Consider the following 144,179-nt stretch of genomic DNA (forward strand, 5'->3'; position numbering starts at 1 on the left):
CCAATATATTGATCTTTGAATCAGAACAGCTGATCTATCAAATTTTAACACCGTTTTACATTTCAAGCTCTGCATCAACGACAATCATCAATAAACTGTTGCATCCATTCATCCTGTGACAGCAATCCTTTTGTGCAGTGCTAAATCAAAGCAATAGATACATAATGCAGATGCAATGATGAGTTTTCAACAAAAATAATCATTTCCACAAATTCCTTCAACAGCATACACTGCTACAGAACCTCTGAAACAATCTCCAATCAACCAATTGATAGCTGGACAACAAGTTTAAATCCACTCCAGCTCAGAACGGTATACAACAGTGCTCCAAAGAACTCCACAGAGGCAAACCGAACGCTGGTAGTCACCTCAAAACAATGCGACACATGCGGTCCCCTCACACGAGGGATTGCAGATCTTTAAACGATTGCTGGTCGACTCCCGATGACGATCCAATCACATCACCCCTTCAGTCACCTAGCTCTCCACACCCAAACCAACTCAAACAACCCTCCAAACTCTGGTAGACCCAGGACCTACATCCCCAGAGTCTGGCAGATTGTGATGACATGCATGCGATGGGGTCCGATGGCATCATGACCAGACTTTTCCAAATGTATTTTTCTGTTTATGACTCTGGCTCCTCCCATGAATGTTGAGTCTTTGGCGGACTCAGGACATGATCTATGGGTATGTAAGCTGAGAAATGTGGAGCTATGTATCTCACATCGACTAGTCTTGCATAGATACTGGGGTGTTCTAGGTTTACATGTGAATATACATGTAGGCCTAATACAAGTTTGTCACATATATATGTTTTCTTTGATTCTTTCATTCATCATACAGTAATACCGGTATTAAAAGTGTACCACTTTAGAAACTGTATTAAATGTGCATTTGCAAAGTGATAACGCCATAAAACAGTAAGAAATGCATAGGCCTATTATTATGTGAAAAATCATTATATGAGAAATCATAATATGTACATGTAGATCTGGACTGTCACCATTCATTATTTATCATGCAGCGTCAAACTGGGATAGGGGCTCTACATGTACAAGATGTTAAACAAGATAAAGACAGATATTAATTCCTTTTCATGGATTCTAAAGTACATGTATAATTATGGGTTGGCCTAAACGGGTGACGGGCCACGGGTAGAAAAGAGAAACATTAAAAGAAATGACAGGCCTGACAAATAAATTAGCAAATTTTTTTAACATGGGAAAAAAGACCAGAATAACCCTACTTGTTGCCATGGTAAAAGGGGGCTAGAGGTCGCCCTTGTGATCTTCCGACCTAATAGCTTGATAGCATAGACTACTAGCAACCAGACAGAAAAATGGAATAGACGATGATCATTGCAGGGAGATTACGAGGAGCATTTGGCCGATGATGAACTTACAAGGCCCGCTGCTCAAGAAGAGATGGGAATACCAGGAGTTGGAGTATCATAGTATCCAATGTCAAAAGAATTACCCTCCAATATATCTATGCCAACACAGGTTCATGCTGCACTCGTATGTACAAGTAACCACACTTGATGGTTGCATCCACATTTAAATTTTGATATTATAAATTCGGCCTTTACTAATCATCATAACTACGAATCGATATTGATGATGATCATAACCAAATACTCTAACAATGTGTGATACTCTAATAAAAGTCACAAAAGAGACCACTTTGACAACAAGAAAAGTATTAAACAGCAATGATAAGTATACCTGTCCTAGAATATATTTTTGAAGGCCAACATTGAACATGTCTAGGTCTATTCGGGGGATGCTGAAAGTGACAATTGGTAGGCCCTACATGTAGGCCTTCTACAACAAGTATATAATTTTCAAGTAGGTCCTACAGTATGTATGTTTTTCGGGTCAAAGACCAACAGGTCAGACCTGCCAACCTCTGGGAATGAAATATTGTATTCTGTGATTAAAAAAGTGTATTTTTCCCCAAAAGAGTGTATTTCATAATAAAATGCATGGCGCACTCGCTAATCGCTGCGCTCAAGCTATTGTACATGCAAGCTAAAATGCGCACTGCTCTTGCAGATGAAAAAAAACACATTTAAACATGTGTATATCTCACCCTGGTTTTAATAAAAAAAATAAAAAAACAAGTTACCTGAAATTACATTGACATTTTTTACAAAAACGTAATTTTTAAAGAAAAAACGTACTGGCGTATTTTGGTTGCAAAAACGTACTATATACGCCCAATACGTACTGGTTGGCAGGTCTGACAGGTGCTTATTGTGACTTTCATTAGATTACCATGCACCCATGAACGGTTTATTTCAAAATCATCTATTTATGCCAATTCGTCCAATTGTCAACTTGTCTACTATCATTTGGTCTACCATCAGTTTGTCCACTCACCAAATGGTCTACTTTCATTTAGTCTGCCAATCCGTCTAATAACCAGTTGGTCCAATAGCCATTTAGTCCATATACCATTTGGTCTAATTGGACCGAGTGTTAAATTGTGCAAAATGAATGAAAATGAAATGGATATTAGACCAACTGGTTATGAGACAAAATGGTGATTAGACGAAATGATGATTGAACCAAAGGGTTAATGGACCAAATGGTTGTTAGACGAAATGTTGACGGACGGAATGGCATTAGACTATAAAATGAAAGTAGACCATGTGGTGAGTAGACGAGTTGGCAGTAGACAAATTGGCAATTTACCCCCCTGAACTACTCCTGGGTAAAAAGTGGCAAATTCAATGTACAATTATTGCCTTTTCAAATCCTCAATCTGGGAACAGTAATTTTCCGCTCAATAAAAAAACGTTTAATCCATTTGGAATAAACATAATTTCCCTATCAAAGGATGCACAAGGACTACACGTATTCCATTTAAAAATCAGTGCACATGTACCATTACCAGATCCATTTGCATCGTTCACAAAACAGTATCATAGTATCTGTTTTATATGGGGATTTCAGAATTGTCACATGACTTGCTTGTATCAATTTCGATAGCTTTCTCTTCTGAATGAAATTATTGACATTTCCAGTTTCTTGTACTGTTATCTTTTTAGTTTAAAACTTTATGGTTTCCATCCAATTATAACTGACAGTAGAAAACCATCATCCCTATTCCAAGCTCTCGGAGCTGGCAGTGAATACTTTAATCTCCCTTCATGTCATTATATGGTTCTATGACATTTGATCCGGCGAAAATTGCTCCGATGGAAAATCTGCAGTTTAATAAGCCAAACATGAAACCTAACCTCCAAAACTAAATAAACCCTAATTATTCTGAACAAATAAGGGAATAATTTTGCTTTTAACAAATTTGAATCTAGCATTTTTGGTCATAAGAGAAATGCTCTCAATGTACTACAGTCCTATGTAAAAAATATGCTATACAAAAGACTTTATGCATAGCAGTCTTTCAAAAATGTGGATCAAATTGCGAAGCGATACCAGGAAAATTATTCCCTGAATCCTAACTCTAACCCTATGCTCTCTGACTCTGAGATCTACATTATCAAGACCTGAGCAAATGTAGCAGGAGCAAAATGTTATGTCACCCATTTAATAGTTCGCAGGCCTACATTGTAAAGTACACACAGTATTGCAATAGCATAATGGAAAATACTATTCTGAAACACCCATTAATGTAATGTAGGCCTTCATTATGGCCAAGAATGTAGGCCTGTGTGTTACATAAGTACTGCAGTACAATGTAATGGATATCAGATGAAAAGTGAAAGTTGTCATAATGATCCAGCACTGTTCTGGCCTACATGATAGATGCTCAGATCTATTAAAGGGATGGTCCATGATAGATGCTCAGATCTATTAAAGGGATGGTCCAGGCTGGATATATTTATATCTCAATAAATAGAGTAGAATTCACAAAGCAAAATGCTGAAAATTTGATCAAAATCGAATAACAAATAACAAAGTTATTGAATTCTAAAGATTTGCTTTATTCCGGTCAAACAGTTCTAAGGGCCTTTATGAACATTCATTAGATGGGCTGATGATGTAATATCCCCACTTTTTCTTTTGTATTTTATTATATGAAATTAGATTTATTCAAAAATTTTCTACCAAGAACTATTAAAACAACTGGATTTTAGTTATTTGCTGACGCTACTTAAATGTATTTCATCATATTAATAGAGACACATCATTTTACACATACATGTATGAAAAATATGGTTTCATGTAATAACATAAGAAAAAGGGAAGTGGGGATGTGACATCATCAGCCCACCTAATGAATATTCATGACGATGTGCATATAACTGTTTTCACAAAATATTGATAAACTTTTAAATTCAATATGTTATCCGATTTTGATGAAATTTTCAGCATTTTTCTCTGTGAATTTTACTCTATTTATTTAGATATATTTTCAGCCCAGACCATCCCTTTAAAACAGCTAATTGGAAACTCTCTACAATTACCAACAACAAAACCAATTAGACCTACATGTTCGTGTACTCAAAACATGCAATTTAACCATGCATGTTCCCATAATTCAGCTGATGTTGTGTACTACAGAACACTAATTATTTCCTTGCTAAAGGATTCCATAATGGCTATTCAAGGCACTTTGTGGGAGTTGGGGTCAGGATACGGTGACATTTGAGGTTGAGGAATATATGTAAAGCTCTATTCCACTCCCGGACTCACTCTATGATAAATTTTAACCATTGAAGAAAACAAGACTTACATGTACATATACTTTGTGCTACAGCACAGGGGCTATTTTTCTATCACTCCTTAATGTACAATGTAGCCTATACATGTATGTACGTCGTGTATCAGATACAAGCGGTAATGAATAATCTTGCAAAAAACTATTCTTCAAGCAATACATTTAATACTGGGTAAGCAATACAGTGATAAAAAACTTTTCCTTTCACATACAATGATTGCGGTTGGGGGGAGAGGCCGGGCATTCAACATTGTTTTATGATGTTTTCAAACACCGACTTTAATCAAATGGGGGGGGGGGGGGCTTGACCTTTTTAAGGGGGGTGAATTGTGTGTGGTCTCTCATTGACTGTGTGTATAAATACATAGTCTTAATATACATGTATACGTTTTCAGATATCTTCAGAGAATAAATTGACCAATAATTGTATTTGTATAGAGAAACAACTAAAATGTTTTGAGAGGAAAAGTAATTGTTTTGCTACTTGTTATTATTGCGGTACAATTGTAATGAGTAGTTAATTAGCATGTTATCATTCAAGTGGGTCTATATTACTAGACTACACTAGCCTTATGGGTCAGGAAACTGGCCAGGTATGAGTAGTTGAGGACTCAAGATGGCGCTATTGGTTCGTATCTGCTTTAAATGTGCAGGAATATTGTCAAGACTAAAATGCTGAAAGCACACAAAATATGCAGATGCTGTTTCGCTTGAATTTAAAAAAAATAACTGACTTCGGAAGTAACCAAAGAGTATAGCCTCCATTTGCAGCTACTAATACAGTGTACACTGTAAACATGTAGGTCAAATAGCGTTTGGCACGTCTATCAGCAACAGCTCATAGCTGGATGGTCCTCATGTTCGATAGATCCATTGAGATGATATCATGAACAGTGCTTAGCTATATCAGGTTACTTCAATTAGCACTCTTAATTACCAGGCACACCGTCATCAATCATACAGATCTATCCACACAAGCAGTTCAACTAATTACCACTCAAAAACACTTTTGAGAAATCAACCCTCATTTAACTGGAGGCTGGTCAACACCATCTCAACCTACATTTACAAGCATAATGAATTTCATAAATATATAATAACAATTGCTTGCACAGGAAACTTTAAAGGCCTATGGTTTTCTAGTACATGTACACACTGAAAAAAGCTGCTTTATCAATTTAAACACAATATGATGCAGTTTACTATTTATCAGGAATCAGAAAAAATATCAGCCAAAGATACAGGATTTACAAGGATGGGGTGTGGCCACTTTTGAAGTTAAAGGAACCTTTTTGTCACCAAATATTTTGACAAGCAAAAAAGGCGAGAAGTTATCACCACGAATGTAGTCCATTCACTTTTTCAGTTTCCTTCTTTTTGATAATTAAAAAAAACAAAAATAAAATTGTCAAGGGTCACCCCCCCCCCCTTATCTGCACGGACTGCACCTAAGATCCAGGTAAAAAAAAATCAATTTGAGGGGCTGCTTTTCACAACTACATGTAAATGCCAAAATCTGCATTAATGGGTACGTTTTGAATGAAGATTTTCCAGGGCTCTTTTGAACACTTCGGGGGCAAATCGCCGAGCCCCGATTGAATTTTTTCTACCTTGCTAGGATCGCAATTGTCACAAAAGAAAGTAGACATAAATGTCACATCACAAACTAGTATTACTTCTCAATTTAAAACATATAATGGGAAGTTGGGTACCTGTATTTGGCAGTGCTCAAAATGAGGAAGACCCTTTGAAAAATTATGATTGCAATTATTGATCAAATAGTACTATCCACTTCCCATCAGAGCCCAATAACATGTCATAACGTTGCTCTAGAGTAAATAGAAAAATGAGCTCAACACAAGCCAAGAAAGCACTTGAGTGACTACGCTCGAATCAAAATTGTCAATTGAGGTGTGTAATATACACTAATGAGCATTTTAAGTATGAACATACATGTAGTTTCATGTGGTAGGTGCTACTATTATGGGTGATTTTTTTGGTGGGAGGTGCACAAAAAACCTTTTAACAAAAGTGGCACAATTTTGAAATAAAACAAGTAGGCTTACTTCGGGGGAGCGTTTCACGAAAGGACTTGTCTGACTTTTTATCTGACAAGTCCCATTTTATCCGACAGTTGCCATAGGAACTGTGCTTCTCAGCCAATCAAAATCAAGGAAAGATGTCAGATCTGACAACTTGTTGGATGGAAATGTTGATGAAACGCTCCCCAGGATATATATTTTCACAACTTCAATCAGTGTGACTTAAAATATTAATGTAAACACATAATTTTCTAAAATTGATTGTGCAATAATTACAAACCAAAAATAATCCAATACATCTAAGTTTTAAAAAATGGCAAGATAGTTTTACATGAATATGTCACTGTAAACACAAAACAAGAAACCGACTATGAACCGATCGTTGGTAGAATGTCATTCAAAATAATGTAACCGCTTTGATCAGTACATATGGTATTGGTTGATATGTTGTTACTGCTACAGTGAAGTTCATGGCCTTCATACAATGCATTAAATGTCCATTACAAGCACAACCTTTAAATGGACGAATACTTTTTTTCTTTGGATGATTTTTTTTTTTGGGGGGGGGGGGTCAAAGTCCAAATTCAATGATAACAAATGCATGGACGGCAAAAACAAGTGAAAATACTATGCATTTTACGTACTACATTAGGTACAACAAGAGCACACACAGTCCTGAATTCATGAATGTAAATATAATCAAGACACAAAATACTACTTTGCAGCAAGTCTACAGGCATCTGTAGGAATTATGATCCAGACTTTTCTTTTGTGGGAAGGAATCTTGTTGACATTTGATAGTTTCTCGGTATCATCAATGCCTATTGATCTACGGTATTATACAATTGAGAGTATCCACATGCCAATATAATGTGCATGTTAAAATCAAAGTACATGTACAGTGTATGCAAAACTACCCATTGTGAAAATCCCATTGTTATACTTTTTTAGTTTAGAGTAGACTGTCCACTCATGCATCCATCCAACTATACATTTTTGTGTTTCATGGGATAGTCCTACATATGTAGCTTGAAGGCCTACTACAGTGTACAAACATTATAATACATTGTAGAATTGAGTGAAAAATCCACATTTGTACACTATTAAATACTTTCTGCTCTGAGTAAATGTCACATACTGTACATATACACAGAGAGTGAAGGATCTATCAAAAGAGGCTTCCTTGAATGTACCAATGAGCAGGGAAGAAAATCAATTATATTGATCTAATTACAGTACCCATATTGTCAGGTTTAATAAGGTATTACTTAGGAAACAGTAGACCAAACTGTCTGGTCTCCGGATAGTTCGAAATATTGTATTTCAGATGAAGTTGAATAGAAAATACAAAACTACATGTAGGCCTATTTTAAATTCATGCTATTTTAGTGAATTACCGGTACATTATCAATGAATCTAAAAGAAGTAGTAGAAGTAGTAGTAGTATTAGTAGTAGTAGTAGTAGTAGTAGTAGTAGAAGTAGTATTGGTAATGTTACTGTAGTAGTAGTAGTAGTAGTAGTAGTAGTAGTAGTAGTAGTAGTAGTAGTAGTAGTAGTAGTAGTAGTAGTAATAGCAGTAGTAGTAGTAGTAGTAGTAGTAGTAGTAGTAGTAGTAGTAGTAGTAGTAGTAGTAGTAGTAGTAGCAGTAGCAGTAGCAGTAGCAGTAGCAGTAGCAGTAGCAGTAGCAGTAGCAGTAGCAGTAGCAGTAGCAGTAGCAGTAGCAGTAGCAGTAGCAGTAGCAGTAGCAGTAGCAGTAGTAGCAGCAGCAGTCAGCAACAGCAGCAGCTTGAATAATAGCCACAATACAGTTATGAAACTGTACTCACACCAATATTCACTAAATACAAGAAACCCTACAGTGAGTGATAGAGGGATTGTGGACGTCCAAATTCAAGGGCCTAATAATCCCATTAACATATAGCAATACACAAATTTCTCTGTAGATCAATAATTCACAGAGTTTGTTTATAGTGAAGAATCACTGACAGTGACAAGATATGAGGCTATAATTTCTTTCTCATATCAATAACAGTCCTATTCTTCACACAGGCTGACCACTTTTCTTCTAGCATGACCTGCATAGCCTATTCTTCAACAAATTTACAACACATACTGTACATATCTTTGGGACAATGAATTATTTGAACTTTGAACCTTTTTACATCAGTTTTTATTCTTAAAATTGACAAAAGACAATTTTCTTTGTACCAATCTGGTTTTATTTTGTAAAGTCACAGCAATTTTGTAAGAAACTTTTTTCATTGCATTTGAATTTTTCTATTTTAATCAGACATTTATAATTTAGACTCGTAAGAAACTTATCAATTCCTGTTAAAAAAAACTACTAAGTGTCTACATGTATCTGAGCACTGATATTTTAGAGTGATTATCTCCCTTTACATATCGTACTGAAAATAGATGGATACTATGTCCCAAAAGGCCTGATTGGATATTCTTTGCTTTTTATAAATATCATCTGAAATTGCACCAGCTCAAAAATGTAAAAATAAGATTGACCAATTAATCATAATTCTTTGCAATAAGGAAGATGATAATAAGCACGAAAGTATACAATGTAGATGGGGCCCAATATAATTTCTGGGCACAAAAAAAAAGAAATTCAGATTCTATAGATGAATTCCATTTAAATTCCACAAAACTTTCTTTAAAGTAGTATTGTTTATGTTCTTAAGAGTTTCATAGAGTGCCGAAAATCTTATCTTAAATTTGCAAGATATTACTGGTTATCCCATGTATGTGCACCCATTCATTCTACAAACAATTCAGGGGCCGATTGCACGAAAGAGTCTTGCAAGGACTGTCTTTCGTGTATAAATTATCTGCAAACATATTTTATTCGTCCATTACAGTAAACAAAATGTTTATTTATAAAATGACGTGATACAGCATGAAATTGTATAAAAATTGATTTAAAAGCTAGCTAAAAATTTGTATTTATTTATCATGAATTTCAGAAATATCCAGCATGTAGCGTATCATAAAAGATGGGCAACACCACTCATTCAATGAACAAGGTTATATAGTACCAGTCACAATTCTTTGACTCACTGTTACCTGTTTCGGCCAGAGAACAATAGAATCAGTGGACCAAATCTATTGTTCTCTGGTTGAAACAGGGAATAGTGATTCAAAGAATGGTGACTGGTACTGTACCTTGTTCTCTGTTAGTATTCCATGTGGTGAAATAATGTTGGCAATGTTTGGCTTATTTTCTCTTGTTTTGGGGGGTCAAATGCTTGATTTTTTTACACTGTCAGTTTCCATTACAACTATTCATCATGTAACTTGGTTCTTATTCTAAATTTAAGTCTTTTAATTATTTTTTCTAAATTCAAAATAGAGATTGAAAACTGACAATTTTCTTGAACTTTTATTTTTCACCAATAGAGGGAGTGCACAAAAATATGCCAAAAATTGACATTTTTTAGCGCTCAGGTGAACACAAAATTTATCCCCACCTTACTAGATTGCAACTGTATTAAAATTAGTATTTTGGATACAAAAGTGGCATTTTAATGAATTTTTAAAATGTGTCTTGCATGTTGTACACTGCATGTAGATTCCCCACAGGCAGGGTGGTAGCACTAGCACTTTTAGCAGTGAACAAGAAAGACGGTCCAGGGGTTTCGATATTCTGAAAAACGATCACACTGTCACTGACAATGTTACCAGTACAACTAGTATTTGTCTAAAAAAGTTACTCTTTGAATAGGAAAATTAGGGAAATTATGCTCTTTCATAACAATAACATATTCAAAACACAACAATGTACAAAACAATTCACTGAAATAATGCAAAAGTTTTTAAGAAGTTATAATAAAAAAAACTTTTTGACTTGTCTTTGAGTTTGACTCTGTTCGAGTTTGACTTGTCTTTTTTATTTATTTTAATGTCCACAATTAGATCTACAGAGCTGTTGTCTATAACTTAAGAAAGAAATTAACCGGGAATCTGATCTTTCATTTTTTTTTTAACAAACAAAAATGGTCATGCACTCATGCTGATAGACAGATCTTACATTGATTGATCACAACTTTTGAGGTGTTATTCAAGTCAAAGCATTAGCTCATCGATAAGCATACGGTAATTTGAACATGTGGGACTGATTCGGATCAGCAGCAGCGCAAAAAAAAAGTGGATGGACTTACCGTTCTCAAAAACTAAATGGAATCGTGAAAGCCAGATAAATGTTCATTCACATAATCTCTGTCAATCCATGCATGATAATATGAAGAAAGTCGAAGAAAGGGATTTCACAATCCAAATTTAGAAGTTCCGTCTCCTAGTTTGACCCTGGAGAAGTCGAAGTTACTTCAACTTTCAAGCAGATATGATAGATCAGCCACAGCATGCAGCACAGAGCGGAGACGGCTGAATTGGGGGGGGTCTCGAGCGCAGCACAAATATCAAGAAACTACTACTATTTCTAGCCTCTGATGATAGCTAGCGACCAATAAGGTGACTGTATACTATGTGACAGAACAGCAGAATTTTCGGGGGGAAAACTCACTTCAGTAAAATAAAATCTATTCAGTAAAATAAAACAAATAATGTACATATCAGCATTCTGAACATGTAGTCAGTTACTGACTACTGGGATTCGCAATTGTTGGTCTATAATACTTCACGGTGATTCTGTTGCGTGTTTTAGCTCCATTGTCAATTCGTAGAGCACCTCAACTTCTTCTTTTGTTGCTATACTATTTGCAACCAATTACAGGTTAATTAAAGCAAAGTAATTTATACTTGTTGATGTAAGAAGCCTTTGTAGTAGGTCCATGAAGAAACACACCAAAAATCAATTGCAAATTTGCAATAAAATGCATGACTTTCAATGTACTTTGGGACCTAAAATTGACTTGCGATCAATCGCAAGTTTCTTGCAACACCTATAGCCCCTCAACTTCTTATTATAAGAAGCTTTGAGGGGCTCGATGAATTGGTACAATTTGTTCTACTAAAGTCCTTCCAGAAACTCTTTATGGTTCAACCAGGTAATATACAATCTCAAATCAACATCTTAAGAGTCAATTAAAACATCACTTTGATTTGAACAAATAGGTATTTGAGGGGTTTCAGCCGACGCCCCCCCCCCACACACACACACCAGCACCATCCGCATATATTGCCCACAATAAAGGGGAGAAAATAGAAAGTTCAAGTCCAGGGATGCTGATCCTTGGCTCAGGGGGGCACAGTGCCCCTTTTTCTCAAGAAAAAAAAATTCCCTCCCCCACCTTGGCGAATCCAGGGAGGTACAGCCGACCCGTGCCCCCCCCCCCCCCCCTTTGAGAGGCACCACAATTAAAATTTGTAATGTAAAAATGCAGTTAAAACAAAAGTGTGCCCCCCCCCCCCCTCTTTCGAAAGTGAAGATCTTTTTTTTTTCCTGGTTTTTTTTTTTGGTTGAAACCCTTTTTTTTTTTGCTTGTCAAATTTCTGTTCGGTAAAATGTGCCCCCCCCCCCCTTTCGAAAAATCCTGGATCCGCCCCCTGCCCTCCCCATTCCAAACGTGTTCAGTGCCCATTTTATCTTAGAAGCAGTGGCGTAACAGGCGGGGGGCAGGGGGGGCAAGTTGCCCCCCCCCCCCCTCCCCTGGCAGATTTCACCGGGAAAATAAAAGAAAAACGGGGGGGGGGAAAAGGAGGGAGAAAGAAAGGGAAAGGCGAAGGAAAGGGAAAAGGAAAGGAGGAAAGGGAAAGGGAAAGAAAAAAGTGAAAAGAAAACGAAGAAAAAACTTTTTTTTAATGGAAAAGGAAGGAAAGCGGGAAAATGTACGAAAGAAAATTTGAGAAAGGACAAATCATTGAGAAATAGGCCTATGAAATGCGATAGCACGGTGGGAAAGAAATTAAAAGATGACAAAAGGGCAAACAATAGCGGGAAACGAAGGTAGAATGTAATTAGTCAAAAGCTAAATTGGAAAACAAAGAAAAGGGACAAGAAAAATATAATAATAACACGACCGGGCTGCCGATGATTGAAATTAAAGAGCGGGAAGAATGGACTGCATGCAACATTGTGCTATAAGCTTGCTAAATTTTATGCAAATAAGCTACCGCGGGGCTTTGCCCCAGACCCCACGCAGTAGGGGCTCTTCATTTATAACCTTCAAATGGCTGTATAACGCCCCCCCCCCCCCGTTCAGTCACGTTCAATCACTGGCATACAGGCGCGGGGAAGGGGGGTCGTGGTTCCACACCCAAGAGGAAATAAAAGAAATTTTATAGGAGACAACGTATAATGAAATGAATGGAAACAATGAAATGCGTTATTTGCTGAATATAATGGAAAAATCTATCACATAATTAGAATTTAATTTTAACAGGCATTTTTTTTCCAGCTCGCTTTGCACGCTGGCGATTTTTTACACAATTTTCCCACATTGCTATATTTTGCCCCGTCAAAATATTTGGTTCATTACGCAACTGGGTTGAATAAATGTGTTGTGTAGAAGCTGTATTCTGTATATGACCGCGATTTGATTAAAATTGCGGAAATCTGCGAGGTTTAAATGGCTTTGATATAAAGAAGTTCCGGCCATGGCCCCAAAAAGTTCTACAGACAAGAACAACAAAAAAGAAAGAAAGAAAAGCAAAGGAAAATTGTAGGATATGATTTTAATTACTGAATATAATGTCAAAAATAGCTCAAAGTTAGATTCTCATGAAAATTTGATTTTTTTCTTGCTCGCTTCGCTCGCTCGTGACTTATATATAAAGCAGCTTTTTAGCACATGTGCTATACTGCGCCCCTCGTTGTTTTTTATTTTATTTTATTTTTTTTTTTTTACTATTCACGCTACTGCTGCAAAGAATCCTGTTCACAGTGGCGTACAAGACCACCATGACAAAAAAGGAGTCTAAAGAGAGAAGAGTGAAATATATTATTCTCTGGATATTATGTCAAAATATATCACAAAATTGGATTTTTGTATTAAAAAGGTCAAAAATTTTGCTCGCTCGCTTCGCTCGCTCGCAACTTTTTTAAAGATAAATTCTGGTCTTCTCAAAATAGTCGCCTCTTTACACCATTACGCCTGTTCATACCATGATATGACCGGGAAATTTTTGGCTCTTGCCCCCCCTGGCCACCGACCCCTGTTACGCCGCTGCTTAGAAGAACCAGTTTTCTCTGTAAACGATTGCCCTTTCGCCTTCTTATAATTGTCTATTGTCGTATCAGATAAGTTACCTTTTAAACGCTCTTTTCATGCCTTATCAGCTCCCTTTTTCCTTATATTGAGTATTTCTGTTCTCTTCTGCAAGGCTTGCATTTTTTTAAATTGGACAATCCCTTTCAAAATGTATTAATTGCCTCATTTAGCTCCTTTTCCCACACTAAATTCCTCTTCTGTAATGTGCCACTTTTCAACTCTGATCAAGTGCCCGGTGCCCAATTTGAATATACCCTTCATCGGCTGATAAATGCCTCTTTTCTTCTGTAGTTTGTTTAATTGTTTGACAGTAATGAGTGTCGTTTCCTTTCGGCAGGGGCAACGGAACAGAGAGGGGCAGGGGCATTTGCCCCCTCCCCCTCAAGAAAAATTCCATAGGAAAAAAGTGTTCTTTGTTTCAAAATGAAAATGAATGTGCACTTTGTGAGGCACTTTTTTGATATGTCGATTTTCGTTTCTGAAGTTGATTTTCTGTTGTTTGTAATAGGTGTTTCATAATAATTCCTCCTTTTTATTTACTTTCCTTTTTAGCCCCTATACAGCATTTTGTGATTTCTACTCAACAAACATGACTGTAGTTATATGCCTAAGGTGGGCACTTGGTTTCTCACCTTATATATACTGTACACTCAGAGAAGCAAAAAAAAATGGCCCCTCAACATACTTTCCCATGTCGATGTGGCCCTATTTTTTCTTCGAGCGATAAAAAGGGTTCTTTCGGGAGGAAATTTTCTGCCGATAATTTTCTTTTCAACAAACAAAATCATTTCGAGGGGAAGAATTTCCTTTACCTTTTTGACAAGCGCCCAAATAGATCATGAAGTAAGTTCAATTTTCCTACAAAATATACAAGATGTTGGTCTCTAGTTTTGATGTCTGCATGTTGGCTAGTTTTGTATATGGGCCCTATGGGCAATGAAATTCACCATGAGGTTAACTATAATGAAGTTGAAATTCCTTGTTTGCTAACAACGCTAAACGCCATTTACTTTTATCATGATTATTGTCTTGATATCCTAATCTATTAAAAAAATCGGTTTGCATATTTTGCAATCGACTTCGAGATTACCAAAGACGTTAAGATTCATTGAAATTCGGGAGGGGTGCGGATCCAGTCGGATTATAGACACACTACCATTTTAGGGGGCCATACACAGGGGGGGGGGCTGACCATGATGCAAAAAGTCACAATCATAATTATGGTCATTTTTACGTTTTTTGTACACGGTTTTGGAAAAAAGTGGGGGGCTGGGGGGCTTCAGCCTGCCCCCCCCCCCGCTTCCGCGGCCCCTGAATTACAAACTGCAATTAGCAAAAAAACCAAGTAAAAATAAATATTTAAAAAAATCCACACGTGAGCCATGTTGTGCCCAATCATTTTTTTTTTGGGGGGGGGGGGGACTTCTGCCTTATTTAGTCGGTCCTTTTATTTTTTGTTTCAAATTTGGCCCGATGACCTGTAAACTGGCTGAACAAGTATAATGAATTATTTTGCCTTGTACCTTTTTATAGGTATACTGCGTTAGTTTTGAATCTTTCTCATTCTTCGCTCACCCCCCCCCTCTCTCTCTCTTTCATTATTTGTCTACTTTCCCTCTCATTCTTTACCTTGCGATTTCTCTATACACGCTTATCTTTGGCTAATTGGCTTTTCCTTTGGAGTCTAAATTTTTTGTAAGTGTCCGATCTCCTTGATTGCTAAACCTGCAGACATTACAAGCTCAGCTGTTTTATGCAGGTTCTTTTATATTTCACTTTCATTTATTGCCATTATAACCTTCTGTATTCTGTATATAATCAAATGTATTTCTTGTATTATGTTATTATATCTTGTGATATATTTTGTGAAGTATGAAAATATATTCAATTTAATTCAAATAACAGGGGCCATGGAACGGTTTCGAAAGTGGAGGGGGGGCTGACCATGCAAAGAAACCATAATCAGATGGTCATTATTACGTTTTTGTACAATAATTTGGAGAAAAAATTGGGGGCTGAAGCTGAAGCTGAAGCCCCCAAGCCCCCCCCCCCCTCCCCGGTTCCGCGGCCCCTGAATAATGTAGGCTAACGAAAGCGATCCATTATTATTTTGGTGTATGCCAGTTAGTCAGGAGACTAAAATTGATTTTAGTATTAAAAAAACAATTTTTGGCTCGCTCGCTTTACTCGCTTTAATTTTAAAATTAGTTTTGCCCATTTTAGACCCATTATGCCACTGACCTCCGCCCAAACTAAAAAAAAAAAAAATCCCTCACAAGAGAACAAAATAGCTCCCCAACCATGAATACCGATCGACCCCTGTGCCCCCTATCGCTTGCCATTATACTAGTACAAGTATGCTTATGTTGATGTAGATGGCGCTCTATTATTTTGATCAAAGTTCACCTAAAGTCCTATTGGTCGCTATCGGGTACGCTACATCTCGAGGAAACGACTGAAAACAATTACTCGATCATATCATTTTGCTAATCTAATATTTAATATATCAAGGGAGATGGAAGGGTAAACCACCAACTCCTGATGAGATAAGTGAAACGTTACTTATTAGCACAGGAGAAGAAAAGAAAATTGCGTCAGAGCAAATACGTTAACGCGACTCTATAAATATGGAAATAGTTAAAGGTTTTTAACATTAACCAAAATAAAAAGGATGAGGAAGGAAGGAGGGGGGTGGTCCCTCGTCTGGCAGCGCATGGAGTCGATCAACTGCCCTCTGTCCTGTCTGTTTATTGGTTCGTTGTTGTCGTTTCTGTCTTTAGTTTGTCTTTTTTTCTTTCTCTCGCTCTTGCTCTCCCTCTCTTTCCTTTATGTGCATGCTATTTTTCCCTATCTATTTCTCCTGTTGTTGTTGTTGTTGGTGTGTTAGTTTGTTCAGCATCGGTGTCTTGATTATGCAGGGGGGGTGGGGCTCATGGGGCGGGAGAATGCATTCATTCATTCCTTCCTTCCTTCCTCCCTCCCTCCATCCATTCATTCATTCATTCATTCAGTTTGCGTAGCTCTTACGTTATGTCATATCTGCATCCAGTTGTGATTTTGGATTATGTCTCTGTCCATGTCATTTGATTTGTGCATTCACAGCCAGCTGCAATTAATTTGTTATATCATTTTGTATGAAATTTTTCTATATTATGTATGCATGAATTTCATTTGAAGTGAATGAGTAACACAGATTACTTCAAAACAAAACATCTATCTGGCCGAGGAGCGAGGTCTCTGTTAACTTGGGGGTGGCCAGGGAAAGGGGTGGTGTCACAGTATGGGGCATCGCAGAATACCACAAATTTACCATACTCTTTATGAAAAGGCTCAGTTATAGACTGGTTTAGTGATTGAAAAAAAAAATGCCCTGCATGTCGCGTCGGCTATCCCCGGATGGCTTGAAAAGCAATTTATATTCATTTTATAATCATATTCTCTTTTGATTAGAGCCCCTTCTTTGATTTAAGGGGAGGGGGATCCTTTTTTCTGAATGTCAAAATGTCACATTCACATTACAATATCAAATAATACCGATAGGTTAGTACTATCTAGCTTGAAACGATGATCCGGGATAGACTATAGAAGCCTTAGTAGGGGACCAACGAGCAGGGTCGTCCCGCCTCTCTTTAACTTCAAAAACTTCATGGCAAGCAAAAAAGTATGAAAAAGAAACGAAAAATAAAATGGCAAAAACGCGAAAATGTCTATATTTTCTAAAAGGTACCATGAATAACCTAGCAATAACCGAGGGGGTCACGTTCCCTCCCTCGAGTTAGGTTCCTCTGTAGTGACCCCCCCCCCGAAAAAACAACCCAAAACGGGTTATAAGGGTTTTTTAACGGAAAAATGTCAAAGAGAGTTATGGAAACCTATATTTGTAAAAGTGCCCCCTCGGCCAATCCCTGATTTACCACCGTAAAAAAGTTTACAGATATAAAATCCTGACATTGAAGGATCATCATCAAAAACAAAGAAACATAAGAAAAAAATAATATAACATAAGCAAAACATAGAAACAACATAGAGCTCCATGGTAACAACGAGGGATTAAAAAAAAACACCCGTATGCATGGATGTTGATCCCGGGGGCGAAATTATTTTTCCCACCGAGTTCTGGACCAACATATGAATATTCATGACTTGCGTCTTCGGATTGAGAGTACGCATGCGCGTGGACTCGGCCTCGACCAGTGCCGATCGTAAGCATTCACGTTGCTCAGAATGAATTTAGCATCGTCAAATTACCGGTACCCTTACATAGTTACATAGGCCTTATAGGCTTAGATCTATATATATATATATACATCCAATTCTTAAACACTTATCAAACTTGCTGCCATTAATGGCAAGACATGTGCTAGGGTAGGGCTAGCTAAGGCTAGCGCATTAACTTTACCTCAAATCTGGACCTGTCTAATGCCTAATACTATTAGGAATAGCCGACTAATGCCATGGTCAACTTCGAACTTGTTAATTCCGAACTTTACGTTTGATTAGGTTTGGACCAATATTAGCTTATTTACCATGGTTTAATATGTCTAGTCCGTATACAGAACCAGTCCTAGATCTAAAACAAATATCTTAGTTCTAGTCTAGTCTCTGGATCTAGACTCTGATCTACGCGCTATCAGCATGGAACCACTAATGTACCAAAGGGGGGGGGGGGGCAGACTGCCCCCCTGACGATCGGTCACAACTGATCCAGGGGACGTGCCCCCCCCCCTTGAGAAGCCAAATTAATAATTTGTAATGTCAAAATGCAACGAAAAAAGACGTATGTCCCCTCTTTTGAACGTGAAGATCTTTTTTTTTTCTTGTCAAATTTTTTTCAGCTACGAAATCCTTAATTTTGGGTGAAGACGGGGATCAAGATCACTGACGTTAATTTGTGCCTGACGTTAGAATACGTTCCATGCACGCACTGGTGTACCTAGGATTTTCCAAAAGGGGGGCAAATTTTTTAGAGGATATTTCGTCCGCGAAAAAATGTGGCAAGCCCCTCCCCCCCCCCCAAAAAAAGGGTCTTTTTTTTAGATCTAGGACTGGTTTTGTATACGGACTAGACATATTAAACCATGGCAAATAAGCTAATATTTGTCTAAACCTAATTAAACGTGAAGTTCGGAATTAACCAGTTCGAAGTTTACCATGGCATTAGTCGGCTATTAAGTGTTGTAGTCAAGGCTCAAACCTCCAAGGCCAAGGCTTTAATACCCAAGGCCAAGGCTTCAATACCAAAGGCCAAGGCCAAGGCATGGAAACCCAAGGCCAAGGCCTGAAAATCTCAAGGCCAAGGCATTTCAAACTTACGATATACAGAACAATGAACTAACAATACTTAGGCGGCAGACATCACACATGGTAAAATGTATGTGAGCGAGGTGACGGAGCGAGATAAAAAATTTACCTTTGTACATTTAAAACAAAAATAATTTCATGATAGAGACATATTAAAATAATGATATAGTTACCTGTGTACACATAATCCATAATTTTTCTATAAGCGATTTACATTGCAATAATTATTATTACCACGGTCATCTGATCCTGGCATTCTCAACGTATGTTTTTCTCCACTCCCTGGGACAGGGGCAGCAGAAAATTATTATGGGGGGGGGGGGGGTCAACGCCAAAAAGGCACCCATTTATCAAAATGAGTTTTTTTGTGCAAACAGATACATGTATTTTCAAAATGAGATTATGAATATTAATACACATGATTATTAATACTTATTGATAATATTAATAATTATTGATTACTAAATTATTTTTTGTTAATTATTATTTCTTGAAACCATATTGACACAAAAACAAATACGTTGTTTATTTCCTTGAAACTGTAGAGAAATGAGATTCAATGTTGAACGATATATGATTAAAAAGAAGTAAACATTTTTTCCCCTTTGTTTTGTCAATCTGACCCAAAACAAATATAAAATTTAGAAGAGAGATAGAGAGAAGAAGAAGTCCCACCACCAAGAATAAACTTAGACAAGGGGGGAAAGGAAAAGGAAAAGATGGAGTAAATGTGATATTATTTTTTAAACAATCTATTGCAAAATTAGCTTTTCTTATAGAAAGAGGGGGACAAATTTTGTTCACTCGCTCGCTTCAATCGCTTTCTTCTTTTTTTTGACAGAAATTTTGCTCTATATATGCCATGCTTGGCCCCTCAAAGTTTCTGGCTCATCATGCCATTGACATAACCCATTTGGATATGACAAAATTGGAGACTGTGTTCAAGTTTACCAAATCTTTTCAGAATATCATTAAGACTTAAAACATTCTTGTTGGCCAAAGAAAATAATACAAGGAAAATCCTAATGGAATAGAAATCAACCTTGTTATCGTTCTTTAGAGTTAGCTATGTTTAAAGTATGAAAATTGTTGTCAAAATTGCAGTCAGATGTAAAAATTATTCTTGTCATCAAAGCACTATTATCTTGATCATGACCATTATTATTTACTGTCATTATCATCATATGATAACAACACATTACCAATACATAATGCTATTTTTCACAACTGATGTATTCTTTGTTTGAATTTCATGATAATGGTGACAATTACAATTGATGACACTGCTAGTACACTTACTACTGCTGCTGCTACTGTTACTGGTGATTGGTATATAGTATTGACCATTAGTGTTATTAAATATATATTAAAAAAAAAACAATTGAAACATAATTACTTATTTAAAACAAATGAAAGTACAAAATACAAAATGCCTTGAAAATGCCTTAAAATTTCAAGGCTCAAAATCCTCAAGGCCAAGGCCCTCTCAAGGCCAAGGCTTTGAAAAAGTAGCTAGGCATTAAGGCACCTTAAGGCCAAGGCCGAGCATCAAGGCACCATACAACACTGATTAGTACTAGGCATTAATTAGACAGGTCCAGATTTGAGGTAAAGTTAATGCGCTAGCCTAAGCTAGCCCTACCCTAGCACATGTCTTGCCATTAATGGCAGCTAGTTTATTAAGTGTTTAAGAATTGGATATATATATATATAGATCTAAGCCTATAAGACCTATGTAACTATGTAAGGGTACCGGTAATTTGACGATGCTCATTCATTCTGAGCAACGTGAATGCTTACGATCTGGCACTGGTCGAGGCCAAGTCCACGCGCATGCGTACTCTCAATCCGAAGACGCAAGTCATGAATATTCATATGTTGGTCCAGAACTCGGTGGGAAAAATAATTTCGCATCCCGCGGGGGGGGGGGGGGGGTGGGGGGATATATTCCCCCAATGTTTCAGGTAGGGAATTGCGCCGCGTGTGTTATCATTCCCCAAGGCTCTATAGGGCCTCGTCATCATATTATTTTATAGTGAATCAAATGACAAGTATGATCATCAGGGGCGGATCTAGGATTTTCCAAAAGGGGGGGGGGGGGCACATTTACCCGAGGAAAAAATTGACAAGCAAAAACATAAAATAAAATAAAGTAAGGTCTTCACTTTCAAAAGGGGAGGGGGGTATTAAATACACTTCTGTTTTAACGGCATTTTTACATTAAAAATTTTAATTGTGCCTCTCAAGGGGGGGGGGCACGGGCCGGCTTTGCCCCCCCCCCTGGATCGGCCAGCGCAATGATCATGATAAGGAGTACAAGATGATCAAGATCATGAAGATGGTTATGATAGTTTAGGGCTATTTACTGTCCCATATGCATCATGATGATCATCACCCCCCTGAATTTTCTTATCTATATCGTTATTGAATGAAGAAAAAAAATCCTTTCAGATTTTTGTTTTAGAAACAGATGGCAGGAGAAAAATAATCCAGGATGAAATAGAATAAATTGTCCATGTTCACGTTTTCATGCATATCATTAGAAAAAAAGATAGAAAAAAGAATTACAGATTCTCCGTAACCAAGCGCACGGAATACACCCGTTTGTTTTACCAATCTTTTGAATGTCACTTCAATTTTGTTAAAGTATTCTCGATCCAGGTTTATGTTGTAAAATAGAGAAAATAAAAAGAAAATAGGCCTAAATGCAGTATGAAAACCGACAAGAGTCATCAAAATGGTTTATTTTCAGGTTATTTTTTCCCAAAAATTTCAGCTAGCGCTTTTTGCTCTCTACTGCTTGCATGTACGTAGTCCTCATCTAGTTTTAGAAATAAAGCTACAATATACTTCTGTTATTAGGATTACCCTCCTCCTGGCCCCGCGGGCGTACATATGTGGGGCATGGCCTGGGGGCCAATGACCCCCTCCCCCCACAACCAAGAAGGAGAAAAGATAGAAAAGGAAAAGAAAGAAGATAGAATACGTTATATATCTTTAGATATCATGTAAAAAGCGGTTTACGTTTTTGCTCGCTCCCTTTGTTCACGAGCAGCTTTTTATAAAATTTGCTGTTCACACAATTGCACCTTGCATTTTTTAAAGACCAATTTTAGTGCAAAAGAGTGCAAATCGAGTCTGTATTTAGACCATATTATAAGGTCTTTGATTTAGACTACGTCTGAGAAAAAAAAAACATGATTGCACGCACGCGCATGCGTAGTTTCCTTAACAACAGACTTTGGCTTCCGTGGTCACTGTGAGTCGATGCGACAACTATTTTTTTCTTGAATATTATGCAATAATTAACCATTTACTTGAGGAGGAATGCCAGTGAAGTCGACCAAAACGAAAGGGGTAATATATTCTTTGTATTTTTTCTTATTATTTAATAAATATAACTTAAGAATTTTAAGGGTTTAGCGGCCTTCCTTTGCCCCGGCTGACACAGTCACTGAGTCGGTAACAAGTGTTGCAGCTGTAGACCAAAAGCTTCGGTCTCTAGTGTTATGTTGGTTGTTCAGCTGAACTCTGTTGGCTTCACTCACCAAATACAGAGACCGAAGTTCTAGCGCGATCTGTACAGGGGACTCAATGGCCATATGTTTATGTACTTAAGATCGGATAAAACGGGGAAGTGAATTTGCGCGACAGCCGAGGTAAGTCACTGTTTTTGTTCCTTTTAACTTGATTTTTCTCCGTTTTGGGGCAATTAATGCCAAGAGGGAATATTAATTTGCATTTTGGTCGCGTTAATTTTCAAATTTTTTATTCATTAAAGACAAAAATTGAAGAGCCCCGACGGGGGGATTTCGCATTGCAAGTCCCCTAATGGTGGCTGCACGCTAGCGAGCCGTCTGTGTACGAGGAGAATTTAAAAAAAAAAATGTTAAAAAACTCCTCGAAACAGACGGCTGCCAGCTGTCTATTGCAGCTGCAGAGATCCAGACAGAGACAGTGTCAGTGCAGAAGCGGAGCGGCAACAAACGGCAGCCCGATCGGGAGCCGGTAAAATCAGCCTCGTTCGGGCCTAGGCCAAGGCTAGCGCGAGGGAGCCGCTGCGTAGCACCACGCCTCAAAATATATGTAAAAATTGTGTTCTTTTGTTCCTTTTGAAATAACCCAGAGAGCTCCCGTCCGCGCAGCGGGCGGGAGCCCAGAAGCTCACAGTGTATTCTACCATTGCCACCGGACAAGGGTGATTTATGGTCTAAATATTTCTCCAAATGAATTGTGAAAACAAAAAGTGTACAATTACCACGATTATATGGATGAAGGTCTAGCGAGTGGCAGATTCCTGACATCTGAGCACAGTCTGGAACCTCAAAAAAACGAAAAGTTCTCTGCTTCTACCCCGTCTCGATCGGCCATTTTTGTTAAAAATCGTAACAAAACGGCCGATCGAGACTGGGTAGAAGGAAAGAACTTTTGTTTTTTTTGAGGTTCCAGACTGTGCTCAGATGTCAGGAATCTGCCACTCGCTAGACCTTCATCCATATAATCGTGGTAATTGTACACTTTTTGTTTTCACAATTCATTTGGAGAAATATTTAGACCATAAATCACCCTTGTCCGGTGGCAATGGTAGAATACACTGTGAGCTTCTGGGCTCCCGCCCGCTGCGCGGGCGGGAGCTCTCTGGGTTACTTTTGAAAATAGATTGGAAGATAATAGCATTGAGATAGTGCCTAGTGGTTTTGTTTATTTTTTAATGCAACTTGTCCGTGCCAGTGCGAGTGGTGAGTGGTGAACTTGAGAAGTTGAGGCTTGAAGTTGAAAAGTTGAAGTTGAAGTTGAAGTTGAAGTTGAGCCTTGCTTGACCAATTCATAATCTGTTAATCATAATCATGCAGTCTTGTCTTGAGAGTTGAGTCTGAGTGAGCGAGAGTGATTAGTGGACTTTACAATCTTAAAATAGACCTGAGGCTGACGTGAGACTCGAGTCCTATTCAAAATTTAGACTTACGTTTGACTTCAGTCATTGACATCATTAAATTATGTTGAATTTGAATTGATTCATGATTGTTTTATAACAAACAATTTCAACATTGAATTTGAATTGAGCTGGCTTTAGTAGACTTAATTCATGCTTGAAATTTAATCTTTAGAAAAATTTTGGTGTGCAGACGTAATTTTACAATTAAGCCAGGGCCCAGGGCTAGTTTAAGGACGTTCCACAGTTAAAGTGAAATCCATGTCATTTTCACCAAACTTTGCACATAGATACTTTAGAACCTTAATATTCGAAATATGCAAAAATTAACATGGGTACATGTGCTTGATTTTTTGCTATAGAGCTTCAAAGTTCACCCAAATTGATGTTCTTAAGAATTGCGCATTCAAAAGAATTTGGCATTTTTAGACCTCCCAAGATTACTACAATGAGTTTAAACCTCTATTACTCAGTCAAAATACATGAAAAAGTCATCAGATTTCGCAAGAGAGTTGGTAATTATATCGTTAGAATGGAGAATGTATTTATAGTGCTATTTGTTTGCAATTTTAAGTTTAACAGTACTGTCAGGTCTTTAAAAAGGCGTAAACGATAACAAAATCCCAATCTAAAAAATGTAAAATTTCAGTAACAAACTACAAACGTACAATAAATGCTGCACTTTATTCAAAATCCATGTCATTTTCACCAAAATTTGCAGAGTTGTAGAGGAAGGTATACCTAAGAGGTACAAACATTAAAAAATAGGGGTTCATGTGCTTGTTTTTAAACTATCAGCATTTTTATTAGAGCAAATGTGCTTTTTAAAACACCAAAAATGTGCCGAATGCTTTGTATCTATGTGAAGAAAAAATCAAAACCACTCTACCATGTATTCAAACTTGGGGTAATATTCGTGATTCTTGGCAGCAATGCAGAGTAAAGTATTTTGACATTGTAGAATTTTTTTTTTTGAATGGTCCATGGAATAATTCAATTTTTTAGCTTCATGAAATGACGCATCGGATCTGCAGTTAAAGTGCAGAAGATGAGAAAAATCAGCTCATACCCGCAGCTAATTAATCTCCTGTTCATCCATTGTGACGTTAGCGCGCAGAGTGTAAATTATGCGCAGATCATAATGCGCACAAACATAACTGTGGAACGTCCTTAAGGGCTACTAAATTTTTTGTTATAAAAAATATAAATGAAAAAAAAATGCTGCTGTAAACTTTTTCTTTTTATGCCATTTAATAGGTCTAGGTCAGATGAAAGTTGGTCATTGGTTTTTGTGTGCAACTTTGTACAAAATATTTTGTCCTACTTTTTAAATTAAAATATATTATCTTCCCTTTTTTTCATGTAGGGTTCCACCCAAGGTGGAAGCCAAGCAGGTGGAGCCAGTACCCTAAAGGTTAATAAAGCCAGAGCACCAGCGAAGGGCAAAAAGGTGAGTAATAAAAAATAGCTTGAAATAGGTTAGAGAGGAAAAGAGAGAGACAGAGAGAAAGAAAGGAGAGGAGAGGAGAGAGGAAAGGAAAGAAGAGAGGAAAGGAAGGAAAGAAAGAGAGAGAGAAGAGGGAGGAAAAGGGGGAGGGAGGGGAGAAAAATGAGGGTGGAGGTTGATGGATGTAATTGATTCTGGAATGGTGTTAAGCAAGAACTTCCTTGTTTGGTATGCTGTACATGGAGATGTTATCCTGCTTTCCTCATTAACCATGGCTAGTAATTTAGATTAAAAAAAAAATCTCTTTATCTTATCTTCCTCGAAGATTTTGAAGGGGTACTGAGTCATAAGTAAACAGATTTAAGCCAATATCATTTCTGATCACCAGGGTAATTAAAATATAATTTTCAGAAAAGTGGCACAGGATATCTAAAGTTTTATTGTATTGTTTTTAAAATTTGGAATATATGCATACAGAATTGCTTTTATCTCTTATTAACAGACAAGTTGATTCTTACAGTGTACATGTACTTCATGTACTGTAAATGTGTAATGTGGAATCATGTAGCTACTTGACATTTCTAAAGGGAAAATTGATATGATAAGGGTTAAACTTGTAACATCTTGGATGATGGAACAATCTTATTGAATTGTTCAGAAAATAATGGATGTTAATGTTATAAAAGCGTTCATAATCTTTTGGAACCTGTTACACTTGTGTGTGTGTAAGGTAAGTTAATATTAATGATAAATTATTTGTTTTATTATTTGTTTAAAGGATGATGACGACGCCACAGAGGCGGGAGAACATGGCGGTGAGGAGTGGATGCAGGTAAACTTGATTTCTTTATACTTGTTGCAGTAATGGTGAAATACAGTGTTTGGAAACTCAGTATATAGCTTTGGTCACTTTTAAATGCTCTGCATCTTTATTCACTTTAAAGGATATTTGTTGTTCCCTGTTAAATGTATTTTAAATTTCTTTCAATTTAAATGATATGCTCTTTTGACTACTTTAAAATGTAATGCAGTTTATCCACTGCTATGTATTTGTATTCACTTTTTTGAAATACGTACTTTATTTTTGTTGGAGTTTCAGCTTTGCTTTCTTTAATACTTGAATGTTTTCTTTTTAATCTCGATGAATTAAGAGTGAACAATTATCGCTTCCCCTATTTAAGGTACATGTAATGTGTATCTACGTTTTGAATGATGTATGATTATTTATTACTATTTGTCTTTCTGCAGACAAAGTCTTTGATAAAGCCCGATGATCAGCTGGAGTTGAATGAACTGGTAAGACCAAGATGGATTTATCTATAAATCCTAACCTGTCTGAAGCATGTTTTTGTATAACATGTGGTCACATGTCCTTGTTTTTGTTTCATCTGAATTAATCAGACTTTTGGTCAAGTTTATTTTATGTCACATCTATTCAATGAGAAATATATGAAAATTATTATTTATTTGATTTAAAGTATGCGGATGCTTGCAAGTAAGCAAATTGAGACAAAATTCCCTAGTCCTATACAAGAGACCGGGGCCCCCTTAACACTAAGGTAAGTGATTAATTGCTATATTTAAAGAACGATTCTGATTGGTTCCCTGTCAGTCTACTGAGCAAAATGTGCATACAAGATTGATCTTGATAGGCCGATTCATTTAGCGATTAATCACTAGCCTTTGTCTTATGGGGCCCTGGAGGCCGTAACACAGAGTTTAGCAATCATCGTAGAAGAACATTGTTGTGATTGATTGCATTGACCTGACTGCAATCAATGTACAATCAATAATGGACATTAAGTGTGTGTTTAATCACTAACCTTTGTGTTAGCACACCTTACAACCGTTCGCGATCCGATTTGGAACAAATTGTATTTTGCTCATTTTCTGAAAATGTGAATGGAACATATAATTTTATTTGAGGTTAAAATTAGTTGAAAGAATACTAATATAACCATTTTGAAAGGTTGCAAGCCTTTATTTTGGAGTAAAGGCCAAATTAGTGTCAAATCTTAGCTAATCGTACAACTGCTATGACGTCATTACAAGTAGATATTAAATTCACTTTTATTCTAAGAAGGATGATAGCATATTCACAGATTTGAACATAGGTATTCGTTTGATGATTGAGAACATTACACAGTAAGATATTCCAAGTCTCAATGTTAAGCATCAAATTCTACTACGTTTTATTCCAAAACTGGGTCACAGACCAATCGTAAGGTGTGCGGTCGCCTTTACTGGACGGTCTGGACCCTGGCCTGGCAATGAGGATTAATGTTCTACCTACTAGCACTCTTGCATCAATTTAGTGTTTATATCAGGATAGCTCTCATGTGAACCATTCTGGCAGTAATTTTTCATAGACAGTTCAATTCAATTCAATTTATTTATTTCCATATTCAAATTCAAATTGTACAATATAAAAACATGATAAAAATACAAACAAGAATTAATTAAAAAATTACAAAATACAAAAAATGCCAGTACCAAAAGCTACAAAAAATACAAAAAACAACCAAAGAAGCAGAACATAATATGTAATCTGAATACGGAGGAATTGCCAAAAAGCCAAAGACGCTTATCGAGGGCAATCCCAGAATAAGACTAAAAAGATACATTTATATCATGCGATACAGGGAGTGCGAGACAGACAGGCAGAAATTTGAGAGAGGGGGATGGGAAAGAAAAGGGAGAGAGATAGGAAAAAGATGAGAATAGAGAATTGATATGAAAAAAGAAGATTACGAAGAAAAAATAGACATGCTTAGTATATTAAAAATCTACACGCAGTATATAAGCCTTGTATTTACGTTTAAATGTTAACAAAGTCGGACATAATTTAAGTTCATCTGGAATATTATTCCAGCATTTAGAACCAATGAAAGCAATGGTAGTTTTTGAGAAATTAAGTTTTAAGAAAGGTAAACATAAATCCCCTTGTGCCCTAGTACTATATGAATGTATTGCACTATTCTTAGTAAAAGATCATTAAAACTCATAGGCAGTATACCTTTGAAATAAGAATACATAAATATGGCAACTTGTTGGTGATTAATTTGAAAAACATTTAAAACATTCATTTTCTTAAAAAGAGGAGAGCTGTGACTTAAAGGTGGAGCATTGCACATAACCCTAATTGCACGCTTTTGTAGTATGTATAATCGGTTTAAAATAGTAATTCCACAGTTTCCCCAGACAATATTACAGTAAGACATTTGGGGTAAAATCATTGAATTGTATAGCATCATTAGTACTTTAAAAGGCACGACAAGTTAATCTGCTCTTAGCCAATCAGATCACATCAATTCTGCAGATTGTAACCGTTTTCAGCGATGAGTACTCACAAGTGCTTTGTGAAACGTTCACATACATGTAGACCTTGCTTTCCTGAGGGCTCTGCACATCACTGCATGCATTGCAAAACAGTTAAAAAACGCACATTCTCATGTTTTTGCTTTTAAGGAATGCTTCACTCAAGTACATAAATGGCCAAATACATGTACATACGATTAAGCCTTGCTCACAATAATGACTGAAAGTATTGGGCTTCTTGTCTTAATCTGGGGTAGCACACAAATTTTGATTCCTGTTACAACGGGATGTATAGATTTTAATTACATTTTTGAGGAAATACATTGAAATATTGGAAATTGGGTGTGAAATAAAATACAACAGTCAGCGTGCTTCATATTTATAGCATTCAATATTTCATTAATTATCAATAGTTTTATGCCAATGGAGCATGATATTAAAAGTTGATGTTTAAGCTTTTTAGATGGTATTCAGAGCTGATCGTGACACATCATTTTCTCATTTTCTATTTTTACCCAACAGGAGCTGAAGGAAGAATTCACCAGGATCCTAACTGCCAACAATCCTCATGCTCCACAGAATATCGTCAGATACAGCTTCAAGGTAAGTCAATTAGCCACTGCCATTACTGGCGTGTGCAAGTTCTTATGCAGGCAAGTGAATAGGGGATATCACATGCTCTTGATATGCCTACATTCTTTCTATTTTGGTAAATTCACATTACGGTAACTGCCATTGAGGTGTTGATGCTGTTGAGCCCAGGGTTGGTCCCAGCCAGATTAGACACAATGCAATTTCAGGGGCCATATTTTTTTTGCACTATAATAGTCGGCCTCCCAAACTTTTGTGTCTAATCCGGCTGGATCTGCGCCTGGTTCATTGAAGTTACTTTGATTTTGCAGCAATGGGCCCCGCAGCTGGTCATGTGGTCAAGTCTTATCCATACAGTGCTTTCATACCAAATGAAAATTGTCACAATTTTTTTTTCATTTGTGTAGAAGTTGAGTATTATGGTCAAGTTGATAGGTCTCCGGACTATGAGCCACAAAGCCCGGGGGTTCAAATCCCACCGTAGCACTCGCATCCTTTGGCAAGGCATTTATCAACATTTGCCACTCTCCACCCAGGTCATTACGTCAAACCCCCGTTTGAGAACGTACCGCAGTTCAGATTGCAAACTGCGGTATTTCACCCCATTTTGCATTTGAAAATCTAAAACATCATTTCCAAGCCCAGGGGGCCGTTTCATAAAGCTGTTCGTAAGTTAAGAGCGACTTAAAGAGCGACTGGTGATTATCGCCAATGGTGTGTACCATTTACCGCAAGACAGGATCACCAGTCGCTCTTAACTTACGAACAGCTTTATGAAACACCCGCCTGATCAACCCCGCTTGGCCAGGTAATCCCCGCTGTCTCAATTTCACCTCCACAGGCCAGATTATGAGCGTTGAGCCAAGGACGAAATGATAAACAACAGCTGTGCTATTACGTAAGACTTCTCTGCCTGTAGTAGGACCTTTTGAATGAAATTATTGTATTCGATATTTAATCACGTTTTCAAAGGCATATTGTATTCAGAAATTCAATGTTAGTTCATTTTTAATTTCGAACGAAGAAAATCGACCTCGAAATAAGGAAAGTAAGCGAATAGAAATGACGTCATGCTTACCGGGTCCGCACTCAGCGCTGCGCATGCATCCCATCGTGTTTGGCCCCCTGCTGTGACTGTATATGCCGGGCTGTTGTGTTATCTTCGAACCGAGGTAAAAAAACAGGTGTTTTTTATACTTACATTGCATGCTTGGAGCAGTAGGGTTTGTCGTACTTGGAGAAAAGAATTTATTGCAAGGGAAACTGGGGTATAGTGTTCTCAAATGGAGGTTTTTCGTCATGTGAAATAAATGGGTATTCGGAAGGAATTCCTTTACTGCCTGAGCGCCGATCAAGGTAGCTATGATAAAGCCAGTGTAATGATAATGTTATATTAAGCAGGGGTTGGTGGAAGAACAGTTTTCAGAACCAAAGTGGCTACCCTGGGTGGAGTCTGACATCATCATCAATATCATCATCATCATTATGTACTATTATTATTCATGTATCTTTTTCATATTGTAGGATTGTTCCTTTAAGCAAACATCCCACGTTGACCAACTGGCCATCCATTTCTCGCTTGATGGTAACATGATCCACAAGGATTCCGATGAAGCCAGGAGACAACAGCAAAGACATAATGCTTCTGAAGGTAAAACATGGGGCTTCTGAAGGCTTGAATCAAAGATGTTGTATCCAAACTAGGTCCTCTGGTCTGGATTACAGAGCCTTAGCTGTGGGAAAGTTGTTCAAACCTCTCCCGCCGCATTTTCTGATTTGTTTCTGACTGTTTCAGGACTAGATCTGAGAATGTGGTTGGCTAAATTTGTCTTTGAATTCATCTCTTTTACTAACATAACATTAGTGCAGGTAGATGGAACTTTGTATCTATAGGGAAAACATGGGTGATGAATGTACATTAGAGTCTGTATATGCTTCATGGTAATTGCAGGTTTAGTAGGACATCAAAACAGTTTGCTGTAGTTTCTTGCATTTTAGCAAGACATTGGTGAAGGAGATTTTTTTTCTTCATTTATTGAATAAAAAAAACTAACAAATACTGTATATAGTTTTGGCTATAGGAATAAATCCCTTACTACATTCCACACATTAACAAATATGAAACCTATGCAAATTACAAGATTTCAGCGGCCACGCTTATGCTATTGGTGACGCAAGGAACTGATAGTATAGGTCATATATCACACATCTCTTAAATGTGACCACCCAGTTCAAAACTCGTAATAAGGGGCTTAACAAATTTTTCTGAAAATAGTTATGTTCCAAAATCAGATTTATAAAATTGTATTTATTAGAAAAATCAACTTCTCTACCAAGTGTGAAGTCTGACCAAAGAAGAGACTCCAAACAGGAGACACAAAAGTTTCCTTTTATCCATTTTTTTTCTAATGATTTTTTTATAATAAAGTTCCAACAGATCTTGCATATCCCCTGCTTGAGTGAGTGTATTCAGCTCCTGAAATTCTTCTGCATTCAATCAAGTTGCTACATGTGGGTTCAGTTAATCAATTAAAAAACACCAACATATAATTTTGAAGCTTAGTATTTGCATCTTCAGACCTGAAATCATTTTGGCCAAATTTTTATGGGTTTTAAGATAGGAAGTTGTACACTGATAGGAATGGAATAGCAGATTACTTCATATTTCCTTACATGCATATATGGCCTTTTGTTTCAAAACTGGATATGATCTTTGTGAGTTTCCATTTCTTGACTTTTCACCACCCTGAAATAGGTGCAATCATGACACTAACTCTCTCTCTACTAAGTTACATGTACATACACTCAACCCTGTAAAATTTTGGTAAAAGTTAGGTTTGGGGTCTACGATTGATGTTTAGTATGGTAAAATTAGGAAAATAGACTCCAAGGGGCCGTTTCATAAAGCTGTTCATAAGTTAAGAGCGACTTTAAGAACGACTGGTGAACCTTACGTGCCAAACCATCGCCAATGAATATACCATATACCACAAGAGAGGATCACCAGTCGTTCTTAAAGTCACTCTTAACTTACGAACTGCTTTATGAAACACCCACCAGATTAAATGTTGCAGTATATTATATACATGTATGTTGCAGAACTTTCAAAATGTTCACAAAGTTATATTAGAATTATTTCTTTTTACACTAGAGTTATAATCCATATTATGCCCATACTTATACTCAATGTTGATGCACTGTTAGTCTACATTTACCAAATATGTGTGCACATAGGTATATTTGGCACTTTGAGTAATATTTTTTCTTGTCAGAAGTTTAGAAAATCAAAATCTTGTTTATAAACAGTTATCCAGAGAATTGCTGAACATGCATGTTTGATAGTGTATTCTTTCATAAGACTCCGATTCTAGAACTTTAGTAAAATGTGTAAATTTTCCTGTATACACTAAAGGGATAACCTAGTAAACTTTCCCAAATCTCACAATTACTAACTCTTAGTAGGCCTATTAAATGTAATCAGATAAAAGTAGATGTGAAAGACTACATGTATGTGTATCCCCACTTCAGTTTTAATCTCAAATGTTTCAAGATTAGAATGCTCTTGTAGACGATTGTGGAGTGGATGTATGAATAAACTTTTGAATGTTAACGGGTGTGTTTCTAACTCTCTCGCTCTTCCATTTATCCTCTTCTAACACAAAGTTGGTCTTTTCTTCAAACATTGGAGTGGCGGTAGGTCTCATTTCTATTAACAATCAATCACCTATCTTATGCGCTACATGTACTATCCATTGCTGCTTATACTGTACATGTGTTCAGTCTGTTATGTGTACTCTGTCTGTTGTCTGTTGCCTTTTTAACAAAAGTATTCCTGTTGGGTATCGCGTTGGTCTTGCAAAAACTGTAAGTTTCAAACAACTTCATGTACAATTGCTGACCTATCATTTTCAACAACAACCATCTTTTTTTTTCTCATCAGGTGAAGTGAAGTCCCAGTCTTGGGTATTAAAATTCTTGGGGAGTATTTCATAAAGATTTTTGTTGTCAGATCTGACAAATTGACTTGATTTCGTTTGGCTGAGAAGCACTGTTACTATGGAAACTGTCGGATAAAACAGGACTTGGTCAGATAAAATGCCCGACAAGTCCTTTAATGAAATGCTCCCCTGAATGCAGAGTTTATGATTTGGGTTTTAGTACTCGCACTAGATCTCATTTACCACTCAAATGGGTCACCAAGTCATATTAAAGGTTGTTTGCAACATACCAAGGATGTAATCTAGGCTGGTACTTCCCGGGGTCACGAGGCCACAAGAGAAAACCACCTCCTGAGAATCTGTACATGTCACTTGGCCAGATGCTAAGGCCAGCAAAATGTGGCCTTGTCAACATCCCTGCAACTTACATGTACAAACTGCTTTATAACACACCACCCCTGTCTGTAATTTTCCCATTTTTGGTATATTTACGAAAATTATCTTAAAGTTAATGAAAATTACAATTTTTTTTCTAAAACGTTATAATACACATACCTATTGGAGAATGTTGAATAAAGAAAATACTCTTTAGTCATCCCAGATAATTTTCCCCATCCATAAAAATTTGCCATTTTTAATACAGGGTTGGCACTCCTAATACTAATTGAGACAAGAGTGTATGGTATCCTCTTGCATGTTTTTTTTTTCAATGGCCGCATTTTGTCAATTCTTGTATATATTCTCATATTTATGAAGACAAAATATCTACACTTTACTGTAAAGTGTTGCTTATACAGTATCCGCAAAGTGATAGTGACAAAGTATTCATGTGTATACGTAAGGCTTTATTAGCCTAAATACCACCTAAGTTTTCAAATATATATTGTACTCAACTATTAAATTCACATCCAAATATCACTCTGTTTTATGTCCCAACATTGTTCGTACCACTCCACTTCAAAGCATATATATTAATTATACCCACATAGACATAAAAGTGAGTTTGTACGTACTGTATCCGGCTAGGATTATTATAATCATTATTATTGCATTCACACAGGAGGTGAAAATTTGCAAAAGTATTTGTATGTATTCTGAGATTATGAAAATCCTATAAGATGTCATGATGGATCCCGCCCCCATGCTTTCGGTATAAGACATAAGTGCACCTTATTAAAACAACAATGGACCCTCAGTTAGAAAATAGCAGGGTAGCTTCAGAAACACTCATATTTCATATCAACATTTTATTATCTTAAACATGAATTTTGTGAACTTCTTGATGGACATCTTGATAAACTTTTTGTCTCATGTTTAGCTCAATTTTCATTGAGCTGGAAATATCCGTTGAATAAAAAATCTGGTTATATATTTGTAAAGTAATGGTAAAATATAAATGCATGGAAAATGCTTTCTCATATGAATGCACCATGAATAATCTATTTTGAACCAAAAATCCAGAGATTTAAGCAAAAAAGGTATGATAAAGGCAGAAAAAAGAGTCAGACCTTTGCTATTACATGTAAGTATATTTTTCCTTCCATTGCAAAGAGAGAAAAAGTATCTTTATTGCTTCATAACCATACATTTTTATTGAAAAAGTACCATAAATTTTTGCCATGTAGGGAATGTAAATGAAGCAATTGCTTGCAGCATTGCCTCAATGGCATTTTGCTGAAATGAATTTGCATGAGAATTGATCATTTGCACGTTGCATGAATATTACAAATGTGCTTTGGCTATGTACATTAATGTAGGCTGTATATAAATATATATATATAAGTGAGAAGTGATGCAAGAAGTCTTTGATTTATAATTTATCACTAGTTTTATTTGTCCTTATTGCATCAAATCACAAGTGCTACAGTGGTTTCTGATTTTGCATTGTGCAAAAGTTGCCTGAATTTCACTGTCAAAGACAATTGGCTGTGAATCTGTATATGTGTACAATAAAAAAGCTTTTGGGAATAACTTTAATTAATGACCTGTAATGTAATATCTTTAATAATTTATTCAATTTCAAACAATCTCTATTTGCCTTTGCAGCTATCAGTGAACAGGCGATTAGCGAAGCTGGAGAGGAGAAGAAGGAGGAGGATGGTGATCAGAAGACAGAAGAGGTAAATATCACTTTCCCCTTCCCCTTCACAATATCCGCCCCTTAGCCCATGTCATATGCTCCATGTATGCATGGTTACTTTTTACCGGTACTTAATGTTAGGAAGTTTACCATTCATTCCTGGTTTATTTGCAGAAGTATTTTCACTCAAATCTCAGAAAATTATCATCATTTGGTATTTATTTAAAACTGTACATGTACTAAAAAATTCATTGAAATACAGTGCTTATTATCTTTTCCTTTTATTGCAAAATTCATTTTTAAAATACTTTTTACTGTAACATTGAAATGATTGCTGCCTTCTTGGTAATAATATAGGTCAAGATCATATGCCAGTTCATAAATCAATATATTTATTCAGGAAATGTTGCTGCTCCAGACAACCAGTTAAAGTGCACAGGAAATTTGGTATAATATACCCCACTGCACAAGCTTGTCTAAGTACCATTAACAACAGCAGCAACAAAAACAACAGCAACATCAGCAACAGCAACAACAGAATACTCTGGATAGAATGATATCATAATGTATACTTATTATAAATGTAATAATGCTGCGATCTTAAACTAAAAGTGAATCTTTTATCCTTACCGAAGGGTGATAAACAAGAGGAAGGTTCGGAGGTATGTTGATTTACATGAAATGTTAGAGATTTTTTTCAAATCTTCTTAATTCTTTTTATTTTCTGGTATTGTTCCTTGGTGTATTTCTGGACTGGTTTTGATGTCCTCCTCTTTTGTAGTGCTGCATGCCTAATAAATGCATGAATAGGACAGTTAATAATATTCCAAGTGGGTGTTTCTTAAGCTGTTTGTAAGTTATGAATAATTATGCACGTTTGGTGACCCTTTATTGGGCTATATGATATCCCTACATAACTGACTTTAGCACCTAAGAACATGTTCCAGTCCTGTATCCAGTCATGCATCCACCCATGAGGAAAGTTGTGCATGAAGTCATGCATAACTTTACCCACAGTGTTTATGAAACGCCCACCAGTGTTTATTTTCTCTCTGGTATGTGGCCAATTCTGTTACTTTACGTCATACATGTACATGTAGATAACGAGTCGGGGTTTCTTGTTGTCGTCTTTACGATTCTGAAAACACCTTTTCACGGGATATTCATCTGGTTCTTCGTACACGTTTACAAGTCTGAGGGATAATATTTCTTTTGTGAATAGTAATCTGTCTGTGAGCTTTTATTCTGTTTATGCTTTTTCTTTGGGTTTCTTGAAAGTGTTGGAAGTTTTGTGTTAACAGAGGATGAATTTTATTCCACTTGATTAACATTCAAATTGCAGGAACAGTGCCGGAAATCCAATCACTTACACCCTGTAATATTTAATGTAGCAAGGTACATGTAATGTTTGATTGATATTTGAACAGTATGGTAATAAGTATTGTTTGTATGATATTTCACCAGTTTTTGGACGACTATTCTATTTCTCTCGGTCTTTCTTTGTTTTGCATGGTTTTGTGTTATATTTTGTCACCTTAATTTTGTTATAAATTCTTGGATTTTACTTAATTCTATTCAGTTTTTTTCTTTACTTTTAATCTTGATAAAATTGACATTTTTTCTTGATCATGAAAGCTTTAATAATGCAAGCTATATTTTTTTATCTTGAGTCCTCTCTTCCATCCTAAGAAATAGAAGTAGTTTGATTAAAATTTTTATATTCATTGGGGTAATTATACAATCATGGCTTGTAATTGGGTTGCTATATAGTTTGGTATTTTATAGTAAAGCTTTATCTATATGTATTCACTTTGGTCTTTTTCAAACCAAGAAGTTTAGCAGCGCTTCTGTACGTTTCCCTAGATCATTGAAGCAGTGAGTAAGTCCTATTTGACAGAGAGACTTCAAGGTTGATTCAAATTCCTAGAGTGGTTATTCACTATTTTATGTTTAATAATGATTTTAAAAAGCTGAAGATCTTGCAATGACATCTCATGAAATGAATTTGATATCTATCACAAGTAATTTTAACTCTAATAGTGAATTACTCACAGAGTCACTATTAATTCAAGATTATTGAAGCTACATGTACAGGTAACTGTTCTGTCTGTTGCATTTTATATTCTGTTTCCATCTCTCTCTTTAACCATCTTTCTCACTTATTGCCCCTCTTTTTTGCCTGTATGTTGCTTTGTCTCCCTGTCTTTGTATCTTTCTCTCTCACTTTCTCTGCATTTCCTCTTTTCTTTCTCTCTCCTTTTTCTTCCCTCTCTCTTTCTCTTCCCTCCTCCCCCTCTCCATACCCTCTTTATCTTTCACCCTTTTGCTCCTTCTCTCAAACTCTTTCTTCTTCTCATCTTTTACAATTCCCCTCTCTCTACCTTCCCCCTATTCTTCTCTTCTCTCTTCCCTCCTCTTTCTCCCTCATGTTCCCCTCTCCTTTTATTTGTCTCTCTCTTCCTTCCACCCCTTGGGAACCCCCTCTCCCATCTCTCTCCATCTTCTACAGCCCAAGGAAGGTGAGAAGAGGGACGAGGAGGCCACACCTGCTCCCGGCGAGGCCAAGTCAGATCAGAAACTGACCAATCAGTTTAACTTCAGTGAGAGGGCCTCACAAACATACAACAACCCATACAGGGTAAGTTAAAGCATTTCTGATCAAGTTTAAAATGATATATAGAGTAAGAAAGGAGAGTAGATAAATTTAATAGTTCTAAATTGAAAAGTTACATATAATTCATGATCTCCAAAACAGTCTCCATATTTTGTTCGAATTTGTTTTCCCCATATTTTGTTTGAAATAGAAAATAGAAATCCTCTGAAAATCAATTTTGCCCCATAGATCATGGGCCGGCAGCCACAGAGCAGTGCCAGATCTATGTTGCTCTATTCCTTAAATCGTTGAACGCCAAAAAGGGTAACAGCAAATCTCCATCTTTTAACATCTTTTAGACCTCCCATTTGTGTGGCAGAGGCTCTAACAACTGAGCCAGCACACCGATATTGGCTCATGGATTAATATCTTTCTTAAATGTACAACAATATGAAGAGTTAACATTGGGCCCTCACTTGCGTTTTCATGTATGAATTTTATGTCGCATCGTTCATTTCTGGATAGACATGATAAAACAACTTACATTCAGATTTTTGATTTTTTGTACATTTGTTACTTCCAGTTTTGTGATAAAGATGCTTCGTAGTTCAGACTAGATGTGGGGTATAGTGAAAAAAAAATTATTTTAAGTCAATTCTAGAAAAAAATTGTCTGATTGATTCTGAATGTTTATCCAAATAAAGTTTAATCATAGCTTTGTGAAGTGCATTGGAATATTCATGTTGTAAAGAAAAGTTTTTATTACTATCAGCTTAAACTTCTGAAATTTTCCATCAGGAATTGCTGAGCGAATCGGTGATTGCCCCCCCCCCCCCTGGAGCCCATATTCTGGACTGCCTTAAAATTATGGGAAGCCAAACATGTCAATAACGTGTTCACTTGGTATATGTTTCTTATGTTTACTTTGCTCTTTCCTAATTCTTTAATGTGCAGACAATTATCTTTAATATTCATCCTTCCCAGACAGTTAAATAACGATTTGAGAGTCAAATGAGCTGAACATTGAACCTCTATGGTTAGAGATTTATGTCACAATTGGCTATCCATAGGTAAACCATAATTTTAGACCAGAGATTTAATTAACCCTGACTTCAGAATACAAGCTGTTGTCAGGTTGTCCTCCCATTTTGACTTAATTGCCCGTATTCTGAAGTCGGGTTTAACTTAAACTCAGGTTTAAAGTTGTGGTTTAAGTATGGATAGCCAATTGTTACATAAATCACTAACAGTAGAGATATCATATTTCAGCTCATTTGGCTCTCAAACCATTCATAATATCTAAGAAGTGTAAATGGATGATTGTCTTCACCATCAATGAATCAGGAACGAGCACAATAAACATAAGAAACATCTTGATAAAAATTTTGATACTTTTGGCTTCCCATACTTAAACCACAACTTTAAACCTGAGTTTAAGTTAAACCTGACTTCAGAATACGGGCCAATGTATCTTTTCTTATTTATTGTTTGTAGGAAAGAGGAACACAGACTGAGCCGCCACCCCGGGCTAACTTCTCATCCACCGCTAACCAATGGGAGATATATGATGCATATATGGATGATCTTGAGAAGCAGGTGAGATCATAATGTAGTGGTATCTGCCAAAATATGTAGTTATTTCACGATTTGGTAGGAATATATATATAATAGTTATACACGATTTGTTAGGAACTACATATTGGCTGAGCTGATAAAACCTTGTATCTTAAAATTCAGATATTTTAATGACAGCTCAGAATAAGCTAGATTTTAGAGTTATAATAATATAATTACATGGGTAGCAACCTTCTTTTGCCTCGAAAGAGTTCTTCACAGGTGTCAGGAGACTGTTTTCAGAAATATGAGACTGCCACCATTGCTATATTTTAAAAATAATCCTTTTCTAAGCTGCCCTATTTTTTTTTTTTTTTTTTGAGGTACAAGGTTTCATCAGCCCAGCCACGAATATATGCTTCAATGGCAAATCAAAAGTATTTTGATGAAAGTTAAATCAAAGAATTTGATGATATTTGCAATGTGTGCTAAGGAATTATAATGATTTAGAATGGGTCTTGGTCGAGGCTTGTGAAAACTAGAAGCTTCTGTAGAATTTGTTTTAATGTATTGTCTGAGACTGAGGATTGCGCAAGAAGATGATCGAGGGATGACCTACAGGTCAAACCAGAAATAAAACATTGGTGTAAATAAGTGATCAATACTCTGTTCAAAGCACATAGTCTTTACAATCCTTGTAATTCATACTTTCATGTTTTGCCATAGACTTATGATAGATTTCATTCGTAAGATTGGTCATATCTTGAACACCAGAGAGCATTGATCTGGGTAGCTTTTTATGATGAGTATAGTCTGTGATTTCCTTTGCTTTTAGCCAATCAGATGCAAGAATTTCTAATAGATAATAGCAAAAGTCAGTAAAAAATCACTGACATTTTGTTCCATGATACTCTCCCATAGCATACACAGGCAGTTGTCAGCCAGAAAGAGAGAGAGAAATTTGGAAGATTCCAAGCCAAACCTAGAAAATAAACATTTTGAATTAATATTTCATTCAAAACACTATTCATAATATGTTGGTGCTTATTTTGTAAAGCTACATGTATGAGCAGTTTGGTCTTTGCTAGCACACCTGGGACCTGTTGCAGAAAGATTTCAAGTAAAAATATCAAGCGCAAGTACCGAATACGGGTGCTTCATTGAATGAAAATCAAGTTACGCAAGATTTTTGAGTTGCGTTTGATCGCAACTCTTTCTGCAACAGGCGCCTGTTCATTCAGAATTCCTTTAAAGTAACTTTTGTATAAACTGAGAACTGCTGATAGTTGTCTACTTCTGATCAGTAAATGTGCAATGTGCATGTATAAATTGAAGGAAAGACTAAGAGTGCAATATTAAACTTCTTGATTGGATCAAATGTCGGCATGATACCATTTATAAAATCATTATCATAATCGATTTCATATATTTAATATATGCATGTAGGCACTATGCTGATGATGTCATTACTCTTGCATATATCCATAAATACTATATATTCCATCATCTATCTATTCTGTCATTGCTGCCGATTAAACCCTGCTACTGCCGATGTTTTGGTGATATGACTACCTCACTATTGCTCCTATTACTCTAGGCTGAGGTTTGTAATATGTTTGCAGTTAGTTTAATCAAGTTGCGTTAGCATTAACTCAACTAACATCATAACCAGTGAAAGTTGGTTTCCGACATCCTGCATGGACTCCTTGACGTAATGCCTGCTCTACCAGACCCATTTGTGACATTCAATTCAATTCAATTCAATTCAATTCATTTATTTTCTCTTTCAATCTTTTTAAATTATTTGAAGCCTAATTGGATCACTTTGCAACATTGTTGATCCATAGAGAATATTTGTTCGATATATCCAGTGGCCCGTTTCATAAAACTTGTTACAATAACAAATTTGCAATTACAGTTAAAAGCTATTGAAATCTTTCAATTTGATTGGCTGATTTTAAACTTGTCATAGAAATTGTGCATTTGTCACTATAAACAAGTCTTTATGAAACAGAACCTTGATTTTTCATAGGAAATCTCATTAGGGGATTTCATTGCCAGTTTGATGATTGTAGGGATTATTATCTTTATAAATATTTTTAATTGCACTGATGCAATACAGTACATGTATCAGTAAGCATACACATGTAGAATGTTTTATTCTTTGTGTATATGTAGTATTATTTTTAAGGCTGAGCATAAAAAGTTATTGGAGAAAATCATAAAATATCACTTTGTCACGAATGGGTCACTTTTAAAAATGATTAATGTTGTGTGTTTTGCCTTTTAGGTTCAATGGTCCTGAATGTTATTACATTTCAAAGTTTTCTGTTGACAAACTTTGCAGCCTTTTTGTGTCATCTTCAATTGTCTGGCTTCAATGAAAATCAACTTGATAGGATAAAGGCCTATTTTATGAATTAATGATTGTGTTTAAAAGAAAGTAGAAATTATTTGTAATTTTATTTAGTTGGTTGTGCAATAATCTGTGTTCTTTTCTATTTGATGTTAACACATTGAGCAGAATTCAAAGACGTTTTGAATCCCATCAAATTCCTTGTTATTTCAACGTCATTTTGAATATATGTGATCTGAAGATGTGATTGGGGTTTTTGTTGTATACTTGTCCATCAGAGTGGGTCGAACTTGACTTTTTATTGATGTTTACTGGGAAGAAAGTCAGTTTGTTATAGTGACATATAGTACATATATCTACCGTAATAATAATAATAAACACAGCATTTATTATACGCCATCTATCTAGTAAACTATTCTGAGGCGCAGAGGGATGGGGGGGGGGGGGTATAACAGAAAGGAAAAGAAAACATGTCTTTAAAGCGGAGCACACACTATGGGATCTATTGCACTATGAATTTTTATTAAGTCGCATTTTGCATTAATCATGGAAGTTTATTTAAAGTTCTGCATAATATTAAGAATAATAGAATCATATTTTTGCTTTGCGGCAAGCCCTGTGGTCGCAGTAAAGTAAAACTTGACTTCAATTCGCAGCCAATTGCGATTTGGAATTGAATTTGCTTCAATTTATTCCTACAGGGAGACTCGAACTAGACTGAATTTCAATTTCAGTAGTTCTGAACTCTAATTGCTAAGATTTATTGGTTGGGATATTCATATAACATATTACATTTTTTTTAAAGATTTGGATCCCAACGGATCACATAGTGTGAGCTGTGATCTGTATGCTAACCTGAGAAGACAATCTTTTCATCACAATTCAAGGAAATTTACCCTTAGTGACAAGGGGATGTGTGTTATGTCAATGCACTAAAGCAGATGAAACTCTTCAATGATGCATGCTAAACTGTACTTTTAACGAATAATAACTAACAATCTAATTTGCCTGCCTGTTTGCAAACTAACAATGATTTTCAATAACCTTTTATATTTGAAACATCAATGTTAAGAAGTTTCATCGCAGGTTTGGTCTGAAAAATAAGTCAGAAAAAACAAAACAAATGATGAATTAGAAACTAAAACCTTGTCTCCTAATTTTCATTATGACTTGTGAATATCCATATTAAAAGTCAACGGTGGGCATTAGCACTAAATGTTTTGGTACCCATGGCTAGTTGAATAACAATGATAATAGTATTCCATTCTTGTATAGAAAGTCATGTATATTATGTTCTTATTTAACATCTTCGTGTGTTTTATTTTAAAGGATGTGAAGGAAAAGGGCATGAAGCATGCAATTTTTAGATAGAATTATGAAAAATACAAACGGATGTTTATAAATTGCTTGAGTGTTAGCATTATCTTCCACTTGCTTCTTCCATGTCTTCTTTGGCCGTCCCCTCATCCTATCTCCTAAAATCTTAAACAGCAAAGAAACCTATGTCACATAATTCAAAGCAACCCATTTCAAAATGTGAAATAAGTTTATGAGTTCACAAGACCCATGTCATTATTTGCCACCTTGAAAATTTGACAAGCAAATAACATGGTTTTCATGTCCCAAGTTTTGCTATTCATTTATCATGGGTGGAGGGGGTTTGCACAGTACCATTTGTTTCTTAGCAATAGAAGATAAGAATAATGACTCGGGAGATTTACTGGTTATTCCACCCTCTTCTTTGGTCGATAGGAGAAGGCCAAGGAGAAGAAGGCCGCACCAACCAAGAAAGATGAGGATAAGAATAAGAAGAAGCTGACAGCACTTGAGACCCAATCAGACGATATGAGTCGCATTGCTGGGGCTTGTAAGATCATTGAGAGGATGGTGAATCAGAACACTTTTGATGATGTTTCACAAGGTATGATAGTCCCAATTTCCAGGCCCATTTTCTGTCTTTTTCCTATTTTGAAGGTTAATTTATAAAAAATGGCAATACCCTACAATACTCAGAGCTTCTATATGATAGTGACTGAAAATGTAATCATTTTGGTATAAAGATGATATTTGATATCTTCCAGCTTTTTTACTTTAGCCATCTGAGGGCGTTATTCATGCTTCCTATTTTAGATCAAATTCAGGCTTTGATCGCAAACTTAAATGAAGGTGTTTTTGACAATTGACATTCCAGAAAGGCATAAACAACTTATCAATTCTACACGCATTTTGGGTATGATCAAGACCGTAACATAAAATCACAATTCGCTTTTTATAACAGTGCACCCCCAACTAGACCTCTCCTCCAGGGCAAACATACATATACTGTTCGCTAGAAAAAAAAAAAATAGTATAAAAAGTTCTTTGTGGGAGAGTGTTTACTCTTAGCATTTATTATTATTATGATGAGTGTTTTGAACACTCATTCTACCCTTGCAAATGAATCATAAATACACCCTTACAGACTTTCAAGTGTCATCATTCATGGAGAGTGTGACAATATAGGGTGTCTATTGGTGCAGAAAAGCTCTATTATGAAGACGGTGCTCGAAAAGGGCCATGTGACTCCTCTAATTATTACATTATTAAACACTGATGAGAGAGTATTTGCAAACTCAAAGATTTGGCAGCAATAATGAAGTGATAGAGCCAGTTTTTCTTCTTACCCCAATTCAAAACAGAACAACTTAAAGGCTTTTTAACATTAACTAGTTTTTTTTATAATGGTAATGCTCCTTGGGTCATCTGTTTGTCATTGATATTTCTAATACTGTTTCTCCTGATCTTTTCTATTTCTAAAGATTTCAAGTACTATGAGGACCTTTCCGATGAGTTCCGAGACCAAGAAGGAACTCTTTTGCCCCTCTGGAAGTTCTCCTATGACAAGTCCAAGCGCTTGGCCGTCACTTCAGTATGCTGGAATCCTAAGTATAAGGATATGTTTGTCGTAGCCCATGGATCATGTAAGTGTTTATTTATCTCTACATTAAGTTTTTGAGAAAGTAATGTGAATAGAGAAATAAGTTTGTATTTCCGAACTTTATGGTATTGAACGGTTGCTTCTAAAGAGTAAAATGCATGCTTCATTTTTTTGTCCTCTTCAGGTGGCTTATATTCATATTTGCTTTTAATTCATCAATGAAACCTTATACTATTGTTTTGGAATGGCTTGATAGTGAATACCTTGTTTGTAACAAGGAATCTGTTTTCATTTAGATGATGCTTTTGGTAATCCTTCAATAATCGTATCCCATGTATACACAAAAAAAAATGTGTTATACAAAAATTTATTGCAGGTGACTATTTTGCCATTATTTTAATTATTTCTTTTAAGAGGAATTGATCCCTAACCTGTTGGCAAAGTGAGGTCCTTTGCAAGCATCAGAACAGCTCAAATGCTTCTTAAGATGATAGATATACATCATCTTCAACTGCAGGAGTTGATGATCATACCTACATGTATATATTGAGCTGTTTGATGGATACACCAGGGGGGTGTTTCACAAAGATTGTAGGAATGACTTAAATCGCACTTAAATGCCGACGCATATCTGAAATACAACGCGCAATCTAATTGATCAATACGCAGTAGTGCGGTTCCTCTTTGCATGATCTGACCAATGCGGTTATGCCTTTTATAACACATGCATAATAAATAATAATTAAAGATTTGTATAGCGCACATATCTGTCGATGACACCCAAGGCGCACAATTAACTACTTATATAAAACAGAAATAAAGTTAATAAATACACAAAAAGTGAACAAACTGACAAGAAAAAAATACACAATCCGTTAAAGTTGGTAGTCAAAAAAACAAGTAGGCCTTATCACACAACAGTTAAGGAAATGCTTCCCTCATGAGGTAAGTCTTCAATTTGATGTGGAATAGCTCTCTTGACTGGCACGACTTAATGTCCGATGGGAGTGAATTCCACAAACGGGGACCAGCAACGGAAAAAGATCTGTCACCCAAAGACCTTTTCACTCTAACTTGTTGGAACTGGTGAACATTCCCTGAATGAAGACCAGGTCTACATGATCTCTTCACCTCCAGAAGATCTGATAGGTACACTGGTGTCTGGTTGATTTTAAGTTTAAAGACCAAGGAAAGAACTTTATATGTAAGTCTTTGCCTAACAGGCAGCCAGTGTAATTCCTTGAGAACTGGAGTGATATGATCTGACAAGTTTGAACGCTTTACAAGTCGTGCGGCAGAATTCTGGACCTTCAACTAGGCATTTAAGTGCAACTCTAAGTCATACTTAAATCTTTGTGAAACACCCCTGAGATAATTTTGGTTGAAATCCTTTCAAAAGTTACTCTTCATGATTTGTTCTCTTTTCTATGGCTGAAATAGACGACTACATGAAGCAGTCTCGTGGCATGATCCTATGCTACACCCTCAAGAATCAGTCATTCCCTTGATATAAGTTTCTTCTCATGACTTAATCTGTCTTCTTTTGCTAAAATAGACGACTTCATGAAGCATTCTCGTTGCATATCCTATGCTACTCCCTCAAGAACCAGTCATTCCCTGAATATAAGTTTCCTCTCATGATCTAACCTTAATAATTGCTCAAATAGACTTCATGAAACAGTCTCGTTGCATGATCCTATGCTACACCCTCAAGAACCCATCGTTCCCTGAGTATAAGTTTCTTCTCATGACTTTAATCTCTCTTCTTTTGCTCAAATAGACGACTTCATGAAGCAGTCTCGTGGCATGATCCTATGCTACACCCTCAAGAACCCGTCATTCCCCGAGTACATCTACCCTGCTGATAGTGGCATCATGTGTCTGGATATCCATCCTGAACACCCGTACCTGATCTGCGTTGGCTACTACGATGGTTCGGTTGGAGTCTACAATGTGACAACTACAGATGCCAACCCTGTCTTTCAAAGCACAGCCAAGACTGGAAAGCACACGGATCCAGTTTGGCAGGTGAGAAAGAATTTCCTTGTCAGTTTTATCAGTGAATGATACAAATACTGATGATCATGATAATGGTGATGACGATGATGTGGCGAGGGCGATGATGATAATGACACAATGGTGATGATGGTGATATGATTGTAAAGATGATGATGGTAATAATGATAATTGCAACTATGATAATGATGTTGACGATGATAGTATTGGACGTTATACATGTATAGCATACATATCCAACAAACATGGTGATCAAGGCATTCTAAAATTACTCCAGCTTTAATAGCATGCAGCCTGTTTCTCTTGCAGCATTTAAGGAATTCTTTCCATCCCTTACCCTGATTTTGAAGCCCCCTCCCCCCACCCATCACTGCCTCCTGCCAAATAAGTTTTTCTTCACTTCTATCACCTGTACAAACTAAAAGGAAGTAGAAAGCTCTGATAAGATTTTAGCAAAGTGATTAAGGCTGTACTTAAACCTTTCAAAAATTACAGCAAAGACTGCACCCATGTTCTTCCAAACCGCTCTCAAGTTCCTTGAAATTACATCACCAGGATCCTACATGTACTTGTCTTTGTCTCAAATCAGTTTTATTGGGTTTAGAAAAATTCACTATGAAAAGAAATTGTTATTATTGTTAGTGTTTTAGAGTAACGTCAAACAATAAAAGCTATTGGCTAAAACAATAAGAGCTTGGCTAAATTTGGGAGGGATTACGTGGGTTTTGTCCAAAGTGAGAAAGAATAATTAAATGTAGGGATAAGTTCACAATTCACAGCGTATCTTTTGTATATTTCCTTGGTTTTATGTATATTTCTCCTTCCCAATAAAAACTTCAGGTGGCCTGGCAGAAGGACGATTTGGACAACAATCTCAACTTCTTCTCTGTATCATCTGATGGTCGAGTGGTCGCTTGGACATTAGTCAAGGTGAAGCAAATAGACAAAAAAAAAACATAAAGGAGAGGATAGGTGCAATACAAGAAAGGATTAAAAGAAGAGAAGTGGATTAGGGGAGGAGAAATGATAATAAACAGAAATATGAATTAAAGAGGAGAAAGAAGAAATAAATAAAAAAACCAAACAAACAAAAATACTGCACAGAAAATTAACCATACTGTGAATTAGGGTATATATTTTCGTGTTTTTCTAACAATAGAGGGGTTTGTAATAAGTTCAGTCTGTTCTACTTTTTCCAGGTAATAATATGATAATGATGTCTATTCTTATGATGCAGTACTGTGCTTTAATTACAATGTATCATTTAGTACATGTACGTTTATCAACTGACTATCCCAGTTCTTAAACCTGCCCCTTTCATTATTGAGGCATAGTCTCATATGAATAAACACTAACATATTTGTGATGCGAGCCATTCAAGTACAGAGTCCAATTCATTCAAGTGCATTTCTTGATATATGACTCTAATGGGGGCGTTGCAAGAAACTTGCGGTCAATTGCAAGTCTATTTTCGGTCCCAAATTAATCATATCTCTTGTAATTAATTTTAAATTTGTGATTGATTGCTGAACTACTTCTTGCAACAAGGAGTGTAATCTGATTTGCTACAGATAAAATTGATCCATTGATTGTAAAATTCCAACAGAAAATTTGCAATTGATTGCATATATTTTCTTGCAACACCCCCTAAGTTTGCTTTATCATTTGTTTTGATTTAGAATGAATTGACGTACACTGACGTGATTCAGCTACAGCTTGATGCCGCTCCTCAAGATGGACCTGAAGGCACACAGCTTACACCTCTTGGTAAGGATTGCCATCGATAAATGTGATCTTCTGCAATCATTATTTTCTTTTCTAGCTAAATTCTTAAAGGTGGTAATCACATGGATGTTGAAATATGCTGAAAAAAAAGTATGTCCTTAATGATGAAGATTAGTTCTGGGGCCCGTTACACAAAGCATACCAATCATCATAGAACATTTTGTTTACGATTGATTGCATTGACAACGAGGTATAATTAATCGTAAAAATCAAGCGTATCAACCTTTGTGTTACAGGATCCTGGTTGTGAATTTGAATAGCGGAGTATATCTCTCAAATAAATTGTGAAAGGATGTTTTTTTATATTTCTATTTTCCTTGTCGATATTTGCATATATATTTAATCAGTATCTGGGGTCTGTTTCATAAACAGTTACAACTATGGCAACTTTGCAATTATGCCAACTGTACAGAGATTCTTCTGATTGGTAGAACTCCAAGGAAACAAATTTTCATCTTTTCACAATCAAGTTGGTGTTTACCTTGTGAGCTTTCGCCTGCTCGCTTCTGCAGGCTTCTTCAGACTAGCGCTGACTCGCTGTAGATTGGGTAGTATCGGCAGCGCAGCAGTTCGAAAGAATAGGAATGTGGGTGGGATTTTGATTATGGCAACTACCATATAGCAAGGGGGCTCAGCAGCCTAATCACTAACAAGGTACCAAGGTAGTTACAGTTGTGGCAAAGTTGCGGTAGTTGTAATTCCTTATGAAATGGGGCCCCAACTCAGCATACTTTTTGCTGTCATAACCGGACTTAAGCTTTGAATTCCTTTTCTTCATCCATGATCCAGGTTGTGGTACATGCTTTGACTTCCACAAGCAGACGGACTACTTATTCCTCGTGGGCACGGAGGAAGGCAAAATCCACAAGTGCTCGAAGGCCTATTCCAGTCAATTCCTGGACACCTTCGAGGCCCACCACATGGCCGTCTACAAGGTGATGTGGAATCCCTTCCATCCCAAGATCTTCATCTCCTGCAGTGCCGACTGGAGCGTCAAGATCTGGGACCACACTTACAGGTTGGTTGCAGTTCCCAAGTCTTGTAATTTTGGGGCTGTTTCGTAAACTTGTTTTTGTCTCGTCTGCATAGCAGACCGAGACTATAGGCGCCGCTTTACCGACGGCGACGGCGGTGGCGGCGGCGTCAACATCAAATCTTAACCTAAGGTTAAGTTTTTGAAATGACATCATAACTTAGAAAGTATATGGACCTAGTTCATGAAACTTGGACAGTATTACTGAACATCCTGCCTGAGTTTCAGGTCACATGACCAAGGTCAAAGGTCATTTAGGGTCAATGAACTTAGACCATGTTGGGAGAATTATTTTCAACATCTTAACCAAAAGTTAAGTTTTTGAAATGACATCATAACTTAGAAAGTATATGGATCTAGTTCATGAAACTTGGGCATAAGGTTAATTAAGTATTTGTGAATATCCTGCTTGAGTTTCAGGTCACATGACCAAGGTCAAAGGTCATTTAGGGTCAATGAACTTTGGTCAAGTTGGGGGTATTTGTTGAATTACTATCATAACTTTAAAAATGTATGGATCTAGTTCATGAAACTTGGACATAAGAGTAATCAAGTATCACTAAACATCCTGTACGAGTTTCAGGTCACATGACCATGGTCAATGGTCATTTAAGGTCAATGAACTTTGGCCGTGTTGGGGGTATTTGATAAATTACCATCCTAACTCTGAAAGTTTATGGATCTAGTTCATAAAACTTGGACATAAGAGTAATCAAGTATCACTAAACATCCTGTACGAGTTTCAGGTCACATGACCATGGTCAAAGGTCATTTAAGGTCAATGAACTTAGACCATGTTGGGAGAATTATTTTCAACATCTTAACCAAAAGTTAAGTTTTTGAAATGACATCATAACTTAGAAAGTATATGGATCTAGTTCATGAAACTTGGGCATAAGGTTAATTAAGTATTTGTGAATATCCTGCTTGAGTTTCAGGTCACATGACCAAGGTCAAAGGTCATTTAGGGTCAATGAACTTAGACCATGTTGGGAGAATTATTTTCAACATCTTAACCAAAAGTTAAGTTTTTGAAATGACATCATAACTTAGAAAGTATATGGATCTAGTTCATGAAACTTGGGCATAAGGTTAATTAAGTATTTGTGAATATCCTGCTTGAGTTTCAGGTCACATGACCAAGGTCAAAGGTCATTTAGGGTCAATGAACTTTGGCCAAGTTGGGGGTATTTGTTGAATTACCTTTATAACTTTGAATATTTATGGATCTAGTTCATGAAACTTAGACATTAGGTTAATCAAGTACCTCTGAATATTCTGTGCGAGTTTCAGGTCACATGACCATGGTCAATGGTCATTTAAGGTCAATGAACTTTGGCCGTGTTGGGGGTATTTGATAAATTACCATCCTAACTCTGAAAGTTTATGGATCTAGTTCATAAAACTTGGACATAAGAGTAATCAAGTATCACTAAACATCCTGTACGAGTTTCAGGTCACATGACCATGGTCAAAGGTCATTTAAGGTCAATGAACTTAGACCATGTTGGGAGAATTATTTTCAACATCTTAACCAAAAGTTAAGTTTTTGAAATGACATCATAACTTAGAAAGTATATGGATCTAGTTCATGAAACTTGGGCATAAGGTTAATTAAGTATTTGTGAATATCCTGCTTGAGTTTCAGGTCACATGACCAAGGTCAAAGGTCATTTAGGGTCAATGAACTTTGGTCAAGTTGGGGGTATTTGTTGAATTACTATCATAACTTTAAAAATGTATGGATCTAGTTCATGAAACTTGGACATAAGGTTAATCAAGTATTAGAGAACATCCTGCCTGAGTTTCAGGTCACATGACCAAGGTCAAAGGTCATTTAGGGTCAATGAACTTTGGCCAAGTTGGGGGTATTTGTTGAATTACCTTTATAACTTTGAATATTTATGGATCTAGTTCATGAAACTTAGACATTAGGTTAATCAAGTACCTCTAAATATCCTGTGCGAGTTTCAGGTCACATGACCATGGTCAATGGTCATTTAAGGTCAATGAACTTTGGCCGTGTTGGGGGTATTTGATAAATTACCATCCTAACTCTGAAAGTTTATGGATCTAGTTCATAAAACTTGGACATAAGAGTAATCAAGTATCACTAAACATCCTGTACGAGTTTCAGGTCACATGACCATGGTCAAAGGTCATTTAAGGTCAATGAACTTAGGCCATGTTGGGGTAATTGTTGAATTGCCATCATAACTTTGAAAGTTTATGGATAGAGTGAATGAAATGGGGGCATGGGTGTAGTTGACAAGTCTTAAGTCACCGTTCAAATGTCATCTATGGTCAATGAACGTGGTATTATGTCATTATATGAATGGTGCTTTTGTGAATGATTATTTTATAGTAGTTTTCAAAGTTAGCACTGCTGCTATATTAAATAGCGTAATGCAGGCGAGACTGCCAGAGGCGTTCCACTTGTTTAAAATTATGCATGACTTTACGAACGACTGTAATTTGGCAAGCCAGTTTGGTCTCTCTGACTGGTTGTCAGATTTTTCTTTGATTTTGATTGTCTGAGGAGCACTGTTACTATGGTGACTGTCGGATAAACAGTCTTTGTCGTATAAGATGTCCGACAAGCTTGATATCAGAAAAAAGCCTCTCATGAAACATGAAACACTCCCGTAATCAGGGGAGCATTTCAACAACACTTTCATTCGACACGTCAGATATGACAGAATTTCCTTGAATTCGATTAGCTGAGAAGCACTGTTACTATGGTAACTGTCGCATAAAATAGGACTTGTCGGATAAAACGTCCGACAAGTCCTTTCATGGAACACTCCCCTGACCACATTAGTCAAAGTTGAAATACACTGACATAATCTACTTTTAACAAACATTGTTAGTGCAAGGAATATGAATAATTTAGAAAAGATTACGAGAAAAACTGTCATATCGGTTAAAATTTGAGAAAAATATATTTGCCCATATTGCCAGTTCATAATGGGTTTTATGAACTGCTCCCAGTATTGGTATTTCATGTGTATTTTGTTCAAAAAATTGAACAGTAACAAGTGAAAAATAGTCGTTTCAAATGTGCTATTGTTTGCCAAACTTTTTTGTGAGTTCTGATATCCAAGAAATTTCTTCTGTAGGTTGAATATTACAGTTGGCAGCGATAGATTACATCACAAAGTTATTGTTATAACATTGCTTGATAGCCAATCAAAACAAAAATGGTAATGGCAGATACAATTGATGGAAAATTCCCCCCCCCCCAAAAAAAAAATACAGTCATTGGTGAGTTTGGAACGTCTTAAAACATCAGGTAAGGGGAAGGAAAGATATTTAGATATCTTTAAAGACATTTGATAACTGCTAAGACCGAGTTAAAGTTTGACTTATCTTTTGGTATGTTTATCCATTGGATGGGAATAGAATTGTATTTAACCCCCTCCCCCGACATTTTCTTTCAATACAGAAACGGCCCGATGTTCACCTTTGACCTTGGAAGTGCAGTGGGTGACGTCGCCTGGGCGCCATATTCCTCCACAGTCTTTGCAGCAGTTACGGCAGATGGCAAGGTAAGTGAAAGAATTATAACGCTGTTTCGCTGATGGAGATAGAGAACCTAGAGTCTCAAAAATAAAATATATGATCGCTATCGAAACCTGCCCATGTGGCAGTAGTAGTAAAAAAACATTCTTTAATTCTGTCAGGAAGAAGATAATTATTGTTGTACAATGGGTTTAGATGTCTGAATACCGACTTATGAAATTTAATACTTGTAAAATAGAGTCAGAGCACCATTTGACCAGAGACCTTGATGATTATACATCTTTCATGGGCGTAAAAATGGATGGTTACCTGGGAGTGATTATATGACACCTAGATCGATCCTTGTCATTTGATTGGTTGTTTAATATCGATCATTCAGCCCATTCTACAATGACGTCATCAACCGTGCAATTTTGGATCCATACAATTTTGTCCATTGCATGCACGCACCGAGACTGCAGGCACCTCAAGTAAAACCACTCGTGTTTGCAGCGTGCATGTTGTATGTACGCAATAATCAAAGACCGAGCTCGCACTGCATGAGCATATTTTGCATTGAAAATCATAAATTTCATATGAAAAAGAATCTATTTTTAGGTGTCATATAAACCATATAATGAATGTTCTTTTCATTCGTGCAATGGACAGAATACTTCATTCCGTGAAAGATGACATAATGATCCATTCAACTCTGCTATGCCTGGTTGAATGGATCATTTCATCTTTCAGGTCATGAAGTATTCTGTCCATTGAACTCATAAACATTCATTATTTGTATAATATATATATGAAGGAGACTTAATGTGATGTCTTGGCTCCATCGTTGAGGGCCAGCGGCCACCATGAACAACTTCTGCAGTGAGAAACTCTGACCAATCCTAAATGATTTACTAGTCAGTCAAGATATGTGTCTGAGTTATTCAGATGCTATATGACAATTTTACATTACGTTTCATAATCAAGATTCAATGTAAATATTGTGTGTGTGAACAGGTGGTATTTGTCTTTTTCATTTGTAGGTCCATGTCTTTGACCTCAATCTCAATAAATACGAGCCGATCTGCGAGCAGGCGGTGGTCCAGAAGAAGAAGACCAAGCTGACTCACATCACCTTCAACCCCAACTTCCCCATCGTGCTGGTGGGCGACGACCGGGGCTACGTCTCCAGTCTCAAGCTCTCGCCCAACCTCAGGAAGGTTCCCAAGGACAAGAAAGGTGCCGTCCTCAACCACGGCCCCGAGGCCGAGATCGCCAAGATGGACAAGCTTCTGGCTCTGGTCCGAGAGCCACCCAAGGATAACAAAAGCTAAGAGGACACCTCGAGCAATTTAATGACTGGGTACAATAAAACGGGGCACTTGTCTGGCCAAACCTTACTTTAAATTATAGATTACATCACAAATTTATCCTTTCACAGTTTATTATTGATAGGTAGATTTGAGACAGTTTGAGGAATATACATGAATAATTCAATGTTATCGACATAGTTAATGTTCTCCATATATTTAGATTTTGTAACACTGGAAAATGTTTCATGAAGCAATTTGTCAGAAATTTTCTGTCATCTGTTATAAGTTACTGAGATCCTAGCTTTTGATTGGCTATTAAAGAGCAAATTGGGACAGTAGATATCACTGACAAGCTGCTTCATGGAAAGCTTCCCAGTGTCACCATTGGGACACAATAGCAGACTTCTGTCTGGTTTTATTAGATCCATCCAAAGGGGATTGAAACTGGAGCTTGTTAGTAAACACCTTGGCCCATCTTCTCTGAAGTCAAGTTTAACTTAGACCATGGTCTAATTCTGTGCTAAAGTTATGGAAAGCCAAAAATGTCAAAATTTTACTTAACATTGTATGTTTTTTTAATGTTTACTGTGCTCTTCATTAATTCGTGAATGGTGAAGAAAACTATCTTATTTATCCTTCTGAAACAGTTTAGAATGATTTGAGAGAAAAATAAGCTGATTCTGTACATTGAAATTCTACTGTAAGAGATTAATGGCTATCCATAGTTAAACCACAACTTAAACCAGAGTTTGAATTAAACCCAACTTCAGAATCCTGGCCCATTAGTACAAGTTTGGTTATTTCCCATGTTGCAATCTGAAGCCTATTCTATGTCTTTGGCTCTTTTATGAGAAACACTATGAAATCACCACTCAATGTGATTGTCAGTGAGAGAATGGATTAAAATACTAACATGTCACAATTTATTTGACAAAACATTTCTTCTACTCCACCATTATCTTGAAATTCATGATCTTACAATACTTTGATTCAATTTTTACCAAAATTATAATTTTTTTTAGTGAAAAGAATTTACGATGCCTCTGTTTTTCAACTTCCATCTTTTTTTTTCTAATTTCTATACAAAGGAAACATGCGGCCTTTCTCAGTCTTTCACTTTGACTGAAAATTTGTTGTACATATGTATATTTCTAAAGTGTGTATGAATATGAAGGAAAAGGTTACATTGTTCACTTTTTACTCATTACATTTTATTTATTCATTTTTTTTTTCAAAACTACTGAAGATGTGCACATTTCCCATGTTTGTAATTCTTTATTTTTCTTAGACAAATTAGAAACAACTACCGGTGATTTCTTTTTTTCATTCTCACATGCAGAATAATTATCTGTGGTTAAACACATAACATTTTTGGCATGAATGTATTTATTTTCATCAAAGTCTATTGAAACACACCATTGATAAAGATATTTATATTCGTAATTCATATTTAGCCTTACTATTCCTTACAGTCTGATATATTTCTTCAAGATCCTGTAATAAAACATTTATTTGAGAATGCATTATTGTACTCAAAATTGTATTCATGATACTAATTTTATGTCATATTGAATTTGAAAATAAATGCTGACAAAATATGAAATACCATCTTTGTATTTTTTCTTTCTTTTAATGAACTTTATGAAGCCATCATAATCATCATATTGCCTGCTTTCTTGGTTTTGAGGGATAATTATTCTGGTGATGTACATGTAATTCAAAATTTCATTGTGAACTAATAAATAATTTACCGGTATGCTTCAATCTTTCGACGTTTTGGCATTTATAAGGAGAAGGAGCCAAAAACAAAGAAAATGAGTGATAGAGAGAAAGAGATATGACATACCACTCCCCCTGATGCGATTTGCAGGGTGCTATGTGAAATATGCTGGTAAAGGCATAATAATTCCAGTTTGTAGAAAATTGCTATTATAAAAAAACTTTCATATGTGCTAATCTTGGTAATAATCCTTTTGATATTCAGCTTCTTGGATTACTGAAATCGTCGCATGGCTGGCAAAGGGCGTTAGCTTGATTTTCTACCGAAAAATTGTTTTTTTTTTTGGTTTTTAGTGCTGTATGACAGAGTTTTGATAGCTCTTTCATTTGGTACAACTGTAATTGCCTACAATGACGTACTAATGACGTAATCACGCGTTGTGAAAGGGTGTTTTCCAGGGCTTGCGTGCGTTAACGCCCTTCTGCGAGCCCTCGACGAAATGCTATATTCTGAGAGTAAGAGTGGAATTGAGCGATTTCAGTCCCCCACCCTCTCCCCCAACTACCTAGAGCTTTCTGTTCAAAATTTTTATTGGGTTTCAAACCATTTCAGTGTTAATTTCCATCTCATCATACACATTCAAAGACATTACAAAAGATTTCAAACGTTTTAGCTAATGACCACCCCCACCCTCCCACACACACACCCTCACACACTGAATAAACAAGCAATGCATAATGCAGTTGTGAATATAACAAAGTTAACTGGAAATCAGTGGGGAGGTTTTCATCAACACTTTGTCCGACAAGTTGAGGAATTTGACAGCTTTCCTTCATTTTGATTGGCTGAGAAGCACTGTTACTATGGTAACTTGGATGAAACGTCCGGCGCAAGTCCTTTCATGAGAAACTCCCCTGAAGGATACTTGAAGGGCTAACTGTATGTAAGTGAAGACTTGTTAAATCTTTCATGGGGGTGTTCATTAAGCTGTACGTAAGGGTTCGTAAGTTAAGAGCGACTTTAAGAACGACTGGTGATCCTTTCTTATGCGCTAAATAATCACCAATGAACATTTTGGTGTATACCATTTACCACAAGAAAGGATCAGCAGTCGTTCTTAAAATTGCTCTTACAGTAAAACCCCCGTCACACTAGAGGCGGAATGAAAATTCTTGGTACATTCCTGGATATTCGAAGCGCATTCTAAAAATTCTGACTGCATTCTGAGTGCATTCCAAACATTCGGGTCCATTCTTGTGACCGGCCCGAATGTTTTGCTCATGCATGTTCAAAACTTTCGAAGTGCATTCGAAGTGGAGAAATATCGAACGACATTCGAAGTGCATTCTGACTGCATTCTAAATATTCTTGCTGCATTCTAACAGCATTCTTAATATCCTTCATGTGTTCCGACTGTATTCGAGCTGCATTCGACAGTCAATACACCCGGAATGTGCAAGAATCATTCGAGGCGGGATCAAAGGACGTTCTAAGTATTCGAACGACATTTTTGCAAAAGTAGTGAAAATTTCAAATTCCTCCCGAATGTGGCACGAATTTTGAAAGTTCTTCATTCCGGCTGGTTCTGCTCGATTCCTGCTGATTCCGAATAAGTGTGACGGGGGTATAACTTACGAACAGCTTTAGGATCATGGCCGAAAAAAGACCCCACTCCTCGGTCACCAGACCAGCGGTGTAAGGCAAACCGATTACACAGATATACATTAGTAAACCGTAATCCTCAATTTATAAATCGTTGAAGTGCGATATCCATTGAGTCCTTTTTTCTGAGCCTACGGCAAACAAAAGACGGTAAACCTTTTCTTTATCCTTTACTTTATCTTGCTCCCTTCATCAATTGTTTTCTCAGTCTATCCAGTATTGAGCTTTTTTCTGAACTCCTCATCAAAGTCTTTAATAATCATCTCTTGATGCTTCTGAAATGTTTCATTCTGAGCCACAGTGAAGATATTTTTCCATCCACCGACAGTACCTGGATGAAACATAACCATGAACAGGTCATTATATTATGACTCTGACTCTAAGTGATCATAAGCATGGGTTGCTATGTATACCTGTATACATTTCTTTCTTCATTCGACTTTCTCCCTCTGTTTTCACATGTTTTTTTTTTTCTGCGACCCCCCAAAAAAAAAAATCGGGGGGGGGGGGGGGGGGGGAGGTCATTTGATCTCTTACTTCCACCTTCCCAGTTGCGTCGTTTGATACACAGTTGCATGGCCCCTAAATTCCAAAGAAAACACCTAAAATGCTTTTTTGTGTTTGGTTCGATTTGTTTTATGGAGGATCAAGTGATGCAAAAGAAGTAAGGATGATAACAAAATATTTCATTTTCATACTTCGCCCAGTTAGCCTACATGGTTGAATGGGTCAATCATTAGGTTGAACAAAATAGGGACGAGCACACTCCCTTGGGGAAGACCCGTTTCAATTTCCATACCTTGGTAAAGTAGTGGTAGTATACCAGCAGCATGGGTGAGTAGCTTTCCTTTGTCGCCTAGCTCGTCTTCAAGTCTGGCGTAGATGGCTTTCATTTCCTTGAGCGAGGAAAGTCGAGTGACTTCAGTAATCGCTGAAGAGAGTGATCCACCCTGTGAAAGACATTGATCATATATAATCTTTCTAATACATAAGAACGCTGAAGAACATATTTGTACTTTTTTGCATACCGTTGAAATGCTTGTAGAAGTATTCTTTCTGAAGTCGCCTGATTAGTCATGTATATTCTTCTGAGAATATAGTGTCACCATTTAATCATGTCATATTTTTGTAAATCTATAACTTTTTTATTATATAATACATCCGAGGTTATTGACCTACATGTTTCATCTGCTTGTATTTTTCTCACTTTATATATTTGTACGTTACTCTGATATTTCTATGCCTATTTGTTGTATATTTATGTTGACTTTTTATGTTATATTTGATTTCCTAATTGTTCTTTTTATTTTGCTGTGTATGCTTTGAATGTTGATTGAAATGTGAATGTGTACATGCAAATACAACTGTATGGATATTCTCCAATATATTTTTCCTTTCAATGAAGTAAATGATGAAGAGTTTAAATGTATGTTTTCTGAAGTGCAATATGATACCGTTGATAATGATAATTTTGATATGTTCTCGACATATATTGATTCTGATGAAAGTGGAATACTTGATGATATTGATCCAGATAATAATTTTTTTACATTTGATAAACCTGTTAAGTACTGGCTCCCTATTGATTTCAATGATAATTCAGATTTTACCACTGATGACAAACATAACTTTAGTATTCTCCATTTTAATTCCAGAAGTCTTAATAAAAATTATTTCGCTATTGATCAATTTCTTAATCAAATTAAGTTAAAATTTTCTATATATGGTTTTAGTGAAACCTGGATTAATGAAAATACCCCGTTATTATTTAATAGAGATAATTATACTTCTTATCATAATGACAGACAAGGTAGGAAAGGTGGGGGTGTTGCACTTTTGGTTAATAATTCATTTTAAGTTAAAGTAAGGGAGGATATATCTTTACCAGAAACCATTTGTGAATCTCTTTTTATTGAAATTATTTCGGATAGTTCAAAAAATATTATTGTTGGCATTATATATAGAAACCCTAATAAACCCATTCTTGAATTTAATGAAAATTTCAATAGTTGTCTTGGAACAATATCCACAGAAAATAAATCTATTTTTTAATGGGTGATTATAATGTAGATCTTCTTAAATATAATACTTGTCAACACATTAATGATTTTGTAAACATTATGTATAATAATTATCTTCGTCCGTTAATTGACAAACCAACAAGAATTTGTAAACGGTCTGTAACATTGATTGATAATATATTCACAAACGTAGTCGACAAAGATATTCATTCTGGTGTTTCTATAGTGGAATAACTGATCATTTACCCATTTTCCAAATAACCAACCTTTCTATTAAATTATACAAAGAACCAACGTCTTTATTTTATGTAAAACTTACAGATCCATCAAGTTTAAGTTCATTTAAGAAAGATTTAGCTACTTTAGAATGGAACGAAGTATTCTCAGCATGTGATGTAGATAATGCATATAACTCCTTTATAAATTTATTTAAAACTACGTATAAACAGAATTTTGCTCCCCGTAAAATAAAAAGAATACCCCACGAAAACCTTGGGTTACCCCTTCACTTCTAAAATGTATAAATAAAAGGCATAGATTATATAAGATATTTTGCAAAAAAAGAAATAATATCAGTGAATATAAATATAAACATTATAGAAATAAATTGAACTCCATTTTACAGTCTGCAAGGAAAACCTATTTTAGTGATTTATTACAAAAGAATAGAAACAAGATGTCTAAAACCTGGGAAGTTATTAATAACCTATTAGGGAAGAAAAGAAAATGTCAATATCCTAGTTATTTTTTTAAAGAAGAAAGAAAGTTAACAGATCCTCAATCGATAGTAAATGAATTTAATTTATATTTTTCTAGCATTGCTGTCAAACTTAAATCTCAACATATTAAAAACCCTAAGTGCCATTTTAGTTCCTTTCTAAAAGTCCCTTGCAATAATTCCATATTTTTTCACCCAACCAATGAATCAGAGGTTTAAAATTTAGTTAAATGTATAAATTCTTCCAAAAGCTAAGATTTCGAAGGATTTACGCAATATACTATTAAACATGTTATCCATTTTATTGTTAAACCCATTGTACATATTTGTAATCTGTCCTTTTTATCTGGTAAGGTTCCTATGAACTTCAAAGTAGGAAAAATTATACCCATATTTAAGAAAGGGGATCCCCATATATTTTCTAACTATCGCCCTATAACTTTGCTCCCTTGTTTTTCTGAGATATTAGAAAAATTGATTTACAATAGGGTTTTTAATCATATAAATAAATATAATCTCCTTGATGACTCTCAGTACGGTTTTAGAAAACAATCCTCCTGTGCTCATGCTTTAATTGACCTTCATGATTACACCCAAAATAAATTAACAAACAAAGTTCATACATTAGGCTTATTTCTTGATCTATCTAAAGCGTTTGATGTCATCAACCATGGTATTCTCCTCTGTAAATTACAGTTTTTTGGTATACGTGGTGTAGCCTTACAGTGGTTTAAGAATTATTTGAGTAATCGTTTCCATTTCACATGTTATAATGATTTTGTTTCCGATAGAAAGAGTGTAGAGTCCCACAGGGCTCTATACTGGGTCCTCTCCTTTTCTTGATCTATATAAATGATCTGAGCTCTTCTTCATCCTTTTTTCGTTTTATACTGTTTGCCGACGATACCAACTTAATTGCATGTCATAAAGATTTCAATAGATTAATATTACAGGTAAATAGAGAATTAGAAAATGTTATACAATGGTTTTATGCTAATGAATTAATCATAAACAATGACAAAACATGTGTTTTATATTTTAATAGAAAATCCTACCCATATAATTGTAATAATATTAGAATACTTATAAACCATGTTAATTTGAATGTGTGCACTTCAGTTAAATTTTTAGGAATAATTCTTGATGATACTCTATCTTTCCAGGACCATCGTCAATATTTTGCAAACAAAATTTCTAAAAACATTGGTATCCTCCGTAAATTACGTATATCCCTTCCTCAAAATGTATTATTTATGTTGTATAACTGTTTAATTTTACCATACTTATATTATTGTACCATTACCTGGCCAGCAGTGGCTACTAAATTAGAATCTTTATACAAACTGCAAAAGAAAGCTCTGAGAATATGTACAAATTCTCATTTTCAAGCTCACTCTTGTCCTTTATTTTTTAGGTTACAAACACTTACGATTTATGATATATATACATTCCAAATTGCCATAATGATGTTTAATGTTAATAATAGTATTGCACCTAAAATAATTTGTCAAATGTTTACTCTTAATAAATCTATCCATTCCCATAATACCCGCTCATGTATAAAATACCATTACCCAAAGATTTCGTCTCAGTCCTTACTCAACTCTTTTAGACACAACGGTCCCCGTATTTGGAACAATTTACCTAATAATTTTATGTCATGCACTACATTGTCATCTTTTAAGGTCTTATTGAAGAGACAGCTCGTCTTTTCCTATTCCTTGTAACTCTATTTTAAGTACCTATGTATCATGCGTGTCATGGTGTGTATGTGTTTGTATTATATCGTAACATGTGTTTCTTTTCCCTGTTTTGGGGGACTATGACTCACAAGTTATTTTAAACTTTCATATTAGTCTCCAATTTCATTCATTAGATTAAATCTCGATTGTTGCATGTTACTTTGTATATATTTTATGATTTCATGATTGAAATAAAATTGAAATTGAAATTGAATTGAAATTGAGTAAGTTGTTCAGCTGAGAGATCATAACCAATGTGTGCGGCTACTTTAGCTGCGTTCCCGGCTGGGTCCTACGGGAGCCAACCATCGAACAGTCTGTTATTTTGTTCATTTTTTTTGTTATAATGGCTCCTTTTCATACAAAAAGGGAATTTCTCAAAACTTGTATTTATCATATCAAATTCAATTCAATTAAAAAATGGTTTATTAAAATATGCCTCGCAGCCAAAGGCTGAATAAAAATCATGTGTACAATTCACATTAACAAAATGATACTTTAAGTACAAACATTGAATCATATAAATGGAATATAATTACTTCTTATATCATACAAGAAAATGCGATAAAATATCAACAAAAACAATTGCAATGCATTGCTCTACACCGATTTTATGTTTGTTTATATTCCATATTTAGAGGGGATGGGTTGGTGACTAGTGGAATCTCCACAAAAGGGGTACTATTTGATTAATGATATTTCATTTATCAACACCAAATTTGCACTGTATTTCCCTACACGTTGCTATATAGGTTGCACCCACTATATTCTTTCAAAATACACGCGCCTCTGTTTATTCTGAGGGTGAAAATAAATACATACCAAGAACATCACTGAATAGATATTAGATAACACATTCCGATTTGTGGTGACTCAGAATCTTGCACTGTCATTCTCTATAAGGTTATTCAAAACTTCAGTCCATATATTTTTGAGGAGTGAGTTCCGCCCCTGAACGTGTATGTCCGTCACCATTATTATGGACATTAGTACGCAATAGTAATGGTAATCATTACCATTTCTATTTTGAAGGGGGAGTGAACTGTGTGTGGTCTCTAATTGACTGTGTGTTATAAATACATAGTTTTAAAAATATTCGTTTTCAGATATCTACTAATAATACTGAGAATGAACCGACCTATAAATTGTATTTGTATAGAGAAACTAAAATGTTTTTAGAGGAAAAGTAATTGATTTGTTACTTGGTAACTTAATTATTGCGGTATAAACGTAGTTAATTAGCATGTTGTCATTCAAGTGGGTCTAAATTACAAGACCACGCTAGTATTGTGGGTCTGGAAACTGGCCAGGTATGAGTAGTTGAGGACTCAAGATGGCGCTATTGGTTCGTATCTGCTTTAAATATTGATTTGAAAAGACTGCCATAGTCGTCTTGAGATCTTTGATTTGTATTTTTTTTAATTCTAACGGCAGTTGCTCACAATTTTTGTTTAGTATTCCTCCCCCTCCCATATATCTTGGAACAATGAAAATTCTGATTGAGAATGAAAAATAAACGTAAAAGGGTCTATAGGCCTACCTTTTTCATGTCCGCAAAATCAACGTAGAGAAAGTTGTCATCATTGCGATGTTTCCAAAAGCCATACTGGTGATCCCATATCGAGCCATAATTGACTGTGATGTATTAAAAAAAAGTTTTCTTTAAATCACGGGACCATTTTGGAATAACATGTACAATTATGTTATAGTGTATAGATGTAAAGCAGTTTTTTAACTGAACCGAATTACCTTCCACTGTTTTTTTTAATATTGATTATGTTAAATATTATGTTAAATATAGGTTGGTAAAGTTGCACCCCCCAAAAAAAAGTGGGGTCAGATATAATGTATAAGGGATGAAATTTCTTTTTAAAAAAATGCGATCGAGCAAAGTGAGGAAGCAAATATTTGGAACTCTTTGATCATAAAATCTATAGATTTTTACATATTCAGAAAAATATAATATTCTACTCTTGTCCCTTTCCTTTTTTCTCCTATTATTTTTCTTGGCCATGAAATTTTATCAGGCAAGCCCCCACCTATATATAAGCCGGTCGTGTTGAGGCTCAAATCAATTATTAATTGAAATACCTCCGAAGGTTTTAAGATCGCAAAGTGCAGACTGTAAAACATTATACGTACTCTCATCTGAGATGAAAAAGTCGAAGGCCTCATTCCATTCTAACGGATGGATATCAGACTTGAAGATGTTATAGTTTGACACTAGACAGTCTTTTGGGTTGCGGGCTAGATATACAATTTGTGAGATTGATAGAATGAGATGGAGAAAGAGAGAAAGGATGGAGAAAGAGGGGAGGGGTCGATACAGAGAGGGAGAGGGGGGGGGGGTTAGAAAGAGGAACAAAGAGAAAAGAGGGGAGAGAGATATCATTTGTCATTCGATCTATACAGTGCGTCCCACAAAAATGAGATAGATTTTAACAATTAATTTGATAGTCGTAGCAAGAGTGGAATCTCATCTCTCATTTGACACCAACAGCTTAGCAAGTCGTCCACGCATGGCAGATTACAAACAATAAATATTGAGGCATACCAGAAACGATTTGCGCAGAAAACTTACGTGTGAATCTGATTCCACTCTCATTTCAGGGATCATAGAGAAGCTTAAAGAATACAAAAGAAATGCTAAATAAAATGCAAATCGTCGTATCACGAACCAATCTTGTCCAATTTTTCTGCGCAACCTGGTTTTGAAATTAAAATTTCAAACTCGTCTTGCTCATTAATAATGCGTGAAGTGTTTGTCTCATATCATAATTAGGTATCAACATAAATAAGAATAACTGAATAATATGATTATGTAAATGAAATATAATTCATTTGCCTTCGAAGTAAAAAGACATGGTAATCCCGGTTTCCTTATTTTTTCTTGGACGCACTGTATAGTGTCGCGCTTAATCGAATTAATTGTATTATTAGTTAAATATCGATTTCCCCCCAGAAAGAAAGAAAGCCCAAACAAACAATCATAAATACAAACAAACAAACAAAAAGCTAACGTGGTAAATTTCATTTGACCACACTGATGTCTTCCGTCCTGATTACAAAAGACAATAATAAATAATGTCTCCAATATTACAGACATCTCGAAAACGTCTCCTTAACTAATTTATTCAGTAGTTACTGATCGAATATACTTCTTATTATTTTCTTCTTCTTCTTCTTCTTCACCTTCTCCTCCTCCTTCTTCTTCTTCTTCTTCTTCCTCTTCTTCTTCATCTTCATCTTCTTCTTCCTCTTCCTCCTCTTCTTCTTCTTCGTCTCATCATTAGTATTATCATCATTAGTAATTCATGTCACCTGACTTTTATAACTTAAACATTTTTTAGGGGGAGGGGTCGTACCTTTGGTTTCTTCTCCCATATTTGTTTTGGTAAGAACTTAATCGGTAGATGCGTCTTGTACAACCGTGGGGAAGGCATTGTAGCGACGTGTTCATATGATTTGCCTACACCTCGAATCCAAGCAGGATTCTCTAGCAATTGGGATGATTGTTCGAAGCGGTCTTGGCTTGAGAAAGGGATGCCTGAATTACGAACAAGCAACATTATTTCCGTCATCCAGTGTGTGCCTTAATAGTATTAGAAAGCGAGAAAATTGTCAAACTGTTCCTTTAAATACAAACAGAAAGCTCAAGCTATATGAAACGGCCATGGCTTGAAATTTGGCAACATGGCCGTACGCAGAAATTTTGTCGGGGGAGGGGGCACTTAAAAATATTCGAAGAAACTCGAAAGCGAGGGAACAAAACGACCGAGCTCGTCATGGGGGCGCTTTTGCATATTCTCATGTGCAACTGAACATTTTCGGTGAATTTTGTGAAAAAAAAAAATAAAATGTAAGTTTTTAACATTTCTGCGGAGGCGAGATGGGGCAGTACCCCCGGGCCCCCCACTGCGTACGGCCACGATTGGACACCCAAATTTTGGCAAGCGTTAATATCTTCGCTATCCGTATCTAACGGTGAAAATAAAAGATGAAGGAAAATGCTGTAAAAGGAGAACGAAACCCTTGGAACAAATTTGCTCGCATGTGCGCGGACAGAAAAGAATAAGGTCAGTGAAATTCGATAACAAACTATTGGTCAAACAATGAGAAAATTATGAGCATTTTAATGTAGAGATCACTGTATGGTATGGACATCCTCCCATTGGCAATGGGACATCCAAATATCAGGCGCTTTTTTATAAGATGACATGTTATAAAGGTTTCACAAACATCTCATGAACAAATACATTATATTGTAATTTAAATGACAAAAAAAATTATGTTTTGAAGTATATTGTCAATGTCCAAGGGGGGGGGTGTTATCTCTGTGACATCATAAATATTTAGTCGTATTGCAAATGAGAGGATCTTCATGAGCATCGTAATTAGCAAAATTAACAAAACAATAAAGAATCATATTATTTTTCATTGAACTAAAGAAAAGAGAGATTAGTTCTCTAAGTACATTCTTTTTAAATTCAGATTCTATCATTCTAACGTAATATTCGCGTTCTAAATTGCTTATTTTTTAAAGAGAAATTTATCTTGTAAATTGAGTGATAGATAATTACCGGATTTCGGGTAGGTCGTCAGAATGACGTCATCTTCTCGAACTTCCATGTTCCGAATGCCTGGCATGTCATCCGGTGTCACGAAAGAGGCCATGAATCCCTGATATGGGCAACAATGCTCTGTGGAACGCTATTCACTTCAGGATCAGCCATCTCTTCCTTGTGTCTGTCCTGGCTGTGAACAGCTAGATCGGTTTCTGTTCCGATATGTTGTAAAAAGACAGATTGAATTAAGAAAAATAATGAGGAATATTTTAATTCCTATTACATTTGATAATTTCTGTAAACTACCCAATAATAACTTGCGTGAATAAATTTTATTTTTCTGGTGCAATTTTCGGTGCTAGAACTTTAGATTGGGTATATCCCCGCTTGTAAAGGTAAATTTCCCATTCGTCCACTGCCAACTCGTCCACTCACCACATGGTATACCTTCATTTAGTCTAATGCCATTCCGTCCATCAACATTTCGTCTAACAGCCATTTGGTCCAATAACCATTTGGTCCAATCATCACTTCGTCTAATCACCATTTCGTCTATTACCATTTTGTCTAACAACCAGTTGGTCTAATACCAATTTTCTTTTCATTCATTTTGCACAATTATCACTTTAGCTTAATAAGACCAAAATATGGACTAAATGGCTATTGGATCAACTGGTTATTAGACGGAATGGCATTATACTGAATTAAAGTAGACCATGTGGTGAGTAGACAAATTTACATTATACGAATTAGAAATAAACTCTTGTAAAGCCCTCTTTGAGAATACCGAATAATGCAGTCATCATTGGTAAAAAAATATGGTTACCAAGGAAAACTGGCATGCCCGTTGCCACCTATCGTCATATGTTTCTAGGGCGGAGCCAGAATATTTTTACAGGGGATGGGGGATGAAAATCCAAATGTGACGTCCTTTTTTCTCACTCGAATACTATAGTAGAAGGGGTATTATAAAGTTCCATGACTGAGACATCTCTTTATTATTTGTAGAGGTGCTGTGGCTCAGTGGAAAAGTCTCCGGACTTTGAACCACAAGGTCCGGTGTTCAAATCCCATCGAAGCACTCGCGTCCTTTGGCAAGGCGTTTATCTACATTTGCCACTCTCCACCCAGGTGTAGTAAATGGGTACCCGGTAGGAAGGAATTCCTTGAATGCTCGAGCGCCTGATCAAGGTAGCCGTGCTAAAGCCGGGGTGATACTAGTAGTATGCAGCGCTTAGAAACATTTGTATTAAGCGCGCGCTACATAAATGTTGCATATTATTATTATTATTATTATACCCTTCTTTCTAGCACCCTTCCCATTTCTTCCTATATTTTTCGTTCCTTTGCCCCCTAGCTGTTTTCCATTTTACTGAAAAATCATGAGGGCGACTGCTCCTGACCCCCCCCCCCTGTAGCGCCGCCCTGCATCAGGATACATACCCTCCATACCACCAACCCGCCCTTCTCCACCCTCTGGTATTTTACTCACAGCTTATAGTCTTCAGTCTTCGCCTCGATAGATGCCCTCGATCTTTGCACAATCCACCGATGATTGTAGGACTACAGCCCTTTCATGATATGAAAATGCTCCACACTATCAATTTCAAGTAGTTGCATGCGACAAGAGAGGTTATAGTTCAGACAGAAAATTCAATTCTGAATGACACAAACATGCAACAACAACACCACCATTTAACGTGCACTATATTATAGTCCCTCTGGAAATAGTATTAAAACGGATAGAGTGAAGTTTTTCGATTTGCATTTATATGATTAAAATCGAATGAACGAACAGAATGCTAGAAGAACAAAACAATATTGGAACCGAATTGCAACTGTCCCGGTCATTTTCGGTTCTATTTGTTCACTCATGAGTATTCACCCTGATGATGTGCATTGTCTACAGGCGCAGACCCTGATTGAGACTGATCAAAAAGTGGGTCTCCACGCATAGACTAGCACATTAGGGTCTTCAGTACACAATGCGTTATAGGCTGCACATTCAGCCCCTTAACTCGAATGAAGGGTTTGCACACTGAGTGGATGTCGGAAAGCACCAGTTTTCAATGGTATTTTCCCATAACTAAACATCATTCAGTCCTAAATAATATTATACATGTATATATAAGCATTGGGCTAAACCCTGACTCAAATTCGTATACACAAGCAGCGTTCTTCCAGTGATTATCCAGCAAACCGTAGCATAGAGAAAACATTATTAACATGGATAAATATTAAGAATGGAAAATAATTGTACTTGGTCTTTGAATAATTGTTTGCAATTCATTATTATTTTTTGTAACCGTGCTTCTCAGTTGGTTAACATGTCCAAAGTACAGCAATGTGCATAATATTGTCTCTAGATAACTTCCTGTGATAGTGAGTCTGTCACATTTTGTTAATTTCCTCTTGGTTAACAGTAAAAAGGGGTTATTTTGACGACTGGGAAGACTGGGGGGGGGGGGGGGGGCGCTGATTCAATCTCCCTTATGTTTTCGGCCGTCAACGGAACGATCACGACGTAAATATGCACGCGAATTACCCATGGTATGATTTACAAAATTGTTAGATAAAATTCTTCAAAGAATTTCATTTCTAATTAATTTTTTTCAATTAATGCGTAAAATTAAAAAAAATGCTCATATTAACTAAATAAGGCTCCCCGTCTGCTAGTTTTGTTAATTCACAGACCCGCTTAAACAATCAATACAATTGTTTCTTCTATATTTTTACAATTTCTTTTGTATATAGTCTCTGTTATTCGACTATTTTTCTCGATGGAAATTTACCATAAACGAGATGGATTGGTTGAGTTTAATCAATAAAGGTAGAAATTCATGACTAAAAACACAATTTGGATTGGATTTGTACACGAATTTACGAAATCAATCAATTAATAAATAAATGAATAAATAAATCAACCAACCAATCAATCAATCAATCAATCAATCAATCTCTTACCCACTCCCCTTCCATGTGACACCTTCCTTGCGTGCAAACAAGTACATTTTTACTCTTTTAGACATACATATAGGCCTATTAATTGTCGATTAATGTAAAACAAAAATCAGATAAATACATATCAGAAATCGTGTAGTGCAGTTACAGGGCAGTTCCACAGGGTAGCCGCCAGGCGCGCCGGAACACTTTCAGTTTTATGGGGGCAAAATCCCGAAGGGGCACAATATTTTTGACAGCGTGAGATACCGAAGCGATCGAGTGGGAGAGGGTGTGGGACCCCCCACGGTAAGGACTTTGGGTAAAAATGGAGTATAAATGTTGCGTTTCTAAGAGCATTCAAAAACAAATGTCTTGAGAATTAAACATAGAATTCACTACGAAAGACTATACTCATAATTGTGGTGTCCCTCAAGGCTCCATCTTAGGCCCACTATTATTTTTAATATATGTAAATGACATTATTAATACATCATCCATTTTATCTTTTGTATTATTCGCTGACGACACAAATATTTTTTTTTCTCATAAAAATCTCACTTCCTTATACAATATTTTAAATCATGAAATAAATAAAGTATCACAGTGGTTCAAAGCTAACAAATTATCTCTGAACACACAAAAAACTCATTACATATATTTTCAACATCATTCTCATAATTCTAACACTCAAATTCACTTACAGATTGACGGCAAGTCATTAGAACGTAAAACGCACTCTAGATTTTTAGGGGTTATCATAAATGAAGCTTTATCTTGGAATGAGCATCTGCACCATATTACAATGTGTATTTCAAGAAGCATTGGAATTATTTCTAAGTTAAAATTTATCTTGCCTCTTAAAACTTTATTCCTATTGTATAATTCCTTAGTACTCCCGTACATAACCTATTGTAACGTTGTTTGGGCTAATTGTGGCTATACAAAGCTGACTTCTATTTTTAGATTACAAAAGAGAATTATTCGCATTTGTACAGGATCGCATTACCTGGCTCACACTGACCCTTTATTTTTCAAACAGAAAACACTGAAAGTTGCCGACTTGTACACTCTTCAAGTAGCTATCATTATGTTTAAGTATATCAATAATCTACTCCCATCGTCTTTTGATGACATGTTTAAGTTCAATAGTTTTGTCCATACCTACCCAACTCGTACATCTGGAAACTTTCATCTCACAAACCCCAGACTGTTAATTACCTCTAAATCAATTTGACATCATGGTCCAGACATTTGGAATAATCTTGCAGACAATATTAAATCTTGTTCTACTTTATACTCATAAAATCAACTCTTAAAAAAAATATAATTCAATCTTATTCATCCGACACTTCAAATTGATTCTCATTAACAACCAAAAACTATAAATTAAAAATAATAATAACAATAATTATACTGCTATTTACAGCACCCGCACCTGCACCTGCATCGCACCCACTTGTTCAGCAATTACCGATCTTAGTCACGAACCCTTTTTATGAGGCCGCCATCAACTACAAGCTTAACCGCTCACGATGGCGGTCTCCTGCGTTCATTTGTTTATGCTGCTTTTTATTATCATCCTAATGTGAAGTATATGCCCAAATCATTTTTTTCTATTTATGTAATGTGAAGTATATACCCAAACCATTTTTTTTCTAATTGTTATGTTTATGTTGTAAACATTATGGATTGTTTTATATATTGCAAACAATATAAATAATTTTTGATAATGTATTGTGAACGCAGAAATAAAATAAAACAAACAAAAACAAATAATTTATGAGAAACTATGAAATCTACGCGCAAAACGATCGCTTCGAAATGTGGTTTTCATGTCTGATCAATCATGATCAGGGTCGTAGTTCCAGCAAATGACGAGCCTGGCAAACGAAATTGTTTCAAACCAATGTAATATAGGCCTTTTAAAACGGACTTTAAGATGACAAACATGACCGTACGCAGCTGGGGGCAGCCGGTCGAGAGGGCAAAAATTTCACAAAATTCACAAAAAGTGTGCACGAAATCCTTCAATTTTATTCTAGAAAATGCAAAAGCTCCCCCATCACAAACCCCCTCGCTCTTAAGTTTCTTCGAAAATCTAGGTCTTGCAGCCCCACCCACCCCGGATTTTTTTTTATTTTTGCATACGTCGATGAATAACAAAAGCTGGGATGAACCAGAGAACATAGCTGCCTCTCGAACTGATTAGTAACTGGTAATGGGAAGGAGTGCTATATCATATGAGCTGAAATAGTATCAGACAAAACGCCTGTCAATCATGCTAATGAAAAGGAATCGAGGAAAATACGGGGCTATGAAAATATCTTTATAGTAGAGCAGTACTGTAACGCTTATTTTTCTTTTATATTCTCTATTTACATTTGTATTCATATCTCGGATAATATGAGTCGGATCAAGTAGAAACTTTCACAGATGATTTTATTTTTCATGCATAAACATTATCTCTAAGTTGCTTTCGAGTGGGATTCACCATTTTCACAAATTATAAATTATAATCCTCTACACATAATTATTATGTGTGTAATTTTTTGATAACATGTCTATATTGAGTTGAAATGACCTTGGTATTTTCTTTAGGGCACTGACTTGTTATCATTGTATTAACTCAATTTATATTTAGTTAAAAATGAAATAATTAAAATAAGTTAGTGATATCTGGTCCGGTCTGAGCGTTTCTGGGCGACCGCGCGTTTGTTAGCCGACACAGCCAACATGCATTGGTGAACCACTTTCAATTTGCCATTCGGTTTTAGTCTGAAATGTATTCATTAAAAGGTTAAACGTTATCACATTGTAATAAGATGGAAAAGGGGCTTATCAAAGGTATGTTTCGCAGAGGGACATGTTCGTCAAAAGACTCGAGGCTCACTATGATATGTAATTGCCCCGTTAGGAGCGAAATTCTTTCATTTTTGACAATGGAAATGACAATTTTTAGGCAGAAAAGTGCCTTTAACGTTTACTTTTTCTCCTTAAATAATGTATCATTTTTCTACTTTTAGGGGGGCACATTGGGGAGGGGGGGGGGGGTGGGCAATATCTCTTTTGCCCCCCCAAATTTTTATTTGGGGGGGGGGGTGCAAGTGCCCCCCTGCCCCCCCCGCTTCCGGCGCCCTTGATAGCCGCCCCTGTGGTTTCTAGGGCATGAAACAGGGGGAAAATAGAAAAGGAAAAAAAAAGGATGGTAAGGGGGGGGGGGAAGAAAGAAGAGTATAACAAAGAGAGATATAGGTCGTGACCTTTATATTAGCTAAGGGAATTTTAGCGATCGCTTTTTCCATACCCTGTCAAGTTTCTGAAACATGTGATAGTTGATGTATAGTTTTTCTTATTTAATTTTGAAAATTAAAAAATTAAGAGAATAATTCACGAAGAAAAAGAACAGCTAGAAGCATGCATGGTTGATAAACTTCTCGAAATTCTAATCGTTTTAATTCAAAAGACTCGTCTTTTAATGAGCTATTTTACGGCAATAAATTCGAAATCCATTTCTTTAGCTCGGTTCCTCTTGAACACTTTCCTTTTAGGATTAGAGGCAGCATTTCATGAAACAAATTGCCAGTGACTTTCACTGACTATTGTCATAAGCTACTGAAATCGTAGCATCTGATTGGCTCAGTAAAACAAAAATATTCGGTGAAAATAGCTGACAATATTTTTCATGACACACTCCCCGATATGTAACAACTGGCGTATAGATGGGGGAGGGGGCTGTGGGGCCATGTATCCCGACACAATAACGACCACGAAAAAAGAGGGAGAAAAGGAATAGAAAATGGTGAAATATGATATAATTTCCTTTACATTTTGTCAAATATTTATTACAAAATTATATCTTCTTTTAAAAGGATCAAATTTTTTTTAAATAAAAAAATGTTACCATACGCCCTTGCACCCCCTCAAAATTCTTAACTCATTACGCTACTGCAATAAACATTAGATACACATAAGAACCCATACACAATGTTGTGATAAAAAAGAGGAGAATACACTGCAAAAATACCGGTGTTTATTCAACACCAGTTCGGTATATATATAGAAAAACACCACAGAGGTGTTGTAACAGCACCACTTCGGCTTTAAGGCTAACACCAGATAGGCATTTAAGCAACACAAATCAATGTTAAACCAACATCGGTTTGATTCTTAACTGGTGTTGTTCAATACTTTCCTGGTGTTTACCAATATAGATACCGGACTGGTGTTCAATCAACACTGGACGTGCTTTTGCAGTGTAATATGAAGAAAGGGGAAGAACGGATAATGACACTCGGTGTTTGAAACTAAGTTACATGTTTAGATTATGTAAGAATATCAAAGAAAGAAAAAACAAATAAAGATAAACCCTTTACATTTATTCCATTATTCCATTTATTCTCACTAAGCATTTTAAATATCTTCTATGAATTTATCTTTCTTAAAGAACAATAGAATTTCATTCAATTAACTTCCACACGCAAAAATAAGATTCAATGGAGAACATATTTGTTGCATATTGTTCAAAAATTCGATTTATAAGTTCATGATACACAAAGACGTACACATGTATGTTCCTTATGCTTATATAAAATTAAGCATCACTATATAATTTAATACAACATAAATAAACTGAACAAAATGAAGGTATCAAGATCCACTGACCAATCAAGAGGGGGGGGGGGGGGTGCCCCATTGACCCCTTAACACAAAGCGTAGCAATCATCATAGAAACATTTTTATTAAGATTGATTACAATGACTGATGTACAATTCATCGTGAAAATCAAGCATACGATTAATCGCTAACCATTGTGTTACGGAAACCTGGATGATATACGATTATGATTTTTCTTTAAAAAAACAATAGCGGATGTGGAATGGATTTTAGCCGAAATAGATACATGTATGTGAACACCGTGTAGAAATTAGTCTGACCACTTGCATGGCTTGGGGGGGGGGGGGGGGTAGGTAATTAGAGTGGTGACTTTTTTTTCTTCAGGAAAGTCGAAAATGTGATGACCTATTTATTTTGTTTGCTTGAAAACCTTTGAAGAAAAGGTGTGATAATTTTGCGCCCCTTTACTGGTACATCCTGGGTTCGGCGGGGAAAGGATCCTGCAGAAAATACAAACAGTTTAGCAGGGCCCTGGGAACGGGGGTGCTGATGTAAATTTGAAAAGGGTTTCACTACAAAACGAAGGTCATTTTGGTCCAGAGAAATTTGACAAGCAAAAAAAAAAAGAAAGAAAAAAGGTTCCACTACAAAAAATATATATGTCATTTGGTTACATTTTTCAATTTTCCACACCTACCATAATTCCAGGGGGTGCTGCCTATTAAAAATAATACATCCAGCATCCCCCAGGGAAATTCTTGGGGGTGCTGAACCCCCGCTTCCCTTGGGCCATGTAGCTTAGTGAGGATAGACCAATTTTGAAATAGAAATGAATGTCATTGTACGCCTAATAACTTATGATAAAAAAATGTATTTCAAAATCTGTGAAAATATAAAATAGAGGCCTACCATCCCGCTGATACGTTGTATTGCATTTTAAAATAAATGCTTACATAAGTTAAAATACATTATTCACCTTATTCTATTTTTCTTATTATGGTAAACCATCATATTGCTTCCTAAAATAACATAAATTCAATATTTCTGCCTAATTTTCCTCCTTTTATTTCTAAAATATATCCGAACCTAGCTGTGCAAATTAGATACGACAGATTGTATAATATTCAAGGGAGCATTCAAAGACTAACAGCTCCAAACTCAATTGTCAAATTATGTTAAAGATTTGTTTCCTTAAATGGGACAGAAAATTAATACAGATAAAGTATCCTCCAACAATCATCAAAGCATTACACTTTTATCAATTTTGCTCATTCTGTAGACTAACCTTTCCCAATATATATGAAAGTATTATGAAGGTTCTTGATCATGACTGTGAATCCCATGACCTTCCCTTCTCCCTATTCCAGATTCAGAGGTTGAACTTTTTCTTGAACTCCTCATCAAAGTCTTTTATCTTCATCTCTTGATGTTTCTGAAATGTTTCATTCTGAGCCACAGTGAATATGTTTTTCCATCCACCGACAGTACCTGGATGAAAGAAGAGAATGGGTCATTATGGCTCAGATATTTGTGAGGTAAATTCGAAGATTGATTATGGATTGCGAGCCTATGCATTTGTAAGATTTGAATATCAATACAAAAGAATAAAAAGCCCTACGAGATCATTTACGGGATCATTATATTTCGCGTACTTATATGTATCTAAAAAAAATCCCTGATGGGCTAGTTTTGCCAATTGTTTCTGAAGCTGTTGAACGAAGTAATCATATTAACGTATATCATGTTCAACTTGTATGTCCTTTGACCTTGTAATCTCAAATATATATACTCATTACTAGGTTGAACAAAAGAGGGAAGAGCACACGCCCTTGGGGAAGACCAATCTTCTTGTCCTCCATCGGCATCATGTGCATATGTCTTTTCAAGACCTACGGTCTTTCAGAATGTTTCAAATAAACAGTCTGATCTATATTTGGGAAGTAAATCTTATCTGTTCGACGAGTTTGTTTCTATTTCATCTTTCGTACCTTTGTGAAGAAATGGTAATATACCAGCTGCATGGGTGAGGAACTTTCCTTTGGGGCCCAGCTCCTCTTCAATTCTGGCGTAGGTGGATTTCATTTCTTTGATCGATGAAAGTCGAGTGACTTCAGCAAGTTGTTCAGCTGAGAGGTCATAGCCAAGGTGTGCGGCTACTTTAGCTACGTTCCCGGCTGGATCCTGCGGCAGTTAAAAAGTGAACATGGTCATAAACCACCTACCCCACCTCCGCATTTATTGAAGGGACGGGCATGTATACACAACAAGAAAAGTAAGTCCCCCCTAAATCAAATTGCTGTAACTTTTGAACGGAATTATTTTGAGATATGATATTTCGTAGGTGGTTTTCTACACTCATTAAGCAACTCCTGGGGAAAATGAGATTAATCGGTTGAGTCATGCATGAGTAATTAAAGATTGAATTAGAAATGACAATTTTTGAAAGTCACAAGAGTCGTTTTTCAGATTGTGCAAATACAAAGTTGGGCAAAAGTTGTTTTTAAGGTAAATTTTATGGTATTATGCTGTTTTACTATCCATCATTTAGCCACTCCACACACAGTTTTGATATCGTATGTTCACGGTTGAGTGAGCACAAGGTATTGCAGGGGCCGCGGTTCGGGGGGGGGGGGGGGCTTCAGCCCCCCACTTTTTTCCAAAAGCATGTACAAAAAATGACCATACGATTGTGATTTTTTGCATGGTCAGCCCCCCCACTTTTGGCTCAGTCCCCCCCCCACTTTGAAAACCGTTCCGCGGCCCCTGTATTGTGACGTATCATAATAGGTGTTTATGGTAGTATCCTCTACAACTTGTTAAATCATGTTAAAATTGGAAAATGTTGGTGGCTCCCCCGATTATAGACCCTCCCCCATTTTTAAAATTCTGGATCCATCACTGATTTGTCCATGAATTAAAGTGATCATGATAAATTGTTAGGAAAAGAATACATTTATGCAGTATAAAGAGTATTCATTCCTAAGTTTTCGAATGTGCCCGCTCAACGATAAAAATATTTAAAGTTCGGAAAGTGTGTAGTGATATAAATGATGGATGATAAAAACATCAGCAATTAAAGTCACATTTGAAACCGAATTTGCTCCCAATATTCACGTTATTACCCTTTAAAATGAGTCTGTGACATTGAAAATACAAATTTTTTCCACTTTCATGCGTGCTCACTCATCCATAAATAAACAAATCGATTCCATTTTTGCACAGAATTCTGCCCATAGGTTGATAAACATTACTGCCAAATGGCATTGCTAAAGACAGCCTTGAAAATAAGTTCCACCATATTGAATAAGGGGTTAGTTATTCTTAAACATATGCACCCATAATGTACACAAGTCTATCAGAGAGGAAGTCAAAATTTTAACAAATATGAAATGAGTGTTTTTTTCATGGACGGTTTTTGTTACTTCTACCAACAGTTATTTCATGAAACTTCGCACATTTCTTCAGAGTAACACTATCCAAAAGGCGCGCACACCAAAATAACAATTCGATACGGCACAGAGTGGGGCCAAGGCCTTGAACTTTCGTCTCATTTGCATAATTTTTTAATATTGTGTGCTCACTGATGCATTAAACATCGGGATTTTCATAAAAATCAAATCAGGAGGTTTGTGACAGATAGCCATAGTTACAAATTGCATTTTTTCCAATAAGGGGGACTTCTTTTTTTGTTGTGTATATTTTGCTTTTCAAGAAATATAGTATTTGAAAATCCTTATTATAATTTTCAACGCCAATACGTTTGGAATGGATTTCTATACAAGTAAATATTTGGCTGATCGGATCTCATTTTATTCTATCATCGCCTGCACCTATGTTTATTCTGAGAATAAGAAGCAATATACCTGACAAATTCATCACAAAATAAATATTGATTTAGTGCTTGCTCCACTGCAGATCAGATTGAGATATATACTGTTGTATGAATTTTTGTCAGTTCCGAATTCGTTGCACACCAGAGCTTGCATGGGAAAAGACTGTTTGGAATATTCTTCCTCTGATCTTTAATTTTAAGAATTCATATGGCAGTTGCTCCACGGAGGCTTTTATTACCAAAGTTTTTAGTTTCATTTAAGTGATATTTTGTTGAATTGTAAAGTTTGAAGATAATAATTCAAAAATGTTATGAATATACCTTTTTCATATCCTCAAAATCAACGTATAGGAAGTTGTCATCATTGCGATGTTTCCAAAAGCCATACTGATGATCAAATACCGAGCCGTATCCCACTGCATAGTAGAAAGAACTGTAATCATTATCTTTGTTAAAACCCCCTCCAATGAAGTACATAATATACGCCGAGATATGCAGTGTATATATATATTATTTATTTTAAGTTTTATTTAACCAAGGTGCCTCATCAGTTATATAAACTGCTGTCCTTGAGGGCCGCGAGATTAAAAAATCAATATGTACAATATTTACAAAGAATCAAAATGGCATATAGAGGTATTACAGTATTACTAAACCAGATTAGTATAATAAATATTAAAATCAAGGAGATAAAATAACAAAACCTAATTAAAAGAAAAGGTTATTGTAAAGTTAAGACAAAAGAAAAGAGTTAAGGCAATTGGAAACCGCTAAAAAGATTTACCAGGAAAAGGAAGGATGACTGGTAACAGATTATTGTTCAATTGGTTAAAAAATAATGTAAGTAGATGTTGAGTAATGGGTAATGTGTAATAAGAAGAATTTTGAGCAATGTTGCCAAATTAGAATATAAATCAACTACTCAATGTCGCATCTTTTGCATTGCAAGGGCAAGGCTATTTTTTTTTTTTTTTCAATCTTTAAATAAGGGACGTTGTCAGCGTTGAACTTTCCTAAGATCATTCCACTCCTTGGTCCCGATGTATTGAAAAGTCCTCTTGCCACAATTAATTGTGCAGAGCAGCGGACATTAATCTAGTCCTTATTTTGTAATTAGGTTTAATGAATCGTTGGAGTAATACATTTAACACATTTAAATAATTCACACATTCGGTGAAAATGAGAGAGAAAAAAAGAGATCTTTCCATTTTAGAACAGAAAATAAATCATATGTGATTTCGTGGATGGGCCCCTAACATCATCCTTTCCATTCTGTTGTGCAATTTAGTAACTCTATCAAGGGAGACCGAGAGAACAATTAGACCAGACTACGTCAATTATCAAATTGGGGCATGATAGTAGTTTAGAAATGTCATTCGGGATGTAAGGCTTAGCAGATCGACGTAGAAACCTAAATTTTCTTCAAATCTTTTGGGGAATGCGATCTATGTGCTTTTCGTATGACAAAATTTCATCGAGTATGACACCTAGAAACTTAAAATCGGATACTCGGATTTAGTTCATATGGTGATAAAGCATTTGCTAATTTTGTGCCTAAATTATGGAATAAACTGTCTGTAACACTAAGATCTGCTGACAAGTTTAAAACTTTTAAATCTCTGCTTAAAACACATTTATTTGCTCATTGAATTATTTTCTCCTTATATGATCTTTTTGGTGTAACTATTGGTTTAAATATTTATGTTTAGTTCTCTCGTAAGTTAGTTTTTGTTAGGGTTTAGCTTAGGCCTGGTGTTTTTAGAGCCCTTGTGAGTTATGAACCTGCCGGGTTTCCTTCTGTGCAAGTTCCTTAAACTGCGGGTGAATAGGGCATAAAGATCAGGCACCAGTCCCCGTAGATTTTTTTTTAAAGTGCTGTTTGATGTAATTTCCATTATTAGTATTATTAGTTATTCATTGTAAATCGCTTTGATCATATTTTTGGTAAAGCGCTAGATAAGTACCTGTTATGTATGTATGTATACTATATCAATTTCCTTCTTACCAATATAAATGTTGACATTTTTGAAATTATGGAGCCGCTGTTTGGAACCAAATTTTAAGTACTTTGTTTTACTAGTATTTAGTGTGATGAGTTATTAACCAATTACATACATCTTCTAATCCAACTTTCATATTAATTTGATTCCAGTTCATTAGGTGACCTGGCTTTAACAAGTAAAACTGCTTCATCTGCGTACATGTTGATTTTACATTTGATACCTGATAATGATTTAGGGAGAGTATTTATGTACATAATAAACAACAATGGCCTTAAAATTTAGCCTTATGGGACACCATATTGAATAGCTCTCATATCAAATAGTTTATAATCCACTTTAACCTTTTGCTTCATAATAGTGAGATATGATTTAAACCACTCACATTCAGCATTTCTCACGCCCGCATTATTCAAAATATCTAATAAAATCCCATGATCTACAGTGTCGAACGCTTTCTTTACAGAGATTTGAACCCGTTAAAGAGGAACAAGGTTTGTATGAGAAAGGTTGGAAAATATTGAATTTCAGTAATCTAGAAGACATGAAAGAAATGCATGAGTTAGTTTGGCAGTTGTTGGTCTGTCAAGTAATTTCCTATTCTTTCCAATTTTGAAAATACCATATGACCCAGATCTGCAAATTTGCTTGATATGATCTTGAAGTGTAAGATTGTTATCAATCGGTACACGTCTAGGTCACGTACACACTCACTACCCTTCAGTGAAACATTATAAGTAGATAAGTCAGGGAATGGAGTAGTGTTTCCGAATTTTGAAGATATGCGTATCATCTCAGATTTCCGTTCATCAAGGCAGAGTCTGTTATAGTGAGACCAAACCTTAATGTCCTCAATGCAGCTATGGAGTTTTTGGGCTGCTACAGCCTTCGCATTTGGATTAAGTGTAACATAAATTTGTGTGTCGTCAGCGTACATTACATGCTGAACACATTGGTGAGATTCTATGAGTCTGGAAAGTGGACTGGTATGAAGAAGAAAAAGGAGTGGGCCGACTAAGGGACCCTGTGGAACCCCGCAAATTGGAGGGAAGCGTATCATTAATGATTACTTGATGCAACCGTCCATGAAGATATGAGCAGATCTATTCCAGGACAGTTAAAGTGATGGAAATTTCGTTCTCAAGGCGATTAAGTAGCCGATTGTGGTCAATAGCGTCAAAAGCGGATGTGCAGTCGAGAAGGACCTATGCTACTTCGTCGCCCTTGTCCACAGTCGGCAGAAAAAAATCGTTGAGAAGTTTACCCAACGCAGTGTTTGTCGAGTGATGGTTCTTACAAGAAGACTGAGGTAGAGGAAACATGCCGAATCCCTCCGGATGAACTCTGAGCTGTGACGATACCATTCTCTCCAAGACCTTATCCAAGAAAGGAAGGTTTGCGATGGCACGTTAGTTATTTAGTGAATTTGGGTCGAGTGTAGGCTTCTTAAGGAAAGGAAGGAGTAGAGATGACTTGAATGGTTCGGGGAAGAGACCGGAGGACAAAGAAACATTGAACAGCTTAGTAATGAGAGGCAGGATATCGTGAAGAGTGCAAAAACCATGTTGGGACTGGGTCTTGTTTGCAGTAGTGGTGTGATGAGTTTCCCAACTTCCAGGTCAGAAACAGGACGAAATTTTGAAAATTTGCACTGAGGTGGAGTTGATGCTGGTGATGAAGATGAGTCAAGGAAGGCAGATACAACATTGGATATTTTCTTGACAAAGAACTTAGCAAACCTTTTGGCAAGTTCACAGTCAGGAAGAATCGACGAGTGATGCGGTGAGGAGAGTGACTTCACAAGACCGAAGAGCGTCTTGGTATCGGCATCGGCGATAAGATTCTTATGGTTTGGTCGACTTAGCCTTGAAGATACATACATAGTAGGATTCACACTCGATACGATGATGTTCCTTGTCTGCAGAAAGTCCCGACTTCATCATACGAGTTGCGACCTCAGGTCTATCCTAAGAAGACCAGCTATAATCAGTTTACTCGTCCAATCGTGCGTACGCAATTGGTAAAACTTGCAAATAAATATAAATACTGATAAAATCTTGCTTTTGATTATAATTATTTTTTTAAATAACTTTTCTGATTTACCTTGCCAAGACTGCTATACTATGCCTTATTAGCATAATCAGCATGCAATTTTCAGGCAAGCATTAGCTTTTTTGACAATAATCTCAAACCTTGCAAGCTTTGCGTGTGACTTACGGGTAACTATCTTTAGATGCGTAAATTATCGTCCTGTTGAAAAGCTTCAAAACTTACCCTCATCTGAGATGAAGAAGTTGAAGGCCTCATTCCAGGATAACGGCTGTGGGTCGGACTTGAAGAAATTATAAAATGAAACTAGACAGTCTCTTGCGTTGCGGGCTACATACACAATCTGTGAGATTGGAAAAAGGAGATGAAGAGGGGGGAGAACGAACGAGGAAGGCAGGCAAAAGAAAGGGAGAGAGAAAGAGGGAGAAGGAGGTAGGAGAATTTTATGTAATTTCTTACATCCCTTCATTCTATGAATATATGTGAACATTTTATATGCTAAGGAGTTGCAACGTTTCAATATTGTCTGTAATTTCTGTAACACTTATAAAAATGTAATGCTTTTTCTTGTTATACTCCTTCTCTTGTAATAATCATAACATCCTTTGACCTTTATGATGCATCATACCATGCAGGAATGAAATGAAATTAAGTAAAATGAATAAATAAATGAAATAAATTAATTAATAAAAAATGATGATGATGACAACAATAATAATGATAAAAATAATGATGATAACAATAATAATGATAATAATAATGATAGCAATAATAATAATGATAATAATAATAATGATAACAATAATAATAATGATAATAATGACAATAACAATAGGCATTTACAGTGCGCCATTTATCTAGAAATTATCTATTTCGAGGCGCGTTGCCATTATCATTATTACTACCCCTGCTTTAGCTCGAGCTGCCTTCTAGTTATTTGTATTCTTTGTTCGCGTACCTTTGGTTTCTTCTCCCATATCTGTTTTGGTACGAACTGAATAGGCAGATGTGTGATGTACATCCTCGGAGAATACATTTCAGCGACAACCTCGTATGATTTGCACTGATTAGGCCAAGCTGGAATCTCGAGTAAATGAGCTGATTGTTCGGAGCGTTCATGGCTTGAAACTTGGACACCCAAACTTTTGACAAGGGTCAATATCTCCAACATCCAGTGTGTACCTAACAAGAACAAAAAGATAAAATATATAACAATTTCTTAATGAAAATGACTTAAAAATAAATCATTACTCCCATTCATCGTACAACGGCCATCTTTAAGGTTTAAATGTTTGTTAAGGTTTGTTAGCCAGTGATCATGGACATTTCAACAGGATAAAAAAAAATGTATTTCAATTTCTGCATCATCTTTCTATTAATTATATTTTAACTGAAAGATTACTAGGCTAGTTTATGATTCACCGGATCACAAATTAAATATGTTTGCTATAGTGTTCAACGATAAATTGATGCAAATGATCGATGAGAGCAGCTCGCAAATGATTTCACAAAAATGAAATTTTCTATAAATCATCAATTTTATCTGTCAATGGAATAGTCAAGCTTTACATTGAATTCCACGTCTTTGATTAGACAAAGTAAATGTCATTGGATTTTTCCTTATGGTCGTATGCAGCGGGGGCAGATGTGAGTTGCCCCAATAATTTTTTTTTTACTGAAAATTTTCACAGAATTAACCAAAAGTATGCATTAAATCCTCCAATTTAAGCTCCCCAGTGACAAGCTTGGTCGCTTCGTTCCCTCGCTTTTGATTTTTTCTCCAAAAAATAATAACGCGTCCTGCACCCCCCGCCATGGGCGAAAATTCCAGGGGGTCCCCCTACCCAAAATAGTAGGGGGGCACAATATAAAATGTCCCCCTACTATTTTTTGGTTTTTTATGATGGAAAGAAATACATCATTCAAAATCGAAATAAAACATGTATTTTGGACGAGATGACCTTATTTTTTGCTTGTCAAATTTCCCAGCCCCTGGTACCCCCCTCCTTTGGGGAGAGATTTCCGCCCTTGCCCCCCCCCCCCCGCAAAAAAATTATGTGTACGGCCATGAGCCAAGATGCAAATCCAATTGCAATCGTTTTTCAGGCCTTTTAAGATTTTAACGTTAGCCTATGTCCTCGTTCTCATTTACTTACATTTAAAGATTAGAAATTTATCTTGCATATTGAATGATAGATATTACCGCATTTTGGGTAGGTAGTCAAGATGACGTCATCTTCTCGAACTTCCATGTTCCGAATGCCTGCGATATCATCTGCCGTCATATAGGGTGCTAGGTGAATTCCCTCGTATGGGTAGGTATTCCTGATGTGGGCAGCCATACTCCGAGGAACGTTACTCATTTCAGGGTTCGCCATCTTGTCTACTCTCTAAATGCAAAAGAGCAAAGTCCCTTAGCACACTCCTCTCAGAGTGAGATGATTAACCAGTCCTGATGGAATGAGATTTCAATCTTTCAAGAGTGACTTTTTAGTTTAGGAGTGAAAATGTAAAAAGTCAAGATACACACTTTCACTCTCAAATAGGTAAAACAATTCACTCTTGAAAGATTGAAATCTCATTCCATGAGGACTGGTATCTTATCTCAAACCGAGAGGAGTGAGATCAGGGACCAGATTAACCCTTTTGCAATAGAGTAACTATCTTTCTTGGGAATACGATCTAGAAAAGTGGTCAGTTTGGTTTAATTCTGTGCCGATGTAGCGGCAGATTTGGTCCTCCGGCGGATACCGTATCCACCGGCAGATATCGTTCACACTTGGAACCATATCTGTCGGGTTTACGCCGCGGTTTGATGTTTGCAGATTTGGTTCCTCGTCGGAATTGGTTCAGATTGACTACGTATATTCATTATGACGTCACCCTCGGCAGGCTCTGGCAATATCGGGAGGGGGAGCATAGGGGGTGGGGGCAGCGAGTTCGCACGTATATACGTCACGTACCACGTGACGTATATACGTACGGTATTATTATTTTATTTTTTTTAAACAAGTTCTCACACCAAGTTACCAATAATGCATATAGCATTTCCATTTATTTGAAAGCAGGATAAAAGAGCATTTGCTCACGGGCATAGGTGCCGCGGCCGGGGATCGAATCCCGGACTTTCTATGTATAGCTAGGCGCCTTAGATCACTCGGCCACGGCACCTCCACGTGCATGAACGATAGCAAGAACGATATATGCCAAAGAGAAATTGCGGGAGAAATTTGTATTGAATCAGCCGGAGTTGAAACACGATCCGCCGGCGAATTGTGTGCCTAGTACCGTATCTGCCAGTCACCGGATTCGCCGCTACACCGGCAGGTTGTAACACGTACAAGACAATATTTAACATTTATTTCAGTCAATAGAAATAAAATATATACCTTATGCTTCCTTTATATAATAGGCCTAAATGCAGATATTTTCTACTCGTAGGCAAACATAGCTCTTCGTCATGATGTTTTGTTAATGTTTGATATTTATCCGCCATTTCCCCTGTTCTGTGAGGGCAGAATATTTATTTTTCGAAATGGAAATGAAAAAAGGAAAACATTGATAGAGTGCACTAGTGTAACGAACGCCAAAATAAACATTTGATGAATCGTATATAATTATATACTGTCATGTTGGTAGGGATTTGATTTAAATTCATGTCTATGAAGAAATAGATAAAATAGAAAAAAAAAGCATAATAAGGTATAGGGCAAGACTTACTTTGCAAATGATATATGGTTATGAGAAAAAAGCTACAATGACCTAACGAAAAAAATATAATTTTTGGATAGGCCTAATTTTAGTAGGGGACAGTAGCGCATTTTCGCAATCAATATATACGCAGACGCTTTCAACAACGCGCCAATTCTGAAAATGCAAGTCAAATCACAGTGGACAGCTAAGAGGCTTTTGTCGAAAGTTGAAGGACCGGGACAGCAGCAGATCGTTCGAAGATTCGGACCAGCCGAAAAATCGCAAATATGCCGTTCTCCAGAGTCCAGGACAAAACTGCTGATTTGATTAACCGATTTTCGACAAAGTATTTTTTGTCATTGGAGGGCTTTTTACAAAAGATTCTCTGCGTTGAAGAAAGCGTCTACGTATTCCCCATCCCCTCTCCAAGTTCACCTCAATAAGAAGTTGATTCGAATAAAAAGAGGAAAATCTATCAAGCATAACACTGAAAATTTGATCAAAATCGGAGGTAAAATAAGAAAGTTATGGCATTTTTAAATTTCGCTTAATTTCACAAAACAGTTACATGTACAGTATATAAGCACAGACTGGTCGGTATGCAAATGAGGGGAGTGATGACGTCACTCACTATTTCTTTTGTATTTTATCAAATGAAATATGGAATATTCTAATTTTTCCTCATTCTCATGTGAAACAACGTTTTCTTGCTCCCTGAACTGGTGGAAATACAATTGTTTTATCATTTTATGGTTCAGTCAAGTTTGCCCTTATGGTCAATTCTGTAAAAAATGAAATATTGTATAATTCAAACAATAAAAAACAAAAGAAATAATGAGTGAGTTACACCATCGACTCTCTCATATTGCATACCACTGAGTTGTGCATGTAACTGTTTTATGAAAAATAAGCGAAAATTTAAAATGTCATAACTTTCTTATTTTACATCCGGTTTTGATGAAAATTTCAGCGTTATGCTTGTTTGATTTTTCTGGGGTGGACCTGACCCAAAGACCTTATAATATATTACTAGACCGAAAGCTGCGTGCGCGTTCAGCACAAAACAAATGAGATTAGGCTCCGCCTACCGCGATCATTTGAAGACAAAAATAAGCCCTCATTGACATTCATGAGCATGAAGATATTCATAATCCGGCCTTTTCATTGGCTAAGAGCGTCATTAATACGCGATTACCCCGATTCTTTGTCATCGATACTAGTGGTATCGTGTTGCAGAATTAATTATTCATTTGACCTCATTACGTCATCTAATTTATTCATTCTGAAACTTTTCTTTCCACACACGAAATGGACCTACGAACACTCCGGTGAGTACGTATAAATTGATATAACCACATGAATTCAGTGGACTATTTACACATTTCACACTGTATTTTGTGATCTTAGGTTATTTCTTTAACAAATTAGAGAGTTTGCTATCATTCTTCTGTTAAAGGAAAGCAGAATTTGGTCTTTGAAATTGAAGTTAGATTGTCATCGTCGCCCAGTGCAGCCTGTATGTTGTGTGCAGTGTTGTGGTTATGCCGTTATGCCGCTGTGTTAACCACATGTATTTTGTACGGGCTCCTAGCCGGCTGGGAATCGAGAGATAATCGGGCTGGTTTGGTTCACCTCCAACAAGGACCAACCCACGGTTGATTAAAACAAGAAGAATGAGGCTTCTTTTTGTACACTGTAACGTTAGATCTAGAGGGAGATCTGCATCTATCTTCAGTAGATCGAGACTCAGTCAGGAATAAACTGTGATTGTGAAGCGGAGTGTGGATGAAGATACGCCTGTCATTATGTCAAGCCTCAGTCCTCACTTTGTTTCTGATATCAAATTTATTTTGCATAACTTCAGGCTTCTGCATTTAGCCCCCCCCCCATTTTAACTCTTATTGTTATTTATAAATATATTTAGACTCGGTCTTAGAAATAACATGCTGCTCTGCATGTTTGTCTTATTATCAATAGATCTAGGACCTAGATCTTCTTAATCCTAAGCCCTAACTTTTTTTACTTAGGCCCTACTTTCTTTATAGTCTAGCGGTAGAGTCTAGGCCCTACTTAGATCTAGGCTACTTTTTTACTTTTATTTATTCATCGATGCTATCAAGAGCTAGGCCTACCTAATTCAAATCTAGTCTAACTTATACTTTCCCAACCCTCTACACTTACCCCCAGGGCTTATAGGTCTGTAATGTAGGCCTAGATCTAGGTCTGGGCCTTGCCCCGGGAACCTCGACACGACGTCTTTAGACAGTGTTCGGGCTGCCGCAGTAAGGTCTGGGCCTAAACGACTCCATTTAAGTTTAACTTACATGTACGAGTATGACTGTCAGTGGACCAAGGACTAGATCTAGATCTACTCTCGGTCAATAATGGCAATGAAGTCTTAGCCAGGAATAAAAGTCAGAGTCAGACATCAAACATTTCTAAACCGATATAGGGTCTAGATCTCTGTTTAGAACCGAAGCTTTACTTTCTAGGTCTAGATAGATCGAGAGTCCATCGTTAGTCTAGATCTAGACCTAATTTACGATACATGAATGCTGTCGCACAGCACTGAGTCTCGTTGGAGTAGATCTATACTTTCTTACAAATAGATCTAGACCTAGTGCATGAGATTATGAAATTATGTTAAAATCAAATGAAATAAGATTCGGAAATAAAAAGATCCAGATTTTTTTTTTTTTTTTTTTTTTTGGGGGGGGGGCAGACATGTGAAAAAATTTAGAGAAACCTAAAATTCAGAAAGCGAGGGCCAGAAGCGACCAATATTACCCAGGGCCGTTTTGTGCATTTTCTAAAGTAAAATTGAAGGATTTCATGCAATTCTCTTTTTGATGAAGGTTTTCACATTCCAGCTCTTACCCAAACCCCTCCCCCTATACATACGGCCATGACTCAAAAGATCACTTATTATTGTTCTCTCTTTTCTTTCACATACAGGTTGAGTTTGAAGAACAAGAAAAACAGTAGAGGTCTACCTATATGGTTCAAGATGATGATCATAAGTGCATGCATCATTTTGCAGATTCTCATCCAGGTATAAAACATAAACTAACCCATACAAAATTACAGATACATTACATGCATTGAATGTTAACCATGTTTACATTAAATAAAAATAATCCGAGCCACAAAGAGGTAGGATCTGTAATGAATGTACACTTCTTAAATATGCAGGCTCTCGAGTCTAAAATAGAACCAATGCCAAAAGTTATGTACCTTGGGCAAATTTATAAAATAAGGTCATGTCCTTGATCTACTAGTAATAAAATTGCCTTTTTATTTCCTATTTGTTTATAAACAAAGCAATATTTATTTTTCATATTTTACAAAATTCATTTTATTCATTCTTTAGTGTGATATTCATATTTCATATTTGTAGATTTACGATTTTTTTTAAAATCTTGTTATTTTACATTTTGTCCAATAGGATGATGCAGTTTTGCAATTTCCATGGAGGTGATTGATGATGATAAATAATTGGTGAAGTAGGCCTAATAGAACAGCGACTAGACCACAAAGAAAAAAAATACAACCTACAGCAGTTATATGAGTGAGTTAATTAGTGAATATTTTTAATAATGGAGGTTGTTCACATTTTTTTAGCATAAAATAGACCTGCCTTTGAAAAACCCATTTCAATTTTGTTTTTAGATTATAGTTAGTGTCGTTTTTAATCACAGATCAAAACATTCTGTGCAACAAAACATCAACTTTAATTCTGACTATTTATATAATTTACTTATGTTGATTCATATATTCATATTTACGAGAAATCTCTGACATTTTTTCATAGAGTACATGTAGTTATAATGGAGAGTGGTATGTAAACTGCATAGAACAGGTTTAAGTGATATGCTTTATAGAAGTACAAGTTTATAATTAGTAGAAGTAAGATTTCCTGTTATGTGTTGAAGAAACATATTTATGTATAGTCTCACTTTTCTTAAAACATTTATGTTTTATAAATCACGACAATTTTAATTCAAATTCATTGATTTTCATTCTCTTTTTTTTTTCAATCTGCAGGACTGGTGTAACAGATGTTTTCATTCAAGAAATCCAACAATTCAACATTGAAGAGTCTGACTTAGGAACCACTTGATGAAGATGGAAAAGGATTTTTTTTTCCAAGTCCAATTAAAAAAAAAAAAAAATTAGTATCACAACCCCAAATTCATGACGTATGAAATTTCTTGTTGATTTTCATTAAAACTGGTTGCAAAAGGAGAAGCTATAAACATACAAATAGGAGCGGCGGAGTGAAGTTGAAAGTGGGGGGGGGGGGGCATAGGGAAAATGCTGTATTACGTGGAATTTTTAAGAAGTTGCGAGCGAGCAAAATTTTGACATTTTTCAAAAGAAAATCTAAAATATTCAGAATGATATCTTTCACCCTTTTCTTTCCTTTTCTCTCTTTTTTTTTTTTTGGGGGGGGGGGGCAAGAGTCCTTCAAGCCCCCCCCCCCATCTGTACGAAACTGCTTATATACCCCCACTCATGAATTATTAAACTTAATGCACAAAGAATTTCCTTCATAAGTATATTATCGAAATGAGAATATTGTTTTGTTGTTTCAAAGGGCAATCGTCATGGTGACCATAAAACGGGTCCTTCTCAGGTGAAAGGGGCACAGAACAAGTTCTTTAGGAGCACTTTTCTTGGGTAAAAGGGGGCAGTGATTCGAGAAAGGGCACTTACAAGAAGGCCAGGGGCGCTCTTTAACACCTGAAAGGGCCCTCAGATGAAAGGGCACAGAACATGTTCCGGGGGGGGGGCATTTTTGGGTAGAAAAATTGCATACAAGGAAGAGCACTTGGTAACACCCAAAACAGGTTTTCGTCAGGTGAAAGGGAAACAGTACACGTTCGTGAGGGGGCATTTTTCTTGCATAAAAAGGCACTTTTTAGTGCTTCAAGAAGTAGGGGAACTGTGCCCCCCCCCTCCCCAGGATCGCTGCCCCAGCATACAAAAAAAAATATTTTGGTTCAAAATATTAACATACGCTTAAGAAAAAGGTCAAGCTTGATCCTCTGATAATGTGATATTTTTTTATGGCTAATTAATAAAATTCACCACTAACCAGAAAAAAGACAGAAAAATGTCTTTCATTTGTGTTCATATAGTATTTGTACAGAGCTAAAATGAAATGGATTTGGAATTGGCAAAATTCAAAATGAGATGAAGATCGAGAGAGGGAAAGAGTGATGAGAAGTGGGTTGAAAAGAGATGAGAAAGAAATGGATGGGCACATATGAAGAGATAATGTAGAGGGGGTGGTAAGAGAGCTAGAATGTGGGAAGTAGGAACAAAAGGGGTGGAAGAGAAATAAGACGAGATTTATGGAAACCAACAGATAACAAGTGGGAAAAGAAGCAGGAAATATATGAAGAGTTAAGTTGCAAAAGGGGTTAGGGCCACTTTGGACCATTCCGAGAAAAACCATGTTTTTATTCTCACTTATTGCAATATTCTTATGAGAAACTTAATTGTCATGATGTACTACTTTATCATGTGAACATAAAATTGGGTATAAAAGAAATCTACCTGTCTTCAATTATTTTCTATATACATTAAAACAAATATAATTGTGTACCTAACCCCTTTTGCAAGTAAATTGAAGTGAATCCAATCTCTTTTGATTAAAAAAGTGTTTTTTTTTTACCACTTCCATTCACGTTTTCATTTGAATTTAGAGACAGAAAACAATAAAATATATGAAAAATGGACCTAACCCATTTGGACAAATGAGTTCTTCAGAAGAGTTTAGTTGCAAAAGGGGTTAGGTCCACTCCAAGAAAATAATTTTTATTTTATTCTCCCACTATGGCATATTGCAATATTCTTATGCGAAACTGAATTTTCATGATACCCTTCCATGAGAACATAAAATTGGGTATAAAAGATATCTACTTGTCTTCATATTTTTTAAGATATTATTTTCCAAAAAAAGTCTGTGTGGTCCTAACCCCTTTTGCAATTAAACTGAAATGGACCTAACCCCTTTTGAAAAAAAGGTGATTTTTCTTTGCCATATTAGTTCACTTTTTAATAGGAATTTCAACTTTTCTATGGTATCATCTTATATAGCTACTAAAAATCTATACATTAAGGGGGTGTTGCAAGAAAATATTTGCAATCAATCGCAAATATTCAGTTGCAATTCTACAATTGATTGATCACTTTCAACTATGAAAAGTCTATAGCAAATCAAATTACACTCCTTGTTTCATGGAGCAGATTAGCAATCAATCGCAAATTTGCAATTAATTGCATGGCATATGCTTGATCTCGGTAACGAAAATAGACTTGCAATTGATCGCAAGTTTCTTGCAACGCCCCATAAGACATAAAAATCAAGTTTGATGAAAAATGGACCTAACCCCTTTTGAAAATGAGCTCTACATAATTATGTAAGAGAAAGGCGGCACAAAATAATTTTGAGTGGGAAAATGATTAAATGGAAAAAAAAAACAGAATAAGAAATGCTGGAGAATAAAGGGGACAGGAAACGTATTAAACATGATAAATTGGGGCCCGTTTCATCATGAGTTACAAGTATGGTAACTACGATTTAGGGATGGCAAAAGCACTAGAGACCTCTCTACCTTATCACGACTTGATCTACTCTTTTCATCTTCCCTTTTGGAATTAGCAAAGGCCTATAAGACGCAATACAAACAATGCTTTGTTTTGAAGTGATATCGCTTGTGATATCGATACTTTATAGAGCGCAACGTATCGTCTCAGATTTGCGCTTGCTTGATTCGCTGAATCCTTCGCGTCACGAGCGCGTAACAAAATGAATACATTAATGAATTTGCCAAGTTGACCTTTGTCATTGCGCTGATGTGCGTATCGTCTAATACACGTACACAACCACAGTTGACGAGGGAGCATCGTACGAAATTAATATTAATGAGGGCTTATTTTAGCTTCTAATGGATTAAACAAAATGGCGGTAGCTTCGGGGGCTTGACCTGACCTTTACAATACGCTAATACTTTTTTGATAGGCCAACGCATGTACACTGATCACGCGCTCCTTGGTTAATAACCACCCTCCACCAGCCAGCCCTCGTAGCCCCCACCAACCCGTAATTGGTTACAGTATTTTACTCACAGTTCTTCAGCCTCTTTCTCGTAAGATATTGTCAATCTACAGTCTACAGGGGCACTGATAGAATGGACGATCTACAAATCTGGCGAATTACAAACAGATCTACTTGGTTCTTGAAATAAATGTTTGCCACGAACTTTACTTCGATCTACAAGTGCTTTTCATGTCCAAAGTACGATAGTGTGCAAATAAATTATTTAATGTTTGGATAACAATTACCAGTAGCAGTGAGACTGAATGGCCTATTATTTCGTCTTTTTGTTGTTTTTTACATAGGAGAGCAAAACCATGACCTGCTTCTGGGCCCAGTCTTACAAAGAGTTACGATTGATTCGATCAGTCACAACTATAGACGACAGGAACATCAACATCTGTTATGCATGTTTGTTTAAAGTATTTTCTAACTATGATGTATATTCATGCATTTATTGTTTATTGAAAATTCACTGTGCTTCTCTTTGTTTACAAAGTACATTGTGCAAATCTCCTAAAGAAAAAATTATGACACTGATGGATTTCCATAGAGTTACGATTGATTGGATAAATCGTAACTCTTTGTAAGACGGGGCCCTGGTCTGTTATGCTGTATACCTCATTCTGATATCCGCCCTATTCATTTCTCCCTCTTTTATCAGTTCTGACATAATTATATACATCGCATGTAAGGTGTGAAAGCACCCACTTATTTATTTGTACACATTCGAGGGGGATCCACACTTTACAAGCATTGATTTTAGTGCACCCCTCATTTCAAATTCCGTATTTAATACATGTATTGCATTTGTTTAAAATGTCAATCTATTAATTTGTATCTGATTTATATTATTTTGTATTTCTTTAGGATATAAAAAAATAAAGAATTGAATGAATTGAATCGATTCATGATGTAATCATTTTTAAAAAATCTAGTCAGCATCTATCTATTTCAAATTAAAATAATAACCCAAATCCACGCTATCCATCCAAACAGTACCAGAGTATTTTGACGGGGGTGGCTAAGGGCCTTTTCACACGTGAATCTTGAATCATCATTGTAACTCGAAAACTGTGATTTGAATTCGAATTCCCGAGCGAAGGTGGTATGTGTCCTTGGTGACATGTCGATCAAAGCACTGCATATACAAACCACGATGGGTGCATGACAATTGTACTATCTACGGAAGTGCTTAAAAGGTAACGTAAGCTCCGCCCCCCAAAAATATGTTTTGGAGGTCAAGCTTTTTACACGTAAAATTCGTACCGTAATTTGAGTGAAACTTAAAGGACAAGTCCACACCAACAAAAAGTTGATTTGAAACAAAGGAGAGAAATCCAACAAGCAAAACACTGAAAATTTCATCAAAATCGGATGTAAAATAAGAAAGTTATGACATTTTAAAGTTTCGCTTAATTTCACAAAACAGTTATATGCACATCCTGGTCGGTGTGCAAATTGGCAGACTGATGACGTCACCCGCTCACTATTTCTTTTGTATTTTATTATATGAAATATGAAATATTCTAATTTTCTCCTCCTTGTCAAGTGAAACAAAGTTTTATTTCTCCCTGAACATTTGCAATTATCATTATTTTAACAGTTTATGGTTAAGTTAAGTTGGTCCTCATCGTCAAATCTGTAAAAATTGAAATATTGTATTATTCAAACAATAAAAAACAAAAGAAATAGTGAGTGATGGACATCATTGACTCTCTCATTTGTATATCGCTGAGTTGCGCATTGAACTGTTTTCTGAAAAATAAGCGAATCTTTAAAATGTCATAACTTTCTTATTTTACATCCGATTTCAATGAAATTTGCAGCGTTATGTTTGTTTGATTTTTCTCTATCGATTCAAATCAACAATTTTCTGTGTTCTATGCACCAGCTCTCGCTTTTAAATATTTTTTCTCTTTTTCTATCATATTCCTTACTTTGCTTCTTCTTGAATTCCATTTTTATCACTTGAATAAGCAAAGGGGCAGTTGCCTCTTGCACTCTCTGTTTTTTTCCCAAAAAATATTTGTCAAGTTATATGAATAATTTCCGATACTAGTATATCTCACATTTGAAAGAATTAAATGCATGTATGACAGGAAATCACTTCTATTGCAAATTCAAAAAGGGATAAAGATCAAATAATGATTCAAACGTTCTCACATGCTCCTCGTTGCTTCCATTGATCCACAGTACTTACTCTTTGTAAGACGGGGCCCTGGTCTGTTATGCTGTATACCTCATTCTGATATCCGCCCTATTCATTTCTCCCTCTTTTATCAGTTCTGACATAATTATATACATCGCATGTAAGGTGTGAAAGCACCCACTTATTTATTTGTACACATTCGAGGGGGATCCACACTTTACAAGCATTGATTTTAGTGCACCCCTCATTTCAAATTCCGTATTTAATACATGTATTGCATTTGTTTAAAATGTCAATCTATTAATTTGTATCTGATTTATATTATTTTGTATTTCTTTAGGATATAAAAAAATAAAGAATTGAATGAATTGAATCGATTCATGATGTAATCATTTTTAAAAAATCTAGTCAGCATCTATCTATTTCAAATTAAAATAATAACCCAAATCCACGCTATCCATCCAAACAGTACCAGAGTATTTTGACGGGGGTGGCTAAGGGCCTTTTCACACGTGAATCTTGAATCATCATTGTAACTCGAAAACTGTGATTTGAATTCGAATTCCCGAGCGAAGGTGGTATGTGTCCTTGGTGACATGTCGATCAAAGCACTGCATATACAAACCACGATGGGTGCATGACAATTGTACTATCTACGGAAGTGCTTAAAAGGTAACGTAAGCTCCGCCCCCCAAAAATATGTTTTGGAGGTCAAGCTTTTTACACGTAAAATTCGTACCGTAATTTGAGTGAAACTTAAAGGACAAGTCCACACCAACAAAAAGTTGATTTGAAACAAAGGAGAGAAATCCAACAAGCAAAACACTGAAAATTTCATCAAAATCGGATGTAAAATAAGAAAGTTATGACATTTTAAAGTTTCGCTTAATTTCACAAAACAGTTATATGCACATCCTGGTCGGTGTGCAAATTGGCAGACTGATGACGTCACCCGCTCACTATTTCTTTTGTATTTTATTATATGAAATATGAAATATTCTAATTTTCTCCTCCTTGTCAAGTGAAACAAAGTTTTATTTCTCCCTGAACATTTGCAATTATCATTATTTTAACAGTTTATGGTTAAGTTAAGTTGGTCCTCATCGTCAAATCTGTAAAAATTGAAATATTGTATTATTCAAACAATAAAAAACAAAAGAAATAGTGAGTGATGGACATCATTGACTCTCTCATTTGTATATCGCTGAGTTGCGCATTGAACTGTTTTCTGAAAAATAAGCGAATCTTTAAAATGTCATAACTTTCTTATTTTACATCCGATTTCAATGAAATTTGCAGCGTTATGTTTGTTTGATTTTTCTCTATCGATTCAAATCAACAATTTTCTGTGTTCTATGCACCAGCTCTCGCTTTTAAATATTTTTTCTCTTTTTCTATCATATTCCTTACTTTGCTTCTTCTTGAATTCCATTTTTATCACTTGAATAAGCAAAGGGGCAGTTGCCTCTTGCACTCTCTGTTTTTTTCCCAAAAAATATTTGTCAAGTTATATGAATAATTTCCGATACTAGTATATCTCACATTTGAAAGAATTAAATGCATGTATGACAGGAAATCACTTCTATTGCAAATTCAAAAAGGGATAAAGATCAAATAATGATTCAAACGTTCTCACATGCTCCTCGTTGCTTCCATTGATCCACAGTACTTGGGGCTTATTTAGTAAGCCTTGAATACCCTTCTGGTAAAGGAAGGTTTCCGCTGAAAGCGTGGCCCACGGCAAAATGCCGGGAAAACATTGATATGTATAACATTGTTCTGTATGTTTGTTTATGTTTTTGAATAATATTCATAAAGGAAATTACCTGAAATGTCATGAAAAAAAATAATAAAATCTGATTTTTTTAAATATAATTTATAATTATTTTATAATATTTTTTATGATATTTTTTAGATACGAAATCACAGGAAATATCCTAAAATTATGTTTTTAAACATAACTCTATGAATACCTTTGTTGATCTAATGCATTTCATTTTAAAATGATTCCTTTATTCAACCAAACAATTCCAGAACACATCACATGAAACAATAGTTCACCCCAAATTGATGCAAAAATAAACTCTTTGAACGAAATCTTGAACTCAAGCTCTCTTAAATATAACCAACATCATTTACCAGGGTAAAATAAATGCAATTTTATAGAATGAAATTCTTTTATTATCAATTTCAATTTTGCGTAAAAAAATCAAAAATAATGAATTATTGCTTACATTCTAAAAAAAAAATCTAAGAGCAGGAAAACTACTGGTGTAGCAATAAATGTGCACATTTTTTAAATTAATCTTAATAGGATCAAGCACAAAAATATGGGCAGTTGAACATTTAGGCCCACCCGACATTCCTGCCTAAATTGTCCATTCTAATGCTTGGGTCACACCCAGACAGGTTCGTATTTGAGAAAAGTACATAGGCTTGCAAATTCCATAAATGCCGAATTAAGAAATGTTTTAACATAATCTGAGGGCACTGCAATCCAAATATGCTGCTTACCAACCTTGAATTTGATGTTAAAATCCTCAAATGTGGAAAAGACAAAATGTCCGCTAATTTACACCCCTTTTTGCACTAGTTGGACCCCCAAAACTTGCCACAAAAGTTTTGTCATTTGTATTTTGTACTATTTGACCTCAGGAATAACGTACTAAGAATCTACGAGAACCCGCATCCGGCGAAAGTGATTTAGCACCCCTGAATTACATTAAAACAATTGAAAAATCAGCATTAACATTAGCAATATGTTTGATGATTTGTAAAAAAAATTGTTAATTTTATTTTGATTGTAATCCTTTGTTTGGATTTGAAATCAATAAAGATAAACTTAATTTTTTTTTCTGGTTACACTTTCGTAATTCCGAAGGTTCTTAATTCCGAAGGTTCGTAATTCCGAAACACGTAAATTGCCTATACCTCGATGTTCGTTATTCCGAAAAAGAAAAAGGTTCGTTAATCCGAAAAGTGAAATAATCCGTGGCGAAGTCGAAAATACCGGAAGGGCAAGCGTGGTGGAGGGGGGGGGGGGGGGTAAAAACGCCGTTTCATTTTCAAATGTTATTAGGATGGGAAGGCAGAGGCGCAGCCGAACGTATTTTCCTTTTTTTTTTGGGGGGGGGGCAAAGCCAAAAAGGGGCACTTATATGTCAAAATGGGCCTTTTGGTGATATGTTCACCATAAGATTATCATCTGTGTGATGTCTTTGTGTGTTTTGTAGTAATTAAGTTGAGCAAAGCCTTTCGAAGTGATTTATGATTTGTATTTATTTAGGCTTTTTCCGCGGTTTGGAAAAAAATCAAATCTGAAGTCATAAAACTCACTTTTTGGTCATTTATGGGGCTAAATATGCCATACCGTTAAAAGGGAATCCCACCTGATATGTTGCGAGCGCTAATCGCAAGCTCAAACTTTTGGACATTTCAATAAGAAATGAAAATTAAACATTCCGAGCAGTTCTTGTTATCATAAAAAAGATGTTTATATAACCAAAGAATTAACGCGAGCATGAAGTGCGAGCTGAAAATTAATGATATTCCAACTAGAAAACTGGGCATTCTAAGCATTTTTATGACCAGAAAAAGGATAAGTTCCTTACTACAAAATAATTGAGGCGAGTGCGAAGCACGAGCAAATTTTTTTTTGTCTAACCTGAAATGTATTATGTCGTACTTCAAAAATAGTATTTAATTTCGAAAAATTGCACATTTCATTTTAAAAGAGGCATTTTCTTTTTTTGAAAAATGGGCATTATTACCTAGGGGATTTTTTTATAATTATAACCAGCAAAAGGTGTTACAAAATCCACTTTTCTTTAGGTTACATGTGACCAACACACAGTCCCCAATATTCTTAATCCATTCGCTCGATCAGGCAGCAATCGCTCAGAGAAATCAAAATTAAGATGTTTGATCCAAGCGCCAATTCTTGATGCAATGCACGCTTTGACCACAACATCCACTTGTATCACCCTCCGTTGAAACTATTACTGCATAATATCCTGTTAGTTTTTAATTACAACACCGTTTTTTGTTACAAAAATGAATTAATTTCATTTTCGGAAAAAACGAGCCTTATTTCATTTTCGGACTAACGAACCATCGGATTACCGAACCTTATTTCCTTTTCGGACTAACGAACCTTCGGATGAATGAACCTTATTTCGTTTTCGGACTAAAAATCCTTCGGATTAACGAACCTTATTTCGTTTTTGGACAAACGAACCCTCGGAATGACGAACCCTATTTTGTTTTCGGATTAACGAACCTTCGGAATGACGGACCTTGGGAATTACGAACCGTCGGAATAACGAACCTTCGGAATAATCGAACCTTCGGAATAACGAACCTACATAATTACGAATGTCACCCCTTTTTCTGAGCGTAATTATATTCTAAAATGGGGACCCGACTAATTCAATAAATCTATAAATAAATATTTTTTTTCGGCATCACCAATTTTTCCAAAGGGTAGATAGCTCTGGGGAACCTTGATTAAGCTACGCCTACCATTATTCTCTTCATCCATTTCTTTACAATATATATATATATATATAGTTTATCTCTTTATTTTATCTTATTTTGAATCATAAAATGTATTTATAAAAGGGGGCCTTCACCCTACAAAGCTCTGCTTTTTAGTTGGTCTCCTCCCCTTTCGATTTCATGGTATTTTTGTATTATAAAATTGATTTAAATGTTATATTTTGTAAATATGTATATTGAACTATCATTGTCATGATTGTAAAGTGTAAAAAGGTTGAAAGAGGAAATAAATGAATTGAATTGAATTGTTGAAATGTGGTGAGAACGAAGAGAGTGTGCCACGTTCTGATATTTTATTGCTAAGCCCTTCCACTCAACGTTACCGTACCACAACAAATCTCAGCTCCCTTCCTGTTCTATGAGCAAAAATTCCCCGAACCTTCATTGTGTGTAAATGTAATCTGAAAAAATATTTTGCCAGATATGGTCAGGTGAAGGTATTCTATTATATAAATTGCAATATGTATAAAAGTGCAATTCAGATACACACAGCATTTGAAATATATCAGAGATATCTTATCTGAGCGATATATTTATTCCTCGTAAATCTATATACAAAACACGGTCTGGAAATGACCAACTAGCCTTGAACTGCCCCAAAACTGAATATGGCATAAGACGTTTCTTGTTTCAAGGCGGAAAGCTATGGAACAAGTTGATATCGCAAATCCCTCCTGAAACTTCTCTTACTACCTTCAAGATAAAGATTCGGACCACATTAGCTCAACACCTATTATAATTCCCCCTTACTGCATGCTACCCCCACCATCCCCCATCCCACTTTTTTCCTTTTTTTTTCTTTTTAACATTATTTTGTATAAGTTGAAATTTGTAGTCGTTTGTTACCTTGTATAGGATTGATATGTTTTATTTTAAATATGTATTTGTTTGTATATTGTATGGTTGTATTTTTTAAACATGTACACTGGACCCCTCAGAAGAACAGCCTGTGGCTGAAGAGGGCCATCCAGCCCACGAGTGGAAAATAAATAAATAAAATAAATAAATAAAAAAGAGATTAAGGTTTCACAGATGTTGTAACTTGAGTTACAATACTCAATGCCCGTACAAGAATATCTTCAAAGAAACTAAATACTGTAATACATTAGAGATCAACAGTGCTTGATACATTGAACAATTTTGAAAGGTATTGCCATGGAATGCTTCCTTTAAAAATGCTTACTACATTTGATATTTAATAGAAGTGTTCAATTATCGTATATCAAAGGCAGTGAACATGACCTCGCAAGATAACCATGCAGCTCAAACTGTGCGTGAAAACGGGCAGTCACGGCATATTTTTTCGTGTAATGCGCGCGCACAGGCATTGCATCTATGCATTGCATAGGCACTGGACTAGTAGTAAACGGAATAGTACTCCGTGATCGACTTGGCTGAAATTTGTGTGAATGATTTTTGAAAATATTGTGTGAAATTTTGGGGAAATTTTGGAGAATGGAAAATACGTGCATTAGCGCCAAAATAACCCGTTCTTGTGCCGGACTCGTAGCCGAGTCACGCGGTCCGGGTCCGAGTAATAAACCTTCGAGTCCCGAGTCCGAGACCGAGTCCGACAAAACGGACTCGAGTCTGGTCTGAGTCTCGAGTTCGAGACCGGACTCGAGACACGCATCACTGCATACATCTGGATTATATGCCCACCCCCATCCAACGAAATGAAGGAGATATTCCTTTCAAACATGATCGTCAGTATACCAATCGGACATTGCATTCCTCTTTTTCAGTATAACTTATAACCGATTAAAATAATAAAGATTTTTAAGTCTGTGCCAGTAGAACCCACCCCCCCAAAAAAAAATTGAATTCGTTAGCTTTATCAAAACAACGTTTCATAAACGGGATATTTTCCGATGGAAAATCTGCACGTTAAACCGAACATTAAACCTAACCTCCAAAACTAACTATACTAATCTTTACATTTCTCTCAACCAAAAACTCGTTTTACAATCCCAACTCTAACCATATGCCCTCTGAGATATTAAGACTGGAGCAATTGTTGCAGGAGCATATGTCGTATCAAATATTTACCAACATCAGAAAACCTTGCGTAATCGGGATTGTTAAACCAATGTCTGTTAGTTTTTGTTTGTTTGAAGCATTGCCCGTGACCCCTGCCCTATCTGTCCCACAAAAGGTACAAAGACATCTTGAGAGGACACAATATGATGTACGGGAGGGGGGGGGGGGAGACTTCTCAACATTTGCGAGTGGGCGAAACAAGCCGAGGAAATTTTTTTTTTGTATTTTTTTTTCTTCTAATTTTGATAAAGTATTGTGTATGAGGGAGTTAACAACAGCCAAGTGGGAAATTACATTTAAAGTTTTGAAGGATTAAAATTGTATTTTGGAGGTCTGTACAACTGGAATAGGATTCTTGACAGCATCATACATTTTTTTCATCTTTCAAAATTTCTAAGGGCAATAAGGGATGGGGGGGGGGGGGCAAATGCTCCATCTTTATTTATGCCGTCACCGGCCAAAGAACAAGATGTTGGTAGGGCAACCCTTAACACATTCCAAACCTCTCTAGATCTTCCTCATTGTATAGATGATAGTTAATCAACATTAAGTTAGAATTATTTGTCTACTTATATATCTGGGAAGTAACTTTATTTCGTAATGTCCGATAACAATTTCGTATCATCACAGCATTTACTTTTTCGACAAATTCATTTTGCCTTTATCGCCTCTATAAAGTTCATGGTGTCAGGGTTCATCAATGAAGGTTTTTTCCCTATAAATAGACATTAAAAAATCCCACAGCTGAACAGCCCATTCCCTGCCCTTTGCTATACATACACATAATAATTATTTCGCCATTGTTGATTTTCAAGTCGTAAAAAATCATCAAATGTCGATATCATCTAAGCAATGTTACGCAAGTAGTTACAGACAAATAATTGTATGATAATTGTCCTGCCCTTTTTATGTATTCCTTAATCCTATCTCAGTAATTGGGCGGTTGGGATTATTATGTAGGCAATTATCAAAGTCAGTGTACGTTTGATTCATTTTGAAGATAATAGAATCGAGATAAAGAATGAAGGTTACCGTTACCCGCTCATTTCACAACGATTTTCTTGAAAAAGCAATTTAGAAAGAGTACAATGACTGCTATTCCAATATTAACTCGAATTGAGAAAGCGTACAGACCTTCACAAAGTCATTGATGAATCAAACAATTATCGCATAGTACACTAGTTATGTTACATTAAAAAAAATAATGATATAAAAATAAGGTGGGGGAGAGCAAGGCGTGTGTGGGGGATCATTTTTTTCATTAAAAAATAATTTCGTTTATTTCCTTTTCCAGTGATTACAATGTAATATCTGGTTTTGTACATCTCGCTAAGCAATAAATACATAGCAAATTTCTACATGTACGTACAATGTACTGTATAGTTTAGATTCTCATACAAACAGGTTGAGAATGGAAGAGGCTGCTAAAGAGAGGGCCTTATAGATTGCAGCCTCTTATGAAAAAGATATATATTTCTAAAAAATAATAAAGACCCACAAATTATAATTTACCAAGATGACAACTTGAGTGGAAAACCAGTATGTTTAATAAAAAAAGATAAAACAGAAAGAGAGAAAGAGGGAGATTAAGAGTATCTAGAATCTTAGAAAATGGTTGTCACAGACAGGGATCCCAAAATGGTTTTGAAAATGGAGTGGGGGGGGGGGGCTGACCATGTACAGAATCACAATCAGATTGTAATTTTCTTTAAAGGGTTTGTGCACGTTTATGGAGAAAGATGAAGGGGTTTCCCCGGTTCCGCGGCCCCTCATGACCAGGGAAGCGTTTCATGGAAGGACTCGTCGGACGTTTTATCCGACAATTACATGTACCGTAGTAACAGTTCTTCTCAGCCAATAAAAATCACTGAAAGTTGTCAAATCTGACAATTTATCAGATAAAATGTTGTTGAAACGCTCCCCTGGATACCAGATATCGGTGAGATTTGTGAAAGAAATCTATAAAGTTAAAACCCGATATTCTGAGCAGTATCAAGCATCAAGACAAAATCTATTAGCGTTGTCATGACAACTACGTTGACGATGACTTGTGCGTTGAGATATTCATGAATGCACTCATCAGTTTCGATCAAGTTTTGTAGATCTCGTGTAATTCGGCTTAACACACGGTCCTGCGCGTTCGAAGTCCACCGCGGTCTAGCGCCCTTTAGCAAGGCGTCATCAACACCACTCCCAACCCAGGTGCTAAATGGGTACCAGGGTGCCGTTTCATAAAGCTGTTCGTAAGTTGAGAGCGACTTTTAGAACGACTGGTGAACCATTCTTACGCGCTAAACCATTGCCGCCAATGAACATTCACCACAAGAAAGGATCATCCGTCGTTCTTAAACTCGCTCTTAACTTACGAACAGCTTGATGAAACACCCACCCGGTAGGATATGCTGTACACGTAGCAACTGAGTTTTGAAACTTGTTGGGATGCTATCGAGGGAGTGGAGAGAGGACATTATGCGGGCGAGCAAGGATTCTAGGACCGGGTCCGGGGTATTATGAAAGGTGCTTAATTAGAAACACCAGTGGCGGCCGCACAGAAGCGCAACAGAACGCTAACAGTAGGGCCAGTCACACCTTTCAAGGGCGACCACCACTAGACGCATTGTTTTCACTAACAGAGCACTAAAAGTAGGCCTACCGGTATCGATAAACTCAAAGAAGCTTAGCCGAATTCCTAATAATCTAACAATAAAAGGCCCAGCAGCAGCTAACAGTGGCGCTTATGTTAATATAAATCACTAACAGTGCTAAGGGCACCAATAGTGACGTTGTTAGTGAATAATTTCTCCCTTTTAAAGTTGTCTCCCTTTCTTATACCAAGTAATTCAAAATAGACCTCGACCGAATTAAAGGGGTATTCCGGGCCCACACAACAATATATGAATAAATGGAGTAAAATTAGATGAGCAAATTGCTGAAAATGTCATCAAAATCTGATGAAATATAACAAAATTCTTGAATATTAAAAATGTAATACTGTATTTTGCAAATGATATTACTGAGCAGCATGTGGCCATGAATATGCAATAAATGGAACGATGATGCCATATCCTTCTAGCTCTTTCCTGTTTTTTCCTGTATGTCGCCCGAGTAACAAAATGGTGATCTTTGAAGCAATATTCTGGTTGGACAAAATTTAAATAAACCTAATTTTGTATGATACAACAGACCCTCATTGCATATTCCTGAAGACATGAATATAAATTTCACCGAAAATAGGGCCTAATGCAAAATTTTAAGATACCATAATTTTTTGTATTCATTTCCAATTTTCATCAATTTGTCAGTGTTTTGTTTGTCTCACTTCAGGGGCCGCGGAAGCGGGGGGGGGGGGGGTTGGGGCTGGGGGCTTTTTCCAAAACCGTGTACAAAAACGTAAAAATGACCGTATGATTGTGATTTTTTGCATGGTCAGCCCTCCCCCACTTTGAAATCCGTTCCGCGGCCCCTGCACTTTACTGTTCAAATCGTATTATTTTCTTCAGCCTGGAGTACCCCTTAGCGGGGGATGTTGATTAGTGCTAAGATATGATCCTTTTCATCAATTTTTTTTCTTCCAAGATATATCATTTTTTAAGTGTTTGAAGAGATTTTTAAGAATAGACCCTACATTAGAAAGAAGAAAAATAGCTGATGAAATTTATCGCATGATAATCATCATTGGGAAATACTCTATCATGAACATGATGAGTGAAGTCTGTGAAGAGCATTTTCAAACAAAAGAAACTGATAAAAAGAGGGATTGCATTTTTCTTGTACAGAATCTCCAACGTAATATCATGATAGGCTAATTTTCTTGATCTTTTTAAAGCTTATTCGATATTTTTTACATTGAATTAGTAAATATATATTTGCTACTTGCTGTCATTTCATGTTTAAATGTAAAAATAAGGAAATTTTTGAAGGCCTATATGATAATGAATTACATTCATTTACCCTTTCCTAGACAAGATTTTAAACTTGTAGAATGTGCAAGTAATCATAACTATATCTTAAGTTAAATCTAGATCACTACGCACAAATTATAGACTTTGCCTAACTCAAATCCCTTAACAACACTGGCGACTAACGGCGCTTTAACAGTGCTTTCTGTGCCTTCTGTGCAGCGGCCTTTCTACCCATTATGTTAGTAGCTGATTTATTAATGAATAATGATATACAGATTGCGATGTCAAGCGTTGATCCCAGATGTAAATAATGCATTACTTTGACATTAGCCATCGCGGCGAGATTACCGGTTGTAACAGGGCCCTTTGTTAGCGGCCGATACAGAACAGCATATTAAGAGATTTATATGTCGTTTGATATCACACTGTAAAAATGACAGAAACTGCAGAATCAATCTGTAAATTGGTAAACAGGAAATGTTCTCCAATTTAAGTGAAAAAGGGGGGAAAAGGGACAACAAGTTTCATTATAGGAAATTTGTTGGGTTGTAATCCAACATGTATCTTTCTTGGGCAAGTGTTGGTCCTAAAAAGAACTACCCAATTGGCTGATTTTTGGTGGTCCTTTTCAGGACCAACACTTGCCCAAGAAAGATACATGGTGTACCGTGAAACCTTCTACACTATTCGTCTTCATAATGGAAACCTTAAGAAGTTACATAATCCCGTATACCATGTAATTTTCTGTAATTTTAAGCAATGCAAAGTTATTGTGCAGTAAGATTACAGGTGTTCTCTAGACTCTTCTGCAAGAACTTTTCTATTCAATTAAGGGGGAAATGTCTAATATACCCTGACATTCAATATTAAGAGAAAATATGTGTCGACTTGCGCCCCAATCAAAATACCCCAGTGTCACCCATGAAGATTGCCTTTTATTCATGTGATATTTCGCAGTCAATCATTGCCTTCGTTTAGGGAACATGAAGAAAACGCCACCTTTTCTTCTGGAAATCAGTTTGGGTGCCTTGATACATCTAGCCAAAGTAATGATGGTGCCCGTTTTATCGGGAATTATTAGTTGATGGGCCGTGTGTTGTGAATGACATTGATACACTTTATCAGAAATGTATCAGCAACTGGAATGAAAAATTTTTCAAGAGGAAACAGACTGGCCTTTTTTTTTTACTGTGGAAACGCTTCACTCGAAGAAAATAGTTTGGATATGCAGCCTAAAACCCCTGCCGAAGACTTGTGGACAAAAGAGGACCCTCTGGAATTTAAACAAGATGTGTTATATTTTGTGCTAACAAGGGCCGAAGACACTTGTTGATTAAAAGTTTCAATCAGGGTATGTGCCAGAAGACTACAGACTGACGTAGGATAATGTCGTCATTGTGTACTCGCATTTCATTGGCGAGAACGCACGAAAAAGGGGTAACGTAGTCGTCTGCATAAAAACCCTTCGTGCGCAATGCTCCCGACCAGATAAGGATCAACGTTAGTAGGCAGTTTACTACATTTGATATTTAATAGAAGTGTTCAATTATCGTATATCAAAGGCAGTGAACATGACCTCGCAAGATAACCATGCAGCTCAAACTGTGCGTGAAAACGGGCAGTCACGGCATATTTTTTCGTGTAATGCGCGCGCACAGGCATTGCATCTATGCATTGCATAGGCATTGGACTAGTAGTAAACGGAATAGTACTCCGTGATCGACTTGGCTGAAATTTGTGTGAATGATTTTTGAAAATATTGTGTGAAATTTTGGGGAAATTTTGGAGAATGGAAAATACGTGCATTAGCGCCAAAATAACCCGTTCTTGTGCCGGACTCGTAGCCGAGTCACGCGGTCCGGGTCCGAGTAATAAACCTTCGAGTCCCGAGTCCGAGACCGAGTCCGACAAAACGGACTCGAGTCTGGTCTGAGTCTCGAGTTCGAGACCGGACTCGAGACACGCATCACTGCATACATCTGGATTATATGCCCACCCCCATCCAACGAAATGAAGGAGATATTCCTTTCAAACATGATCGTCAGTATACCAATCGGACATTGCATTCCTCTTTTTCAGTATAACTTATAACCGATTAAAATAATAAAGATTTTTAAGTCTGTGCCAGTAGAACCCACCCCCCAAAAAAAAAATTGAATTCGTTAGCTTTATCAAAACAACGTTTCATAAACGGGATATTTTCCGATGGAAAATCTGCACGTTAAACCGAACATTAAACCTAACCTCCAAAACTAACTATACTAATCTTTACATTTCTCTCAACCAAAAACTCGTTTTACAATCCCAACTCTAACCATATGCCCTCTGAGATATTAAGACTGGAGCAATTGTTGCAGGAGCATATGTCGTATCAAATATTTACCAACATCAGAAAACCTTGCGTAATCGGGATTGTTAAACCAATGTCTGTTAGTTTTTGTTTGTTTGAAGCATTGCCCGTGACCCCTGCCCTATCTGTCCCACAAAAGGTACAAAGACATCTTGAGAGGACACAATATGATGTACGGGAGGGGGGGGGGAGACTTCTCAACATTTGCGAGTGGGCGAAACAAGCCGAGGAAATTTTTTTTTTGTATTTTTTTTTCTTCTAATTTTGATAAAGTATTGTGTATGAGGGAGTTAACAACAGCCAAGTGGGAAATTACATTTAAAGTTTTGAAGGATTAAAATTGTATTTTGGAGGTCTGTACAACTGGAATAGGATTCTTGACAGCATCATACATTTTTTTCATCTTTCAAAATTTCTAAGGGCAATAAGGGATGGGGGGGGGGGGGGCAAATGCTCCATCTTTATTTATGCCGTCACCGGCCAAAGAACAAGATGTTGGTAGGGCAACCCTTAACACATTCCAAACCTCTCTAGATCTTCCTCATTGTATAGATGATAGTTAATCAACATTAAGTTAGAATTATTTGTCTACTTATATATCTGGGAAGTAACTTTATTTCGTAATGTCCGATAACAATTTCGTATCATCACAGCATTTACTTTTTCGACAAATTCATTTTGCCTTTATCGCCTCTATAAAGTTCATGGTGTCAGGGTTCATCAATGAAGGTTTTTTCCCTATAAATAGACATTAAAAAATCCCACAGCTGAACAGCCCATTCCCTGCCCTTTGCTATACATACACATAATAATTATTTCGCCATTGTTGATTTTCAAGTCGTAAAAAATCATCAAATGTCGATATCATCTAAGCAATGTTACGCAAGTAGTTACAGACAAATAATTGTATGATAATTGTCCTGCCCTTTTTATGTATTCCTTAATCCTATCTCAGTAATTGGGCGGTTGGGATTATTATGTAGGCAATTATCAAAGTCAGTGTACGTTTGATTCATTTTGAAGATAATAGAATCGAGATAAAGAATGAAGGTTACCGTTACCCGCTCATTTCACAACGATTTTCTTGAAAAAGCAATTTAGAAAGAGTACAATGACTGCTATTCCAATATTAACTCGAATTGAGAAAGCGTACAGACCTTCACAAAGTCATTGATGAATCAAACAATTATCGCATAGTACACTAGTTATGTTACATTAAAAAAAATAATGATATAAAAATAAGGTGGGGGAGAGCAAGGCGTGTGTGGGGGATCATTTTTTTCATTAAAAAATAATTTCGTTTATTTCCTTTTCCAGTGATTACAATGTAATATCTGGTTTTGTACATCTCGCTAAGCAATAAATACATAGCAAATTTCTACATGTACGTACAATGTACTGTATAGTTTAGATTCTCATACAAACAGGTTGAGAATGGAAGAGGCTGCTAAAGAGAGGGCCTTATAGATTGCAGCCTCTTATGAAAAAGATATATATTTCTAAAAAATAATAAAGACCCACAAATTATAATTTACCAAGATGACAACTTGAGTGGAAAACCAGTATGTTTAATAAAAAAAGATAAAACAGAAAGAGAGAAAGAGGGAGATTAAGAGTATCTAGAATCTTAGAAAATGGTTGTCACAGACAGGGATCCCAAAATGGTTTTGAAAATGGAGTGGGGGGGGGGGGGCTGACCATGTACAGAATCACAATCAGATTGTAATTTTCTTTAAAGGGTTTGTGCACGTTTATGGAGAAAGATGAAGGGGTTTCCCCGGTTCCGCGGCCCCTCATGACCAGGGAAGCGTTTCATGGAAGGACTCGTCGGACGTTTTATCCGACAATTACATGTACCGTAGTAACAGTTCTTCTCAGCCAATAAAAATCACTGAAAGTTGTCAAATCTGACAATTTATCAGATAAAATGTTGTTGAAACGCTCCCCTGGATACCAGATATCGGTGAGATTTGTGAAAGAAATCTATAAAGTTAAAACCCGATATTCTGAGCAGTATCAAGCATCAAGACAAAATCTATTAGCGTTGTCATGACAACTACGTTGACGATGACTTGTGCGTTGAGATATTCATGAATGCACTCATCAGTTTCGATCAAGTTTTGTAGATCTCGTGTAATTCGGCTTAACACACGGTCCTGCGCGTTCGAAGTCCACCGCGGTCTAGCGCCCTTTAGCAAGGCGTCATCAACACCACTCCCAACCCAGGTGCTAAATGGGTACCAGGGTGCCGTTTCATAAAGCTGTTCGTAAGTTGAGAGCGACTTTTAGAACGACTGGTGAACCATTCTTACGCGCTAAACCATTGCCGCCAATGAACATTCACCACAAGAAAGGATCATCCGTCGTTCTTAAACTCGCTCTTAACTTACGAACAGCTTGATGAAACACCCACCCGGTAGGATATGCTGTACACGTAGCAACTGAGTTTTGAAACTTGTTGGGATGCTATCGAGGGAGTGGAGAGAGGACATTATGCGGGCGAGCAAGGATTCTAGGACCGGGTCCGGGGTATTATGAAAGGTGCTTAATTAGAAACACCAGTGGCGGCCGCACAGAAGCGCAACAGAACGCTAACAGTAGGGCCAGTCACACCTTTCAAGGGCGACCACCACTAGACGCATTGTTTTCACTAACAGAGCACTAAAAGTAGGCCTACCGGTATCGATAAACTCAAAGAAGCTTAGCCGAATTCCTAATAATCTAACAATAAAAGGCCCAGCAGCAGCTAACAGTGGCGCTTATGTTAATATAAATCACTAACAGTGCTAAGGGCACCAATAGTGACGTTGTTAGTGAATAATTTCTCCCTTTTAAAGTTGTCTCCCTTTCTTATACCAAGTAATTCAAAATAGACCTCGACCGAATTAAAGGGGTATTCCGGGCCCACACAACAATATATGAATAAATGAAGTAAAATTAGATGAGCAAATTGCTGAAAATGTCATCAAAATCTGATGAAATATAACAAAATTCTTGAATATTAAAAATGTAATACTGTATTTTGCAAATGATATTACTGAGCAGCATGTGGCCATGAATATGCAATAAATGGAACGATGATGCCATATCCTTCTAGCTCTTTCCTGTTTTTTCCTGTATGTCGCCCGAGTAACAAAATGGTGATCTTTGAAGCAATATTCTGGTTGGACAAAATTTAAATAAACCTAATTTTGTATGATACAACAGACCCTCATTGCATATTCCTGAAGACATGAATATAAATTTCACCGAAAATAGGGCCTAATGCAAAATTTTAAGATACCATAATTTTTTGTATTCATTTCCAATTTTCATCAATTTGTCAGTGTTTTGTTTGTCTCACTTCAGGGGCCGCTGAAGCGGGGGGGGGGGGGGGTTGGGGCTGGGGGCTTTTTCCAAAACCGTGTACAAAAACGTAAAAATGACCGTATGATTGTGATTTTTTGCATGGTCAGCCCTCCCCCCACTTTGAAATCCGTTCCGCGGCCCCTGCACTTTACTGTTCAAATCGTATTATTTTCTTCAGCCTGGAGTACCCCTTAGCGGGGGATGTTGATTAGTGCTAAGATATGATCCTTTTCATCAATTTTTTTTCTTCCAAGATATATCATTTTTTAAGTGTTTGAAGAGATTTTTAAGAATAGACCCTACATTAGAAAGAAGAAAAATAGCTGATGAAATTTATCGCATGATAATCATCATTGGGAAATACTCTATCATGAACATGATGAGTGAAGTCTGTGAAGAGCATTTTCAAACAAAAGAAACTGATAAAAAGAGGGATTGCATTTTTCTTGTACAGAATCTCCAACGTAATATCATGATAGGCTAATTTTCTTGATCTTTTTAAAGCTTATTCGATATTTTTTACATTGAATTAGTAAATATATATTTGCTACTTGCTGTCATTTCATGTTTAAATGTAAAAATAAGGAAATTTTTGAAGGCCTATATGATAATGAATTACATTCATTTACCCTTTCCTAGACAAGATTTTAAACTTGTAGAATGTGCAAGTAATCATAACTATATCTTAAGTTAAATCTAGATCACTACGCACAAATTATAGACTTTGCCTAACTCAAATCCCTTAACAACACTGGCGACTAACGGCGCTTTAACAGTGCTTTCTGTGCCTTCTGTGCAGCGGCCTTTCTACCCATTATGTTAGTAGCTGATTTATTAATGAATAATGATATACAGATTGCGATGTCAAGCGTTGATCCCAGATGTAAATAATGCATTACTTTGACATTAGCCATCGCGGCGAGATTACCGGTTGTAACAGGGCCCTTTGTTAGCGGCCGATACAGAACAGCATATTAAGAGATTTATATGTCGTTTGATATCACACTGTAAAAATGACAGAAACTGCAGAATCAATCTGTAAATTGGTAAACAGGAAATGTTCTCCAATTTAAGTGAAAAAGGGGGGAAAAGGGACAACAAGTTTCATTATAGGAAATTTGTTGGGTTGTAATCCAACATGTATCTTTCTTGGGCAAGTGTTGGTCCTAAAAAGAACTACCCAATTGGCTGATTTTTGGTGGTCCTTTTCAGGACCAACACTTGCCCAAGAAAGATACATGGTGTACCGTGAAACCTTCTACACTATTCGTCTTCATAATGGAAACCTTAAGAAGTTACATAATCCCGTATACCATGTAATTTTCTGTAATTTTAAGCAATGCAAAGTTATTGTGCAGTAAGATTACAGGTGTTCTCTAGACTCTTCTGCAAGAACTTTTCTATTCAATTAAGGGGGAAATGTCTAATATACCCTGACATTCAATATTAAGAGAAAATATGTGTCGACTTGCGCCCCAATCAAAATACCCCAGTGTCACCCATGAAGATTGCCTTTTATTCATGTGATATTTCGCAGTCAATCATTGCCTTCGTTTAGGGAACATGAAGAAAACGCCACCTTTTCTTCTGGAAATCAGTTTGGGTGCCTTGATACATCTAGCCAAAGTAATGATGGTGCCCGTTTTATCGGGAATTATTAGTTGATGGGCCGTGTGTTGTGAATGACATTGATACACTTTATCAGAAATGTATCAGCAACTGGAATGAAAAATTTTTCAAGAGGAAACAGACTGGCCTTTTTTTTTTACTGTGGAAACGCTTCACTCGAAGAAAATAGTTTGGATATGCAGCCTAAAACCCCTGCCGAAGACTTGTGGACAAAAGAGGACCCTCTGGAATTTAAACAAGATGTGTTATATTTTGTGCTAACAAGGGCCGAAGACACTTGTTGATTAAAAGTTTCAATCAGGGTATGTGCCAGAAGACTACAGACTGACGTAGGATAATGTCGTCATTGTGTACTCGCATTTCATTGGCGAGAACGCACGAAAAAGGGGTAACGTAGTCGTCTGCATAAAAACCCTTCGTGCGCAATGCTCCCGACCAGATAAGGATCAACGTTAGTAGGCAGTTAGACGCATCAGAAGAAAAAGATTTATCTAGCTTGTTATCATGGAAAATCTGAATGTGTCGGATGATGCAAAGACTCCTGGACCGGGTGCCTCTGAAGGTATTTTAACGCAGATAACAACGATTTATGACTACCAGGGAAGTACAGAATCAAGTACTTTAGGAAATGGAATGGAGATTCCTCATTTGGAGCTTGGGCCGTGGTCTACCGGCCCATTTATCTGGTCCAGGTATCTCATTTTTCAAACGGTCACCGCAGTTATCGGCATCATAGGCAACGGACTTGTCATGTTGGTGCTTTTCCAAAGAAGGGCGAAGCGACGTTCGACCGATACCTTGGTCGGTGGACTTGCCACAGCCGATTTTCTTACATCCATCTTCATCCTCCCTGTCCCAAAGGCGGCTACAGTTCCTCTGAACTGGCTGGGTAAACTTTATTGCATGATACAAGAAACGAAAATCACCAAAGATATCTGTGTCACGGCATCAATCTATCTCCTAGTCGCCATATCATTTGAGCGTTACATCGCCATCGGTCATCCTATCTATTTCAACCGTTTCCTGACACGTGGACGCGTGGCTGCATCCGTAGCCATCATCTGGTTCTGCGCCATCCTTACCTCTGTGCCTCGCGTCTTTACCATCACTGTCCGCAGCGTGGACAACCGCGGCACGTTGGGGGTCTGCTTTTACAAGCCTGTCGGCCGAACAAACCAGATCACCCTCTCCTTGTACCTCTTCTGTCTCCGTATTTTTATCCCAACGGTGACGATGTTGGTGACACAGAGCCTCATAGCCAAGCATCTCTATCGACAAGGCCGCAGGTTTCGTGGGAAAAAGGATACATCCTTCCACGATGTTGCCCGGCGGCGTGTTCTCAAGCTGATGCTGATCGTCATCATCACCTACATCATCTGTTGGGGTCCATCTCAAGTTGCCGTCTTTCTCTTCATCTTCGGAATCCTCCCACCAAGCTTCAGGCAGAGTCCAGTATGGATCATCATCTTTATGCTCTCATTCTTCAACTCCTGCGCCAACCCGATCATCTACGCCATCAGGTTCAAAGAGTTCCGAGAAGCAGTGTGGGCTTTGTTCAGTAGGCAGAGGCGACCCCTGACCGCCATCTTCGAGCAGGAAAAGAGAAACAACAACAGTGATAAGCCAACCCGCCTGACCGATGTGAAGACTGATGGATTAAACAACACGACGAATCCGGCCCAGTCAACAAATAGTGCTGGCATCGGAGGTGCGCGTAACAACACCAACATCCGTGAACACCTTGGGGTGAAATGAAAGTACTGCTACTTAGGGCTCGTTTCCTATCCAGAAATGGAACTGGATGGTATTAAATCCACTTGATTTATAGACCCTAGTTGCACGTCCTTTGTTAAGGGGGGGGGGGTCAAGAATAGCTTCGGGTATTGGGGCATAAGAGGGTGTAAAAATGAAAGGGGTTGTCAAATCGCTCTCTTTTGAATAAGAATAATATTATGCAATTTTTCTTTATGATGAAATTTGCCAATATCTTTATAACTGTGAAATTTGGTCTTTTTAAACGTATGGTAGAATATACAGTGGATTAAATTAGTTTTTTTGGGGGGAGCGGTAACCTCAGCCTCTCAAAAATAAATTTCAGTTACTTTTTATGAGATGGAGCGTAGAAACTGAGCGAAAAAAAAACATATTGCCGGTTTCAAAACTCAAACTTTAAACCTATGATTCTGTATACAAATTGGGTTAAGCAGGGAGGGGGCTGTAGTGTCGACCTCCCCAAATGGATGTTTGTTTTGTTATGCGAGGGAGCATTATAGAGACCGAGCTAGGATTTTTTTCATTGCAATCTGTGAAAAAGCAGTGAATGGAATCTGTACCATTGCCCTCTAATAAGAGAGACTTGCATCAATAATGATAACAATAATAATGATAATAGGAATAAGAAAAAAAAATTATGCAATTATTCTTTATGCGAGGGGGTGTAGCGACGTACCAAGCAAGACAGTTTTGCCAATTTCAATCGAGTGTAGCGGTTTTGGCTAGAAGACGATTTTAGAAGCAAAATTGAATACTCAAAACAAACATGAAAATTTGTGTTTAGGACTTGTAATCCAGTTTCAAACAAAAAAGCACTTTAGTGATTAAAATATGTGGATAAAGACTCTTTGGATAATTAATTTCTCACCTTTCTGTCCAACATAATGTCAATTTATTCTTTAAGTGTCCACAACAGGAAGTATATCCGAATATTCCATGTTATTGGCAAGATTCCATGGTACAATGTTTTTACGATCGCTCATTCGTAAACTTCTTCTGCTGGAGTTTGAATGCCGTTTTTTTTTTAATGAATATTCATACATGCATATTAGGTATGTGCATCTTTGACCAATCTGAGCACAGCGCGATGCGCGTAACACAGGTCACGCTATCTGTTCCCATGAACTAGAATAGCGTGCTGACCTTGATGAATTTGTATTTGTGTGTAAACCATAGAGATGTATACATCTCTATGTTCCAGCCAGATTTTTCAAATACTGAAATTAGCGATGAAAATCGGCTCCTACTGCGCAAGCGCAGTAGCAGAAATATGGCCAATATTGCCCTCTGTTTTGTACAGGATTCCTATGGGCAAAGCCGGGGGGCGAAATTATTTTTCCCACCGAGTTCTGGACCGACATATATGAATATTCATGACTTGCGTCTTCGGATTGAGAGTACGCATGCGCGTGGACTTGGTCTCGACCACTGCCGATCGTAAGCATTCACGTTGCTCAGAATGAATTAGCATCGTCAAATTACCGGTACCCTTACATAGTTACATAGGCCTTATAGGCTTAGATCTATATATACATCCAATTCTTAAACACTTATCAAACTAGCTGCCATTAATGGCAAGACATGTGCTTGGGTAGGGCTAGCTTAGGCTAGCGCATTAACTTTACCTCAAATCAGGACCTGTCTAATGCCTAATACTAATAGGAATAGCCGACTAATGCCATGGTTAACTTCGAACTTGTTAATTCCGAACTTTACGTTTGATTAGGTTTGGACCAACATTAGCTTATTTACCATGGTTTTATATGTCTAGTCCGTATACAGAACCAGTCCTAGATCTAAAAAAAAATATCTTAGTTCTAGTCTAGTCTCTAGATCTAGACTCTGATCTACGCGCTATCAGCATGGAACCACTAGTGTACCAAAGGGGGGGGGGGCAGACTGCCCCCTGACGAGTCACAACTGATCCAGGGGACGTGCCCCCCCTTGAGAAGCCAAATTAATAATTTGTAATGTCAAAATGCAACGAAAAAAGACGTTTGTCCCCTCTTTTGAACGTGAAGATCTTTTTTTTTTCTTGTCAAATTTTTTTCAGCTACGAAATCCTTAATTTTGGGTGAAGACGGGAATCAAGATCACTGACGTTAATTTGTGCCTGACGTTAGAATACGTTCCATGCACGCACTGGTGTACCTAGGATTTTCCAAAAGGGGGGCAAATTTTTTAGAGGATATTTCGTCCGCGAAAAAATGTGACAACCCCCCCCCCCAAAAAAAAAGGGTCTTCACCCCAAATTATAGATTTCTTAGCTGAAAAAAATTGACAAGCAAAAAAAAAAGAAAAGATCTTCACGTTCAAAAAAGGGGACATACGTCTTTTTCATTGCATTTTTACATTACAAATTATTAATTTGGCTTCTCAAAGGGGACACGTCCCCTGAATCAGTTGTGACTCGTCAGAGGGACAGTCTCCCCCCCCCCCTTGGTCCACTAGTGGTTCCATGCTGATACAGCGTAGATCAGAGTCTAGATATAGAGACTAGACTAGAACTAAGATAAAAAATTTTTAGATCTAGGACTGGTTTTGTATACGGACTAGACATATTAAACCATGGCAAATAAGCTAATATTTGTCTAAACCTAATTAAACATGAAGTTCGGAATTAACCAGTTCGAAGTTAACCATGGCATTAGTCGGCTATTCAGTGTTGTAGTCAAGGCTCAAACCTCCAAGGCCAAGACTTTAATATCCAAGGCCAAGGCTTCAATACCAAAGGCCAAGGCCAAGGCATGGAAACCCAAGGCCAAGGCCTGGAAACCTCAAGGCCAAGGCATTTCAAACTTACGATATACAGAACAATGGACTAACAATACTTAGGCGGCAGACATCACACATGGTAAAATGTATGTGAGCGAGGGGACTGAGCGAGAAAAAAAAAACCTTTGTACATTTAAAACAAAAATAATTTCATGATAGAGACATATTAAAATAATGATATAGTTACCTGTGTACACATAATCCATTATTTTTCTATAGGCGATTTACATTGCAATAATTATTATTACCACGGTCATCTGATCCTGGCATTCTCAACGTATGTTTTTCTCCACTCCATGGGACAGGGGCAACAGAAAATTATTATGGGGGGGGGGGGGGTCAACGCCAAAAAGGCACCCATTTATCAAAATGAGTTTTTTGTGCAAACAGATACATGTATTTTCAAAATGAGATTATGAACTGCGTGAAGTAATTGTGTGTTTTATAGAAATTAAGTTGAGCAAAGGCTTTCTAAAGTGATTTTTAATTATAAGATAGATATTTTGCTTTAGGTTTTACTTCTCAGCGAGAAAGCATAGCGAGCAAGTGGTTTTGAAAAAAAATCAATTCTGATGTTGTAAAACTTGATTTATGGTCAATTATGGGGCTAATCATTGTTGAAATTTCCTTGCGCGATGTCGCCAGCGCGAATCACCAGCTCAAACTTCTTGACATGTCGTGTAATAAGACATGGAAATTATTTTATTCTGAGCTGGTTTTGTAATCATGAAAAAGATGTGTATCTAACTAAAAAATAACTTTGCGCTCGCTAATTCTTTTTATATACTGACCAGTAAAGGAAGCAGTTAATTACTGCATTTTAAATAAGATACATAACTCACCAATAAAAAAATAATGCGAGCGCAAAGCGCGAGCTCAAAACTTTGTGATATTCCAACCTGAAAACTGGACATTCTAAGCATATTTTTGTGAACGAGAAGAGAACGAGTACAATAATTGATGCGAGTGCAGGAAGCGAGCCAAATATTTGTGATATTTCAACCATAAAGCAACATTCTATACATTTTTGTTACCATTAGCAGTACTGTACTAAACAATAATTGATGCAAGCAGGGCCCTGGGAACGATTTTTTGGCTGGGGGTGCTGAAGTAGGCCTAAATTCAGGGGCGGATCCAGCTTTCGCCAATAAGAGGGGGGGGGGGGCGAAAAAAATTCACCCATATTTTCCCCGATCGGCTACTCAAAGATGACCTCTGTTGTTTCATCGTAAAAGTCAATTTGCTTTATTCTTATAAAATATAGTAACTCATAAGCCATATTTAAATAGTGGGAGTTCAAATTGCTTTATTCTTATAAAATATAGTAACTCATAGCAATATTTAAATAGTGCGAGTGCAAAGTGCGAGCTATTTTTTTTTTATTTCATGTATCTTGTCTTGAAAATCGAACATTCTGGGCAATGTTTGTGATCCTGAACAAAATGCGTATATAACTGATCGAAAAGGAGCTTGTTGAAGACTGTTTGTAGTTAGCCATAAAGCGATACATATTCAATAATCAAATAAAGCCAGCGCGAAGCGCGAGCTGACAAATTTTGACATTCCAACCTAAAAATATGGAAATTCTAAGCATATTTTATAATCTTGGGCAGGATAGGCATATAACTAAACAATGCGAGCGCGAAGCGTGAGCGGAAAAAAAAATTAAATTTAGACCTAAAAACGGGTCCCTCTATTCATGTTTTGTAAATCATGAAAAGAATGGATAATTCGGTATCCTAAATCAATAATGTGAGCGCGAAGAGCGAGCAGAAAATTTTAAAGAACAAGCTGTGTATCTCAATAAATATGCGTGCGTGTGTTTAAGATTTATGCATAGTCTCTGGGCATTCTAAATATATTTTTTATCATGAAAATCAATAATGTGATCGCGAAGCGCGAGCTGAAAATATTTGATATTCCTATCTGAAAAAGATTTAATTTTTAGCAATAATTCAAGCACTATGTTGGAAAATTGTGAAGTGGAGATTATGAATCGTTCTTATTAAATGATTTGAGCGCAAAGCGCAAGCTGATATTTTTATTATTTTTATTTTTATCTGGGACCTGGACATTCTAAGGACATTTGGCCATCATATGAAAATGATGACTTTCTTTTATTCCTTTTCCTAAGCGCGAGATATTCCATTCTGAAAAAGGATAATTTAATTATTAGGAATTCATGAACATTTTATTTTTGTATTTATTAATCTAATAAGCCTTATGACAGCTCGAAATTTGTTGATATTAATTCCTGAAAACTGAACATTTTAAGCACTTTTGTAATTATAAATAGGATGCATGTGTTAATATATTTTTAACAAATAGATGAGAGCGCAAATCGCGATGTCATGAAAAGGGGATTTTAGGTAGTTTGTTATAGAATTGCTTATTATTATGAAGGAAATTATTGAGGTATACATTACTCACCAAGCAAAATGCGAGCGCGCAGCGCTGGCTGATAGGTTTTGACAATCAACCTGAAAAGGGATATTTTGAGAACTTATGGAATACACGAAAAGAATAGGTACCTGACAAATCAAATAACGCGAGCGCACAGCGCGAGCTGAAAATTTTGATACTGAGACAATAAAATGGACATTTTACAGAGCACTTTTTGAAAGTCAATTTATAGATCAAACAAGATAATGAAAGCTCGATGTCGGAGCTGAAATGTGTTTTGTATATTGACTTCGAAACTTGATATTTTAAGCTCCATATCAGCCTATTGAGGAAAAATCTCATGTAGCCCTATCTCATCAAACATGCAATTCGAACGCGAAGCGCGAGCGAAAACTTTATATAGTGACATGAAAGGTTTTTTTATTTTATTTTCCAAGTCGTCCCCTCACCTTATTCTATTCACTCTTCTTTATCCTCTTTTTTTCTCCTCTCTTTTCCCTACGCTTTTTTATCTAAATGCCTCCCCCTTTTTTTTGCTCCGCCAACAGGGATTCCCGGCCCCCTGGGTAGCCCCCCTAGATCTGAATATGTAAATTTGACAAGCAAAAAAAAGTTTCACAACAAAATGAATGTCGTTTTGGTGCCAAGAACTTTGGTAAGCCAAAAAAAAGTTTCAGCACAAGATGTTGGTCATTTTCCATTCATTTCTCTTATGTGACACACCAACCAGAATTCCAGGGGGTGCTGCCTATGAAAAATAATACACGAAGCACCCCCTGAGAAAATCTTGGGGGTGCTTCAGCACCCCCAGCACCCCCGCTTCCCAGGTCTATGGATGCAAGCACGATTCAAAATCTGTGATTTTCGAACCTAAAATGTATTATGTTTTATTATTAAAGAAGGTATTTCTTTTTTTAAAAGGGCATATTTCATTTGGAAAAAAAATTCCTACAGGGATTTTTTTTTTTGGGGGGGGGGGGGGCAAGAGAGCACAAAGCGCAAGCTAAAATTTTCAAATGCTGAAACTGAAAATGAGTCATTTTTAGGACTCTTGTCAGTTTTCATATTTTTTTCTGCTGACAACCACTTTTATCAAACAGTTAATTAATCATTAATTATTAATACTTATTGATAATATTGATAATTATTAATTATTAAATTATTTTTTGTTAATTATTATTTCTTGAAACCATATTGACACAAAAACAAATACGTTGCTTATTTCCTTGAAATTGTAGAGAAATGAGATTCAATGTTGAACGATATATGATTAAAAAGAAGTAAACATTTTTCCCCCTTTGTTTTGTCAATCTGACCCAAAACAAATATAAAATTTAGAAGAGAGATAGAGAGAAGAAGAAGTCCCACCACCAAGAATAAACTTAGACAAGGGGGGGGGGGGGAAGGGAAAGGAAAAGATTGAGTAAATGTGATATTATTTTTTAAACAATCTATTGCAAAATTAGCTTTTCTTATAGAAAGAGGGGGACAAATTTTGTTCACTCGCTCGCTTCAATCGCTTTCTTCTTTTTTTGACAGAAATTTTGCTCTATATATGCCATGCTTGGCCCCTCAAAGTTTCTGGCTCATCATGCCATTGACATAACCCATTTGGATATGACAAAATTGGAGACTGTGTTCAAGTTAACCAAATCTTTTCAGAATATCATTAAGACTTAAAACATTCTTGTTGGCCAAAGAAAATAATACAAGGAAAATCCTAATGGAATAGAAATCAACCTTGTTATCGTTCTTTAGAGTTAGCTATGTTTAAAGTATGAAAATTGTTGTCAAAATTGCAGTCAGATGTAAAAATTATTCTTGTCATCAAAGCACTATTATCTTGATCATGACCATTATTATTTACTGTCATTATCATCATATGATTACAACACATTACCAATACATAATGCTATTTTTCATAACTGATGTATTCTTTGTTTGAATTTCTTGATAATGGTGACAATTACAATTGATGACACTGCTAGTACACTTACTACTGCTGCTGCTACTGTTACTGGTGATTGGTAGTATTGACCATTAGTGTTATTAAATATATATTAAAAAAAACAATTGAAACATTTATAATTACTTATTTAAAACAAATGAAAGTACAAAATACAAAATGCCTTGAAAATGCCTTGAAAATGCCTTAAAATTTTAAGGCTCAAAATCCTCAAGGCCAAGGCTTTGAAAAAGTAGCTAGGCATTAAGGCGCCTTAAGGCCAAGGCCGAGCATCAAGGCACTACAACACTGATTAGTACTAGGCATTAATTAGACAGGTCCAGATTTGAGGTAAAGTTAATGCGCTAGCCTAAGCTAGGAGCTAGCCCTACCCTAGCACATGTCTTGCCATTAATGGCAGCTAGTTTATTAAGTGTTTAAGAATTTGATATATATATATATATATATATATATAGATCTAAGCCTATAAGACCTATGTAACTATGTAAGGGTGCTAATTCATTCTGAGCAACGTGAATGCTTACGATCGGCAGTGGTCGAGACCAAGTCCACGCGCATGCGTACTCTCAATCCGAAGACGCAAGTCATGAATATTCATATGTTGGTCCAGAACTCGGTGGGAAAAATAATTTCGCAGCCGGGGGAGGGCAACATGGCAAATGTTTACCTCGTTGGTCTCGGATTGAAAGTAGTGAGCGAAATATGACTTTTATGTATCTGCTAAAATGCCTTGTATAGGTAATAATGTTGAATATCTAATACTAGTACCATGTTTGGCACCTTTTATATTTTGATATTTCATGCTGAAATTATTTTGTTGTGATACAATTTGGTAGTAGCATGCTAGGTGCATTTTGGTTGTACTAGTAGTAGGCCGCTTGGTATATTTTAGTAGTGACATGCTTGGTACAATTTGGTAGTGGCATGCTTGGTACATTTTGGTAGTAGCATGCATGGTACAATTGGAAGTGGCATGCTTGGTACATTTTGGTAGCAGCATGCGTGGTACAATTTGGTAGTGGCATGCTTGGTACATTTTGGTAGTAGCGTGCATGGTACAATTTGGTTCTGTGAAGTTTATAAACTGGTTAGTCATAGTTACATGTTTATAGTTGATGGAAGTTACAATGTGTCTTTATATGCATAAAGTCACCTGCAAGAAACAGTATTTGGAAAAGGTCGACTGATGTTTTAATTGGTTGATCGATCACTTTTGCTCTTTAGCTCTTGCAGCAGAATAACATTCTAGCTGTACAGATGTGGTACAGGTAGTTGGGTAGTCTGACCAATATTTCTTGTATGACTGGAGTTCCAACGGACAACAAATTTATTCAAGCAGCAGCTGTTAATTTCTAAAGAACAGTACGGTAGTAAGCATGGGCGGAAATCTCTCCTTGAAGGTAGGGGGGGGCACAATGAGTTTTTCGTTTATATATATATATATATATACACACACATTTCGAAGAGGGGGTGGTATTCCAAACTAAAGATGAAAGGCCTTAATAAATAATGCGAGCGCGAATCGCGAGCCCAAATATGTTGATATTTCATAAATTGTGACCTGGAAATTGAACATTCTGAACATTTTTTGTGATCATGAACTTGATTCGAACCTACCTAAACCATTAATGCGAGCGCGAAGCGCGAGCTGAAAGTTTTTGATTTTCAAACCTAAAAACTAGACATTCGTAAAACGTTTTCAAATCATGAACAGGACAGGAATTACCTAAAAACTGGACATTCGTAACACTTTTTCAAATAAGTAATAATAATAATAACGTTTTATTTACACAGGGTAGCCCATTTCAGTTAGAAAACTGCTCTTCCAGCTGGCCCTGCATAGCACAATATTTTATTATTACCCTTCTCCAATCTAAATGCTGAGCGCCCAGCAAGAAGGCAGAAAGTTCCATTTTTATAACATAAGTCTTTGGTATGACTCGGCCAGGGATCGAACCCACGACCTCCCGTTCATGAGGCGGACGCTCTACATATGGAAGCAGGAGACCGTCAAAAACACGGATATACGTCGTGTCGTAATTCAATTTACTACACGACGTAAATAATTACGTAGTGTAGTAATTCGAATTACTACACGACGTAAATAATTACGTAGTGTAGTAATTCGAGTTACGACACGACGCAATTATAAATTACTGCCCAACGATTTAATGTCATGACGTTAAATGAATTAGTGTCGCTACATCAAATAATTAAGGTCGTGTAGTAATTCGAATTACTACACGACGTAAATAATTACGTAGTGTAGTAATTCCAATTACTACACTACCTAAAGAATTACGTCGTGTAGTAAATAATTACTACACGACGTAATTCCGAATTACTGCTCAACGATTTAATGTCATGACGTTAAATCAACCAATGGGATCGTTCGTTATAAACCTATAAAGCAATGCCAGCGCGGGGGAACTTGAATGCCGGCCGATCGCGCTGGAGTTATCGACCAATAGCGCCCGACCAATAAGGATTTTGAAGATAGTGAACTATAAATCAATAGATTGTGTGTACCGTGTCTACAAAAGCACGAATTGAAATTGAAAGTAAGTTAAAAGATATCGGTATCAAGAGTAAACGATTATCTATTGAAGTTGGAACGAAAAAACTTATAAACATCGATTAGCATTGGTAATGACTAATAATTATGTATTGGAAGATGTCTGACATTGTGTTTTATTGCAACACTTAAGGGGAAGAAAATGATGTTTAATTTATGAGTTGTCAAGGTATGCATCAATTTGTAAAGACATCCAACTTCTATTTGTTATATGTATTTTATTTTGTATATGAATTGAAGTTGTAAAAAAAAAACTACTGAATACAACAAAAAAATAATAATGATAAGAATAAAAAAACTCATACTGATTGGTGGTTGCGGGAGCCGGATGAGGGGCGCGTATGGATGACAACAAAACAAAGACGGTGATTTTTCGGGTCTTTAAAAAAAAAATTATGCCCACAATTCAAAACCAGGATAAAAACACACAGACCATGACCCATATGAGTAGTTATTGGTGTATGTGTTTGGGAGGGAGGGAAGGAGTGACGGACACAACTTTTGTTCTCTTCAGTGAGGATTTCTATTAATTTTTTTTTGCTTTTTTTTTGTTGGGGGAGGCTAGTTGTTTTTTGCAGGCGTAACCGTTAGTCCAAAATAATTATGGGCCACGGGGGGGGGGGGGGGGTGGCAAACATGGCGTAAAAGACAAAATCTGTTAAAAATGTGAAAGATTTTTTTAATTTCCAACCTAAAAACTGGACATTCATAGCACCTTAAAAAGAATATGAACAGGATAGGAATTTAATCAATTAATGCGAGCGCGAAGTTAATCAATTAATGCGAGCGCGAAGCCCGAGCTGAAAGTTTTTGATTTTCTAACCTAAATACTAGACATGCATTCTTAGTACTTATAAAAAAAATATGAACAGGATAATAATCTAAACAATTAATGCGAGCGCGAAGCAAGAGGTGATTTTGTTTGATTTTCCAACCTAAATACTGGATATTCTTATTACTTTTTCTTAAAAAATATGAACAGAATAGGAATCTAAACAATTAATGCGGGCTCGAAGTGCGAGCTGAAAGTTTGTAGTTTCCAACCTAAAAACTGGACAGTCGTAACACTTTTTCAAATCATGAACAGGATAGTAATTCTACTAAACAATATTAAATTCGAGCGCGAAGTGTGTGCTGAAGATATGTCATTTCCGGCCTAAAAATTGGTATTATTAGCATATTTTAAAATCAAGGACAGGGTAACTATCTAACTAAATTTTAATTAATGTGAGCGCGAAGCGTATCCTAATTTTTTTTTATTTTCCGATCAAAAAAGTCATCTTCTTTTCACCTTATAGCAATAAACAGGATAGTATCTGACTCAACCATATTACTGATGCGAGCGCGAAATTATTATTTTTTATATTCAGATCTGAAAACTGGATCTTTCAAGCACTTTTGAAATAAAAAACAAGCAGTTTATCTCAATAATCTCAATGCGAGCGCAAAGCGCGAGCTAATTTTTTTAGATTTAAACCGAGAAATTATGAAAAAGATGGATATTTTCCTAAATAAATGATTTGATTTTATATATTTCGATCTAAAATGTGAAAAAATTTAAGCACGTTTTGAAATAAAGAGATGGCTGTGTATTAATGCAAAGCGCGAGCGAATTTTTTTATTTTTATACTATGACCTGAAAGTTTTCTTTTTTCCAATTATTCCCCTCCCCTTCCATCATTTAAGTTTCTTCCTCGTCCTATCTTTCTTCTTATTTTTCTCCACACCTTCCTATTTTGCGCCGCCAATAGGGGGCGGGCCACCGCTTCGCCCCCTTGATCTACCTATGATGACCCCTCCCACGGCAGGAATTTTGTGTAAAAATGGAATATAAAAGTCTCGTTAACATAGTATTTATTTATTTTTTTTTTTTAAATATTCTTTTTACTGAGTACGCGAACAATGAAAATATTCTTATATTCCAAGTAAATTTGGAATAAAGGGAAAATGAATTGGTTTAACAAAGGTATGTTTTTACTGGGTATGGAACATTCTCGTCTACCATCTATGCACTAAATTTACTTATAAGTATCCAGAGGCGATTTTCTTTTTTCGTCATTTTTATTAATTATGAAATTGAAAATGGCCATCGATGTCATCAATGTCATCACTCTTTGGCTGGCATATAGGGCTAGATGCGAGTTCGAGAATAGTCGGGCCGGTATGCCTTTTCTTTTCCTATCCAAGTTCTTAACAAAAACTATATATTATATATATTTCGAAATTCGAGGATACATATGTATAATTTCAATTTTGAATTTTGCATTTTTTTCCATAATAAAAGACCACAAATAGTAGGGGGGGGGACATTTGATATTATGTCCCCCCCCTTTCCAAAATGGTAGGGGGGACGCGTCCCCCCTGGGATTTCCGCCCATGACAGTAAGTTACCTTTTGATGTCCGCCATTCGAAGCCGCAAGTTTCATGGGGAATTCCGAGAAGCGATTTTTGCAATTATTCATTTGTATTAGTATTCAATCTTGTATAGCAATAAACAAACAGGAAGTTGATCGCATGACAAAATATCAACACCTATTGACCCTAACTAGGCCGGGCTTTTTTGGCTGTTCTGTGGCCGGGGGGGGGGGGTTGATTTAACCCCCCTGAGATCTCGGCCGCCGATCGCGCGAGCACCGCAAAAATTTGCACGCTGGTAGTGTGCGATGTAATCTACAAGGCTGTATGGTAAAATTTTCCAAAATAATGAGATTTTATTTTATTGAATTAATTATGCTAATTTATGCATAAATCATACCTTTTGCTCTAATTCACAAAATAAAGCTCCTAGAATGCTAATTTTTGGTAAAAATATTCTTTGTAGCATTCTTAACAATCACAATTGAAAAAAACTTCGGTTTGGAAATCAATTTCTTATGTATTTTATTGCTTTATGAATTTGTTATGTATTTCTCTGTTTTTCTTTGTTTTTTTCACCAGATTTATTGCACAACCTTTTTGAAGCATAATTATGCTAAAATCAATTGATTTCAGCTGTTTAAAGTAAAAATAATCATATCTTTATGAATAAGATGAGAAAACTCAATTTGCATTGACTTTGTACACAAAATCACGTTTTGGAACAATTTTTGGTCTGACATGCACTTACAAAATGTTGCGTAATTTTTGAACCGCGTACCCGGGCGTCGTAAATTTGGTCTCAAAAGATGCGCGAGTCTTAAAAGTATAAACGTATAAACTCTGCGAGTGGCGCGGTCAAAAAAATTTCGCGCGGCGGAATGATCGCAGAAAATGTTGAGGGGGGGGGGTTAATTCAACCCCCCGGCCTGTTTACGGTTAAGCAATATTCTGCCTCGATACTTTGGGCAAATTGTATCAGGTAACCTTTATTTAGTATTAAATAACTAAGAATTTGACCTATATTGAAACCAGATTTTGATAGTTTTCCGATCGTTCGCGGTGAATGAAAATTTAAAATGCGGTCGCAAGAATATTAATATTGTATATGTCTGATCAGTGCCCGTTCATGCCCAGTCCAGTAAATATATAGTCAATATTTCAGGACATGTTGCATTTTTTAGCACGCCTCCGAAAAAGATGTAGCGAAAAAACAATTATCATCACAATAGCATATTTCCCTTTATACAAACTGTGACCTATAGGTAGGGAGTCATGCGGGAATGTTTTGTCTATTTTTGCAAGGGAATTTGAGCAAAGTGCTTGCCTGACATACTTTCTGCTGGTGGCTTCGAACATTGTTGAAAGGGATTTTTCTTGCTGTTACTCCATCTCATTTGAACCTTCTTGCTTTGACAAACTGACTCTAATGCAGCCGAATTCCTGTCTAGCCTTTTCCAGAATTGTTTCAGTGATATTTAGAAATAATATTTTGTTTAATTTGTCTGACTTGGTGCACAATGTTGAAGATGGAACATTTGTTTTTATTATTCATGAAAAGCCCCAGTTCAAGATTTTTTTTTTTGCGAAGGAGGCTGGGGGCTCGGTCACATAGAATATGTCACCAGTGCATCAGTCAATTGGAGGCATTCCAATATATATATATATATTCATTTTATTTTATGCATTCCTATATTTATTCAGACATTAGATTAGTTTAATTCAGTTTGACTATTTGTTAGAAGTAGAACATGTTTCGTTTATTAGGATTATCAGACAGGAATTGGATTAAATCATACAGACGATTTTCAGTGCAATTTTTAGAATCGGTTGGTTTATCGAATTATAATAGTTTTGGATTTAGATAAGATAAGATTTATTAGATAAGATTTATTGACTCTATCGACCCCCTCTCAGGGTATGAGAGTACAAACATAGAAACACATTTACAAAAGATATACAAACATAATAAATGTGAACATAATAGTATATACAAATATTCAGCCTATATTGAATACAGAGTAAATACAACATGTAATGTACATGAATGATATAACACAGAGCATAAGAGTTTAATTTGGATTGTATAGATAAAATAAACAAAAACTAGTATCATACTTGAGCTACATTTTTTTGTGTGTATATTTTTATTTTATTTTTTTTTCTTTGATTTTGTTTTTGTTTGTATTTTAAAACGTTTACAAGACTAGCATGTCTGGCCGTTTGATTATCCTACCGCTACGGGTACGTACAATTATATTAGTATTACTTTTGTTATTAGGCACATCGTCCTCAATATTTGACTTGGGAGACTGGTTGAATTGCAACATGATAGTTCTGGCAAATTTTGCTATTTTTTTAAGCTGGCAAGTATCAGCAGAATTAAATAACTTAGATCTTTTAAGTCCACTTGACCTGATGTTATTGATATGTCTTGGTATATACAAGTTTCTCTCCTTCTGGAAGAAAGGACATTCAAAAAGGTAATGAAATTCATCACCTGAGTTTGAGGATAAACAAAGTGGACAATTTGTATCTTTCAATAAACTTAAATCATACCTACTATTATTTACAGGTAGTGAATGTGACCGACAACGAAATTTGCTCAGAGTAACAATATCTTTCTGGCTTAGTACTAAAAAGTATGTTTCCATATGAGGATCATTTATAAACATCCTATAATTCGTACAAATACGGTTAGACCAGGTTGATGATTTCCAATCTTGTTGACACATATCAGAAAGACGTGTTTTCAGAACATTGAGAATCCATTGACTGCTATGTCCATTACCCTGATGCAACCTGCATTTTGAAAAATATCTTTGATACATTTTAGCCAGAGTGATGTGAAGGATGATTCATTGACAGTGTGCATATGATTAAGCAGGTTATAGAAAATATTTGAATACTTCTGTTGTTTTCCCTTAATTATTCTTAACCAATATCCAACCATTCTACATTTAACTTGGTTCAATATCGGTCCACGTCCTGTTTCACCGTACACCATGCAGTCTGGTGTACATCTATTTACATTTAGAAGATAGTGAACTTCTAATTGAAATGCCTAAAATACTTGTAAATAGGACAAAAGCATGCAGCCACCATTTTATAGTACAATCAGGTAAAAATCTAATTAAATCTAATTACTCCTTTGTGTAGATGTTGTTTTAAAGGGATACTCCAGGCTGACAAAATATTTATATATAAATAGGGCAAATGTGACTGCGGCATTTTTTAGGTTTACTAGATTAAATATTTACATGTACATGACAGTTAAGTAACAATACATTATTCTAGGTTGAGCACGATCTGCATATTTTATCAAATTGTGTACACAATGAAATGATCTATACATGGCTTACTTGAATTCTAGGCCTTAAAGTCTTGCTGTTATTGTTGATCGAGGTATGGTTAATAAAGTTATTTGTTCACTCGAACTATTTAGACTGGTAGATTCATTCTTTTTCACCGTCTGAACACACAGTAGTTACAATGGTAGTGGATGAAATTGATAGTTTACATTTTGATTAGATAGCAGTTTTGATGATTCAGAACACGGAATCATCGTCTGTATAAGGCACTTAACCATCAAGGCCTGGTCCCACAGCACTTACGGATGCAATCTTGCCATCCGTTGCAAAACGCAATCCATCCGTTGTGTATATAATCACAGGGGCGGATCCAGCTTTTTATAAAGGGGGGGGGGTTAGGGTGGTATGCGAGGGAGCGTAGCGACCGAGTCCAAGCGAGCGGAGCGAGCGAGGGGGGAGGGTGTGGAAGGGGGTGTCCCCCCTCCCACAGTAGGGAAAATTTTTGAAAATCTGTGTGTGAAAATGGCGTTTTCTTGCATAAAAAAAAGATAAGATTTAAAAAAATGGTCCCCGGATTTTTTTTTGGGGGGGGTTGCAACCCCCCCCCAACCCCCCCTCTAGATCCGCTTCTGACTCATTGAACCGCGTTTCATACGCTCTATCCATCGAGCATCCGTTCAATTGTGATTTCATCCGCGCATACAGTTTTTATAGCTACACCAGGATGTAAAACGTAAAAAAAATTGCCATCCATTGGAAAACGTTATGAATCCGTTGTATACTCATTGAACACGCGTTTCATACGCTCTATCCATCGAGCATCCGTTCAATTGTAATTTCATCCGCGCATACAGTTTTTATAGCTACACCAGGATGTAAAACGTAACAAAATTTGCCATCCATTGGAAAACTTTATGAATACGTTGTGTACTAATTGAATACGTGTTTCATACGCTCTATCCATCGAGTATCCGCCCCCTGTGAAGTCATCCACGCAAAAAGTTTTGAGCTGCTCAAAACTTTCAGAAAGGATGAACTTTCCGCCGTGTATAATGTAAATCCACGAAATATACGCGCAACAAATGTTCTATGTCCGTTATCATCCGTTAAACGTCCGCTTTATCCTCTTTGCTCCCCTGGACATTACATCCTTGCACCTCAAATCCACTGCTGCTGAAACCTCTTTACATTCCAACCTAAAAAAAAGGACGTTCGAAGCACTTTTTGTTATCATGAACAGGATAAGTATATAACAAAATAATGCGAGCGCAAAGCGCGAGCGGAAAATTTGAGATTTAACGTGACACTCTATTCAGGTTTTGTAAAGCATGAAAATGATGGATGATTGGGTATCTTCCTACATTATAATGCGAGCAAGTAGCGCCAGCAGAAAATTCTTGATATTCTGATCTGGAACAGGATAATCTAAGCATGACTTATACAAAGAACAGCTGCACATGTCCATAAACATTATTTTGACCGAGAAACGGGACAATCTAAGGATATTTTGTCATGAAAATGATGACACTATTCGATTCTTCTTCCCAAGCGCAAGATAAAACTTGTTGATATTCCTTTCTGAAAAGGGACAATTTAATTATCAAGAGTTCATGAAAATGTTATTACCTTGGTTATTTATCAAGGCCTGAAAACTGGACGTTTTAAGATTTTTTTAAAATCATGAATCGGATGCATGGTTAATAAATTTTTAACAATTAATGCGAGCGCAAATTTTTGATAAAACGTCCGGAAAATGTGATTTTAAGTAGTTTGTTAAAAACGGGCATTTTACAGAGCACTTTTTGAACATCAATTCGTAAGTCACACAAAATGCTAAAAGCTCGATGTCCGAAATATGTTTTGTAAATTGACCTCAATACTTGATATTTAAGCTCCATATCAGCCTATTGAGCAAGATATGTATCTCATCGAGGTTCCATAACATTTTCTTCGGCGACAATTGCTCCGATGGAAAGTCTGCACATTAAACGAAACACAAAACCTAACCCCCAAAACTAAATAAACCCTAATCATAATCTTTACATTATTCTGAACCAAAAACTCTTTTACAATCCTAGCTCTAATCCTATGCCTTCTGAGATATCAAGACCGGAGCAATTGTCGCAGGAGAAAAGGTCGTGTCACCCTCATCGAACATGCGATGCGAGCCCAAAGCGCGAGCGAACATTTTTTGTAGTGACATGAACGATTTTCCCAGTCTTCCCCTCACCTTATTTTATGCCCTCGTCTTCCTTCTCTTTTTTCTGTCTTATTTTTTTTCTCTCCTCTCTTTTCCCTTCTTTTCCCTCCCCCCTTTTTTTTGCTCCGCCAATAGGGGGGGGGGGGGGGGGGCTCGGGCCCCCTGGATCCGCCTATGAACCTTACGCTAATTATTGAAACAGTTTAAACAAGTGTTTAAAATCTTAAACAACAAAGTTTACTTTTTTAATATTCAATTCTCAATAAATTAAGCATGCCTGTTTAAAGTCATGTAGTAAAATGCGATGTATAATACTTATCAAAAAACTTTTTTTCTGTGGCAAAGGGGGAAAACTGACCCTCCTAAGCATGTACACAATATGATCATCCATATCGTGGGGTTATATTTCTGCCTATTCTAAAAATAGTTGGTTAACGTTATGAAACTGTTAAAAACATGTTCCGTCCATTTTACTTGGAAGCTTTTTTACTCATAAAAATCCACTGAAAAGCAGATAAAATAAAAGTATAACTTTAAAATCTTGTTTAACCTCCAACGATTTCTACTATCTACTGTATATACATGAAATGGTTATAATAATCAATGTCCGGTGTACATTTCAAGGGGCCTCTGCAGGAGCCGCGGAACCGGGGGGGGGGGGCTGGGAGGGCTTCAGCCCCCCACTTTTTTCCAAAACCGTGTACAAAAACGTAAAAATGACCATATGATTGTGATTTTTAGCATAGTCAGCCCCCCCACTTTTGGCTCAGCCCCCCCCACTTTGAAAACCGTTCCGCGGCCCCTGCTCTGTTCGAATTATTATCAATAAGAAACAATGATGGCCTGCTAATAATTCAGTTGCTTTAATGACCGTTTGAAACAATTAACAAAAAGATAATTTCACACGATCGGTATGTACGTAAAAAGTAATTAGATTCTTGTCTTAGGTAAGATCTAATGTTCTCCTATATGAGTACTTAATTATCGTCCTTGGTTATGTGTTAGGAGTCCTTCATTAATAATCCAGTTCTGAGAAACAATGCCCCTTTGGCGACTACTTGATATTTTATTTTCATTTCGTTGGCTTGTCGGCAAATTAAAAAAAGATAAGTGTTATCGTGACTGTGGCATAAAAAAAAAAAAAAACAGACCAAACCACTTGACGAACAAGGAAATTTATGGTAAAATTTTCTTGATATTGACAATCTTTGTTTCCTCAATGCGACCTCGTTTGGGTGATAGGGTGTGTGGGTGAGTGTGTGAGGGTGAGTGAGAAAGTGGGTGTTGGATTGTAGTGAAAACAATGAAAACAACGCTCACAGGAATAAATCATTTCCACAAACGAGACTCCAAATCTGAAGTAACGTTGAGGGTGATGATCATCATGATGAAGATGATGACGATAATGATGGTGATGATAGTGATGATGATAATTATGAATATGATACTGATGATGGCGATGATGATGATAATAAATGATGATGGTGATATTGATGGTGATGAAGATGATGGTGATGATAACGATGAATATGATGATGATGATCGATGATGATGGTGATGATGATGCAGTGGCGTAACTACGGGGGGGGCATGGGGGGCACGTGCCCCCCCCCCCCAATCGGCTGACCAAAAAACCCCGGGAAAATTAGAAAAAGAGGGAGAAAGGAAGAGAAACGTAGTGGAAAAGAAGAAATTATTGTTCATTATAATGTTATATTATGTTATAATTATGTTATATTGCATAACTTTATGAAACATAATTTGCTTAGGGCCTATGTCTTCATTGTTCCTGGTGCTCGCATTGTCTTTTTAACGCGATACATAATCCTGTTGTACTAAAACCTATCATTTCAAGTCAATATACACCAAATATATTTCCTCGCACTTAAGATTTATTATTGTTTTATGTAGTGACATATGCTTCTTTTTCATGACTACTTCAAGTGATTGCCCCATTTTAAGGTCTTAATATTAAACATTTCCAATCCGTACTTACGTTCGCATTAGTGGATTTGTGAGATAGGTCTGCTCTCCATGAATTCCTAAAATCAGTCCTTAAAATGTCCCTTTTTCTGATCTGAATATCAAAAATTTTCGCATCATAGTGAAATACGTATTGTCTTAGTGAATTCCTACAAACAAGCTTTAGAATGCCCCTCTTCACGTCTGAATTGCCTAAATTTTGATTTGATTTGATTTGATTAGTGATATGCGTATGATAATCATGATTACGATGACTACAAAAAGTGTTTCATGTGTTCAGATGTAATTCTAACAAAATCAGCAAGCGCTTAGATGACTATGGTGAGATTATGTATACTCTCTCTTTATGGATTCCTTTAAAAATATTCCTTAAAATATCTATGTTTGGGGTCAATATATACAAAAATTTCAGCTCGCGCTTCGCGCTCGCATTGTTTAGCGAAACAGGTACATATCATGATTACAAAAATTTAATTATAATTTCCCTTTTTAGCTCTGAAAGTCAAAAATTTTCAGCTTGCGCTTTGCGCTCGCATTAATTGATCAGTGAGATACATATCCGTTTGATGGCACTAGCTGTCCTTAAAATATCTCTATTAGGTCAGTATACCTGGCAACTGAGCGCGCGAAGCGCGCTCTCTAAGTTATTCAACATTTTTGCTGGTGCCCCCCAATGCTGTGACCCACGGTACGCCACTTTGATGATCGTTATGATTATAATGATGATGATGATGGAGACGATGATTATGATAAGGTTATGATGATCATAATTATGAGGATGATGGGGATGATGTTGATGAAGACATTTTTATGATGAAATGATGACGGTGAAATGAAAATGATGGTAATGATATCGGTGGTATTGATGATGATGATGACGGTGTAATAAGATGGTATCTACTGTATAATAATGATGGTGTTGATGGAGATAATTGCGTTGATGATGATGATGATAATGGTGATGATGATAATGGTGATGATGATGATGATGATAGTGGTGGTATTGATGCTGCTGACGGTGATGGTTATCATAAAATTGCTCAGATAATCATATTTCTCAGATGATTAATAATTGGTTAATAATTGGTTTATCTATACATTTATTCATTTCACTTCATTATAGTATAAAAGGTAACCTATTCAGCTGTGTCTCTACATACAAAATTATCAACAATGAGCATTGTAGTCTACGACGCTCTGTTAATTAAAATATTCTATACACATAATTATATACAAAAAATAAAATTACAGACTTAAAGCATTTACTTGGCTGCATGCTTACCTCAATTCGACACACACCCACGCTTTCACGTTCCACCCTCTCTCATCTATATATTTTTAATTTATTCTCTCCTGTTCTTTTCCTGTTCTTTAAAGAACAAACACTCGGTATCTTGAGACATTACATTTCATGCAACTGGAATTTTACCCCCCCCCCCAACATGACACACGCAGTAATAATGTTTTACACGAAGGAAGCCGGGGTAATAGCATGCAGCGCTTAGAGACAAATGTCATTTGTATTAAGCGCTATATAGATGTCGCATATTATTACTATTAAGGCTGTTTAATATCTGTACACGCTCAAATTGGAACAGCCTTTGTCAACGTACGAACATAAGGAACCATTAACTCGTATAGTCTTGATGGTACCGTTTAATGAGAAAGAAATATTATTCTATGTTATTTATTCCTTATTTTCCTGATTAAAAAAAAAAGTTCATAAACACCAAAATACTATCAATACAGCTCATCATGCTCATGTAGATCCAAAAGACAAAAGCTCCCGTTAAACCTATATCAACTTCCGTCTCCTACCCCCTTCTCTCTCTCTCTTCTTTATCTTCCTTCCATCCTTTCTTTCTCCCCTTCCCCCTCTCTCTCCGTATCACCCCTTTTCTCTCTCCCTCTCTAATTCTTAACCCTCATAATTCTTAACCAGCGGCGTAACAGGGGTCGGTTGCCGGGGGGGGGGGGGCAAGAGTCAGAAATTTCCCTGTCATATTATGGTATGAACAGGCGTAATGGTGTAATTTGGCGACTATTTTGAGAGGGTCAGATATTGCGTATCGGGCAGAATTTATCTTCTAAAAAAAATTGCGAGCGAGCGAAGCGAGCGAGGAAAAATTTTGACCTTTTTAATACAAAAATCAAAATTTCTGCTAGATTTTGACATGATATCCAGAGAATGATATATTTAACTCTTCTCTCTTTCCATTCCCTTTTTTGTGGTCTGTACGCCACTGTGAACAGGATTCTTTTGCGGCAGTAGCGTGAAGAGTATACAAAAAACGAGGGGTGCAGTATGTCACATGTGCTAAAAAGCTGCTTAATATAAGCCCAGAGCGAACGAAGCGAGCGAGAAAAAAATCACCTTTTCATGAGAATCTAACTTTGAGATATTTTTTTGACATTATATTCAGTAAATAAAATCATATCCTACACTTTTCCTTTGCTTTTCTTTTCTCCTTTTTGTTGTTCTTGTTTGTAGAAATTTTGGGGGCCATGGCCCAACCCTTCCATACTCATATACGGCAGTGCTGTGCGGTTGGGTCCGGGATGGAGCCCCCGGAACTTCTTGACATCAAAGCCATTTAAACCTCGCAGATTGCCGCTATTTTAATCAAAATAAGAATCTAACTTTGAGATATTTTTTGACACTATATTCAGTAAATAAAATCATATCCTACACTTTTCCTTTGCTTTTCTTTCTTCCTTTTTGTTGTTCTTGTTTGTAAAACTTTTGGGGCCATGGCCCAACCCTTCCATACTTATTTACGGCAGTGCTGTGCGGTTGGGTCCGACCGTCCGAGGCGGAGCCCCCGGAACTTCTTGATATCAAAGCCATTTAAACCTCGCAGATTGCCGCTATTTTAATCAAATCGCGGGTATATACAGAATATAGCTTTTACACAACATATTTATTCAACCCACAGTTGCGTAATGAATCAAATTTATTTCCCATCATACTATTGCATTACATAGTCCTATTTCGGAATGATTTGTTCTTTTTGAAATGTTCTACAGTACATTGTCCCGCTTTCCTTCCTTTTCCATTAAAAAAAATATTTTACTTAGTTTTCTTTTCACTTTCCCTTTCGTTTTCCTCCTTTCTTTTCCCCCTTTCCTTCACCTTTTCCCTTTCTTTCTCCCTCCCTGTTTTCTTTTTCCCGTTTTTAAAAAAATTTCCCGGTGAAATCCGCCAGCGGGGGCAGCTTCCCCCCTGCCCCCCCCCGCCTGTTACGCCACTTTTCTTAACCCCCTTTTCTCCCCCCTCTCTCTCCCTCTCTCGCCTCCCGTTCACTCTCCAATCGCACCGATACACCATTTTCGCGGGGAATCCCCATAATTTAATTGCTGGCACGTACTTTGGTCGGATGAACTAATGTTCACATAGTAATCCATTGTGACGTAGATCTACACCAATACCGTTCATCTGATACAATGGTATAATGCTAACATTACTCGTATGATCAAGGAGCTTCCAAGGAGCATCACACGGTAAAACATTCTTCACAATACATCTCTGTTGAGAACAGTATATGAACGAGCAAACATGGCATAGGCATCATGGGGGTCTTCACTTCGGCACTTTCGAGGAAGATAAAGTTGGGCTAAATAATATATATTTTGGTCTCAGTTTTGGTTCCATTGGTGACTATAATATTTCACTTTGTATATGTACATGTACATTAAATCACCACTTGATATAAAGTCTAAGTGTATTGACTCACTGAGTCACTATTAATTATTAGTAATCATTTCACAATTTCACTGCATGCCTACACTCTAAAAAATATTGGGTGAAAGTGCTCCATGAGGGTAATTATGTGTCCAACCAACATTAGGCATTTCTTTTTGGCAGTTTTATTCATCCAGTGTGATGAAAATGATGCCCATTTTAAAGTGATTGCTGCTTATTGTTTAACCTTACTGGACAATATGCTCCCCGCATCGGGTAAAATACTGCCCCAAATTGGTTGGACACATAATTGCCCTCGTGGTGGTAAAACTTTTACCCAATATGTTTTATGGTGTATACTGTCATAAAGTTATGTATTCCTAAAATTTCCAAGTGTGTTACATTTAGAAACAGGTGAACAATTACATGTATATGTCCTATATAAGTATACACTGCGTATTGTAGTGAGAAGACTAAAACAACAATACATGCACATGTACATATGGCCACTCCATTTACTTTTCGACACTGATTGTGATAAAAACAACTTGTAAGTTTTTTTTTTTTACACCAGGCCGTTTTTACAGGGGCAACTCCACAGGCGGAGGGTGCGACTGAAAAAAAGAAGGGGAAATTTGAATGGGGTGGAAAGAAGAATGTTGGGTTGTGCCCCCATCACAAATTCCTCTCATCGCCCTTGTCATTCTATAAATGGATCGCAGAACATAATCTTTTTGAGTAAGCCTTAACGTGTATGTTACACATGGGGCAGGATGATTGGTTACACGTTTACTTAAAAAAGACGTGTAACCCTTACACAATTTGTCATTTTGTAACCAGACAATGTGAATGAGATGACCCCCACTTTCGAAATCGTTCCGCTGACCCTGCATAAAGAAAAGTAGGGAGCTTTTTAAAAGTTTACCTATTTTATTTTAATTTTCTTCTATTGTAACGTATTTATTCAGGATAAAGATAAAACATGATCAGCCGAGGCTGTTTTTCATCATGGTCCTGACACACATAAAGAATATATACATTGTACAGAATTATTAAACAATTATTAAACAACTACGCAGACGTTTTTTTTTTCTGGAACGTAGAGAATCTATAGTCAAAAGCCTTTCATAGCAAAGCCTTTGTCGGAAATCGGTGAATCAAAACAGCATAACTGTCGTCCTGGGCTCTGGACAAACAACACATTTGCAATTTTTTCGTCAGCTCCGAATTTTATGACGATCTGCTGTCCGGATCCAACAATTTTCGACGATAACCTTTTAGCTAATCATTGTGATTTGACGGGCAGTTTTAATGCATTTTAAATGCAAAACAGTAAATTACTGTTTTCTATAATCCGTCCTCGTTGCAATTACGATAACTCGCTATTATCGCTTGTTATGGAGGATGACACCGATTAAGTCATCTAGGGACTCTAATAAAAGGTGCTCTTCTCCGGAAGGCTCTTGTAATCCAGTGAATTGTAGTATTTTATTTGTTGGGGTGAATTAAATTCCCCTGTGATTTGAAATTAGCAAAGTTTGCACATATCAAAAACGAAAAACCAGGTCATCTCTCCACTCCCTTAAGCGTGCCCAAACGTTATTTTCTCAACACATTTCTATTATCCTTTGTTTCCTTTATTCCTCGCCCCCACCCCATGGATCCGCCATTGGCGACGTCTTGATTTCATTTCGGGATTTCATTTCTTTCTAGGAGGAATCCGCAGAATTACTTCCTTTAAAACAGAGAGTCGATGTAGCCGTCTGCAGCGGCAGTCTTTCAAACAGCGTCGAGGGGCTCACCCAACATATAAGACAACGCATGAACGAAGTAGTAAGGACCGTAAGATTCGAGACACTGCCCTACAACATCAGGGATATGAACAGGTTTGATCTGACCGGTATAGATGTTCTGCTTCTGTGTCACTCCATACAAAACAGACGATTCTCTATTACTGATGTCACTGATTCTATCTACGACGGCTTCTTACAGCGCGCCAGAAAAACCCTCGGTAAGAGATCGTCAGTTGTTTCCTTTCAATATAGGTAGACCTCCCGGATAGACCTACACTTTTAAACATGTATAGTACCATACTTATAAAATGTCAGGAAGTGGGGGGGGGGGGGGTAATGTTGTGACCCCGGGGTTGTGACATCTAAAAAAAAAGAAAAAAAAGAGGAAGAGGTCGGTAAAAGCTCACCGATATTTTCCAGCAGCACACACATACACACACTCCCACACACAAACATCTTCAAGAAAATTTTCCGTAGGTGGGGGAGGGGGAACGCTGTTCCCCTGATCACTAGTGACCATTATAGGAATGGGCCCTTAACTAAAGGCCGGTGGCATCTCGTATTGTCGCCGGGGCGATAGTAAGAGTAGTCCAGCTTGGACTTTGGTGTATGGAAGTTCCCTTTCCCAAAGCTAACATAGAGGGGACATGACAATCTGGACTATAGTAAGAGTTTTCCAAGGCTGAATTCTGCAGTTGCACCCACAAAAATATTTCCCCTTTTGCAAGTTTTTATGTGAAATCTGTCCATGGGCCATTATAAGGCCCACGGACCTGCCGACATAAATGGCATGTTAAGGTCAACAATTAAAAGCCAATCATGAGCACTTGTACCTTCGTGGGATTATAAAAAGCGGCAAGAGTAGGATGTGTCTTTTGTGCACATCGTCAGTAACTTATCAGGAATTTCGGATACGGTCACCTACAATCTGGTCTATTTCAATTTGGACAGGAAAAAGTAAAGTTGGAGTCATCGCTCACGATTTTTCAGAAGGTGACCTTTCACCTGAAAACCTTCTATCCAAGATGGAGTCATTCCGGTACAACCAACATACCACGTTCGAATGTGCATCCCTGGCTCTGATTGGTGGAAAGCTCGGCGAAGGGGATGTCCAACTGACAGATGATCAACTGGAAGAACTTGAGCAGTTCTTTATCAAAGCCTCTTCCCCACCAGTTGAAGAAAAAGTAATAGTTACCACGAGAAGGTTCTTTCATTGTTTAACATGCCTTTTATTTGAGTAAAATGGACGGACAATAAAGTTAGGTTACGCGACGACTCTACCCGACGCGATGGAATGGAACAAGCCCTACTGCTCTATCTCAAAGGTAGTTTTCACAACTAAGGGAGAGTTTTCGCATCTGCAACGGGGACAGATTCAAGAACACAGTAAATCTATTGAAAATGCCCGTCAAATGACAAAGTACAGCTGGAAGGTCTTTGTCGAAAATTGTTGAACCGGAGCAGCAGTTTCGCCATAATTGTTTTGGAGCTGACAAAAGAAAATGCATATAGGTAGTTTGCCCAGAGTCCAGGACGAAACTGCTGTTATGATTCACCTGAATTCGGCAAAGACTTCTCGTTGTGCTTTGGCATGAAGATCATTTGAAAATGCATTTTCTATGTTCTTGAATCCATCGTGCAATGTGGAAACGAAAACTCTTTGTTATCTATTGACGGGGATGGATGTTGAGATGAAGGGCGTCAAAGTCAGTGATTTACAAACGATTCTTTGTGCTACCAATAAAAAAAAAATGGGAGAGAAGCAAGCATTCTTTTCTTTATTATTAGTCACCTTATTATTGGTCACCTTTATTTCATTATGCTTATCGAGCAAAAGTTAGTGCACACAAATTTGTTGACCTGGTCTTTTGTTAACGCGTATTTTAATATAGTTCTACACAAGTTCCACCATCATAATATTTGTCTTTTTAAAGCAAATTGTTATTTTTCGTTAACTCTTGAATTCTTAAGAGGAGGAGGAGGAGAAGAAGAAGAAGAAGATGAAGAAGGGAAAGAAAGGGAGAACGAAGAAGAAGAGGAGGAGGATAAAATGAGTCAGAAGAAACCGAAACGAGTTTTTATAATGCGGTGGAAATAATTTTGTTGACTTACACTTTTGTATATTTATCTTTATAGATTTACGGATATATAGGCCTGGTTCTGCAATAATTATACGAAACATTATATTGATCCTATACAGTTTTTAATTCTACCTATGAATTTTATTGTGTATGAAGAGAAGAAGATGAAAAAGGAGGAAGAGAAGAAGATGAAAAAGGAGGAGGAGAAGAAGGCAAGAAGAAGATGCAAAAGGAGTCGAAGTAATATTAACAAGAAATTTAGATAAATTATCTTGACCATGTTGGTTGTGCCGTCATTTTAATGAGACAGTTCATCATAGGCTACCCTTCCTTCCCCCTCTCTCCCCTCCCCCTCTCTCTTTATTTATATATCTATCTATCTACCATTAGCTCTACACAGACAATAAGATAGATGATGCGACAGATAAGAAAGAAATTATGTCAAGTAATTTAAAAGATAAATGATGTCAAATAAATGATGGGACACCAGGGTGGCTCAACAATAAAATATGCATAGCAGTAGAAGTAGTAGTAGTAGTAGTAGTAGCAGCAGTAGTAGAACTGGTAATAAAAGAAGTTATAGCAGTAGAATATCAAACTCAGGAAGTTCCAAATTATCGTCATAACGATTACCAAAGCTTTTTCAATCATTTAGATTACAGTACATGTTACACATTGTTGATGTCGACGAACGCCCCCTTGTGGCGAGTTTTTCCTAGTCTCGGTGTTAAACTGAGAAGCTGTATTTAGTATGAACCATACTATGACCATCCGCACTGGTATAAGTCGGAATCTAATATAAAAACATGATAAAATAAAAAAAATGTGAGGATTATGCATTTATCTAATGGCCACGTAATTAGACAATATTATAAAGAAGATGGAGGAACGAGGGGGCGGGATGTGAATGACATATAAACGTATAAAATTGTATATGAAACTAATTATCTTTGAAAATAACATAATGTGAAAAAGTAAAAAAATTAATACAAAGACAAACGAAGAAGGCGAAAGAAAGAAATAAATAATGCAAAGCAAATGAACGGGAGAGGGAGATCGGTATTATTGGTGAAATTCAAAATGCATTCTTTCACAATCTTGGCTTATATTCGAATCCGCAATCTCCTCACGCAGCGAGAGCAGCGGCTGTTGTGGCCAGATTGCGGACTTGGGTAATGGCACTGCTTAGTGTTCCTGTATAGACCATGGACCTATCCATGAGAGAACTAGCACTGCTCACGTCAGGGCGCCCCCTTATGCCAAGGCCGAAAGGATGCCCCAATTCGTATTTCTGAAAGAGTCCCCGCCCTGAAAACACACGGAATAATGACCCTTCGAAAAAAAAATCGCTATAATTTTCGGAAGACATTCTAAATAGTACTCGAATATGAGACAACATTTCGAATGAATGCATTTTAAATCCACCAATACCGATCCTCTCTCCCGCTAATTTTCTTTGCATTTGCATATTTGCATTTATTTCGTTTTCTTCATTTTGACCTTTGATTCTTTCTCTTCGTATTTATTATATTTTTTCACATTATTTTATTTTCATAGAAAAGTTTCACCACCACGAAAAATGCAAAAGGGAAGAAAACGATATTAGGGAAAGAGTGAAACATTTTATTACTTTCTGAATGTTATGTCAAAATCTCCCAAATCTATCCATCGTGTGATTTTATATTTTTTAAACAATTTACTCCATCAGCCATATCTTGCCCCTCATTTTTGAAATTTACTTTTATTCTTAATTGATCTATTTTTGTTTGCTTATTACGCCAATGGCTGACAAAGTATGGAATAATAGTGAGCGAACCCTCTACACGTCTTAGAGTCAGTCTATAACAATATACAGAGGCAGATTTCAATCACTCAAAATTACTTTTGTTTTCATGCAATATTTCTGGGAAAAATATAGGCCTGTGATTGACAACAACATCCTGCTGGGCACGAGGTTGGGCGTCTTGTTGTTCATGCACACGATCAAATGAGATGATGGACATATCTGAACGTGCGTATATGAGTGTATGTGAGTGTATTTGAAGGGGTGCGC

At 36.6% G+C, this 144,179-nt stretch overlaps 5 protein-coding genes across 8 annotated transcripts; 3 read left to right on the forward strand and 2 right to left on the reverse strand.

The window, feature by feature from the left end:
- Window positions 1-22,410: 22,410 nt before the first annotated feature.
- Window positions 22,411-56,186, forward strand: LOC129262496 (dynein intermediate chain 2, ciliary). Of its 2 annotated transcripts, XM_054900619.2 has the most exons (18): window positions 22,433-22,568; window positions 25,511-25,594; window positions 26,370-26,423; window positions 26,840-26,887; window positions 29,432-29,512; window positions 31,025-31,151; window positions 35,485-35,558; window positions 36,154-36,180; window positions 38,028-38,156; window positions 39,606-39,707; window positions 43,774-43,942; window positions 44,820-44,981; window positions 46,719-46,966; window positions 47,795-47,884; window positions 48,634-48,721; window positions 49,529-49,757; window positions 53,218-53,320; window positions 54,314-56,186. In XM_054900619.2, exons 1-18 carry the CDS (start codon window positions 22,539-22,541, stop codon window positions 54,602-54,604), a joined length of 2,136 nt encoding a protein of 711 aa, XP_054756594.1. In that variant the 5' UTR covers window positions 22,433-22,538; the 3' UTR covers window positions 54,605-56,186. The 2 variants fall into 2 exon arrangements, with proteins under 2 accessions (XP_054756596.1, XP_054756594.1); XM_054900621.2 differs by lacking the exon at window positions 36,154-36,180 and having other exon boundaries at window positions 22,411-22,568.
- LOC129261874 (sulfotransferase 1A1-like) lies at window positions 55,957-67,120 on the reverse strand. The gene is made up of 6 exons (XM_064099304.1): window positions 67,027-67,120; window positions 65,814-65,993; window positions 64,589-64,708; window positions 63,987-64,081; window positions 58,765-58,915; window positions 55,957-58,296 (listed from the first exon to the last, which is right to left on the reverse strand). The coding sequence occupies exons 1-6, from the start codon at window positions 67,118-67,120 to the stop codon at window positions 58,175-58,177; spliced, it is 762 nt and encodes a 253-aa protein (XP_063955374.1). The 3' UTR covers window positions 55,957-58,174.
- A 6,254-nt stretch (window positions 67,121-73,374) lies between these two features.
- Window positions 73,375-93,539, reverse strand: LOC129260569 (sulfotransferase 1C2-like). 3 transcript variants are annotated; one of them, XM_054898535.2, is made up of 7 exons: window positions 93,280-93,539; window positions 84,653-84,839; window positions 83,408-83,631; window positions 82,675-82,792; window positions 78,722-78,816; window positions 76,557-76,749; window positions 73,375-76,056 (listed from the first exon to the last, which is right to left on the reverse strand). In XM_054898535.2, exons 2-7 carry the CDS (start codon window positions 84,825-84,827, stop codon window positions 75,938-75,940), a joined length of 924 nt encoding a protein of 307 aa, XP_054754510.2. In that variant the 5' UTR covers window positions 84,828-84,839; window positions 93,280-93,539; the 3' UTR covers window positions 73,375-75,937. The 3 variants fall into 3 exon arrangements, with proteins under 3 accessions (XP_054754510.2, XP_063955779.1, XP_063955780.1); XM_064099709.1 differs by having other exon boundaries at window positions 84,653-84,901; XM_064099710.1 differs by having other exon boundaries at window positions 84,653-84,832; window positions 93,280-93,450.
- Window positions 93,540-113,667: 20,128 nt separating this feature from the next.
- LOC129260567 (growth hormone secretagogue receptor type 1-like) lies at window positions 113,668-116,560 on the forward strand. Its single transcript, XM_054898532.2, has one exon. It carries the CDS (start codon window positions 113,730-113,732, stop codon window positions 114,978-114,980), a length of 1,251 nt encoding a protein of 416 aa, XP_054754507.2. The 5' UTR covers window positions 113,668-113,729; the 3' UTR covers window positions 114,981-116,560.
- A 21,476-nt stretch (window positions 116,561-138,036) lies between these two features.
- Window positions 138,037-142,247, forward strand: LOC129260566 (uncharacterized). The gene is made up of 3 exons (XM_064099368.1): window positions 138,037-138,068; window positions 139,963-140,260; window positions 140,994-142,247. The coding sequence occupies exons 2-3, from the start codon at window positions 140,071-140,073 to the stop codon at window positions 141,284-141,286; spliced, it is 483 nt and encodes a 160-aa protein (XP_063955438.1). The 5' UTR covers window positions 138,037-138,068; window positions 139,963-140,070; the 3' UTR covers window positions 141,287-142,247.
- Window positions 142,248-144,179: the final 1,932 nt, after the last annotated feature.

The sequence above is a fragment of the Lytechinus pictus genome, chromosome 5, assembly GCF_037042905.1.
Source record: "Lytechinus pictus isolate F3 Inbred chromosome 5, Lp3.0, whole genome shotgun sequence".
NCBI classification, from domain to species: Eukaryota; Metazoa; Echinodermata; class Echinoidea; order Temnopleuroida; family Toxopneustidae; genus Lytechinus; species Lytechinus pictus.

What these genes read in the sequence shown, in the direction of transcription:
- LOC129262496 (XM_054900619.2), top strand. Translation starts at nt 22,539, where the DNA reads ATGCCAGTGAAGTCGACCAAAACGAAAGGG. An exon ending in CACCAGCGAAGGGCAAAAAG is followed by an intron (nt 25,595 to 26,369) that starts GTGAGTAATAAA and finishes ATTTGTTTAAAG; the next exon opens with GATGATGACGACGCCACAGA. An exon ending in TCGTCAGATACAGCTTCAAG is followed by an intron (nt 29,513 to 31,024) that starts GTAAGTCAATTA and finishes TTCATATTGTAG; the next exon opens with GATTGTTCCTTTAAGCAAAC.
- LOC129261874 (XM_064099304.1), bottom strand. Translation starts at nt 67,120, where the DNA reads ATGGCCTCTTTCGTGACACCGGATGACATGCCAGGCATTCGGAACATG. An exon ending in AATATGGGAGAAGAAACCAA is followed by an intron (nt 64,709 to 65,813) that starts AGGTACGACCCC and finishes TATCAATCTCAC; the next exon opens with AAATTGTATATCTAGCCCGC. An exon ending in CTTTTTCATCTCAGATGAGA is followed by an intron (nt 64,082 to 64,588) that starts GTACGTATAATG and finishes AATACATCACAG; the next exon opens with TCAATTATGGCTCGATATGG.
- LOC129260569 (XM_054898535.2), bottom strand. Translation starts at nt 84,827, where the DNA reads ATGGCGAACCCTGAAATGAGTAACGTTCCTCGGAGTATGGCTGCCCAC. An exon ending in GACTACCTACCCAAAATGCG is followed by an intron (nt 83,632 to 84,652) that starts GTAATATCTATC and finishes TGTTCTTGTTAG; the next exon opens with GTACACACTGGATGTTGGAG. An exon ending in ATTTTGAGGATATGAAAAAG is followed by an intron (nt 76,750 to 78,721) that starts GTATATTCATAA and finishes TAACTGCCGCAG; the next exon opens with GATCCAGCCGGGAACGTAGC.
- LOC129260567 (XM_054898532.2), top strand. Translation starts at nt 113,730, where the DNA reads ATGGAAAATCTGAATGTGTCGGATGATGCAAAGACTCCTGGACCGGGT.
- LOC129260566 (XM_064099368.1), top strand. Translation starts at nt 140,071, where the DNA reads ATGAACGAAGTAGTAAGGACCGTAAGATTCGAGACACTGCCCTACAAC. An exon ending in GCGCGCCAGAAAAACCCTCG is followed by an intron (nt 140,261 to 140,993) that starts GTAAGAGATCGT and finishes CAATTTGGACAG; the next exon opens with GAAAAAGTAAAGTTGGAGTC.